A 144,179-nucleotide genomic window follows, 5' to 3' on the forward strand; every position below is an offset into this window, starting at 1 on the left:
GGAAGAATGGTCTTCCAAACCATCTCACCTTTGCCGAAGGCCTTCCCTTTCACCTCTTGTTGTTAAGCTCTGACAACCTTGACTTTATTCATTTTTAGCGTATCCAAAGCTTGCAAACGATCGGTATCGAGCTCTTTCACCTCCATGAGCATTGCTGCAGTGAATTCCTTGGGAGTCAGTTAGTTGATTTTGATAAGCCACCTCGAGTGAAGAAATATTGACCTCCATGGGTAACACAACATCATACCTGTACATCAGGATGAACAGAGCGACTTGCTGGTCCTTTGAGATGTCTGACAAGCTCACAACACTTCTGACAATGTTTTATGCCACGATTGGGGATTGTCGTCTACCATCCGTTTGATGATATTTTTCAGGATCTTGTAGTTGACTCGGCCTGAGCGTTGTATGGTATATAATAGACGAACTTCAACTTGTAGGCACTAGTGAAAGCCTAGATCTGGGCCCTTGAGATTGTTGATCCTCTGTCCACTGTAATGGTCTCAGGGATGGCGAACCGGTGTATAATATGCTCTTTAATGAAGTCTGTGACCTCTGCTTGGCCAACCTTGCGTAACGGTTGTGCCTCAACCCACTTTGTAAAGTAGTCAGTCGCAACAATGATAAAGTTGTGCTACTTTGAGGATGGCGGGTAAATCTGACCAATAATTTCCATGGTCCACCCCTGGAATGGCCACAACTTTACAATAGGATGTAGTTCTGACGTTGGCACGTGTTGCAATGGCTCGTGCCTCTGGTAAGCTTGACATCCTTTTCACGTACTTCATGTAATCCTTCTGAACTGTCCGTCAATAATAGTCGTGCCTTCGGTCAACCACCGCATCTTCTGACCTACTTGAAGGTCTCCACAAATACCTTCATGCACTTCTCCCATGACAATCGTGGCTTCGTCTTTTCCTAGGCTCTTGAGTAAAAAGCAATTGGCTCCCTCTCTGTATAGATCTTAGTCTAGGATCAAGTAGTGCAGCACGATTCTCTAGATTGCTCGGTCAGGTCTAGTGCTCAGCTCATCAGTTAATGAATAATTAGGAATCTACAATCATCCGTTGATATTTCTAGCGAGGCTATTTCAGTGGTTAAGGTCCGTCATTGCGCAACTGGGAGTGAACTCTTCTGGACCGTGAGAAGCCGCTTGGAAAGTCCTCCTGGTAGTTGGAGGCTTGTTGCTATTTGTGCCATTTCATTAGCATCAACGTTAAACTCTTGCGAGATGAACGTAAGCAAAACGTCATGTGGTCCAGGAGTACATGGTCCTGCAGTAACACCATACTTTTGCAGTTTGAGGCTTGCTACAATGTGAGGCATTTCATTGGCATTGGCATTAGCATTAAACTCTCGCAGTATGTAATTAAGCAAAACGTCGTGTGGTCCAATAGAGAAATAAATGAAAGATAAATACTTGCGATCGCCTGTGTGAACAAAAAATTAAGGTGGATCAGGATGTGATCTGTGTGTGATCTTCCAAGTAAAGACTTAGTTGATCGGGGTTCCAACAACGGTTGGTTGTGGATATTTATACTACTCCTAAGCGTACTGTAGCGATAGCATTGGACAGTAGTGATCTAAAGCTAACCTAATCCTCAGACATTCTGCAGCGAGGCTGGACAAAAGTGGAGGAACTAAAAACTAAGATAAAAGCAGCGTTGCACTGTGTATGAGAGATTGTGTTTGGTGTGGGCTTGAAGATGTTCTTCTTGTGCTCCTTTTATAGCTTTGGGAGGTGGCGAAACCCTTATTGGGTTTCCTTGTTGATCCATGATCTTTGGCAATCACAACACTCAATTGTTTTCTGATCACCCTAGCCTAGCCAAAGAAATCTTCATAGGTTATAAACCGTTTTCAAATCTCGTGCCAGCGTGACCGTGGATCTTACATGATCAAGCTATTCCATAACGGTAACGGTGGCCGTAACGGCCACCATTGTTACCTTTATGATACGGGCTGTAACGGCCGTTACGGCCCCCGTAACAGCTGTTACGGTCTCTTTTTTTTTTCTATTAAAAAAATCCGAAAAACCTATATCAGCCTTTACGGGGGACGTAACGGGCCATTACGGGATCTGTAACGGCCTTTATGGGTCATTTTATCCATAACGGCCATTATGACCTTTACGACCCCATAACGTGTAACGGTTGGCACACCATGTACATGATCAGTCTCACTAAGACTCAAATCGATCATAATGTCCTTGGTTCCCATCTGCTTTGATAATGATCTGCTTTTCGAATCTTCGTAATCGTCGCGAGAGCACCGATCCTCTTTGGGAGGATCTTCCATTTCAAAAGGATTGTTAAAGACGACCTTACCGAGCATATCCGGATTTGTGATAAGATCCCTTTCTTGGTGGGTCTTTTATAGTCTTGTCGAGCACGTTGCCTTGGTTACATGTGCCACATGTATTAGGGCTACGTGTCATTCATCGTGGCGTCTTATCCGCATATGTGCATATGGCTCTGCGCATTCTGCTTTTGGCAGGTGAGGTGCCACCGAATGAGGCAAGGCAAAGATATTCTCGAGGTGCTAGTAAGATTTCGTCCATTATTAAGCACGTAGTGTCGATATGAGGCGGCATCTCATTGGTCCAAGTGGTGTGCCAAAAACAGGTGTAAACCGTATGTACGTGTGTGTATTTAAAATTCTCCACCACCCACCCCGAGTGTGCCACTGCATCCCACAAGCCACCCCACTCGAGCCCGGTGTGAAAATGCCCCTGCATTAATCACCCCCTGTGAGGAGTCTCGAACACGAGACCTCTCGCTCTGATACCAATTTGATGCAGGACAATTAACCACTTGCTCTAAAAGCTCGAACTATTAGAGTGTGACGAATTAATCCCTTTATCTTATAGCTCAGGCCCCAAATTCATGGGTTAGGTCATCGGCCGAACCCTCCTCATGGGCCCCAATTCCATGGGCTCTGCCTCACACGAGCCACCTGCCTCTATGGCCCCCAAATCCATGGGTTATACGGGCCACCCACCTTAAGTGTGCCCCTGCATCCCACAGGCCACCCCATTTGAGCCGGTGTGAAAATCTCCACAATCTCCCTCCCTCTCTCTCTCTCTCTCTCTCTCTCTCTCTCTCCCCCCCCCCGGGTGTCCGACAACCAATGATGCTCTTTTGGATGGCGTCTTACTCCTTTTGAAGTTGACATTGCCCGTTTCTCTCTCCTTTTAAAGTTGACATGGCCTCAAAAGATGAGGAAATCCAGCATTATCTACCTACCATTTTAGCTAGGCATGCTGAGATTAGATTCATGGCTTCCAATGCTGACTTCCAAGGAGACAAAGATAACAAGCGTCTCTTAATGGGTTAGTATTTTTGCAAGAAGAGGAATTTACAAAAAAGTCCTGGCGATTTTAAACGATGCTTGGCTTGTGATATAATCCTCAGGCGGATGGTTTTTGGCTTAAGAAAAGCTTTGATACTTAGGCAGAGTTTGATGAATGATACGCGGGCACTAATAAATTCTACATGTGGCGTATGACAACCTCAAATTAAAACATCCAAATAGTGGGGCACACTTTAGATCATTTATGAAACAATCATTATACCGAGTCACATCTTTGAATGCTCCAATGATGATATTTAATGATAGTCAACATAAAATTAAATCAACAGGCCAAATTCAACAAACAGATCTCCATGAGGCCCTGTTTGGTTGATGCCCAAAAATGAGTTTATCTCATTTTAGTTAACGGTAATTTTGTGTTAGAGATATTGATCCCTAATACATAATTAACATTAACATGGACTCCTTATGTATTAGAGATCAATTTCTCTAATACATAAATGAGATCAACTTGTTTTTAAGCTTCCAACAAGCAGGACCTAAAGTAAAGACTAAAATTGTGCAATTAAAAACCTGGGTCCCACTTGGTACTCCGCATATTTTCCTTCAATGACGTCTTCCACACCTTGAACAACTACTCACTTGCCTAGGAACTTCTACTTTCCCTTATACGCATCCCCCCTCCCCCCCCCCCCCCCCCGCCGCCTCCTCTCTCTCTCTCGATTCAATCTCTCAAACGTAGCTCTATTAAATATGATGATACTTGTGCTTTCCTTCTTTCCCTTTCCAAAGAAAATCAGTTGAGTTTGAGTCCATCCTACTTGGCTCGACAATGAGTCAAGTGTTCTAGCTTCTGAACTATTGAGTCTAGTTTGAGTCTATCCTACTTGGCTGAAATATGCTTTGTATTTGTGATTAGTATTTTGAATGGAAACTGAGGTTGTCTTCTGACTATTTCTTTTTCCTTTTTGTGTGTGTGTGTGTGTGTGTGTTGTATCAACAACTGAATTTCATTGATACAAAAATTGAGTTCGAAAATCAACAACTACAAAAAACTCCCTTTTGTATTAGAATTTGATGTTGTATTTGTCTTCTTGTGCACAAAAGTATGGAAAATCAAGACCAAAAAACACAACCTGAACGGTTAAGAACAAAATGGACACCGCCTATGGAGCAGTACTTCATTGAGTTTATGGTGGACCAGATCCAAAAAGGCAACAAGCTAGAGCAAGCACTCACCAAGGTTGCATGGAAAGAGATGACAGCATTATTGAATCAAAGATTCAACCTTCAACTTGACAAGGATATTTTAAAAATTCTGCACAAGACGCTTCGAAGACAATGTGGGATACTGAAGGACATTATTGAGCAGAGTGGCTTTAGCTGGGACCCAGACAAACAGATGATTACCGCTGAGGATACTGTTTGGGATGCTTATATCATGGTATGTTCACAGTACTTAATGTAGTAACCTTGATGTAATAAGTAAATCAAGCACCTAACAAATGTTATATGCAGATACACCCCAAGGCAGATAACTATAGAAGGCAAACTCAACCAGACTACGATGCCCTATGCCTAATATTTCAGGACACCAATGCAGACGGGCCGTACGGGCATCGATGTTGATAAAGGTGATCGGGAGTTCACTCCTTCACCTGATGCTAGAGAACTAGCTTCCGTTTCACTCAAAGGTGGAATAAGTTTTTATGCTCAATTTTATGTTCATTACTTCATGTTGAGTGCTCTAAAATTTATTTAGGACAACCCATATTTGTTTATTTGAAAACAGCCACATTCAGTATCTGAATGGAATTCTTATCAGTCCTCAAGCGGCATGGCATAGCGTGAATCTTTCTCATCATGGAACTTTTGGTACTAAGTGGATTGAATCTACATTTGGAAAATATCTTACTCTGTGCGATCCCAAAATGCATGGTTGTCTTTACTCTAGAACTTCTGTTATGCTGTATGTGGAACTAACGCGGGGTACAAATGTTTGTAAGGATGGTTATGGAGCAGTAACATTTAGAATGTTAGTTGCTCGGTGCTGGTTCTGTGTATAGTGTGCGTATAAGTTGCAGTTTTCAGGATTGCAACATTTATGATTACATCACAATGATTATCATTGTATGCATATGATCACTGAGATGGTTTATTGGTCTAAAGAGCTTTAGAGCTGTTGTAACATTTCTTCAATTGATAGAAAAGTGAGATGTTTTTCTCTTCCTTTTTATGACATAACAAAAACTCTCCAAAATATCACCAAACTCTCTTTACATCTAATCACATGAATCTGCCTTTTCTAGGAGAGAAAAGAAGAAGAAAATAAAATTACGTGTCACGGTATCACATTTCCTCCCACAGAAACAATCGAAAACCAGGCTGTCCAAGAAGCCATCTTCCAAAACTCTGTATACTTGTAGCATCAACTCTTAAGCTAATCCAACCATAAACCCCTCTCCTAGAAGAACTAGACATGCACATGCACTCGCACACGCACGTATGTACGCACGCATAGGAGTTATGTTGCATTTATTTTTATTTTTATTTTAAAAAAAAAACAAAAAACAAAAAAAAACAGCACTTTATGGGTGATGGAGAGGTAGCATGAGAAATATTAGTTACATTTACTTGTGTTGTTAATGTTGACAAATGGCTTTGCTTAGGGTTCATTGATTTATTTATATTACTTGCACATAAAATTATGTTATTGTCTTTTTCCTACCATCCAATGTTCAGAACTCATCTTTCACTCAAAAAAAGAAGAGAAAAGAAAAGAAAACCCAATTGAGTTTCTGAAAACCAATAAAGTGGTGGGACATGTGGCTACACTAGCTTAGGTGTCTTTGTAGTCTTCAAACTAGGCTTTCAGGGAACTAATCAACACCAAGTCATCTTCATTTCAAATGTGTCATTTTATTCTTTAATTTGTGTGCATCCCTAAAAATAAACATCTTAACTTTATTTTGTCTTTTAATTTGTTGTGATTATGCGTAGTATTTCGTAATTGGAACTGGAAAGGGAATGTCTGTCGTACTTTTTCCTTCAGCCTGTCTGAAAAGTGAGATAAGCTTCTTTTTTTTTTTTTTTTTAAAAAAAAAAAAAAATACTTTTTGTTCTTTTCCTTTTTGTTAAGAAGACAGGGACTCTAATTAAAAGAAAATCAATGCAAAAATTAACAATGAAATCCTTTTTTGTATTTTTGAGTTTGATGTACTTTCTTGACTTGGATACAAAGGCATGGAAAATCAAGAGCAACAAACAGAGCCTGAACGATCAAGAACAAAATGGACCCTGCCTATGGAGCGATACTTCATTGAGCTTATGATGGATCAAATCCAAAAAGTCAACAAGCTGGAGCAAGCATTCACCAAGCCTGCCTGGAAGAAGATGAAAGAATTGTTGAACCAAAGATTCAACGTTCAACTTGACACAGATATTTTAAGAAACCGACACACGACATTGCGGAGACGGTGGGTGATCTTGATGGACATTATTGATCAGAATGGTTTTAGCTGGGACCCAGACAAACAGATGGTCACTGCTGAGGATCCTGTCTGGGATGCTTATGTTATGGTACTTTTGCAATACTTAACGTAGCGATATATACTATAGTAAACAAGAAAACCATGTGCCTAACGTTATGTTACATGCAGACACACCCCAAGGCAAGTAACTATAGAAGACAAACTCAACCAGACTACGATGCTCTATGCATGATATTTCAGGATACTTATGCAGATGGAAGGTACCTCCATATGGACATCAATGTTGATGAAGGCGATCCAGAGTTCAATGCTTCACCTGATGCTAGAGAGCCGGCCTCTGTTTCATTTGCAGGTGGAATGGCCTTTAAAAAATAATAATAATAATAATTGATTTTATGTTAATTTCATGATGATGAGTGCTCTAAATTTTATTTAGAACGACCCATATTTATTTAATTGGGAACATCCACATCCAATATACGAATAGATTTCTCATCAGTCCTGAAGTGGCATGGCATAGCATGAATCTTTCTTGCAATGGAACATTTGGTACCATACCGACTGGATCAAGTTGGCATTTGGAAATTGAATAATCTCTTCCTCCGTTTGATCCCAAAATGCACTGTTCTTTTTAATTTAGAATGCTAGTTGTGCAGTGTTGGTCCTATGCATGGTCTTAAATATCCATTACGATACAACCACAGTCGTGTTGGCCATATCATATCCAGTGCTTTAAGTATCGACGATATCGGCCAATATATCCCACGACACATCTTGTATCCCACTTGTGCGATACGAAACGCACTAGTAGTAGGATATATCCTACATGTTCGAACTGATGAGCATTTTTTATTTTTATTTTCTGTAAATCATGTTAAATCAGTGTCAAATTGTTACAAATTTGTGATTTTTCATGTTTTGGATGAAAAATCATGGATTGGGAGCTTAAATTTCAAGATTTGGAATGGGTCGAGTTGCAGGAAATTTAAAAAAAAAAAAAAAAAAAATCAATTTCTTGCAAATCAGTTGCAATCTTTATGTCCAAACATAAAATCAAACATGTAACCTAATCTAGCGATTCTTCTTTTGCTTTTGAATGTGTTGCTTGTGTTTCCACTCGTCTTCTTACATTTATAAATCATACGAATAGACTTTGAATATACTTGCATCAATTCAGTTAGACAACGCATAGGTTAGGACCCATGCAAAGAAAACCTATTGCGTGCATTTGTTTTTTGTATTGTTTTAATTTATTAGTGTGTATTGATGTCTTTTTTAACAATCACTAAAGTTTCTTGAAAAATTCGACCAATTTCCTAATGTTTCCTATGATTCCGACAATAACGATACATTACGCGATACAACCAATATATCTCATGCGATAACCGATACGTATATGTATCCCAAACAAGGGGTCCCAAATCCATTACGTATCAGCTGTATCAGCCGATACGTAACAATAATGGCCGTGACCGTTACGCGATACGGGGCCGTAACGGTCACATCCCCGATTTCGTAGCAGTAACAGTCCTGTAACGACCATTACTGCCTCGTAACGGTCAGGGCGTAACGGTCAGAAAATGGTCATTTTTTATTTTTTTTTTTGCTTTTTAAGGTCTGTTTTTTCACCTTTTTTTAAAAAAAAACTTCTTTTTTCCAATCTCTTCCTAAATCATTCTATTGCTATTTTCGGCCAATCTTAGCTTGATATTACAGATAAAAACAACTTATGTGAAGGATTTTCTTGATTCGAAGCTCTGTGGGCCATTTTTCAGAAATTCCTCAAAAATAGGTATTTATACTTTTTATTAAATGTTTTGTTATTTTAATGGTAGAATATGATGTGTTAATCATATTAGAACATGTTAATGTGCATTTACATATTGTTGATGTCATTTTATATTTTTTTATAATTTTTTTCTATTTTCGGCCATTTTTTAAAAAATTCGAAAAATTATTTTTTATTGAATGTTTTGCTGTTTTAATGGTAGAATATGTTGCGTTAATCATATTAGAACATGTTAGTGTGCATTTCATAGATTGTTGTTGTCATTTTATATATATATATATATATATATATATATATATATATATATATATATATATATATATATATATATATATATAATTTCTATCTTCTCTAAGACTTTAAAAAAAAAAATCAAAAAATCATTTTTTATTGAATGTTTTGCTATTTTAATAGTAGAATATGATGTGTTAATCATATTAGAACATGTTAATGTGCATTTTATAGATTGTTGTTGTCATTTTATATTTTTTTATAATTTTTTTCTATTTTCGAATTAGTGACTTTATGTTTATATTTTCTTGTATTGGACAGGTTTTGGAGCTTCTTAGGATTTAGAACATAAAATCATCTTTATTGATTAGATTTCTGAAACTGTATGTAAATTTAAAATAGCGAGTAGACTCACAATATCAAATAAACATAGGTCATATCTAATTTATATCTAGTATCTACCTAAGCTTAAGGAAATGTCTGGGTCTGGCCAACAAGTGAGGATATTGGATGGCAACATTGTCAGAGGGTTAGTAATAGTAGGCACCAAATGAAGTGTAACTATTATGATAGGTTAGTAACTGGTGGAATTACCTGTCTTAAACAACATTTGGCACATCGAAAGGGTCAAGTTGTGTGATATACTAAAGTACCGAAAGAGAATGCTTTTAATGCAAGCTAGTCTGGATGAGTCGAAGGGTAAACGTGTTGCTAGACAAAAGAAGAAAGATGAGATTTTGGATGCAGCTCGATAGGAGGTGTTTGGTCCTGAATATATGGACGTTCGTGATGAAGATATTATTGATTCTGATGAAGATTCATATCGAGAATTAACTATAGCTAGGGGAGAGAGCTTGCGTCTAGCTCGTGAAGAGGAGGAACGTCGCCGCGTGTTTGGCACTAGTGGGTCAATACGTGATACAGGGGGGTAGGTTTGGTGGGTTACAACATGTATTTGGGAGCCGACGACAGACATCTTTACGTGATGATCCTATACATTTGAATGAAGAAGTAAATGAGCCTAGGAGATCCTCTATTGATCCAATCCTGTTTAGGAAAGAATCAACTAAAAAAAAAGAAGATAAAACAAATGTGGAATAGAACTTCCGTTGAGAAGTTAGGTAGGGCAGTAACAAAATTATTTATACATGCCAACATACCTCCCAACGCGACCAATTCTCCATATTGGCAGGTGGTAATTGATGCAGCAGCAGAAGCAGGTGAAGGACTAAAAGCTCCCATGGCTAAGGAGATTAGGGGGAAATGGATAGATGCAGAGTATGCAGATGTGAAAGCATACGTGGCTACCTTTAAACCTGTATGGCAAGTCAGAGGATGCACGATCATGTGTGATGGTTGGACTAGCCCAACCAGACGCAGCATGATCAACTTCATAGTGTACTACCACTTAGGAACTATATACCACTAGTCAATTGATGCCTCAAATGTAACAAAAGATTCTAATTATATTACTGGACTAATGGATAAAGTTGTGGAAGAGATTGGAGAGGAGAATGTAGTGCAGATTATGACAGATAATGAAGCATCATCTAAGCATGCAGAACATAAGTTGATGAGGAAGAGACCGCATCTTTTTTTGTCACCACGTGCTACCCATTGTATTGATCTTATATTGGAAGATATTGGGAAGAAGAAGAATATTAAGGAAATGGTCGAAAGGGTAAGAGAAGTGACGACGTTTATTTACAACCATAATCAAGTAGTTGCAATAATGAGGAAGTTCATAAAAGGACGAGAGTTGTTGAGGCCTGCCGTGACTAGATTCGCAACAAACTTTATAGCATTAGAGAGTTTATTCCAGTATAAGGGAGAGTTAAGTGAGATGTTCGCTTCCCGAGATTGGCTCAACACAACATGGGCAGAAAACACTAGGGACACCGGTTGAAGTTGCGAACACCATACGGGACAATAAATATTAGAAGAGGGTACTTCGTCTTGTTGAAACTGATGAAGTTGCCATGGATAAGACAAAGTTGGCAATTCAACGTGATTGTAGAAGCTGAGAGTCTTATTGGAAGATGATCGACAGGAGATGGACAAGACAACTCTATCACGATCTTCATGCAACAGGTTACTACCTAAATCCTAGGTACAGATATGCCCAATCATTTGTTACGGATGATAAAGTTCTTGTCGGGCTAAAGAATGTGATAAAAAGATTAGAGTATGACTTAGATCTACAAATAAAGGCGTTGAATGAATTAGATACATATGGAAATCGCCTGGGTAGCTATGGAGATGCTCTTGCACAACATGTAGTATCTAGGTTGCAACCGGCCGAATGATGGATTAATTTCGGAGAGAGTACAAAGGCTCTCCAAAAAATTGCAGTAAAAGTTTTGAACTAAACAACATCTTCCTCTAGCTGCGAAAGGAATTGGAGTTGTTTTGCGCTTATTTATTCAAAGAATAAGAATAGATTACAGACTAGGACATTGGATAAACTTGTCTTTATGCACTACAATATAAAACTAAGAATGCGACGACATCATAAGAGCATTATAGCCGCCAATGACACAGACTACTGTCCAATAAACTTAGACTATTTATGATGAGGATGACCCGCTTCTACCTTAGTTGGAAGTAAGGGAAAAGTAAATTGAAGATGATAGTGAAGAATTGAAAATTGATGACCCAGTAATACATACAGCGCAACAAGAGAGTCGTGCAGATGTATTAGACCCAGTAAGAGGGGCAGTTTTTATGCCAAGTATAGCTCAAGAACAACAAAAGAGTACGAGCAGTGGTAGCATGACCGTGTTGGATGATGGTGATAATGACCCCCCCTGCCCTTGGTGTTGGCACTTCTGGTGTTGCTCAACATACCATACAACTGTCTACAGATCACGATGCCGATGAACATCGACAAGGTAGTACACGAGGTTAGACTTATGAGTGTACCGAATCATGATAAAGCCAGCAGGAGGAGGGTAGGTCTAGTGGTGCACTGGGTTCGGGAGGTCCGGAGCATCAGCAGGCTTATGGTCCTAGTTATTATGATGCATATTCTTATAGCCAACAGGATTATGATTATGGTTGTTATACTGAGCTTGTTCCATCACATTCATGTTGGAGTAGTCCTCCCGATCCATATCCATATGATTATAGATATCCAGATCCAAATCCAAGTTACTCATCACAACAGACGTACTCTTAATCTCAAGATTCTCAATAGCCTGAGTATGACACCATTATGGCTATTCGACGGGCACTGGTGGATATCCTTACTTAGGGTCGGAGTCATTGCCTAGTCAGGATCAGTCATCCTCTGGTTTCGTTGATCTAGTATTTCCTTCTAGCACTGGATATTATGGATATGCAGCACCTCCACCTATTGGACAGCCTCAGCCTAATGATGACGATGACCATGACGATGATGTGGAGGTCGAGCAACCATAAAAAAGCAGATTTTCATTTTGGTGGTGACTTATGATTGTAAGTATATATTTGTATTAAGGTAAGTATTCGCAGGCTTGCGGCAGACAGCTCATAGCAGTATTATTGCAAGAAGCCAAGCACACACTTGATACTGACGAATTGTATTTAAAATATCTCCCCTGACAACCAATCAAGTAATCCTTAATCAAGTTGCAGGGGAGTATATCAGAAACTACTACTTTTTTCCTTTTTTTCTTTAAAAAAAAATAAAAATAAAAAAATTCTTGACTTGAGGATGATAGGTCACAGGACAGGAATCACAGCCACAACCACAGGTATGTTAAATTATTAATAACTTAATATAGAATAAATTATGAAAAATAATTGCAAACATCTGCACATGTAAGATATTTTCATATTACATTCATTCTAATATATCTGTCATTGATAGTAGATAGTTAGAAAATTAAATATATGAGTTTTGCAGTCAAATCCAGGTTGTCAGGTTCATAAATTCATCAGACAGTTCGATACAACTTCTCACCAAAGAGTGGACTATTACACCATCATAAAAATGTTCCAATTTATAAATGAATGCATATTTGGAATGCTTAGAATATTTCGGATTTAATTCATATTTTTTCATATTTTTTTGGCAAAAAAAATAAAATTTGCACCGTTATGGGTCGTTATGCCCCCGTATCGCCGATACACCCCCGTATTCATATCGATATCGGAGGGCACCATTACGCCAACCGATACTGATATGGGATACCTTGAATACATAACGCAATACCGATATTTCGAACACTAATCATATCCATATTGGCCCAGTACTCGGGATTGCATTGTAACTAAAGAAAACTATGTCATGATGGTCATCATTATATACATATGATGAATATGATTTTGAGATGGCTTAGTGGTGTGATGAGTTCGAAGCTATTGTAAAATTTCTACTATTGATGGAAAACTGAGACATTTTTTTCCTTTTTACAGCATTCATAACAAAAGCCTCCCAATATAAAACACCAAGCTCTCTTTAGTTAAACCATATCACTCTGCCTTTTATAAGAGAGAATATTTAAAAATATTGCCTCTGTGTAGTGGATATAAGTTGCAATTTTCTGGCTTCCAACATTGTCTCTAAGCAACACTATATGACAATGGTCATCATTATTTGCATATGAATATGAGTTTGAGATGGTCTAGTGGTGTAACAAGAGTTGGAGCTGCTATAATGTTTCTGCTATTGATGGAAAAGCTCTCCATATAATGCCAAACTCTCTTTAGATAAAACTGAAGTCTACATTCTAGGAGAACTATACTTTCCTAAAAACCAGTCCCACCGTGAACTCTCCCAATAAATCAATATACTTAAGAGCAGTGTTCGAAATATCGATACTATCGGCCAATATATCGGCCGATATTATCGTTATCGCACCCCTGCGAGACGATACACTCGCGATAACCCCCGGAAGATACCAAAAAACCCAAAATCCAGATATCGGCCAATATATCGTCGATATCGCACGATATTTTGACGATATCGGACGTCATCATTCGAAAAAATTGGGAAAAAAAAAATTAGAGGGTGGATTTCGGTACCTGTAGAAGAGATCGCCATGATCGGAAGGTTCCATTTGGCGGGCCATTCGAATTGAAGCATCATTCCTAGGTTTCCACAAATAAAATCTCTGATTTTGGAGAGAAATACCAAGACATCTTCGCCAATTTGGGAGAAATTTTAGGGTTCCGGCTTCCGGAACCCTCTCTGCTTAAAAAGTAAAGGTCGTTCGAGCCTTTTTTTTTACGCGGATTAGCTACTGGCAGGTTGAGTCACGAGATCGCTACTGAAGTGACGTCACCAAGTTACGTGGGTCCCACCATGATGAATGTGTTATATCCACACAGTCCATTCATTTGGAGATATCATTTTAGGACATGAGTCAAATAACGAGGCAGAAAAAAATCTGTAATGGACCCCACTACAGAAAACAGTGGAGAAAGTGACATCCATCGTTGAAACCTTCTTAAGGTCCACCGTGATGTTTATTTGAGATCCAACCCGTTAATAAGTTAAAAAAGATATTATAAAATGGAAAAAAATATATATCAGCTTAATCGAAAACTTTTGTGGCCCTCAGAAGTTTTTAATGGTGGGCGTCACTCTCTCTACCGCTTTCTGTGGTGGGGTCCATTGGAGCTTTGAATCTTAGTCATTCTTAGGTTCATGGCATAAAATGTTCTCTTCAAATGGATGGACGGTGTGGATACAAAACATACGTCATGGTGGGGCCCACGGAACTTGGTGATGTCAATTTAGTAGCTACTCAACCTGTCAGTAGCCAATCCGCGGCCCTTTTTTTTATTGAAATCCAGTACCACGCACACCACCTAACTGTGTGTTGATGTCACCAAGTTCCGTGGGTCCCATCATAAGCTATGTGTTATATCCAGACCGTTCGTCCATTTGGCGAGCTCTTCTGAAGGCTTGAGCCAAAAAATAAGACAAATCCAAAGATTAATTGGACCACAATGCAAACAGCAGTGGTAGATTGAACGTCTACAATTGAAACCCTTTTGGGGGTCACGAAAGTTTTGGATAATATGATATTTATTTTTCCTCTTCATCCAGGTCTGTGTGACCTAATTAACAGATTGGATGGAAAATAAACATTATGGTGGGCCCTTCGAATATATTAATGGTGAGAATCAATCCCCCACTACTATTTGCGGTGTGGTCCACTTGAGCTTTGGATATGACTCATTTTTGGGTTCATGATCTAAAATGATCTCTCCAAATGCATGAACGGTGTAGATATAATAAATACATTATTGTGGGGCCATGTAACTTTGAAATATTTGTACAACTTACGTCGAGGAGTGTCGACATAGTACTAGGATTTCCTGCCAAAGCCTTCCTGCGCTTGAAACCTTAGTGGGGCCTATCATCGATGTTTGTGAGGAATCCACTCTATCCATCCGTTTTGTGTGATCATTTTAGGACATGAAATAAAAAATGAGTAGGATCTAATACTCAAGTGTGCCAAAAATCTGAGGATTGAACATCCACACTTGAAATATTCGTGGGGCCACATAAGTTTTGAATCAGACTAATATTTGTATTTTCAATTCATCCATGTAGGAATAATGTTATGAACGGTATGGATGGCATGTTAACATCACTGTCGACCTAAGGAGGTTTCAATGGTAAGGAATTTTCCTACCCACCTTTTCCTTTAGTGTGGCCCACTGTAGTCTTGGATCCTGCTCATTTTTGATCTCAAGTGCTAAAATGATCTCAAAAAATGAATGGACGAGGTGGATTTCTTATAAACATCACAGTGGGCCCCACCTAGGTTTTGAGCGAAGGAACTTGGCAGGAAATCTGTGTACGATTAGCGCCCCACCCCCAGTATGGTGGGAAGTGGATCCCCTAGTGAGCAGTGTACTTTGTAAACTTTGTGGGCGCACTATAATTCATGTATTTTATCCACTCCATCCATCCATTTTACCAGATAAATTTATGGTTTGAATGAAGAGAAAAAACTATTATTAGCTTGATCCAAAACTTTTGTGGCCCATTAATAGTCAATCACCATTGTTTCTTATGGTATGTTCTACCTAATTATTAGATCTGTTTTATTTTTTGGATAATGTCCTGAAATGATATGGAAAAACGGATGGACGGGGTTGATATTGAATATAGTTGTCTTAGTTCAATCGGATAACGCATAGCTTAGGACCCTATACAAAGGAAATCTATTATGTACACTTTTTTTTTGAAACTTTATGATTTAAAAGTGTGTATTAAGGGCCTCTTTAACAATCCCCAAAGTTTCATTAAAAAATTCAACCATTTTCCCAATGTTTCCCCATCTTTTCCAAAAAGTGCGATAAACTATGCGAGACAAACGATATATCCCGTGCGATAACCAATACATATCTGTATCCCAAGGGTGCGATACATTGTGCGATACCGATATTTTGAACACTGCTTAAGAGCATCAACTCTCAAACTCATCCAACCAAAACTCCTCTTATAGAAGAACTATACTTTTCTTTGCTGTGAGTGAAATTCAATCTTTTGTATCTTCGCTTGAGGTCTCATTTTATCATATTTTTGGGGAGGGAAAATTGGAGAGTAGACCTTAGCAAAAGAGTTATAACCACCTTTTTTCCATTATCGGTTGGGACTGTAGGAAATAAGAACAAATTGCAAGATACATTGAACTATGACAAATTGACCCTAACATAGGCCTCCATCGCAACCTAAATCTTAAGGCTGAAAGACATTTATGGGCTAAGAACTCTTCAAGTTGTTGCAACACCCTCTATGAGGCAGGAGTGATGGGAGGGATGTTGGATTTTATGGGACAAGATGCACTTAGGGCCTGTTTGGTTTTCCAATTACCCCGGTTGTTGGCTGTAAATAGGTCATTAATTACGTTTTACATGTATTAGCAATGATTGTTGGTATTCCGGTTGACTGCTCTCCCACGATTGTTTTCCTGAATTTTGACAGTGTAATAGATAGTAATTCACTATTCGTGTGTTTGGGTAAACGGTGTAGTAGTCACGTTAATCCGGTTTTGTTGTTATTGTGTCCAGCATCTCAGCTCTACAAGAATTGCAAATCACTGTTTGATTTCAACAGCAATCCTGACTAGAGAGCTGTATTGTAGTGTGCCCCTCTTGGCAGATCGGTGGATTGCGGTCATTGACCTGTGGGATCCACTCTTTCTGACGCATTTCAGAAAGACCGGACGGTGCGGCCCTTACTGTGGGCCCACCTTGATGTATGTATTTTGTATCCACTCCGTTCATTGAATTTTACATAATAATTTATGACATTATCTAAAAACTGAAGCAGATTCAATTATCAGGTAGACCATTCTATAGGAAAAGGTCCGTCCGTATCGCCGAGCGTTTTAATGTTGAAGGGTATGCCAATGCCAAAAGGGAAGCATCTTCGCTTTCCTGAATGAGAGGATTGAATGGAGTTTTCTTTCAAGTTCTGGAAATTTTCAAGATTTGAGGTTGTCTTTCTTGACACCATTTTCAGTTCTGTTTTTGAGCATTTGGGGCATTTTTGTTTTGGTGGGTTTTATCTTTTTTGAATTTTACTTCTAACTCTCAAACGAGTCGATTCTGCATATCCTGAAGGAGAGGATTGAAGGGATTTCTCTGAAGTTCTAGAATTTTTGAAGATCTGAGGTAGTGATTGAACGCCCCACAATTTAAAAACTTCTTAGGGCGTAACTATTAGATTTCTGTGGTGTTTATTTTCTATACAATCTGTTGATAAGGTCGCGTAAGCCTGGATGAAGGAAAAAAACAAATATCAGCTTGAAACAAATCTTTTGTGACCCATTAATGGTCAATCACCACAATTTCCTACTGTATGGTCCACTTGATAATTGAAACTACCTCATTTTTGAGATAGTGCCCTAAAATGATTTGGAAAAATGGATGAACGGCGTGGATGCAGAATAAATATATCAAGGTGGTCCCCACCAGCTTGGGTGAGTCCTGCATCACACCTAATCCAAAATCAACTCCAAAACATAACTTTTTAAACATCTACAATCAAAAAGCTACTTAAATGACCACTGTAGCTACAATAAAAAAGTCACGGTAGCCACAAATTCAATGTCCAAAAAAGAGTCAACATAGTCCTCCCTATAGACATACGGATGCATTTTCAATGTCCTAGTTCAAGTCCAAAATAGTATTATTTAAGCAGGTAAAATAAAATAAAAACTAATACTACTAAGTCGATATCAATCCGGCCAATGAAGTTAGCGCCCATACATGACTTAAATGGTGAGGATAAAAACCAGGCAAGCAAAGATTATCCTAATGAGTGTCACAAGTGACTGCAGCGTTTCTTCCACAGCTTCTTGCTGTTTTCCATTGTAATCGGTGAATGGACAGAAACAGGATGGTGCTGGGGCAGTCGTTGGAGGGATCATGTAATTGGTAGCGGAATGCAGTCCACTGTTCGACATAAGATTGTCCTGATCGTCCTTGTTTTCCCGTACAGGTGCATTTGTACGCTCCAAAGACTTGTAATAAGTTGTCCAATGAAAGAAAGCCTCGGACATAGATTTGTAACCACGGAAGCGGGCCATTGAATAGCCCTCAACCTAGTCCCGACACTCTTCCCAGGTATAATAGATCCCAGGTCTCCGTCCATTGAAAACAATATATATCTTCTTACTCATCTGCACATATAACAAAATTATGCTTACATCATCAAATAGATGGTATTACTAATGGAACATATTAATATAAAGAATCAAAATTTGTATCCAACTATAGCAGAAATCAGTTGTTGTAAAGATGACATCGTACCTAAAGACCGGAACCACAGATTGAAATACCTGTGTAGTTATCCTGTACATCGTGTACATATAACCATCATAGTCAACATCAAACATGCAATATTCCAGGATATTAAAAGCAGCTAATGCAAGTTGAAATACATTGAATGATTAAGCATTAATTTAACATCAGCATCCAAAAAAATCAGGTATGATATCATCCAAAATTACCCACATATCAACATCTGGTAAACTAAACTAGCAGTAGAAAACCAAAAAGTATTGTCCAAAAAACCAAATGGCTGACCACCATATCAAACATAAACCCGACGAATGCAGGGAGGGTACTGCGATTAGTCAGAAGACTGATCTGGTGCAAGCAACATCGACACAAAGTCCAACCTCCTATGCTCAGGAAGAGAAAGGAATGAGGCATATTGTTGTTCATCTTTTGACAGGATCCTTGTTACGCATAGGATGTCGTGAGCTGTGAGGCCTTCAATCTGCTCTAGAGTAGGTACAATCTGCTCCATACGTATGATGTCCTTCCCTTTGTGTATGGTTATACCTAGTGACTTGACAGCTTCTACAACGTCACTCATTCCTTTGCTAATGATGTCGCAAGGGCGATCTATTCTGGCTCTCTTCTTAGAATTGTATGTGCTACCTATGTTCACGGAGTTGTTCCCATCGAGATTCGGACAACGGTTTGCAATATGAGTACGATCATGACTTTGAAACGATCATTGGATGTTAGGTCCACTGTCCCTTATATCGTCACTCAACAACACAAGTATATTGTCATTCAGATCAATTGATGTTGTCAGTGTAATATTGGGATCCTGAGACCTAACGCATAGTACTATGCATATTTCATGTTGAAGCATGCAATCTAGTAGCTCAGTCATTTTCAAATAAGTACGTGAGGTCATCGTACCTTCACACTGCTTTCCCCCGAACATGTTGCGCGTAGGGATGTGACATTGAAAACAACGAAGAAAAATGTTAATTAGTAAACAACTATCGGTGAGATTTGGACAATTTTAAAGGGAAACATTGTGCTGAAGTCGTGCAAAAGTTTAAATGAAATTATTAATCTCACCCGTATGTAATCCTCCCAGACGAAATCTGGTGTAGTTATTAGCTTTTTGTCATCATCCCATCCAAACCCACTGGCTTTCAGGGTGTCCCGAACCTCAAAATACAACATCTTCAATGTTTGGAGGCGATTACCAACATGTTTCTCCTGAACTGATATCCCTAGTGCACTCCTGACAGTTTCCACGACCGTTTTATAAGTTTCCTTTTTAAATCCGTTGGCACTCTTGCGACCATTGCAACAACATCCATCAACGTATCGATAAGGCAGTCATCCATTTCATTGGTCCAGCGCATTACACCACTAGACATAAAGTTTTCTTCAAGCGATTTTTATTTATATTTCTGTGGTGTCCTTCATGGTGTGACACGGGTCTTGCCCAGATTGTTTCGTTGGGGTAGACTGGTTGTCTCGCCTATTCGGTGACATTTCCTCGTCACTAGTAACTTCAATTATCTATAAATAGTACAATGAACATATTTAGTCTAACGTGTACAACCTTGCATGTAAGTCATGTGAATACAATAATTTAACAAAGCCGAAATATAATACACAGATACATAAGATGATATAAAGATTAGAGGAAGCTAGTAGCTTTACGCGTGTGCGCATGCGAGTAGGAGCGTATGTGCTTAGTTACAACTGTTTTTAGACAAATTAAATTGCTATGACTCGTTGAGAGCGAACAAAGTCATAGCTCACCATCGTAGTCTAAAAACGAAGAGGGTGAGCATAAGACGGAGTGAGTGAGCAACCCAATGTAAAGAACCAGAGCGAAGGGCTTCCCGGGAGGAGAAGCCCGAGCGGGAGTTCGTTCTTGTGTCTAAGGCTTTGCCGATTGTGAACATAGCCACCCGACGACTGAGGGGACTAGGTATAGGAGGTTTAAGAGTATAAAATAAAAGAGGTAATTTCTTCATAGATTTCTTTAATAAACAGAGGTGTACTGAACACTAACACTCTCTTGTTTTAAAGTTGTACTTATGAGTTAAAAGTAGTTTAAAGGTGTAACTATGAGTTGAAAGCAGTTATACCCGCCCACAATTCTGAATCCTATGAGGAATTGAATAAGGGCGGACTATATTAATAGTAGACTAGTTATTATACCCGCCCGCAATTCCTCTTCCTAAACAAGGAACTAAACTTGTTTTAGTTTACGTTCCCAGAGTTTGAAGACACTGTAGTGACAACATAGAACAAAATGTGAAATAACTAGCTAACTACAGTGGGGAAGAGCACATCGAAGAGGATCGTCTTCTTACAAACATCCAAAAATGATGGTAAAAACACATGCCTGTAGGCAACGAAGTACAATCATGTGATGATATTACCTACCACAAAATGACAAATTACAATTCGAATATCAAATGCTACGACTCACAGGATGAGATTCATTCCACATCACATAAGAGGATTTCTCAATGAAACATTGATAGGGGTGGATGGTAGGGCTAGAACAGGCATAATCGCTTAAACGGCTAGAAGTGGGCCGACTATATATTCTATAGAGGTAATGACCCGGTAGATCGGTTGAAATAAAGATCGGGCTATTCGGGATCCGGTTTGCAATATTATCTTGATATGTCGCCCATTTGTTCTTTTCACGTTGTGTCACATTAATCTCGTATGGTGATAGATCTATACTCTCCGTTACATCTGTAGATGCGAATTCATCTTTTACCAATCCATCTCCTCCAGATAAACAGATAAAGTCATGTAAGACACAACATGCGATGACTATCTTCACTTGTGTTAGAAGGTTGTATGGTGGAGCTGATTTAAAGATTGGAAAGTGAGCTTTCAATACTCTAAAAATTCTCTCTATAACGTTTCGTAATTGAGTATGCCTGTAGTTGAATAGTTCTTTCTTGTTGGAAGGATTGCGGCCCGTGCGGTATTCATTGAGGTGGTACCGTACACCGTGGTAAGGAGCCATAAATCCAGGAGAATGAGTATAACCAGCATCAACTACGTAATACTTACCTACAATTAATTACGAGGAATTATCAATCTAATTTCATGAGAAATCATATTATCAATTGGTTATCAAACAAATATACACGAAGTACCCTCGGGGATAGTAAAGCGATCGATGGAATGTGTCAAACCACTGTGTAAGACACGTGGGTTAGAGGCTGATCCCTCCCATCCGGCGAGCACATATACGAACTTCATGTCAAATGTACATGCGCCCATTACGTTCTGAGAGAGGACCCCTTTCCTGCTACGGTAGGTTGCACTTTTTAAGGTCGGCACATAGGCGGGTACATGGGTCCCATCAATTGCACCAATGCAGTCCTAATTTCACCTTGAATTATCAGGAAAAAAATAGTATAAACTTATAACATGAGTGGACATTGCATAATGCGATTACAATTGAGCATACTTGAAAGTACGTGCTGCAATTGGGATTGGCTATGATCTCGATTGGTGTTTCCGCACATGGGAGTTTCACAAATTTTGGATATAGTTTGACAATAGCATTAACCGCTTTACTAAAATATTAGCTCACTGTTTCTCTAGATCTTATAAACCGATGCCCGATGACACGGTTTCTAACATTATGCCCTATCGTGTGAAGGAACATGATAAGTTATTCCTTCATAGATACATGTTTCCCATCTGGAAGAAGATTTCTATCCCTGAGAAACGAGCATAGGTTGAAGAATGTGGCTTTGTTCATTCTGAGTTGTGCTACACACTCATTGTCACCTGCTCTAATTATCCCATTTATTAGCTTCCTTCTTTCAATCATGGTGTGCTAAAACGGTTACGTGTTAGCCATAATGGCCGATACGTAACGGTAATGGTGGGAACCATTACGCGTTTCGGGGTTGTATCAGCCGTTACCTGATTTTATACCCGTATCGGCCGATATGGGCCCGTTACAGTAACATTTTTTTTTCATTTTAAGATCTGTTTTTGCTGTTTTTTTGAAACCTCTTGCTTCCAAACTATTTTTCACTCCTTCTACTACTAATTTTGACCAACCTTAGCTAGGTATTTGAGATAAAAACATATTATATTACTGATTTTCTTGAATCAAAGCTCGGTGGGCCATTTTTCAGAAATTCATCAAAAATAGGTATTTATACTTTTTTAAAATATGTTTTGTTGTTTTAATCATGCCATATGATGTGTTAATCATAGTAGAATATGTTAATGTGCATTTTACAAATTTGGGGTGCCATTTAATAATTTTTTTTATATTTTTTTCTATTTATGCATGAATTTTGGCCCCTTTTTTTAAATTTGAAAAATCAATTTTTAATGGTTGTTTTGCTATTTTAATCATGCCATTTGATGTGTTAATCATAGTAGAACATGTTAATGTGCATTTTACAGATTTGGGGTGCCATTTTATATTATATATATATATATATATATATATATATATATATATATATATATATATATTTCTATTTACGCATTTATTTTGGCTCTTTTTTTGAAAATTCAAAAAATCATTTTTTAATGATTCTTTTGCTGTTTTAATGATGCCATATGATGTATTAATCATAGTAGAACATATTAATGTGCATTGTACAGATTTGGGGTGCCATTTTATATTTTTTTATATTTTTTCTATTTACGCATTTATTTCGGCCATTTTTTTGAAAATTTGAAAATTCATTTTTTAATGATTCTTTTGCTGTTTTAATGATATCATATGATGTGTTAATCATAGTAGAACATGTTAATGTATATTTTGCATATTTGGGGTGCCATTTTATATTTTTTTAAAATATCTTTTTCTATTTACGCATTTATTTTGGCCCTTTTCTGGAAAATTCGAAAAATCATTTTTTAATGATTCTTTTGCTATTTTAATGATGCCATATGATGTGTTAATCATAGTAGAACATGTTAATGTGCATTTTACATATTTGGGGTGCCATTTTATATTTTTTTCTATTTACGCATGAATTTTGGCCCTCAAAAATAATTGCAAACACCTAAATGTAAGATATTTTCATATTACATTCATTATAATATATCTATCATTGATAGTAGATAGTTAGAAAATTAAATATATAAATTTTGTAGTTAAATTCAGGTTATCTGATTCATAAATTAATCAGACAGTCCGATACAACTTCTCATTAAAGAGTGAACCGTTACACTACCATAAACATGTTCCAATTTATAAATGAATGCATATTTGGAATGCTTAGAATATTCCGGATTTAATCCATATTTTTTTAGAAAAAAATTTTTACGCCGTTACGGGCCGTTACGCCCCCGTATTGCCGTTACGCCCCCATATCCGTATCGATTTCGGAGGGCACCGTTACACCAACCGATACCGATATGGGACACCTTGCTTTCAATGTCCCCAAATCTCGAGGGTGATTTAAATAAAATAATATTGCAATATTCCCCCACTGTAATTGTTGTAGTTGTTGTAGCAAGTGTAGCTGCAAAAGCAGCCATTTCCTCTTCCGTCCATCCTTGTCCCTCCATGTTTTGTTGTTTTCTTGTATAGCACTCCGAATGAAACTGAGTCAGCAGCATTAACCACATCAATATCAAGCACCAGTTCCATATATCTGGATTTATAATTTCAAATGTTCTTCAAGATGTACATTTCTTCAATCTATGGATTAAAATTACAAATCCTATATCTATTGATCAATCGCTATCAATTTTTTATTTTTATTTTTTTCAAACAGAACAACCTATAGAGTCAATCAAAACAGTAGATAGCAAGTTGTGTAAATTGTTAATTAAGACTTCGATTTTAATTTTCATAATTACCAAGTCATCCATCAAACATCACAACTGCTTTATGGCTAAAGTTAAATACATGCAAAAATTGAATCTGGAGGCATGCATTTGTGACAGAAACATAGTAGGATTACAGTCTCCATTTCAAAAGATTTCTTCTTTATAATAGATGGTATATCAAATACTGTTAAATATCTGATTAGAAAACGATCAAAGTACCTTTCACAACAAAAACAGGATATCAAGTTAAACACAATTCAATATCACCATTTTATAAGACACCAAGCCTATCAAGCATAAACGCCGGAGGCCCAACTGTTATGTGGACCTTCTTGATGGATAGACATCAGCTAATGCCCATGGAGAAATCCTGTCTATATAGTACGAATATTTTGGAATCTATGAAGTTTTAACACACATTAGCATTTGGGTGTTCAGAACAATGTAAATTGTCATTTGCGGGTTAAGGGCTTTTGCAATTACTTGGAAGCTTTGGGTGTGAATGCAACTCACAATGCAGGGATTGACCTAATGGTTCATTGGAATCCAATCTCAATCCATTGCTTGATCCAAGATCACTATTTATTTTCCTATTCTACACGAAATTCAGGGTGTTGGTCAGGTGGGCCGTGCCTTGCATACACAGGTATGATCATCAAGTGACTCTGGTCATCAAGTGGGCCAAGAAAAAACAGAACAACGTTCCACAGTCGGTGCTGCGCACCTGATGATAACACGTTCGAGAAATCACACGATTGATAGGTACATTCACATCTAACCAACAGTCCGATAGGCCTCTTGGCCTGGCAAAAATGCAAGGAAAAGAGACTGCCAACAACCGAGATTTGGATATTCAAGGAATGAGAACAATCCGAAGCCCTCTGATGAAACTGTATATTTACCAGCAACACATTGATAGTCAAAGAAGAAGAAGAAGAAGAACAAGGTGCATTCGGCTGTGAAGGATGAAGACGTTGGTTCTTTGGCAACCCATTTGATGGCATTGCGAGGATAGCTTCAAAGCCATCTTGGTGGGCCACATATGTTGCAAAGAAAATCAAATCGCCATTAGATGGCCCACATATGTTTCACACAACATCAATGTCATCAGGTGGGCCACATATGCCCGACCACATGCACAACACCAAAATACCTGTTCTTTTTCCAGTAACCGCAACAGTTCTACCCATATTTACTGACTACTGACATAGAAGAAATGATGATTTCTTACCTGTTGTGGAGTTGGCGTAGGTTATGGGGAAGATGTTGCGATCTTCCGGCAGAGAAAACTGCTGTAGGAGAGAAGAAACAGGTACCGTAATAAGGGTAAAGAAGTCATAAAATGGAATACACGATTTTCCAATGACATGCAAGGCATGTAAATTGTAATATCATGCAAGACAAGAAACTTGCAATAACATGCAAGCCGGGAACATTGGAAGAACATGCAATACATGAAAACCATCAGGGAAGAAGATGAATCGAATCGCGGTAAAGAACACAACATCCCTCTATAACTACCTGCTATTGTTTGGAGATGCTGCGGAATCTGCCGATGAGCACCTTATAGACAAGCTCGAACCCCTTACCTGTCGAGCATGGAAACAGGGAAGAAACAGGAATTGAATTAAGGGATTTCAAATAACGACACACCATATGAGAACTAATACGAAGAGATGAGATACCAATGAAAGTATCTGACCGTCGTTGTCTTACCTTATTAGAGTGAGAATGCGCTCGAATGCTGGTTCGGTGCCTTGGTGAAGACGACGCAATGGTGGAAAATATCCTTTTAAGTCTTGTATGGACGGACATTCGTGCTGCTGTGCTCCTGCGGACCACACTTATGAATGGTGTTAGGTTTACTGCAACGATATCTCATCTTTGATTACCTGCAAAGACGTTGTTTCGGGTGGCTGCTTTACACCGAAATACTGCCATTTCTAACGCTACAGTATTGCGTCGAAATCCGGCTATTTTCAAACACCTGTCAGAAGTCATTATTACTTCTTTACAGCCGATTGACGGTAAGTAGGAAAACCAAACAGGTCCTTAATGCATGATGAAGCAGTAGCATGAGCAATATTACTTGGACATTCATTTGTGTTTAAAGGTTGATAAATGGATTTTATTAGATTTTATCGTTTTATTTATATTACTTGCATATTCAATTATATTATTACCCTTTTCTTTCGAGCCAATGTTTAGAAACTCAATTTGAGTTTTTGGAGCCACTTATCCACACTAAGGGCTTCAGTCTTCATTTCAGATGTGAAATTTTGATGGTGTTGCATTTTAATCTTATCTTTCTGTGTTGTTTGTGATGTTTATGAAATTGTGATGATGATGACGATGACGACTCAAAATTTTAGCTAGTCTGAAATCTGAGGCTTCTGAGTTTTTTGTTCCCTTTCTTTTTGGGGATCAAGAATGGAACTTGAATAAAAGAAAATTGAATACAAACACGAACTACAAACTTCCTTTTTTTATGTTTTGAGCTTGATGGTGAACATGTTGACTTCTACATGTGTGCATGGAAAATCAAGAGCAATAAAGACAATCCGAATGATCAAGAACGAAATGGACACTGCCTATGGAGCGATACAAAAAGGCAACAAGCTGAAAACTGAGAGATGCAGAAGATTTTCTGTGTGTTTGAGACAACCCAAGGAGGTTGAATATATAGAGATTACAACCATCTATACAAGGAAAGTAGTAAACGCAGAATCCCCTACCTATAGAAACAAGATATACAAGGTATGTGAGGTGTCTAACATCCCCCCTCAAACTAATGCTGGTCATCGACAAGTAATAGTTTGCCAACAAGAAACGAGTGACGTGCAGACGTGAGGGATTTGGTGAGAATGTCAGCAATCTGATCATGGGATGCCACATGTGGAAGAGAAATGAGCCCAGACTGAAATTTCTCACGAATAAAGTGACAGTCAACTTCAATATGCTTCGTTTGTTCATGAAAAACTGGGTTAGAGGCGATCTGAATGGCACTGAGATTATCGACATGGAGTGGAGTAGGATTTTGTAGAGGACTGCTCAAGTCTGAAATAAGTCCACATAACCAGACAAGCTCACTACACGCAGCGGACATCACCCAATACTCGGCTTCTGTACTCGATTTGAAAACAGTGGCCTGTTTCTTACACTTCCAAGAGATGAGAGAAGTGCCGAGAAAAACACAGAAGCCAGTGGTAGATCTTCGCGTGAGAGCGCATCCGACCCAATCAGCATCCGAATAAGCACGAAGGTCTAGAGTCGCCGTGGAGGAGAAGAACAGAGATCGATCTAGAGTTCCACGAAGGTACCGTAGGATGCGCAACACTGCAGTCATATGAAGAGTCCGAGGAGCAGAAACAAACTGACTGACGACTTGGACAGCGTAGGCAATATCAAGGCGAGTCATAGTTAAGTAAACCAGACTCCCAACCAGTCGGCGGTATAAATGGGGCTGTGCAAGTAAATCACCATCATCACAACCATAGTGAACGTTAAGTTCTAAAGGAGTCTGAACCATCTTCTGATTCGTCAGTGATGCTAAGGTGAGAAGATCCTTAGTATATTTACGCTGGCTGACCAGAATTCCACGGTTGGAACGTGAAAATTCAAGTCCAAGAAAATATGTTAGATGGCCGAGGTCTTTTATCTTGAATGATGATTGCAGAACGTCCTTTAAAGCCGAAATGCCAGTAGCATCGCTACCAGTCAGTAGGAGGTCATCAACATAAACTAGAACAATAACAATGCCGTGAGTAGTGGTGTGCAAAAATAAGGATGGGTCATGACCACTTTGAGTAAAGCCAGCACCCATAACCACATTGTGGAAGCGTTGGAACCATGCCCGCGATGCCTGTTTGAGGCCGTACAGGGCTTTCTTTAGGCGACATACCTTATTGTCAGGAATTAAAGAGATAGGAGGAGGTTTCAAATATACGGTTTCTTGGAGGTCTCCATGAAGAAAGGCATTTTTCACATCCATCTGAGAGAGTGGCCATGAGCGAACAGAAGATATAGCCAGAAGAGTACGAACAATTTTCAACTTGGCCATAAGAGCGAAAGTCTCATCGTAATCAATTTCGTATTCCTGTTTGTATCCCTGAGCGACAAGTCGAGCCTTGTATCGATCCAATGATCCATCAGACTTGAGCTTTACAGAATAAATCCATTTGCTACCAATTAGCTGTTGGTCAGCGGGTCGAGGGACAATCTCCCACGTATGGTTATCATCCAATGCCGCAAGTTCTTCTGCCATAGCCTTCTTCCAACAATCATGAGTGGCTGCCTGAGAATATGAAGTAGGAATAGAAACAGTATCCAGAGTAGCATTCATGGTAAATATAGAGCATATCAAGCGATCAGGCGCTCGATGTTCACGAGTAGAACGACGTATCGAGGTAGGTTTAGGATCCGCAACAGGTATAGTAGGTTCGGGTTGAGTAATAGGTGGTGGATCTGTACGTGGTCAACGTGAGTATACCTGCAATGGACGAGGGAGAGTACTCGAGACAAACGGAATTTCAGGAAAGGTGGTTAGACTAGAAGAGTTTGGAGTGTGCGGAGGAGGAAGAGATGAATGAAAGGCAATATGTTCAAGAAAAACAACATGTCGTGAAACCCGAACACGACGAGAAACAGGATCATAACATCGAAAACCTTTTGAGTTTTTCCAAATCCCAAATACATATATTTGACCAATTTTGGAGATAGTTTATTACGTTCACGTGAAACCAGGTGAACATAACAAATACAACCAAACACACGGAGTGTGGAATATGCAGGAGGTAAGCCGATGAGAACAAAGTAGGGAGATTTACCATTCAGAACTTTGGTTGGCATCCGGTTAATCAAGTAGATTGAATGTAACATGGCTTCCGCCCAAAAAGAACGAGGAACACTCATAGCTGTCATCACAGTGTTGGCAGTTTCAACAATAAGATGATTTTTTCGTTCAGCCACCCCATTTTATTGGGGAGTATCAGAACAGGTGGTCTGATGAATAATCCCATGACCTTGAAGAAAGGTACGAAATTCGGTTGAGAGATATTCCCCCCCTGAGTCAGAGCGGAGAGTTTGAACTGGAACCCGAAACTGAGTCTCCACCATAGAGTAAAATAACTTGAATTTTTCAAAAACCTGTGACTTTGATTGCAGAAAGTAAATCCAAGTGTACCGTGTGAAGTCATCAATAAATATAACATAGTATCGTAACCCAGAGAGGGACATAATTGGTGATGGACCCCAGACATCTGTATGCACAAGTTCAAATATAGAAGATGATTTTGTAGTACTTAAAGAAAAGGGAATACACTTACTTTTTGAAAGACAACAGGAAGAACAAGAATAATCCAAATCATTTTTATTAAGAGAAATATTCCCTAACATGTCAGATGAAATTAACTGAAGTAACCGATCCGAATGTGGATGACCCAGGCGAAAGTGCCACAGTTTTCACATTTTATTTGCTGAAGTAATATCTGATGAAGATAGAGAAAAGAAACAACGAACCGGGGTAACAGATTGATCAAAGTAAAGCACGTACAGACAACCATGCCGCCTACCCTTCCCAAGTACCTTCCTTGTTGCCAGATCCTGCACAAAACAACAGTTGGGAAGAAATATGACTAAGCAGTTATTGGAAGTGAGTTGACCAACTGAAATTAAATTGGAGGAGAGGTTAAGGACATGAAACACATCACGAAGAGTGAACTGGCGATGAGCAGAAGGAGAGAAAGTTAATGAGCCAACGGACTGAATAGGTAGTCTAGTGCCATCTGCAGTAGAAATAGCCTGATTGCCGGTATAGAGACTAATGTCACGAAGATGGGATATATCACCGGTCATATGATTGGAAGCACCCGAATCGAAGAACCATGTAAAAGATGGGAATATACCTGACATACCGGCGGCAAAAAGGGCCTGAACAATTTGTTGGAGCATCGCAGGAGTCAATGGAGATGAAAGACCTTCAGCAGAAGTAGTAGATGCAGACTCACTAACAGATGGCTCAGAAGAAATAGTGGCAGCCGTAGTAGAAAGAGCATGACCACGGCCACGACCACGGCTACCACGTCCACGGCCGAAAGAAGATGCATAAGCTCGTGTACGGCAGTCCTGAATACTATGACCAGTCCGTCGACAATAAGCACACCATTCCTTGCATTAAGCGACAATATGACCTACCTTGTTGCACCCGCGACAAGTCAAGGGAGAGGAACCAGAACCACGTGTTGGTAGAGTTGTGGACATAGCAAGCACCATATCAGATGAGCCCGGAGTTGAGAAAAATTTCAGTCGTTGTTCCTTAGCCAATAAATCATTAATAACCGAATTCAATGAAGGAGTAGGGCTACGGTTCAAGAGAGCAGCCCGACAATGCTCAAATTCCGGACGTAGCTTCATAAAGAATTAACGAACTTGCGCACTCTCGCGAATAGCTTGGAGTATTTTAAAGTCATGAGGAAATGTTAGATCCATCATAGTCATTTCTGTCCAAATTGTGACAATTTTAGAGTAAAATGATTGAATACTGTTGTTACCCTGAGTAAGGGTAACAAGATCCTGTTCCAGACGGTATAACCGGGCCGCATTACTCTGTTGATAAATCGACTGGAGATGTTCCCACATCGCCTTAGCAGTGCGATGAGGCGTGAGTCCAACAGCAATGGACCGATCGACCGAATCGAGAATCCAGGTAATAATCCGTCCATTGTTTATTTCTCAATCATCTAATTTGGCGGCATCTGTGGGGATAGTAACAGATCCATCCAGTAGTCCCCACAAACCACGACCCTTGAGGAAGTTCTTAAAATGGATGGCCTATAGAGAATAGTTGGTACCATCAAAACTATAACGTGGGGCTTCTGTACGTGATGAGTCCTTATCCATTGATTGATCTAAAGTAATGGAATACACAGAAGAAAGTTTCAGATGTACCGTACAGCAAGGGATCTGGATCTAGATCTGGATGAGCAGAGGTTGAATCTCGATGAACAGGATCTGGACGAGCAGAGTGCGTCGGATCTGAATCTGGATTTGGACGAGCAGAGGCCGAGCAGGGGCTGCCGGACGAGCAAGGGCTGGCTGGACGAGCAGGGATGAACAGAGGAGCACAGGGACAGAGGCGTAGAGGTGAGCAGAGGCGAGTACGGACGACCGGACGATGTAGCAGGGTCGGACGAGTAGATCTGAAGTAGAAGGGTCGCAGGATGACGCAACAGGGATAGCCGGACGACGCAGGGGAGGTCGGATGAGCAGGAACAATGACCGAACACAGCAGGGATGGCCGGACGATGCAGCAGGGGCAGTCGGACGGCGTGGTTTAGGCGGCCGGACGACGCAGGGGCGGTCGGATGAGCAGAGGCACTTGCTAGACGCAGCAGAGGTGATGAACGGACGATGCAGGGACGGTTTCGGATCAACCTCGCTTTAATACCATGAAAACTGAAAGATGCAGAAGATTTTCTGTGTGTTTGAGACAACCCAATGGGGTTGAATATATAGAGATTACAACCATCTATACAAGGAAAGTAGTAAATGCAGAATCCCCTACCTATAGAAACAAGATATACAAGGTATGTGAGGTGTCTAACACAAGCAACATCAAACATTCACCAAGTCTGCGTGGAATGAGATGACAGAATTGTTGAATCAAAGTTTCAGCCTTCAACTTGACAGGGATATTTTGAAAAACCGGCACAAGACATTCCGGAGACAGTGGATAGTATTGAAGGACATTATTGAGCAGAATGGCTTTAGTTGGGACCCGGACAAACAGATGATCACAGCTGAGGATCCTGTTTGGGATGCTTATATCATGGTAATTTCACAGTGCTTCAAAATAGTGACACATGATAGAGAAAATGAGACTACCAAGTGCCTAACATATTTTTTATGCAGGCACGCCCCAAGGCAAAAGGATCACAGAAGACAAAGTCAGCCAGACTGTGTTGCCCTATGCACAATATTTCAGGATACTAATGCAGATGGAATGTATCACTGCACAGGCATCGACATTGATGAACACCATCAGAAATTCACTCCACCTAAAGGTAGAGCCTTGGATTCATTCAGAGGTGGAACAACTTTTTATGCTTGATATTATGTTAATTTCAGGGTTTTGCGTTCTCTGAAACTTAATCAGGCAACCTATACAAATGGAAAACAGCCACATTCTCTCAAAACTTTATTCATAAATGGAATACTCATACGTCATAACATGCAGTGTTTGTAATATCGCTGACATCTTGATATTATTGGTGCTAATATCGGTATCACTAGGCCAATATTTTCTCTTCCAGAAATTGACGAGTTATTGCCGATAATATTGGCTGCAACGAAAATGTCGATAATCAACCATAATATCGATGAATATTGTGGAATGGATAAGAATCAAGGGATAATTTCCTTGCAGAAGTTGCATCTGAACTGCTGTCCATGCTGCTGTTGCAGCCAGAGTGGATGGATAAAAATGGATCCTCCCAGAAGTTGCGGCTACACTGGTGGATCTTTTTTTATATCTGTCTAAAAGCAGGGTGCTGTAACCCTCAAGCTGTGGCCCTTTATTGATTCTACATTCTAGGCCTAAATTGACAACTTATTTCACTGATTCGGTGTTCCAATCAGAGTGGGTGTCTACACTACCATGGGAGGCAACATGAAGAGCACACTACCTGTCTGTGCTAGAGTGGTGCTGGGAGATTTGTTGGACTCAGTTCGATCTTGATGATTCAAGTGAGGTCATCTCTGAAATCATCTTTTTCGGTGTACCATATGGGTCTTATATCTATTATAAAAACTATACCTTATGGCTACCATATTAAAGTCATGTAATTATAATCCACAATTTTTAAGGGACTTCCCCTCTCTCAAATGCAATGAAATTAAATCATTTAAATCTTCATTCTACAATGTTTCTTTCACTTACTCCTTTGTTTATCACTCCTTGTGTTAGAAAATGAGCATGTGGCTCAGGATTTCTAGTGTATTTGTGGAAAAAACCGTCCAATAAAATTATCACTGTATGAACCCTTGTTCACCTACCGAATGTATGTACCATGCTGCAAGCCTGCAACACATGCTGTATGGTTGCTTATAGAAGACTTAAAATGTACTACCTATTTATATATGGATTTCTAAGACTAGCCGATTTTATTTGTGGGCCCAGTCCAATCAGATTCCGTATCTGTCACAAGTGTGTCCATCTTCACCCTCCATGTGGGATGGGCCTTGATGCGCCCCTCGCTGCATGGAGGGGCATGATCTTCATTCACATGCAATATCCTGATGTATTCACATTTTGATTTATCTTTTTTGTGTTATTTGTTTATGGTCTGTAAGTTGCATTTTGTTTTTTTTTTTTTGGAAACTTGAAAGCATCCTTCAGCATGTCTGCAAAGCAAGATTGGCTTCTGAGCTCTTTTCATCTTCTCCTTTTTGCTTTCAACCATGAATCCTTAATAAAAGTAGATGAATTCACTGATCAACTGCAAAATTCCTTTCATATTTGATGCTGTACTTGACTTGTAGACAAAGGAGTGGAAAGTCAGGAGCAACAGATGCAACCCGAAAGATCAAGAACAAACTGGACATTGGCTATGGAGCGGTACTTTACTGAGCTTATGCTGGATCAGGTGCAAAAAGGCAACAAGCGAGATAAATCATTCACCAGAGCTGCATGGAAAGAGATGATAAAATTGTTGAATCAGAAATTCAATCTTCAACTTGACAAAGATATCTTACAAAATCGGCATAAGAAACTCCGAAAACAGTGGGGAATTCTGAAGGACATTATTGAGCAGACTGGCTTTAGTTGGGACCCAAACAAACAGATGGTGACTGCTGAGGATTCTTTTTGGGATTCTTTTATCATGGTATGTTCACGATAGGTGTGATAACTATCCATTATAGAGTGATTGAGAATACCATGCGCCTAACATATGTTATATGCAGACACACCCCAAGGCAGATAACTACAGAAGACAAACTCAACCAGACTACGATGCCCTCTGCAGAATATTTCACGATACTACTGCAGATGTAAAGTACAATGGTGGGATCATTGATATCAATGAAGGCCATATGAAGTTTACTCCGACTGATGCTACAGAACCGGCCTTTGTTTCTCAATATATGTCTGTTGGCAAAGATGCGGAATTGGATGATACACATGACTCATCACAGTCGAGTGATGAATTACAGTGGACTAATACACGGACAAAATGTCAGTGCGAGTGTGAGATGCAATCAACCTTGCTAAAGTGTAGGAGATGGCAGGGGACCTCTGATGATCCTTTAACTCGTGCCTTTGAGGAAATGGCAAGTGCTATGAAACTCATAGCGGAGAGAGGACTATAATTCTGGGCTACAGGAGAAGTGTATCCATGCACTCAAAGATATTCCGGACCTTGACAGCACCGTCTATTTGAAATCTTTTGAGCTCTTCGAGGATGTAAAGAAAGTGAGGACATTTCTAGCAATGCAGCCTGATGATCGGAAGGATTGGCTGTTGTTGAAGTTTGGTCAATGAATTCTTTTAGCTCCTAGGGATTATATTACTTTTTCTTCTTTTGATCTTTGCTTTTATAGGGGCATGCAATGTAATTAATTTGGCTGTTTTATAGTTTTATTTTTTTATTCATGCTAACATTAGAGACATGTGACTATGTGCTATGATTTTTGTAACATCTCTATGAATATAGTACTACCTGGCTGCTATGTGCATGGATGTGTATATAAACTGTTATTTGGATTTTTGGGGTATAGACAACATAGCAAACATGGATAACCTCCAAGAGATGAACTAAGGGTATTTTTAGCAATGGAGTGTAGCTGAAATGAGGATGAATTTAGATGGTTCTGTCCTGTGCAACAGAGACCAAGAACTATGCCGTTTAGGAGTGAGTTGGTGCAAGTTGAAGGCTATAAAAGGGTAAGAGGAAGTCCAAAAGGATATGGATGAAGTTAATAAGAAAAGACCCAATGACCTGCAGCCTAATTGAAGGTATGGCTATTGATAGTGAAATGACGGAGCATGATTCATGTAGTCACCCCAATTAATTGGGATAAGGCTTAAATGATGGTGATGGTGATGGTGATGATGATGTTGATGTTGATGTTGATGCTGGGCTTGTTGTAAAGATTAGTAGTGACGTATGCGGATCGTGACCATGGTAAGAACCGCCGTGCCACGTGATGTACAACTCTTTTTTTACTATATATATATCTATATATATATATATATATATATATATATATATATATATATATATATATATATATATATATATATATATATATGTCTCTGTGTGTGTGTGTGTGTGTGTGTGTTTAAGCTTACGGCTTTTTTTTTTTTTTTTTTGTTTTTCCTTCTGAAAACTCCCCGGAGGAAAGTGAAGCTCTTTCTGAAGCTATGTGACATTTTGCGAAACGGAGTGAGACCCATCCACACAGCTTGGATGTCCCACACAGATGCTAGAGTGCCTCTGTTGTGTGTGATAATGGGTTCAAGTCTCACGAACCTCCAAAGAAATGGAGGCGCTTTAGTTTGGGCCTCCGTGTCATTGCAAGCATACGTACATGGACGAGATTGAGACCTTTCATTTGATGTATCTTATAGCGAATGGTTCTTGGCCCAAAAATCACAATGTTTGGTTGATCCTAGCTTGTAACTGTTTTTTTTTTTTTTTTTTTTTGTTACTTTCTCGGCTTTATAATTTTTATGTTGTTTCTTTATAAAAACCAAGTTTGGTTTAGATGATGTGTTTTTTTTTTTTTGTTTGTTTGAATTGTGTATTGCTCCACTGCTCTTAGAGCACTCTAAGAGCATTTGGACGCTTGAACAGTCCAATCCATTGATCTAGACTGTTCAGTAGGTCTAACACATAGTTCATGGGCTACCATGAAAACAACACACTGATCTAACAAATTTAACCATTTGACCAATGGCCTTAAAAATGGATGGTAACGATCATCTACACAAAATAGGTCCAATCAACAATCTGATTCATCTATTTGTTAGGGACCATCATGGGCTGCTTATGATTTTAAAGAATTGCTTTTGTTAGGCAATCGTAATCACCACATCCACAGTTTGGGAAAAGGATGGCTACAAAAAAAAAAAAAATGAGGGCAAATTAAGGATCGATCAGATCACACGATCAGTGTAATTCTTAATGCAACCAGAAGCACTATAACCTATAATTATTGCCAGAACATAGGAGCTGGTCATCCGCAGTTAAAATCTAATCCGTTGATAAGGTCACACAGACATGGATGAGGGGAAACCAAAAATATCAGCTTGATCTAAAACTTCTGTGGCCCCCAAAAGGATTTCAACGGTAAGCATTCAATCCACACTGTTTCTGTGGTGTGGTCTACCTAAGAATTGGACCAGCCTCATTTTTTGGCCCATTCCCTAAAATGGGCTGACAAAATGGATGGATGGTGTGGATAAAACATATACATAATAGTGAGGCCCACAGCTTTGACACAGCTAGCTGCCACTCAAAGGTGACCTGACATGATCCATAGTGATAAGGCAGGAAACTCAAAGGCGAACCCACATGATCCATAGTGATAAGGCATTTTCAAGTATAATATTTATCAATAGTCAATTTCCAAGTTTGTTATCTTTTTTACAGGGATCATTGGATTAAAGCAACTATTGGCATGAACATACAATTAAAGGTGAACTTCTCATTGTAGATGAACTGCTTCAATGATGTTGCACTCAATTCAATCAAATTGGATCACACATTTATACAAATGTGTGTGAGTAGGATGCACGGGCATGCCAGAGTCTCTTTAACTCAAGGGTTGATTGAATTGTTGGTGTCCCATTCTCCGAGACAAATAGATTGGAAATTGGGATCAAAGATATAGAGTCCTCTTAACCACCAAAATTGCACTTAGTTCCGGCATCTAGTCAAAGTAAAGAGGTTAAATAGATACTCTACCATGGCATGACGAACACAAACTCAAGTTTTCCAGATTCATTATCTAAATGGTTTTCTATAGGTTCAACATTAGCTTTTACAATGATTTTTAATAGATTCATTACAAACTTACACGTACACACTTGTGTCGGTGGTTCACATAAGACTACGTACACTCCCAATGGAGGCTTACACAGAGACTAACAAATGTTTTTTATAGGCTAACCAATAGCATACACGTAAGCATCTGTGTCGGTGGTTTCTTCAAAGACTTGCAAGGTTTTCTACATACTAACTAAGAATCGATGCGGTCCTGCACAGACCTATATATACTTTCGTCGGCGGTGGTCTTACACAAGGACCTATTTGACTTCAGGTTTAAAACTCGATGGATTCTGATTAAATTCTTACAAGTTTTGGATAAGCTCTGTTGATAGCACCTTCTTCAGATGCTTGATCAATTTTGATATGCCCTCTCATTTGTTCCCCCGATCTATGATGTAGATCCTTTAACTCCAACGATCGGCTACCTTGCAATGATGTACTAATGAGGGTGCAAGGTAATGAGATGGTAGTGGAATATCCTATAACTAATGGATAGTTGGTTTCAATTGGGTATTCACCTAGATATGCATTCAAGAGGAAGATAAATATAAAGATTTAACTAAAGGGTTGGTGTCTACGTAAGACAACACTGACATCTTCAAATAGAGCTTGTAATACTCATTAAAGTGACGAATCAAAAGAAAGATGACATGAATCTTTTTGGTTTAGAGTCTACAAGCATGTGATAGGAGTTGTATGTATAGAGGCTTTAAAAACAATAAAAAAATCATCTTTTTTGCAAAGATATAAATGTGGTTTTTTTTTTTTTGCCGGAGAAAAAGCTCCAACATATCTATTACAACTAGTTCGATCAAATCAATTGAACTCAAATCGATGTTGCCGATTAAACCATCGATCGAACGACAATTCATTGATTTTTCCAGTTTACTTGATGGACAGTTTTGGCCATTTTCGATTGGATCTTCAATTTGATCGGAAGTCTGTCGATTCAGGTTGATTCGATCGACAGACACTGTCAATTCGATCAATAGCTCATTGACTTAACTGGACAGCTCACTGGACACTTTTGGCTAGTTCTGTCGATTCGATCAATAGCTCAATGACTCAACTGGATAGCTCACTGGACCCTTTTGGCTAGTTCCGATTTGATCGACAAGTCTGTCAAACAAATCGAACTCAAATAGACTCCAATCAATAAACTGTCCATTGGATCCACAGTTCAATGAATTACCTCTGTGAGCCATTGAATTTGTGCAAATTGATTCTAAGGCTCTACTATGATCAAACTGCAATCCAACTTAGGTGGGACCTGCCGTGATGTTTTGATGACATCTAATCCATCTATCAGATGCACCACCTCAGAAAATCCCGTTTACAGAAAATCAAGCGGATCCAAAATTCACGTAGGTCACAACATAGGGAAGAAGATGAGATAGGATGCCCAACGCTGATTTGTCCACCATGCTGTATATATAACCAATACCGTTCCGATCATTCATCTGCCTTGGATAAAGGGTCATGCCAAAATTCCCACCTCGTTCCCTGTGCTATGGCCCACCCGATTTTTGAATCAGCTTGATTTTGAGGCCCGGCAAGGTTTCCTAGGTGATGCATCTGGTAGCCTAGCTTGGAGTAACTGTCATCAAAGCATCATGGTGGAGCTCACCTGAGTTAGACCACACCAAATGCCCCCGTGCAGTCTTGCTCTCATGCTCTCATGTGACCGAAGTACTAACTAGCTATATATAGGGAGAGAGGAAGAGAGAGAGGGATGCTCACCTGCGCACCTTCTTACGTCAGCATGGATGCTCACCCTTGCCCACATGTCACGGTACCATTCAAATTTTGTGCTTAATACAAGTGTGCAAAGGTGCACATGGGTGCTCCCGTAAGAAGGTGCGCTGGTGAGTGCTCATGAATGGTCTACATGATGCGGCACCCCTATAAACCTCACAAGCCCAACTTTCAGCCCTATAACTCTGGTGGGCCATAGCAAAGAGAAATACAAATCAATGGAGGAAATTGTTTCCTTTAAGTATCGGGCTAAAAGTTAGGATTGTGAGGTTTCAAGGGGTGGTGCATCACGTGGACAGTTCAAATTTGGTACCCATGACACACATGCAAAGGTGCTCATGGGTGCTCACGTAAGAAGGTGCAAAGGTGAGCATATGTGTGTGTGTGTGTGTGTGTGTGAGAGAGAGAGAGAGAGAGAGAGAGAGAGAGAGAGAGAGGTCGAGCTTTGTGGACCCCACCGTGATGTGTGTTGAACATCAACACCGTGCATTTGATGGGTCCCCTTTCGATTTTAGGATATCCCCAAAATCAGCTTTATACATAATTCAGGTGGGTCATACCATCTAAAACCATGTGAAGACGTGCTGAAAGCATATAAAATCACTTGGTGGGGCTCATCTTAGTTTTGGATGCGGCTGAAACTTGGTATGAGCCCTCATACAAGTGGTACACACACAATGGATGGGCTGGATTTGTGAACCACATCTCGATGGGCACATTAAATAATTATGAATGCTTTAATGGGAGGATAACCTCAACTGTTGTATGTGGTGTGGCCCACCCAACTCATGGATTGACTTGATTTTTAAGCCCATAGCCCACCATGAAATGATGCATCTGATGATGGGGTAGATGTTCAATGCACATCACAGTGGAGCCCACGTAGCTCAATCTCATGGTAAGTTTCCACGAGGTATTACAGTTTTGGTGATAACTTTTTGAGAACTCATTTACAGTGTCAGTTAAAAATCTGAACCGTCCACTTGATGCAGCAACCCATGAAACCTTCAGAGCTCAACTTTTACCTTGATCCAAAACTTTAGTGGACGATGGAAAAAGGAAATAGTTTCCTCCCTTGATTTTCCTCTCTTTTGTCATGGCCGACCAAAGTTTTGGATTGAGTCAATAGTTAGGTCCTAGGGGTTTCATGCAGTGCTGCATCAGGTGCACGGTTTAGATTTTGAGCTCGTATCACTGGAAATGAGTTCTCAGAAGAACTCATGAGAAGTGAAAAGCAGCCCAGCATATATACACACACTTACGCCCTAATCCAAAACTTTGGTAGCCATGACAAAATAAAACTGTTTCCTCCCTTGGTATGTCTCTCTTTTGATGTGGCTCGCCAAAGTTCTAAATCTGGGTGAAAGTTGGGCTGAGGGTTTCATGGGGTGCTGCATCACATGAACAGTTCAGATTTTGTGCTCACATCATGGCAGATGAGTTCGGAGAAAGTTCTCCAACGAACCGGTGCGGCGGGTGAGCATTCCTCTTCCTCTCTTTATATATACACACCAATGCTTAGCTGCACATGAGTTCTCACACGAGAACCTAAAAATCTGGATGGTGCATGGGATGCACCACCCATGAAACCCCCATAACTCAACTTTTACCTTAATTCAAAACTTTGGTGGCCATGGAAAAAGAAAACAGTTTCCTCCCTTGATTTGCATATCTCTTCGCTATTGCCCACTAGAGTTTTGGATAGGGTGAAATTTGGTCCCTGGGGTTTCATGAGGTGCCGCATCACATGTACCGTTTCATGGGCAATATAGTTTGTGTTTTGGTGCACCACCACAAGCATAATTGTTCACCACCCTTTGTACTTTCGTATGATATACACCATAAAAAGTGGGTACACTGCATCTAAACATGCATTCAAATGGACCATATCTCTCCACCATTGTAGTTACCCACTCTTATTTTAATCCTATATTAAGCGAAAGTTTGACCACTAATAGATCATGTCCATCAATTTTTCTTCGAGTACAATAAAACAAAATCAATAATTAAAACTCAAGATCCAACTATTGACTTTAGAAAACCTTTTCAAAACAGCCAAAAATGCAAGTCAACAAATATAAGCTTGACAGAACTCCAATAAAGAAGATCTAAACCATTAATTAAGAGAAGATCTAAACCATTAATTAAGAGTTTGTTTAAATGTTGCATATGTTATTAGATCACTCACGAAGTTTCTTATCCTCCATGCATGTACTCAATCACATCGTAGCTCAATAACGTATTGTGACATCCCTAAATGTGTTAAAGTAATTGGATCAAGGTTAAGTTCACCTTCTTTTTTATTTTTTCATTCTCGAGCCAAATGATAAGTTCAAGCTAGTGCATGATTACTTCATTTTAATTCTAGCATGATGGGACCTCTTAGTTAAGAGACTCGTGCATATACTCAATCACATCTTGATAGATGGACAATCACAGATAGACACAGGATGGATGGTCCAGGTCAATGATGGAACATTATAAAAAATTATCAAATGGGATGAACCATTAGTTAGGCCATTGATTGCCAATTACGATTGGCCAATCAAAGTGATTGTTGTGTCATGGTTTATTAAAGATGTGATGAAATGAGGAGACACAGCACCCAACAAATTCACAGGCTTTCTATATATATAGACACACACACACACACACACACACACACACACACACACACACACACACACACACACACACACAGGAAACAAGTCACGCACTTACATAGTTTTGCACACATCGTCAGTCTTGAAAATCTGAACGGTCCACATGAAGCAGAACCTCATGAAACCCCCTGGTACGAAATTTTACTTTGATCCAAAACTTTGGTGGGCCATGAAAAATGCAAACAGTTTCTTCCCTTGATTTGAATTTCTCTTTGCTATTGCCCATCAGAATGTTAGATCCAGGTGAAAATTCACCCCCTCAAGTTTCATGGGATTCACCATCTTATGGACCGTTCGGATTTGACACCCATGATACGTGTGCAAAGGTGCACACGTGCGTAGGTGCATAGGTGAGCATGCCTATATATATATATAAAATCTACGTGTTAGCCAAACAAAAATAGACTTTTTTTGGAACTGGAAGAATCCATAACGTGAATGTGGAGGGACTTGTTATGTTTTTATAATAAAAATAAATTTCAAAAATAAAAGTTTATTTTTAATAAATAAATAAATATATTGACGATGAAAACTTTTCATAAAAAGAGTATATAGGTAGTTGGTAAGAGAATAAGTTTTTGCTTCCACAGCTTGGGCACTTTTAGGCATACGTGCGTGTGGAGCCAAACAAGCCTTAGATTTTTTTGATGCGTGTTACTCATGTGACAACACTCCATGACCCTTCAATTGCTATAAATCCCGAAGACTATTATCCAGAACACACATTCTTCTTCATTCTTCAAATAATATCATCTATTATGCAGTATTTTCGAATTTGACCTCTTGCCATGTTTTTTCTAAACGTTTTATGGGGATATCAGTGTCAAAACTAGAGATCAATTCAACACTTAAATGTGCAAATTTTCATGTTGAAATTCGAATTGAAAGTTCATTTTATCCTGAAAACAATTTGTAGATTTCCATCATTTGCACTTGATGGAACTACCAGCAAAAGGCAATAATCTGTCTTGAAAAATTGGCTATTCATGTTGAGCCTTGAACCCGATAAATCTGATTGTCTCATTACCTTTTTCATCTATCCTCCAAAGTGTACTATCTTTTTAAGGATCATCTAATCAACGGGATGGATGGAATATAAACACCTTGGCCCCACACAAATCTAAGTTTGGCATCCTCTCCCTGTTATGCCCTGTAGTGTGGTCCACCTGAGATATGGACCAGGTTGATCTTTAGCCCCATTGAGTAACATTGTGCCTACACCTGATGGTCGGAGTGGATTTTAAACACAACATGATGGGGCCATGTGGCACTCAATCCCCATCCCTGTCTAGGTTACTGAGGCCCAATGTTACTATGCTATAAATCCCGAATACTATAATCCAGAACACACATTCTTCTTCATTCTTCAAATAATATCATCTACTATGCAGTATTCTCGAATCTAACCTCTTGCCGTGTTTTTTCTAAACGTTTTAAAGGCATATCAGTGTCAAAACTAGAGATCAATTCAACACTTAAATGTGCAAATTTCCGTGTTGAAATTCGAATTGAAAGTTCATTGTATCCTGAAAACAATTCGCAGATTTCCGTCATTTGCACTTGATGGAACTACTAGCAAAAGGCAGTAATTTGCTTGAGAAATTGACTATTCATGTTGAGCCTTGAACCCGATAAATCTGATTGTCTCATTGCCTTTTCCCTCTATCCTCCATAGTGTACTATCTTTTTAAGGATCATCTAATCAACGGGATGGATGGAATATAAACACCTTGGCCCCACACAAATCTAAGTTTGGCATCCTCTCCCTGTTGTGCCCTGTAGTGTGGTCCACCTGAGATATGGACCGGGCTGATCTTTAGCCCCATTGAGTAACATTGTGCCTACACCTGATGGTCGGAGTGGATTTTAAACACAACGCGATGGGCCCATGTGGCACTCAATCCCCATCCCTGTCTAGGTTACTGAGGCGTTTTCAAAAAGGCAAACTTTGATACTTTGGCAGTGTGGAGGATGAAAGGCATGTACTTTGACTATCGGATTAATGGGCATTTATTGGATGGTTAAGAATGAAAAATATCTGGTGGTCTTATTTTAACAAACAAGGGTCCACAAATCAGAGTTTAGGATTGTTCAACCAATCCAATTTTTGAAATAAAATAACACATGCCTTCGGAGATTTGCCCGAATACATTCTTAAATATTGCAATAGGCCGCCAGATCTGGATGATGTTCGCTGATCCAAACGGTTTACAATATTACTGTCACCGTCAATGGAGGATACCTAATAAAGAAACTCTCCTATTGGAATACTACTTTGATTATTTAACTTTTTGAATATGGACCATCTCCTTGATGGTTGCTTCGTGAGACGTTGATTCGAAAATCTAGGATAGGAAAATTTTCAAATCTTTAAGATTTTTGAGGCAGCAACCTCTATTATTGAATTTCATCAGATACAACAGCTTGGATCACTGAATATGACCTCATATCCAACGGTTATGGTACCGCCATCTAGCAAACCTCAAGTCTTCAAAATCTTTCATTGATGATATGATGTGGGAAAGGAAAGGTCATTTCAAGGGAGGTGAGTGAGAAAATAAAATGGTGATTTTGGGGCAAATTTCTGAGGTGGGAGATGCATCTTCCCACCTTTCCTACAGTTTTTGGCTTTCACAAACAGTTCCCTTCTCACTATTTCATCGAACCCATACAGCCCCTAGGGATTTTTTGTGTCCACATTTTGAATTCTCTCTATCCAAACAAGCAGAAAGACGTAAGAGGAAATAAAGTAAAGAAAATCATATTCATTAAATTGCGGTTGAACAAGAGTGCCATTAAAATGAATATGATAAATAGAAACGAATATGAAAAAATGGGAAAGAAATATACAACTGAAGATACCATTCATTTAGCCAATATATTTGTCTGGACCCATAGTAGTGATGTTGTGACCCTTGCACCAATAATCCCATTTGGATAGTGAAAGCACTAGGGGAGTCATTGGACTTTTCAGGTGTAAAAGCTGCAGATTGGGACCAAAAATCAGGATTTGCTGGACTATAGTTTACAAGGCTAGAACAAGGCTGACCTCATAGCTAGCCATTCAGATTGCAACCTGCTCTTGCAATTCAACAGGCAGGCTTGGTCTCCATGTTGTTCCATCAGGGCCATCCATAAGGGCGATCCCTACTGCTGCCAACTCCTTCCGAATTGAGTCCGATTTCTCGTACTCTTTGTTCTTTCTTGCTAATGTTCTTTCCTCAATTTTCTGCAGCACTTGATCTTCCATCAACCTGGCCCGCTTCAATGCCTTCTCTCTCAACTGCTGCAGAACCTGTTTGGTTGAAAATGGAGGAACCTCTGGTTGAGAAAATAAAATTCTCACTTTCCAAATAGAATTTCAATGCTCTGCATACCTCGGTGTAACTTGAAGGCATTAACCCCAGAATCGTTAGAACACCTCTGATTTCCTTTTCTAAAGCTAAAAGAGACTCAAGGCGTCGCTCCTGTTTCTTCCCCTGCAGACATTATCCAGCAGTCAAGTTTAATTAAGGAATTTGGTATTTTGAAGACTGAAATGTTCTATTTATTTCTTATTGGGTTAATAGAAAGAACTGTTACATGGAATCTTCCATGTAGGGGATGTGTACTGAGTGCGTCAGAAGAATCGGACACAGACTTCTCTCACCATATACTTCTTAACTGAATTTTTTATTTTAAAGAAAGATAAATAGAAAAAAAAAAAAATTGTAAAATGCTGTAAATATTAGAGGCTTAAGCCACATGCATGTGTGGCCCTATCCATCCATGGACATGCAAACATGCCAGAATGCACACTTATTCAAGATAAGAGCTTTCCATAAGTAGGCCACCCTGTTTAGATCTTCCAGCCTGAAACTTGTACTTATTCACTCCGGTGGGCTACTGTACAAATGAAGTTGATTGTTGGAAAAAAATTTGTTACAAGCATCCATTGTTTTGTACATTGTGGCTGACCTGAGGAGTGAAATGGCCTGATTCTGAAGAGAAAGATCTAATCAATGTGTTCTGCCAGATGGAAAGCTAGGATCTAACACGTTTCACTGACAAGTGTGCTTGCAGGTGGATGGGAAGGGCTCCACATGCACATGGGCTAAGCAACCTCAAAAACATCAAACAACAGTTTCTACAACATACTTTTTTTTAATGGCAATTATCATTCTACAACATACTTCAAAAAAAGTAATATATCAAATCTCTTTTGCTTCTCATTTTCTCCCACTTTTAATGCATGTTTAAAGATTTATATGTTTTCTCAATGTCTAGCATCTTCTTCCTTTATTTACTTGTATTTTTCCTTTATTTACTTTGCGATCTATGGAAGAAAAGCTGCCTTTCCCCCCTCTTTGTCATGGACCCCTTGACTTTTGTCCCCAACTAATTTCCTCTTTTGTCTAGGTCGCCCTTTTATTTTCTCACATTTAACATGCACAGCAGCAGGGTTGAGGAAGTCTATGAAGCTCGAACTGAAGACATTGTAGCTGCGGCTGCCCACGGATTTATTGGTGGCTAGTTTTTAGGATTTTGGGGTTGAAGAAATGGAGAGAAAAAAGGAATCGTGGGAAAGAGATAATCAGAGATTGTGGAGCTGGATGCTTGATGGGTGACAGGTCTCAAAGGCAGGGCAAGTGCAAGGAAAGAGCTGGGGACGTGAAGGAGAAGCGAGTGTCAGGCCTGTAGCTGTGTTGGGGGATGAAGCAAGGGAAGAGAGTGAGGAGAATAGCTAGATTCAGGTCTGCCGGAAGAACTCTTGAGTCCTGTTGGCGAGGGATGTTGGCAGCCAAGATGATGGAGTTTCCAACTCTCTTCGTAGTAGGCCTCCATGAAGGCTGGCTACCCATTAATTTTTCTAGTGTGTTTGGAAGAGCTAGTCATAATAAGTGTTCGAAATATCGGTATCGTGTTATGTATCGAACCCTTGAGATATAGATACATATCAGTTATCGCATGGGATATATCAGTTGTATCCAAGGTGTGCCAAAACGGTTACGTATCGGCCATATCGGCCGATACGTAACGGTAACGGTAAAGGCCGATACGTGTTTCGGGGTCGTATCGGCCGTTATGGTTTTTTGTGCCCGTATCGGCCGATACGGGCCCGTTACGGGCGTAATGGCCGTTATTGACCCGTAACGGCTAGCCCGTAACGGTAAAAAAATGGTAGCTTTTTTTTTTTTTTTCTTTTTTTTTTTTGCATTTTAAGTTCTATTTTTGCTGTTTTTTTGAAACTTCTTGCTTCCAAACTGTTTCTCACTCCTTCTAATACTAATTTCGACCAACCTTGGCTGGATATTTGAGGAAAAAACACATTATATTGCGGATTTTGTTGAATCAAAGCTCGGTGGGCCATTTTTCAGAAATTCGTCAAAAATAGGTATTTATACTTTTTTTAATATGTTTTGCTGTTTTAATCATGTCATATGATGTATTACTCATAGTAGAACATGATAATATGTAGATTTGGAGTGCCATTTAATATTTTTTTAATATTTTTTTCTATTTATGCATGAATTTTGACCCTTTTTTTTTTTAAATTCGAAAAATCAATTTTTAATGGTTGTTTTGCTGTTTTAATCATGCCATATGATGTGTTAATCATAGTAGAACATGTTATTATGCATTTTACAGATTTAGGGTACCATTTAATATATATTTTTTTTTTCTATTTACGCATGAATTTTGACCATTTTTTTTAAAATTCGAAAAATCAATTTTTAATGGTTGTTTTGTTGTTTTAATCATGTCATATGATGTGTTAATCATATTAGAACATGTTAATGTGCATTTTACAGATTTGGGGTGCCATTTTATATTTTTTAAATATTTTTTTTCTATTTACGCATGAATTTTGCCCCTTTTTTTAAAAATTCAAAAAATCAATTTTTAATGGTTGTTTTACTGTTTTAATCATGCCATATGATGTGTTAATTATAGTAGAACATGTTAATGTGCATTTTACAGATTTGGGATGCCATTTTATATTTTTTAAATATTTTTTTCTATTTACGCATGAATTTTGGCCATTTTTTTTAAAATTCGAAAAATCAATTTTTAATGGTTGTATTGCTGTTTTAATCATGTCATATGATGTATTAATCATAGTAGAATATGTTAATGTGCATTTTACAGATTTTGGGTGTCATTTTATATATTTTTTATATTTTTTTCTATTTACGCATGAATTTTGGCCATTTTTTTAAATTTGAAAAATCAATTTTTAATGGTTATTTTGCTGTTTTAATCATGCCATATGATGTGTTAATCATAGTAGAACATGTTAATGTGCATTTTGCAGATTTGGGGTACCATTTTATAATTTTTTAATATTTTTTTCTATTTACGCATTAATTATGGCCCTTTTTACGATTGTTTTACTGTTTTAATCATGCCATGTGATGTGTTAATCATAGTAGAACATGTTAATGTGTATTTTACAGATTTGGGGTGTCATTTTATAATTTTTTTCTATTTTCGAATTAGTGACTTTATGTTTTTATTTGCTTATATTGGACAGGTTTTGCCTTGGAGCTTCTTAGGGTTTAGTTAGAATATAAAATCATCTTTATTAAAATAGGTCATACACTCATACTCATATCTAATTATCTAGTATCTACCTAAACTTAAAGAAATTTCTGGGTCTGGCCAACAACAAGTAAGTGATGATATTGGATGGCAACATTGTGAGAGGGTTGGTGGTACTAGGCACCAAATGAAGTGCAAGTATTGTGATAGACTAGAGACTGGTGGAATTACCCGTCTCAAACAACATTTGGCACATCGAAAGGGTCAAGTTGCGCCATGTAGTAGAGTACCGAAAGAGATAATGCTTTAATGCAAATTAGTCTGGATGAGTCGAAGGGTAAACGTGCTGCTGTACAAAAGAAGAAAGATGATATTTTGGAAGCAGCTCGACAGGAAGTGTTTGGTCCTGAATATATGGGCATTCGTGATGAAGATATTATTGATTCTGATGAAGATTCAAATTGAGAATTTACTATAGCTAGGAGAGAGAGCTTGCGTCTAGCTCGTGAAGAGGAAGAACGTCGCCGCATGTTTGGCATGCATGGGTCAGTGCGTGATACCGGGGGGGGAGTGGGAGTGGTGGGTTATGACGTATGTTTGGGAGCCGACGACAGACATCTTCACATGATGCCCCTATACGTTTGGATGAAAAAGCACATGAGCCTAGGAGACCCTCTATTGATCCAATCCTATTTAGGAAAGAATCAACTAAACAAAAGAAGATAAAACAAATGTGGAGTAGAACTTTCGTTGAGAAATTAGCTAGAGCAGCATCAAAGTTATTTATACATGCCAACATACCTCCTAACACAGCCAATTCTCCATATTGGCAGGTGGTAATTGATGCAGCAGCAGAAGCAGGTGATGGAAAAAAAGCTCACACGGCTAAGGAGATTAGGGGGAAATGGACAGATGCAGAGTACGCGGATGTGAAAGCATACGTGGCTACCTTTAAACCTGTATGGCAAGCCAAAGGATACACAATCATGTGTGATGGTTGGACTGGCCCAACCAGACGCAGCATGATCAACTTCATGGTATACTGCCACTTAGGAACTATATACCACAAGTCAATTAATGCCTCAGAGGCAACAAAAAATTTTACTTATATCAATGGACTAATGGATAAAGTTGTGGACGAGATTGGAGAGAAGAATATAGTGCAAATTGTGACAAATAATGAAGCAACATATAAGCTTGCAGGACATATGTTGATGGATAAGAGAAAAGATCTTTTTTGGTCACCATGTGCTGCCCATTGTATTGATCTTATATTGGAAGATATTGCGAATAAGAATAATGTTAAGGAAATGATCGAAAAGGCAAGGGAAGTGGTGACGTTTATTTACAACCATAATCAAGTAGTTGCAATAATGAGAAAGTTCACGAAATGACGAGAGTTGTTGAAGCCTGCGACAACTAGATTCGCAACAAACTTTTATAGCATTAGAGAGTTTATTCCAGCATAGGGAAGAGTTGAGTGAGATGTTCGCTTCCCGAGAATGGCTCAACACAAAATATGGGAAGAAGACATCAGGGACATCGGTTGAAGTTGCGAACACCATACGGGCAAGGTGTCCCGTATCGGTATTAGTTGGCGTAACGGTGACCTCCAAAACCGATACGGATACGGGAGCGTAACGGTGATACGGGGGCATAACGGCCCGTAACGGCGCAAAATTTTTTTTTTTTGCTAAAAAAATATGAAAAAATATGGATTAAATCCGGAATATTCTAAGCATTCCAAATATGCATTCATTTATAAATTGGAACATGTTTATGGTGGTGTAACGGTCCACTCTTTGGTGAGAAGTTGTATCGGACTGTCTAATGAATTTATGAACCAGATAACCTGAATTTGACTAAAAAATTCATATATTTAATTTTCTAACTATCTACTATCAGTGATAGATATATTAGAATGAATGTAATATGAAAATATCTTACATTTAGGTGTCTGCAATTATTTTTTAGGGCCAAAATTCATGCGTAAATAGAAAAAAATATAAAATGGCACCCCAAATATGTAAAATGCACATTAACATGTTCTACTATGATTAACACATCATATGGCATCATTAAAACAGCAAAAGAATCATTAAAAAATGATTTTTCGAATTTTCAAAAAAAGGGCCAAAATAAATGCGTAAATAGAAAAAAATATAAAAAAAATATAAAATAGCACCCAAAATATGTAAAATGTACATTAACATGTTCTACTATGATTAACACATCATATGGCATCATTAAAACAACAAAAGAATCATTAAAAAATGATTTTTCGAATTTTCAAAAAAAGGGCCAAAATAAATGCGTAAATAGAAAAAAAATATAAAAAATATATAAAATGGTACCCCAAATCTGTAAAATGCACATTAACATGTTCTACTATGATTAACACATCATATGGCATCATTAAAACAGCAAAAGAATCATTAAAAAACGATTTTTCAAATTTTCAAAAAAAGGGTCAAAATAAATGCGTAAATAGAAAAAAAATATTAAAAAAAATATAAAATGGCACCCCAAATCTGTAAAATGCACATTAACATGTTCTACTATAATTAACACATCAAATGGCATGATTAAAACAGCAAAACAACCATTAAAAATTGATTTTTCGAATTTTTAAAAAAGGGGCCAAAATTTATGCGTAAATATAAAAAAATAAAAAATAAAAATTATTAAATGACACTCCAAATCTGTAAAATGCACATTAACATGTTCTACAATGATTAACACATCATATGACATGATTAAAACAGCAAAACATATTAAAAAAAGTATAAATACCTATTTTTGACGAATTTCAGAAAAATGGCCCACCGAGCTTTGATTCAACAAAATCTTTAATATAATGTGTTTTTATCTCAAATACCTAGCCAAGGTTGGTCGAAATTAGTAGTAGAAGGAGTGAGAAACAGTTTGGAAGCAAGAGGTTTCAAGAAAACAGCAAAAACAGAGCTTAAAATGAAAAAAAAAAAAAAAAAAAGGTTACCGTTACGGGCCCGTACCGGCCCATAACGGCCGTTACACCCCGTAATGGGCCCGTATCGGCCGATACGGGTACAAAATCGGGTAACGCCCGATACGACCCCGAAACGCGTAACGGTTCCCACCATTACCGTAACGGCCAATACGTAACCGTTTTGGCACACCATGCATACGAGATAACAAATATTGGAAGAAGGTCAAGGCGATCCTAAAGGTGATGGAGCCACTAATGAGACTACTCCGTCTTGTTGAATCCGATGAAGCACCTATCATAGGCTTCCTATATGATGCCATGGATAAGGCAAAGTTTACAATTCAACGTGATTGTAGAAGTTGTGAAACTTATTGGAAGATGATTGACAAGAGATGGACAAAACAACTCCATCACGATCTTCATGCAGCAGATTACTACCTAAATCCTATGTATAGATATGCCCAATCATTTGTTGCGGATGATGAAGTTCGTGTCGGGCTAAAAAATGTGATAAAGAGATTAGAGCCTGACTTAGATCTACAAATAAATGCATTGAATGAATTAGATACATTTGGAAATCGCTTTGGTAGCTTTGGAGATGCTCTTGCACAGCATGCAGTATCCAGGTTGTAACCGGCCGAATGGTGGATTAATTTCAGAGAGAGTATGAAGGCTCTCCAAAAAATTGCAGTAAAAGTTTTGAGCCAGACAACATCTTCCTCTAGCTGCGAAAGGAATTGGAGTTGTTTTGCGCTCATTCATTCAAAGAATAGGAATAGATTGCAGACTAGAACATTAGATAGACTGGTCTTCATGCACTACAATATAAAACTAAGAATGCGACGACATCATAGGAGCATTACAGCTGCTGATGACGGAGACTACTGTCTAATAAACTTGGACAATATTTATGACGAGGATGACCCACCTCTACCTTGGTTGGAAACAAGGGAAAAGCAAATTGAAGAGAATAGTGAAGAATTGGAAATTGATGACCCAGAAATATGCAGAGCGCAACAAGAGAGTTGTGCAGATGTGTTGGACCCAGTAAGAGGGGCAGCGTTTATGCCACGTACGGATACGGCTCAAGATCAACAAAAGAGTACGAGCAGTGGTAGCGTGACCGTGTCGAATGATGACGATGACCCCCCTGCTCCTGGTGCTGGCACTTCTGGTGTTGCTCAGCGCCCTATACAGCCGTCTACAGATCACGATGTCGATGAACATCAACGAGGTGGTACACAAGGTCGGACTTATGAGTGTACCGAGTCACGATACAGCCAGCAGGAGGTGGGTACATCTAGTGGTGCACCGGGTCCGGAAGGTCCGAAACATCAACAGGCTCATGGTCTTGGTTATTATGATAGATATTCTTATGGTCAATTGAATTATAATGGTTGTACTGAGCCTGTTCCATCACATTCAGGTTGGAGTAGCCCTCCCGATCAATATCCATATGATTATAGATATTCAGATCCAAATCCAAGTTACTCATCACAGCAGACGCACTCTTAATCTTAAGATTCTCAACAACCTGAGTATGGGCACCAGTATGGCTATTCGACGAGCACTGGTGGATATCCTTACTCGGGGTCAGAGTCGTTGCCTAGTCAGGATCAGTCATCCTCTAGTTTCGTTGATCTAGTATTTCCTTCTGGCACTGGATATTATGGATATGTAGCACCTACACCTATTGGACAGCCTCAGCCTGATGTTGACGATGACGATGATGTGGAGGTCGAGCAACCACAAAAAAACAAATTTTCATTTTAATGGTGACTTGTGATTGTAAGTATATATTTGTGTTAAGGTAAGTATTTGCAGCGGACAGCTCACAACAGTATTATTGCAAGAAGCCATGCACACACTTGACACTGCCGAACTTGTATTTAAAATAGCTCCCCTGAAAACCAATCAAGCAATCCTTAATCAAGTTGCAGGGGAGTATATCAGACACTACTAATTATTTTTTAATATTCTTAACTTGAGGATGACAGGTCATAGACAGGAATCACAGTCACGTGCACAGGTATGTTCGAGAAATTCCTCAAAAATAATTGCAAACACCTAATGTAAAATATTTTCATTTTACATTCATTCTAATATATCTATCATTGATAGTAGATAGTTAGAAAATTAAATATATGAATTTTGTAGTCAAATTCAGGTTATCTGGTTCATAAATTCATCAGACAGTCCGATACAACTTCTCACCAAAGAGTGGACCGTTACACCACCATAAACATGTTCCAATTTATAAATGAATGCATATTTGGAATGCTTAGAATATTCTGGATTTAATCCATATTTTTTCATATTTTTTTGGCAAAAAAAAAAAATTGCGCCGTTATGGGCCGTTACACCCTCTTATCACCATTACGCCCCCGTATCTGTATCGGTTTTAGAGGACACCGTTACGCCAACCGATACCGATACAGGACACCTTGGTTGTATCGCGTAATGTATCCCTGTTGTTGGAAACATGGGGAAATATTGGGAAATTGGTTGAATTTTTCAATGAAATTGGTTAAAATAATAATAAAAAGCATCAATACACACTTATAAATCAAAACATTACAAAAACAAAGTGCACATAATAGGGTTTTCTTTGTATGGGGGCCTAATCTATGCATTGTCTAACTGAATTGATGCAAGTACATTCAAAGTTTATTCATATAATTTATAAATGTAAGAAGACGTGTGGAAACACAAGCAATACATTCAAAAGCAAAAGAAGATTCACCAGATCAGGTTACATACATGTTTCGTTTTATGTTTGGACACAAAGATTGCAACCAGTGTTTGAAGTATCAGTATCGATACAAGTTTCGCTAGCCAGGGATATAGAAACAATATTGATATCGCTGATAACTGGAAATGCGGGGAAACATGGGGAAAACGATGGAATTTTCAGCAAAACTTCAAGAGATGTTAAAATGTACATATATATATATATATATATATATATATATATATATATATATAAATTGCTAAAAGACTACATACATAACAAGTTTCCATTTAATGGGGCCTTAAAAGCATGTGTTGTTGTAAGATATCAGTCCAACCATCCCCTATGACCTATTTAACCATCCAAACATCCATTGATATTGCAAAATATCAACAACACATGATATTTCACAAAGAAATCATCAACAATTGGAAAGGAAACAAAAGATTGTGGTATCAATATCTCGCATTTTGTGATATCGATAATATCGAGATCTTATCAATATTATCAATGGCAAATTCAACACTACATACAACCATGTGCCCATGAAAAAAATTTGAAATATTTTTTTTCCTAAGAAATAAAATCTTGATGATATCAATACGTTGGCAATATTATTGAAATATCGTCAATACACTTATGATACAAGAATTACCTAGAATTTACATAGTCGAAAATATTGGTGATACATTGGCGACATTGGTGCATTGGCAATACAAGTGACACCTAGAATTTATATAGTTGAAAATATTGACAATTACATTAACGATATTGATACGCTGGTGATATTTAGTGATCCATTGCTAATACCCGGAATTTCAGATACTACCAGCGTTAGCGGTGTCGCTACCAGTGTTATCGGTATCGCTAAGCTAAAGATATTTCGATAATATCGGAGATAATTCGAACACTGATTGCAATCGATTTGCGAGAAATTGGGAATTTTGATTCGATTTTATTTTTTTTCAATTTTCCACAACTCGGCCCATCTCCAAATCTCGAAATTAAAGCTCCCAATCCATGATTTTTCATGTAAAACACGAAAAATCGTGGATTTGTAACAATTCGACATTGATTTAATATGATTTACAGGAAAAAACAGATCGAAAATCGAAAATGGTCACTAGATCGAACATGTGGGATATATCCCACTACTAGCGTGTTTTGTATCACACAGGTGGGATAGAAGATATCTCCTGGGATATATCGGCCAATATTGTCGATACTTAAAACATTGGTCGTAATGGACATTAGCATTCCTCGTGATCAAGTGATGGGTTGCTATCGCGAGCTTAGAAGAAGAATGCTAATGTCCATTTCTTTCGTCTACATGAGTTTAGAAGAAGAAATGGAGATAGCAATTGATATGATCAATGAAGAGAGCTTTGGGGGCAAGAAACTAAAGGTTCAAAAAGCACGTTTGATCCCGACGTCAAGAATAAAGAAGGGGGGGGGGGAGGAAGTGGTTTCCGAAGGAAAGTAGAATCATACTCGGATAATTCATAAGTCATAACACACTTCTTCCATAGTTAAAGCAAGAAGCTCTATCTCATTCAGAGATGCAATGGCTGGGAAGCAACAAATGCAGGTGATGCGAGTAGATAGAGAAGTCCAGCCATAGGTTCCTCAGGAGCAAGATAAACACAAACCACCCCAGGAGGTTGAAAAGGCTAAGGAAATGGATATGGCCGATAACTCCAACAATGTTTTGAAGGTCCACGTTAGACCAAAGGTCATTGAGAAGGCCATGGCTACTCTGTAGTGGTCATTGATTGCCAAAACCACATTTGGCGCTTCCTTATCTCAAGTCTGACTTTGTATTAAGAACAGTTGTAACATATCGAAATCAGACTACTCTCTAAAACCCATCTAAGCAGAGGAAGTTTGGATCCTTTTTCAATTCTCACGGAAGCTTCGTTAAAGTTCTGAGGGTGGAATCTTTGCTTGATAGAGGACCTATTATTTATGTCAAAAGGGGGTCGGAGAAAACGCATTTTGGTGAGGAAGTTTGGTTTATGATATGGGGAGTTCCTATGGAATTATGGTTCCATGAATTTTTTGTAGCAATCAGTTCATGTCTGGGGAAAATGGTAGCCATCAATGTTGTTAAATCGCATATGCGATCATTTGTGAATTAATTTTTTTTTAAAAGGATTTTTTTTTAATGTAAAAAAGAAATAAAAAAAATAAGGGAAACTTTCCTAAGTTAATAGATAACTAATTTTACATATTTAAAATACATTTGAGAGAAATAAAATCAATTAAACATCAAGTCATAAACATTCAACAATATAGTTAACAAGTAAGAAGTAACAACAAAATCAACAAGCTGTTTATTTATTATCATAAAAAATCAACAAGGTATCTTCCTTGAAACTTGAAAGTGCTTGAATCTTGATCTTCCAATTCCAAGAGAGTGAATGTAGGAGAGAGATTAAGACCACTTGGAAGTAGGAACTGAGAGAGAGAGAGAGAGAGAGAGAGAGAGATTAAGATCACTTGGAATTAAGAAATGTAAGAGAAGAAGAGAGTAAGAGAGTTTTGGGGTGAGAATATTGCGAATGGATGAGGTTTGGAAGCCTTTTTATAGGAAAAAAGTTGTTTTTTTCTGCAAAAAATAAAAATGAAAAATTTAATGTGCCATGGCCAATATGTGATTGCATACATCGCATATTTTCGCAAATGCCACATGCGATCGCATGTGCCATGATCGCACATGTGATCGCATATGTCACATATGCAATCATATATGCCATGATTGCATATGCGATCTACATATGGATATGCACATATGCAGCACATGACAACACTGGTAGCCATTGATCCAGCAACAGAGGAAGGCAAAGAATTCAGTGTAGCACGTATTTGTGTGAGGAAAAGTTGTCGTATTGTCGACCCCGATTTCATCAAGGTAATAGTCAGAGATGAGGCTTTGGATATGAAAATACAGAGAGAAGATCCTTGGAGGAATTTGAAGCAGTGGGGAGAAGTCTGGCATAGCAGGGAGCTCGGAAAAGCTTAAGCTAGGTACCATCGCAACAGGATGGGTAATGAAGGTGCATTTGCTCCATGCGTTGACACATGTGCGCACCTGATTGATTGTTCAGAGGTAGGTGAGAAGCTATAGAATGAGAGCATTTCTTCTCCATTAAGGCGTGGGAGTAGCTGATGCTCCTTATACCAGCCCGAACCGGTAAAATTAGCAGGCTCTGTTTCCTCCCCTCAGGTTGAGGGAACACATACGCCCTTGTGTTGTCAACCTCAAACAGGTTCGGAAGGAGCATCGAGAGCCATCGTACGCGAGTGACCGGAAATTATACATGTTGGTTCGGAGTGACTTTGAGCCTCCAATTCCGAATTCTCCGTCCAATAAAGAGGACGATCTCTCGTCTGATTCCAACACGTGGCAAGACCAAGTTCAAGCGAGTGTTACAGAGATGAATATGATTTTGACATGTCCCCATGGACCCCTTTAGTCGCTAGCCCTTGTGTGTACTTCCACATGTTTGCCTTTTACTCTTCTCCAAGCACGTGTGACCATTAGTGGATTGTGGGACACTTTTTCCCCTGTAATACAAAACGTCTATCTACCTTTCAAAGACTCGATGGTCCCCAATGACAACAGAGCCCTATGGTGCATTCCTCACTCTGATTTGCGCTTCTCCTGATGGAATGAGCTAGAAATCCTCAGCAGAGATCTCAAACACATTTAAAGAGTCATTTTCTGAGGACGATTAGTGAAATGAGCAATTGACATCAGACGGTGAATCAATTCTTGATGAGATGATTGAAGAGATTGATGAAGAGCCATGGCGGTCTATTGGAGGATGCTCTGGTAGTTACCTCATTGTGCATCATGAAAGCCTCAGAAGTTGTCATAGCTCCTCAGACAGAGATATCAGAGAACCCTGCTAATTAGCATGTTTCTACAGAGACCCTCGATCTATTTGAGGCTCACATTTGCCGGTCCAAGGATATTCTAGAAAGAGTAGGAGGCATGATCGATTAATCTTTCGGTGCCAAGGACGAAAATATTTACAACTTTGTTCAATTTGTCAAGGGCCAAGGAGCTCAACAATTACATGAAGATAAGATATCCAAGGGGAAAAAGTATCCTAGGAGATGGCGAGAACTCCTAAGCCTCGAATGTTCGATAAACTACAATCCACCTAATAGGTGATGAATGTTAGTCCTCCTGTAATGTAAGGGGATTAGGCTGTAAATTGAAGAAGGCCCAGGTTAGGAAGATGTGCAAGAAATCAAAGGCATAAATTATAGCTCTGCAAGAAAAAAAGCTTTAGGCAATGGACAACGGTATGGTATTTTCTTTTTGGGGTATTCAGAATTTTGATTGGGCTACATTAGATGTTCCTGGTTCTACAAGGGGGATTGTTGTAGCTTGGAATACGGACATAAGGAAATTGGAAGACCGTTTCAATGGGTTGTTTTCTATGTCTGTTGTTTTACAGGACACCGTATCTGATTTCCAATGGGTTATCTCTACGGTTTACGGTCTTTGTTTAGTTGGTTGCATGAGCAGCGATGGGTTAAGCCCTCTTCTATGATGCGAAGGTGGGATCTTCCCTGGTGCATTGGATGTGATTTCAACATGGTACGATTTCCATACGAAAGATCAAACAAGGGCAGGTTGGTTGATCTTCCTTTAGGGGGCCAAAATTTACATGGTCAAACAATCAGGCTAATGCAATTCTCTTGCGTCTTGATAATTTCCTTTTTTTGCCTGACTGGCTCACGTAATTACCCCTAGTTAATCAATGAGGCTTACCGAGAGTTGTTTCCGATCACAAGTCAATTGTTTTGGAGGTGAATGATGTGCACTGGAGTCCAAGATGTTTCTCTTTGAATTGGCTTGGCTGGAAATCGACGGCTTCAAATATCCTAGTTGCGGATTGGTGGTCCTCCTTTAAGGTAAATGGATTCACAGGTTTTAGACTTAGTCGCAAGCTCAAGATGTCAAAAGATAAAATCAAAATCTTGAAGAAAGAAGATTTAGGAGCAAGAGAAGCAGAATTTGACTCTATTTTGCTAAAGATTCAAGATCTTGATATTAAAGAAGAAGCAGGCCTTCTGTCAGAAGAAGATAGGGAAGAAAGAACAACTTTATCGGCTAAGTATGCTTCTTTTCCTAAAGAAGAGGAAATAAAATGACGGCAACCTTGTGGTTGAAAGGAGATAAGAACACAGGTTTCTTTCATTGTGTGGCCAGTGCGCGAGCTCAAGTTAACGAAATTACAAGTTTGGTGGTGAAGAGAATAAGAATTACGGATAAAGGCGAAGTTTGCATTTCCATTGTCCAATTTTACGAGAAACTTCTTTCTTGCGATAAATGGAGAAGACTGAGATTAGACAATATGGTTTTTACCTGCCTCTATGTTGAAGAAGCAGATTTCCTTGAATCTCGTATCCTAGAAGAAGTCAAATCCACGCTAGATTTGATGTGTGGAGACAGCCTCCAATCCTGACAGTTTTCCGATAGTATTTTTTCAAAATAAAAATAAAAATAGCCGATGGTGAGTAGGTATGTGATGGATTTCATGAAAGTTCATTGCTAGAAGTCACCTCTCTAATAATTTGGGAGCAACCTTTATAGCCCTTATCCTCAGGATTGAAGGTGCGGAGTTTTTGAAAGACTTTTGTCCTATTAGCCTTATTGGAAGTCCATACAAAATATTGGCTAAAGTTTTTTCTCTAAAATTAAAGAGTGTGCTATCCAAGGTCATATTGGAAAATCAAGGAGCCTTTGTTGTGGGTAGACAAATTCTGGATGTTACCCTTATAGGTCATGAATGCATCGACTCAAGGTTAGAGAAGGGATGAGCAGTTTGGTTTGCAAGCGTGATATAAAAAAGGCTTACAGTCACATGTATTAGAAATTCTTGGACTACATGTTGGATAGGCTTGGATGTGATCCCAAATGGAGAGGTTGGATTCAATCTTGTATCTAATTTGCATCCTTTTCCGTTTTGATCAACGGATCTTCTTGTGGCTTTTTTAAGGCTTATCGCAGTTTAAGACAAGGAGATCTTCTTTCTTCCTATTTGTTCATCATGATTGGAAATGTGTTTAGCACAATGCTCCACAAAGCGGAGGAAAATGATCTAATTTCTGGTTTTAAGGTAGCAGATACGGGGTTGCAAGTTAGCCATCTTTAGTATACAGATGACACAATTCTTTTTGCAATGCAAACACAACTTCAATCGACAAACTTCGGAAAATAGTGGTGTGTTTTTTCAGCACTGTCCGGATTGAATGATAATGTTTCTAAAAGTGAAATGTTGGGGATTCATGTGGAGAGTGAGGAATTGTTGCATCTTGCAAATATTTTTTTTTTGTAGGAGAGGAACCTTCCCCTCTTCCTATTGTGGCTTACCTCTTTGCATTGCAAAACCTACATAGCATATATGGGAATTGGGACAAGCGATGCAGGACACATGATTTAATGTTATCATGCAACATGGAGATTATAAAAGAGTCCATAAAGTAATTCAATTAACAAAAGATGCTAACCCACCAAGTAATTAAGTGTAAACAATAGGAAATAAAATATGATTTAACCTGAATCACATGCCCACATGCTACGAAATCACATAAATCAATTAAAACTAGGCCTGATGGAAGGATAGAACTTCCAATTTAGCATATGCACGTTCCACACTCAAGGGACAAATTTGTAGGTTTTATAATTAGGGTTAGGAAGGGGAAAATCTAAAATTTGGAAAATTAGGGTTCATAGAAATTGATGATTTTGGAATTATGATTTTTTGGAAATTGGGGATCTAGGGTTATGAATGGGTTTTGATGCAGGAAACAAGAGGAAATGAAAAGATTGAGCAGTTGTCCATACAGTCATCTTAGGGGCTTGCATGTGTGGGTCATTGGCTAGCGTTTTTGGGTTCTCAATGGTTGATTTCGGTTGAAGTTCAAGTTGGATGATGAAAAGTTGAAGAAAAAAGATGATTTGGATGGTCTTGGATAGGAAGGGAAGAAGAGAGATGAAGTTTTTGGAAGAATACCTCTTTTGGATAGAAAGGAAGAGACATTGAAAATGATATATGAAAGCCTCGCATCTCCGTTGAATGGGGAATGAAATCACTCCACATCCAAGCTCTAAATCACACGAAGTATTCTTCAAATCACATGAAGAAGAGAAAACACACCTTTTTTTTTCTTCAAAATAATGGCTTTGGGCTTCACACACCCATCTTTCTCTTTTATAGTATAAAAAGGACATTTTACAAAAAGGCGCGCTTTAATAAAATTCTTAACATAAAGACGCTTAATAAATTAAAAGTTGTTTCAAACTCCCTAATGACACAAGTATAAGGTATACCAAAAATACAAGCATATAAACAATCTAAACAACTAAACTATTTCGTGGCCCATGAGGGTCCATGATCAAGATGTCTGATGATGATGATCCAACGGTCCAACCATTGTGTCCACCCAATCCAACGATCCGATATGTCCATCAAGCTCCTATATGCAGCCCACATGCATCATCCCGGTGTGGGGTCTTCAAAGATGCATGAACACGCATGTGGGGTCTTCCACGCAGCTAGAAATGTGAATTGGGCCAAGTGGGCCACGTGTAATTGTCGTCTAGCCATAAGGAGTGGCTCAGCCTTCCTCTGATATGGTGTTCAGATGTCCTCATCAATTCCCCTCGGCTGAGGAGATTTCGCCTATGGTGAAATATTGTAGTGATACGTGAGGAGATCCAGGTTTCATCGTTGAAGCTCTACGTTTGTGATCCACTTACTATCTGACTTTGGTATGCCCTTCCACTAGACAAGGTAATCCTGGTATGAATGGTACGGATGGTAAAGGTTGAGAAGAACGGTTGGGTAATGGCCATGAGTTATAGGACAGGTCAGGGACATCATCGTCAAGGTTTATGTGAGGGTTAGGGGAAGGTTTATGAAACGATACAAGATCTTCCACGTTAAATGTGGAATCGATACCCATGTTAGGTGGAAGATCTATCAAGTAAGCATTCGGACCTCGTCTTTTCAAGATTTTATACGGTCCGGCGCTACAGTCTTGTAATTTTTTTATGGTTCCCAGTGGAAACTTTTTGGACGTATTCTAATCATGACTTCATCACCCATAACAAACTATTTAAACTTATGGTGTGAGTCAGCAATAATTTTGTATGTTTCATTACTTATATTGATTCTTTTTCTAATCTCCATATGCAAGTCATGCATGTGTTGTGTAGATGCATTTGCAGCCTCTGAAGGCCTATGGAACACTAATATGGGTATGCAATCTATAGGGGTCCTAGGCTCATCTACGTGTCTTTCCAAATCCACTTCCTCCCCAAGACTCATTTGATCGTGACGAAGGTTTGGTAGAGTCAAAGGGTGAATGTCCTGCACGAGCGTAAGTTCATCTGGTATATCCTCTGGAATAAACTAAACTCCTCCAATACCAGACTCACCTCAGGTGGTAACTCTAAACTACCCTCAAGTGTAATCTTGGGTGGCATCTTCATAATAACCTAAGGTGTGAGTCGTGTGACCTCATCTGCCACATGGGCATACAATGTCAAATCAATTTTAGTCTCTCTTTAGACTCTTTGGCATTAATTACAGGAAGAGACTCAAGTTGGAGTTTCGTCACATCTTCAGGACCACGTTTTGTGATGTCCTCCTTTTTCGGGGTGCTTTTGGAGGAGAGAGACTTCAAGACAATCATTTTTCCTTCATACAGAAACGAACACGTATACGAGCAACGGAATAGTGTTGTGTCCCTGTCATACAACCAAGGCCTGTCTAAAATGATGTGACCTATATCCATAAGCAAAACATCACACCACAACGTGTCCATATATGAACTAAACTGGATGGGAATGGAACAAAGTTGAAAAACCGGAATCAAAGATGCAACTAGTGTCTAGCATCAAGCCACCAAAGTTTGACCTAAAACCATTACCATCCAAGCTTAAATACATTTATTTAGGTCAAGGAGACACATATCCAGTAGTGATTTCCTCTCACTTGGATGATGAGCAAGAGAGCAAGTTGATTGCTACTCTTAAAAATCATAAGAGTGCCATATGATGGACTATAACGAATCGGAATTGATCCCCTAATTTGCAAACACTGAATACACCTAAAGGAGAATACCAAAACATCGAGGCAACCACAACACCGATTAAATCCAAACATAAGAGATGTGGTTAAGATTGATGTGTTGAAACGATTAGGTGTGGGTATCATCTACCCTATATCCGATAGTCAGTGGGTGAGTCCAATTCAGGTAGTGCCCAATAAATCCTGAATTACCATCGTAGTCAATGCCAACAACGAACTTGTGCCAACTAGAGTTGCCAATGGTTGGAGGATGTGCATTGACTACAGGAAGTTCAATACTATCACGAGGAAAGACTACTTTGTCTTACCTTTTGTTGATCAAATTTTAGAAAGATTGGTTGGCCATTCCTACTATTCTTCCTAGACGGGTACTCAGGCTACAATCAGATTGAGATAGCCCCCTAAAGATAAGGAGAAGACCGCATTTACATGCCCCTTTAGTATCTTTTCTTACCGAAGGATGCCATTCGAGGTATGCAATGCTCATGTGACATTCTAGAGATGCATGCTTAGTATCTTTTCAGACATGATTGGGCATTTTCTAAAAGTGTTCATGGACGACTTCTCCGTTTTGATGAGTGCCTCAAACACTTGAATCTGGTTTTGACAAGGTGACAAGGTGTGAAGAGAAAAATCTTATCTTGAATTGGGAAAAGTGTCACTTTATGGTTTAAATGGGAATTGTCCTTGGACATGTGATCTCGTCCAATGGAATTGAAGGGGACAAGACCAAAATAGACTTGATTGCTAATTTGTCAGCTCCCAAAAGCATATGTGACATTCGCTCTTTTCTCGGTCACAGGATTTTATAGGAGGTTCATTAAGGATTTTAGCCAAATCTCTAGACCATTGAGTAACCTCCTTTAAAAAGATGTTCCATTTGAGTGGACTAACTCATGCCAAGAGGCTTTTATATAGCTAAAGGGTATGTTGACAACCCCGCCAATCATGCAACCACCCGATTGGAGTGTTCCTTTTGAAATCATGTGTGATGCTAGTGACTATGCTATTGGAGTTGTGTTAGGCCAAAGGAAGCACAAGAAACCATGTGTTATCTACTACGCAAGTAGAACACTGAATGGTGCGTAGATAAATTACTCCATGATGAAAAAGGAACTTGCCATACTCTTCGCTCTAGACAAATTCAGGTCCTACTTGATTGGATCCAAAATTATAATTTTCATGGACCATACGGCGCTCAAGTATCTTCTCTCAAAGAAGGATGCTAAGCCTCGTCTTTTTATATAGATCCTCCTACTCCAAGAGTTTGACTTAGAAATCCATGACAAGAAAAGAATAGAGAACGTAGTAGCGGATCACTTGTCTCAACTTATTCTTTCGGAATCCATTAAGAGTTTGCCGATTTAAGATACTTTCCCAGATGAACAATTATTTGTTGCCTCCCAATTACCTTAGTACACTAATATAGCAAATTATCTTGCGACAGGAAAATTGTTGATCCATTGGACATCACAAGATAAGAAGAGATTTTTAGCTGAGGTTCGTAGTTTTTTCTGGGATGACCCTTATTTATTCAAATATTGCCCAAACTAAATCAGTAGAAGATGTGTTCCAAACAATGAGCAATCAGGTGTTATCTCCTTTTATCACTCATAAGCTTGTGGAGGTCATTTCTTAGAAAAGAAAACCACCGCCAACATTCTTCAATGTGGTTCTATTGGCTGACTATGTTTAAAGATACCCGTGAGTTTTGCAAAGTGTGTGAGCGATGTCGAAAAATGGGAAGAATGACCGAAAGAAACATGATGCTTGAAAATCCGATCCTAATAGTGGAGATTTTTTATTGTTAGGGTATTGATTTCATGGGACCCTTTCCCCCATCTTTTGGACATCTTTACATTCTCCTAGCTATGGATTATATTTCCAAATGGGTGGAGATGATTCCTTGTGGAACTAAAGACCACAAAATAGTTCTATGCTTCTTAAAAGAAAATATTTTGTTAAGATTTGGAACACCGAGATCAATAATTAGTGATGGAGATTTGAACTTCTATGATAGGCCATTTGAGAACTTGAGGAAATATGACATTACACACAAAGTGGCTACACCCTATCATCCACAGACAAGTGGACAAGTTGAAGTTTCCAATAGGGAGATTAAATGGATATTAAAGAAAACTGTAAATCTAAAACATAAGGATTGGTCTTTGAGAATAACTGATGAGTTGTGGGCTTACAGGACTACATTTAAAACTTCTATTGGAATGTCTCCCTATAGACTTGTCTTTGGGAAAGCTTGTCACTTATTAGTGGAATTGGAACAATAAGGCATACCGGGCCATAAAGAAGTTCAATTTCGACGTTGACAAAAGCTTGCACGCTGCGTAAACTCCATCTTGTGGAGTTAGAAGAAATTAGGAAAGACGTGTATGACAATGCGAGAATATATAAGGAGATGATGCAAGTGTTCCATGAAAAGAATATTTTCACGAAAACGTTTGAACCAAATCAAAAGGTACTATATAATTCTCATCTCCATCTCTTTCCTGGAAAATTGCGATCCAGATGGACCGGTCCTTTCATAGTAAAGAATGTTTATCTTTATGAGGTCATGGAAGTTGTGAATCCCAAAAACAATTGTGTTTAAGGTAAATAGTCAGAGATTGAAACCATTCGTGGATAAATTTTCTCCAAAGGACATGTCCATACCTCTGGAATATCCTATGTGCCAAGATTGATCTCCTAATCTGATGGAGATTATTTCCCTTGATTTCTTAGGATCTAGTTTTCTTTAGTAGGCTAGGATGTCTTGTTCATAATTTTAAGTTGGTGAAGCACCAATCCTTGAAGTTCGCTACCATACATGCTGGCCTTCAGGTACTTGTTTCCACCTACTTTTTATTTTGTTGCGGTCATGTTATTTATATTGCATATATTTCATAAATTGAGGACAACGTAGAATTTAGGTTTGGGGGCAGGTTTCCATAGGAAAAATTTAAATTTGAGCTGAAATTTTTGAATTTTTAAAGTTTTTTAAAGAATATTTTTGTAATCTTAGGTAGTTTTCAGAAGAAAATCTAAGCATTAGAAGATTTTAATATTGAGTATTTTTTAAGCTTAGATGCTAGTTACTTAATGAATTTTAAGATTAAGTTCAGTTTAATAATCTTTAGTTGAAATTTTTTTAACATTGATGGAGTCATGAATGTAATATGTCATATCTAGTTTACACATTAGAGTTTTGGTTGGATACTGAATTGTCGACTTGATGATTTTTTGAGAATGTTAGGAACCAAGCCTGATGAATTGTCCATCTTGTTCATGTGATAAGTGAAAAAGAGAAAAATAAAATAAAATACCTAGCTAAAAAATAGTTGTCGAAAAGGGCTACCTATTGAATTGTCCATGGAAAAAACTGTCTGGTACTAAAAAGAAGAAGAATGTATGTACATAAATAATAATAATAATAATAATGAAAAATAGAGTGAAAGTCATCGATGGAATAATCAAGAGTTGGATGAATGAAGCGTTGAATTGTAAGACCAGTTCTTGATTGGGCTATGGTTGATCTAATCATTCCTTTGACTTTCCTTGTGAACATAAAAGTGGAAAACTGAATCTATGTTGGTGCTAAGTCTAGGTTATATAGTGCATTCATGAAACTCAATGTAGGGAATTATTCAATCATATGATTATTACTTTGAACTTAATCAGGATATTCATTAAGATGTTGTAACTTAGGTGAATGACATGTTTGACATTATTCGATTTGATTCTCTTTGGATTGGATTGGTTTGAAATTATTTGAGATTACATGATTGACTCTTTTGAGAATGTCTTTGGATTCAAAATTTTTCGCATATTTTGCTCGAGACTAGCAAAATGTTGATTGGGGGTTGTGATCAAGCTTATACATTGCATATTTATTATCTTAATTGCATTAGTTTTAATGCATTCAAGTGCTAAATTGACTGACTAACATATGTCTTGTACATGCGAGGTAATTTGGAAGACAGATGAAATCATGCATAAGAAGAAAGAATTAAAGCTCAAAGGGGAATCAAGTAAAGACTTGGATGTTTGGAGGTCATTATTGAAGAATTCACATGCCAAGGATACAAAGGATGAAGAAAAAGCTGAAAAATCACACAGTCCGTTAACATAAATAATTGATTGTTCCGTCCCACTTGAAGTTGGTACGACCAACCAAAAGTGCCCAGACTAGTCCAAGAAGAAATACTGATTTTCAAAATTAATTCGACTCTACAGTCGGTCTGACCAAAGTTAGGTTCGGTGCCACCGAAGGAGGGTTCGATCCGACCTGAGGGAGATAGACTTCAGAAGAATTTTGAGAAAATTCAGTTGCAACCAATAGATAAATTCAGTTCGACCGAAGTGATGTTTGGTGTGACCGAAGGCTACAGTCGGTGCAACTAAAGTGGAATAAAGTGCGAACTTTTGAAGTCAGTTCAAAGTCGGTGCAAATCAAGTCTATTTAAGATGTTTTAAGCTCTTCTAGGTACGAATTAGGACTTGGGAGAGAGACCAAGAGTAGTGTAGCTTCTTCAGAATTGTCATTCCTACTCAATCCTTTGGTTCTAGTTTATTTTTCCAGTTTTTCTTTTGTTTTTGTTTAAGATGTTAGTCATGTTTAGCTAATCTCTTAGTTAAGGCTAAGGGATGAACCTTTTGATGGAGATTTAATCTTTTATTCGTTTTAATGAAAGCTTTAGATTATTTATGTTGAGTTGTGATTGGATGTAATTGAATTATTAGATTGGGAAAAGAATCAATCTGTAAAGTTTTTCATTTATTGTCGCCTCCGGATACATTGATGCTTTCAATTCCCTGCAATGTGATTACCTAGATCTTCATGAGAGATCAAGCCTATAGTGATTCTAATCTTTGTTGGATGTTTAAGATTGAGATTAGTGTATTATCTTCCGATTAGAACGGATTAGAATTCAATTCTAGTTGAGTTATCAACTCAAGAAGACGGATTAAGTTTGAATTCCATTGATTGGGGATTCCTAGATCCTCAATCGTTTTTTTATTAATTGTTTTAAACCCTCCTACTTCGTTGAATTAAAAACCCAGAAAACCCAACTAGTTCTAAGTGTATTGTCACCAAAATCCCTGTGGATTTCCCTCAGTCTCACCGAGTTATTACTACATCGTAGCCCTGCACTTGGGGTTGTCAACCATTGGGCTCGATTATGCATCTTTCTAGATCCAATACCTGATCGAAATCCAAATGTCCCTGATCCCCTTTTAGTTTCCAGAACTTCGTGAAGCAGGAGAAGCCAACGTTTCTCAAGGCTCACGTTTGACTACCCGTGAAGTAGTACTCCAGGTGGAAGAAGTGTTCACCCCTCTACCGAATGTATGTCTGATCATGGGGGTTCTCTCCCAAATTGTGTTTGGCAAGGTAATGAGGAAAGGCTAAGAGAGTAAGAGGAACAACAAAGGATTTCAAGCTTGGAGTGGTATAGTCTCATGGATGCTCAGTTTGTGTCGAATACAGAGCGCAAAGATGATGGTCCTTCGTCAGATGAAGAGTGCGGAGAGAATGATCCTTTTATACCTTTACCGGAAGAGTCTGTGTGGCGACAGCAATAGGGTGTTGACTCGGGAGTAAGTCCTTGTAATGAGGAATCAGTCTCTGTAAATCCTCTGGCTGTTGATTGTCAGATGGTGATTGTTGATAGTGCAACATTAGTTGCAAAGGAGCGGGGCCCAACAGTTTATCTGGCCCAAGGTATGATACGTATTAAAATGTTTGCGATGGAAGTTGCTCAGCTAGTGGGAGTTTCCTTTGGGGATAGGTCAGAGGACTTTGTCGTCCTTGAATTTGTAGAAGAAACGGGGAGATTACCAGTGCACCAAGTGGTTTTGACTCAGTTGTCCTTCAAGACAAACAGTTGGTGTGTGCTAAGATCGATAATCAGAGTGTGGAAATTCTTTAAGATGGGGCACCAGCTGAGGTTCGCATGGGTTTAGTCAGTGTGCAATGAAAGTTTCAAGCTGGAATGTGAGGGGCTGGGATGTCCTCAGAAGCGACGACAGATTATATATAAAAAATAAATAAATAAATTGCAAAAAGTTCAAGGTGCAGATTCCAGCGTTTCAAGAGACAAAGATGCAAGAAATAGATCAGTATATTGTGAACTCATTATGGTGGGGGAAGAAGAAAGACTGGGTTTTCTTGGAGGCTCTAGGTTCAGCAGGAGGGATTTTAATAGTCTGGGATTCTAATATTTGGTGTAAAGAGGATACTAGCAAAGGAAATAATTCTTTATCGGTGGTTTTTAAAGAAGTAGCTTTAGATTTCAAATGGGTGTTTTTTGCAGTTTATAGGCTGTGCCGTTCGAAATTCCATGCGGAATTCTGGAAAGAATTGGATTTATGTAGAGGCAAATGGGACTTGCCCTGCTGTGTTGGCAGCAATTTCAATGTCGTTAGATTTGTTCATGAAAAATCTAAGGGGGGGTCGTATTTCTACTAGCATGCAATATTTTTATGATTGGATTATGAGAAATGAAATGGTTGATCTTCCTATGTGTGAAGTAAAATTTACTTCGTCTAATAGTCAAGTAAATCCAACTCTCTCGAAATTAGATCGGTTTCTTCTTCCCTAGATTGAGTGGAGATGTTGCCGCTTATTCACCAAAGAAGGCTGCCGAAGCCGATATTTAGCCATTGTCCGATTTTGTTAGAGCTAGATGCGGAGAATTGGGGTTCAAATTGTTGAAAAAAGAAATATGCAAATGGAAGGAGTAGGTCTTAAAAGTTCGTGAGAAGGAAACCACAAAATTATTGGAAGATGTTCAAAAGCTTGAAATTAAAGAAGAGTGGAAGAGGAGAAAGCATGGCAAGAAGTTTTCGGGCCAAGTATAATGTTAGGTTGCGTGAGGAGGAAATTAAATGGTGGCAATGTTCGCGAGCTCTATTGTAGAAGGAAGGCGATTGGAACACCAAGTTCTTTCATTCGAAGACAAGTGCAAGGGCAAGGGCTAACAAAATTATTTCCATCACGGTCGATGGTGAAAGAAAAGAGCGTAAAGAGAAGGTTTGTGCTTTGATAGTTGAATTCTATAACAGGTTGTTTTCTCGTGAGCATTGGAATAGGCCGATTTTGGATAACCTCCCTTTTAAACCTATTTCATCATTAGTGGCAGATTTGTTGGAAAAGCCTTTCTCTGAGGAAGAAGTTAAACAAGCGGTGGAGGATTTGGGTAGTGATAAAGTGCAAGGGCCGGATGATTTTCCGATAGCGTTCTTTTGGAAGTTTTGGGGGTTGATTAACAGAGATGTGCTTGCTTTCTTAAATGAATTTTTCGAGAAAGGTTATATATAGCTTCAGAGATGGGGCCCATGTTCATGGCGTTAATTCTTAAAAAAGGAGTTGAGTGTATAAAAGATTTTAGACCCATAAGCCTTCTAGGTGGTCCATATAAGATCTTGTCAAAGTTGCTCACCTCAAGTTTCGAGTGGTGTTGGGAGAAGCAATTTCAAAATCGCAAGGTGCTTTTGTTAAAGGTAGGCAAATTGTTGACAATTTTCTACTGCAAGTGAATGTATAGGCACGTATAACAGAAATGGGTAAAAAGGGTTGGTGTACAAGTTAGATATAGACAAAGCATATGATCACGTCGATTGGGACTTTTTGGATTATATGCTAGCTAGGCTGGGATGCAAGGTTAAATGGTAGGCTTGGATGCAAGAATGCGTTAAGTCTGATAAGTGTTTGATCTTAGTGAATGGTTTCCCAAAGGGTTTCTTTCAGGCATTGTGAGGTCTTCGTCAAGGGGATCCTTTATCTCCCTATCTGTTTGTGATGATTATGGAAGCTTTCAGTAGACTCATAGGCAAAGAGGCAGAGGTGGATAATTATGATTTCCAGATTTCTCATTTGTAGTATGCGGATGATACTCTGTTATTTTGCGAAGCAAACACTTATTCTGTAGAGAATCTGAGAGCAATCATAGCTACTTTTCAGGCAATTTCAGGTTTAAAAGCTAATCTTACAAAGAGCAAAATTTTTGGAGTAGGGATTTCGAAGGAGGAAATGAAGTTTTTCGCTTCCAAGTTTGGGTGTAGGGAGGGTGCCTTTCCTACGTCGTATCTCAGCCTCCCATTGTGCATTGGTAAGCCTATGAAACATCTTTGGACAAAGTTATCAAAGATTCAAAAGTAGATTGTCTCACTGGCAAACTCGATGTTTATCCTTGGATGGTAAATTACATTAATCAAGTCGGTTTTATCAAATCTTCCAGTGTATTACATGCCGCTATTTAAATGCCCGAAATCGGTCATAGAAAAGTTGGAAAAACTACGGAGGGATTTCTCGTGGAAAGGTATGAAAGATGTTCACAAATTTCATTTTTTGAAATGGGGAGAAGTGTGTAAGCCTACAGACCAAGGGGGAGAGAGTTTTAGGAAGTTGGAACACGTAAATGTAGTGCTACTTGGGAAGTGGGTTTAGAGGTTTGGGGTAGAATTTCACTCCCTATGGAGAGGTGATTCGGAGGAGATATGAGGAGGACGATAGGGGATGGTGGATTAGACAATCTTCATTGTATAGAGCATCTTCTCTTTGGAAATCAGTGGTGTCAGTTAAGCATAAAGTATGGGAAAACATTGGTTTTAGGCCAGGTAATGGAAAGAATGTCAGATTTTGGGATGATATATGGATCACAGGGAATAGGCTGAAGGATCTCTTTCCTAGGTCGGCGGATATTTCAAGTGGGGCGGATCTCAAAGTGGAGAATTGTTTCTCTTTGGTGGGAAAGGAAATAGTTTGGGCTCCTTGCAGAAGGAATTTATCAGACGAGGAATTTTTAGAGTTTCAATCTGTTAGATAAGCTTTCCAGGGTTTTGCTGGTTATTTTGAACCTGATTCGCTGATTTGGTTGAGAAGTAACTTTGGTCAATTCTAGGTGAAATCTCTTTATTTGTCTATTAGCAGTGAGATTGCTCCGGGGGAGTTCTGTCCGACATCTTTCGTTTGGAGGTATCAAGCTCCCTTAAAGGTAGCGGTGTTTGCCTAGCTAGTGGGAAGAAAGAAAGTGCTTACTGTAGATAATCTTCAAAGAAAGAATATGATTTTGCCGAATGTTCGTCTTTTATGTCTTCAAGCAGAGGAATCGGTGGGTCATTTGTTTATCCAGTGCTCATTGCAAGAGAGTTATGGGATAGTTTTCTCAAGTTATTTGGCATCGATTTGGTCTCGTCGGGATCTATGGATCTTTTTCTTTTGAGTTGGCATGGAGGGGGTATAGGGAAGACTAGAAGGAAGATTTGGCATCTTTCTCTTTTGGCTATTCTTTGGGCTCTTTGGCTTGAAAGGAACAATCGTTGTTTTAAGAATCAAAAGAGGCAGGTTAAGTCTTTCTTAGAGCAAAATTTCTGGTGGTGGAATGGATGTTTTCAGCTTCTATCCTTTCCTATCATCTGGATTGATGGAGGGTTCTATTGTTTGTTTTCTTTTTGTCCTCTTGTAGTCTCGTGGCTTCGGCCCTTCTTTCAATAAAATTTTCAATTCTCAAAAAAAAAAGAAAGAAAAAAAAGAGGATCTGTTTCCTGCAATCGGGCATCATAGAAATACAATGCCTCAATCAGAAAGGGCAGCCAGCCATACCTTTCGTGTATGAAGGAGATCATTGATAGTTTTCAGTGGCTCTGAGAGGGCAGCCAAAACAACAGGAGTATGCAAATCATCTGACATAGAAGCCTTGAACTCGCAACAGAATCTATTAATGCAGTTCATGGTGTCATGAGGGATCAAGTCGTTTGTACTTTCTTCATGATGTTGGCTGAAATGATCTTCACAATCACGTAGAGTCTGCAACCATGCATAGGTTATAAGAATGCTTAGCAATTCTGTAAACAATCCAGTGAAATGCACGCATGCAGGTTTGAATACATGTGCATATCTATATCAAGAGAGAATCATGGTACCTGATAAATGTAAAAGACGCGATCAGATGCACTTTCAAGCTGTGCATTTGAGTAATTGATTGGTGATCGATAATGTGTGCCCATCAAGAACAGCCTCAAAGCAAGTGGATGATACAGATCTATAACCTGTTGAGGATCAGATGTTTAAGGCTACATGAAGGTGAGTCAAACAAGAGCATCTCAGATGCAAAGAGCAATGAAGGAGCCCAGAATCTCTCCTTCACGCAGATGGGGCTGCATGTGAGAGATGCAAATCACTCATCAGGAAAAATCCACCATGATGTCCTGGACCAAAAATCAGATGGGTTCACTCATTAGATGTGTCACACATGGACCAAAACAATTGAGGGTTTTAGGAAGAAAAAATCCCAGCAGTCATTAATCAATGTACACATGCAACCGATGAGTGAACTGACACGATTTTGGGCATCTACACGTGGTGGGCCTGCCTGATGGGTGGCTTGGATCTTGCATGTGTAGAATAGTTTGGTATGTACACCTTCACATGGAAGTGTGTATTGAGAGGTTTGCATGCATCTAGCAGAACTTATGAAAGTGAACGCTTCTGACTACTCAAAGTTCCAGCTATACCTGACGGATTGTAAAGAAGTTTCCAAGTGACTTCGACATTTTCTCCGAGTCCACAGTTACAAAGCCATTATGCACCCAGTAACTGACACTGCTCTTGTTACAGGCAGCACAACTCTGAGCAATTTCATTTTCATGGTGTGGGAAGATGAGGTCCATCCCCCCACCATGTATATCAAAGGAGTGGCCCAGATAAGCAGCACTCATTGCACTGCACTCGATATGCCATCCAGGCCTTCCAGGTCCCCAAGGACTCTCCCAATACGGCTCCCCAGCCTTTGCAGACTGCAACCAAAGGGAATGAAGTGACCAACTTGATAGGAAATAGAAGCATAAATGACTTCTCATGATACAGAAAAACTCTCCATCCACTCACTTTCCATAAAGCAAAATCCGCAGGATTTTGCTTCCTTGAGTCCACAGCAACCCGCTCACCTGCTCTATTATCTTCTAACTTTCTCCCCGATAATCGACCATAATCAGGAAATTTGTCCACAGAGAAATATATATCTCCATCGATTCTGTAGGCACAACCATTATCAAGAATCTGTACAGAAAACGATCACCTAAGTCCAAGTTCATGTGATGGATGATTTTTTAGTACACCCAATGTAAAGCTCAGCAAGAACGAATGCAAGTTATAAAGTTAACAAATTAGAATTGTGAATATAGAAATGCAAGGTCCAGGCGATCACTCAGGGAAAAGCATCCTAAGCATGTGCTGCTTGGTCCATCTAAGCAAGGCATGTTCCGCATAGACCTAATATCCTAGCACACTTGCTTAGATGGACATTTTTCCTAACAGAGGGCACCTGACACTTAGAAATGGCCTCATGTTATTATTATTATTTTATTTTTATTTTTGAAGAGAATACAAAGAACCCACAGAAAACTAAGGCGAAAACCAACTAGGAAACTGAGAAGGAGATGATCCAACTAGAGATACACCATTTAATCTTAGAAATGGTGGTAACCACCTCCTCCCTCTTGTTTCGAAAACAACAAGCATTCCTTGAACCCCAAATAGCCCAGAGCACTGCCATAAAAGTCATCCTCCACCTAGCTTTACCGACTCGGCCCCCTCCACACCCATGCCAAGCCAAAGAAGTGTCATCCAATGATCTCGGCATGGCCCATACAATTTGAAGCTCGACGAGAAAGTGATGCCAATTTTTTGTGGCGAGAGCAACGAAGAAATAGGTGATCGACCGATTCTGCATCCTCCATGTACATTAAGCATATATTGGGAAGAACCAACGATCTCCTCCGAATGTTATTTATAGTAAGGATCTTTCTAACATCCCGGATGTTACTAGTTTAGCTGAAGTTCAGCCCATAACTTATTATGTGTATTTAGTGTTCAGATTATCGGTATCGTGTTACGTGTTACATCCTTGGGATACAGATATATATCCGTTATTGCTCGGCAGATATCGTTTGTATCAGGCAATTCATCATACTTTTTGGGAAACATACGAAAACATTGGAAAAATGGTTGAATTTTTCAATGAAACTTCAGGGATTGTTAAAAAAGACCTTAATAAACACTTTTAAATCATAACATCTCAAAAAAAGAAGTGCACATAATAGGTTTCCTTTGTATAGGGGCCCAGGCTATGCGTTGTCCAACTGAACTAATGCAACTATATTCAAATTCAATGCATAATATTTAGAATGTATGTGATGATCATTCCATCAAACACTCCTAAATACTTCGAAATTAGTCTCAATTGACAATTGGTTGAAGGGAAATTTGAAAAGAAAAAAAAAAAAACTTACAAATTTTTAATTAAAATGATTTTTATTTTCCGAAAATTGACGACGAGTCGACGACTTAACAAATTAGTAGATCAGCTCTCCCATACATGCTTCATTTCATGTTTGGAGTGCAACATTGCAAACAATTTGGAAGAAATTGGGGAAATTTTGAATTTTTCCCAAATTTCACCAAATCAAACCACCTATACTCAATTTTCGAAATTAGAGTGTATGTGATGATCATTTCATCAAATACTCCTAAATAATTCAAAATTAGTCTCAATTGATAGCTGGTTAAGGGGGAAAAAAAACATAAAGAACGTGAAGAACCAATGGATATCAAAATCAAAGCTCCAACTCCATGATTTTTCATGCAAAATATAAATAACCAATGGATTTATAACCACTCGACATTGATTTAACATAATTTCAAAAAAGAAAAAAAAAAAAAAAAAAGGGATCAGAAATTTAAAATGCTCACTAGATCGAACATGTGGGATATATCGGCACTACCTGTACAATTTGTATCACATAGGTGGGATACAAGATATATCGCGGGATATATCAGCCGATATTGTCGATATTTAAAACATTGTGTGTAATTTCCCTTAATTAATGTGAATTTTAACTTATTTGGGGAATAATTCTTTATCTGTGATGAATTTAATATTAGTTCTTTTATAAGAAATGCTTAAAATTGTGCCTAGAAGGCTATAGAAGTATTACATTTCATAAATTTACTAGACCAGAAATTTGAACTAAAACACCCTTAACTACACCCTCAATTTGAGATCTTATTATTCCCATGATCTAATCAATGTGAGATTTTATATCATGCCTATCTATCATAAATTAACCGGATACATCGAATTTCAACCCTTAGATCATTGTAGAAGTGGCTCAATTGCCAAATCAACCCATTAACCGTTGATTTCGGTGACCATGGAGTGAAGAAAGTTTGTGGGTAGTCATAGTCGAATTTGGATTGCCTATCATATGGACTAAATGTGAGATGTGTGATCCCCACTTTGATGAGTCTTTCCTAAAGTGCAAAGTTAGTCGTTTTAGGCTTACCAACTTTTTCTAAATCTGGACCTTCATATTTACTCATTTCCAATCGTCAATCACAACTCAAATTTGGACTACACCTTGGGCTTATATGACTAAGAGATCATACAAAATTTAGACCCCGATCTATGACCCTACATCGTTGAATGACGACCACCTTAAAGCTAGATCCTTCATTTTTTATGCAACCGGTGAGATTTCAAATTTAGATCTGTTCAACTATCGATCAACTACTAAATTTTGCCCAATTGCTTTCCTATCGTGACTACACATTTTCCCCAATTTCGGGCCTTGATCATCAAGCATAGACCGTTAATTGAGATCAAGTGTGTTTTGGCACCCACTATGAGATTTTTCAAAATCAGCTAACCTAAATTTTAGATCACCAAGAAAATTATGTATCCTGAATCTATTCGGCGACCCCGACACCATGAATGAGTTAGATTTAAAGAAAGATTGCCCGAAATTGAAGCTTTGAGGAACTCCAATCTAAGAGGAAAAAAAAAAACCTAACACCCACTCCTTATAACAAGGGGGCGTGCGCCCCTTCTCAACCCATAACCCATGCACGCCCTCACCTTCCACGCCCAAGGGAGAGAGAGAGAGAGAGAGAGAGAGAGAGAGAGAGAGTGGAGCATGTCCACATCAAGGGATGCCCATCCCCTCCATCGTAGTCGTCCAACGTATGGACCCCTTCATCCATAGGTCGTATAGGGTCCATGTTTCACGTAGACGCCGTCTCCCTCGAGAATTTCACATAGGCTTTCAAGTTAGGCAAAGGTGAGGAATCCCTTGAATCTTAGACACAATTATAGCTTAGATTTTCCAATTTCTACAACTATTTTCTTCATGATTGATTTTTGTTTGTTTAAATTGCAAAACTCTTGATTTATTTTCTGTTTAAACATGATATATTGCTATAAATTCTATGTTGGATGAGTGAATTCATGTTTGGATTTGATTTGGTGAAGGTATGAATCATGTTTAGGCACAAGCCTAGACTATGTAGAGTTGGGTGCATAAACTATATGAAATTTATGTTGATAACCTAACCTAGATAGGGCATGTGATCATATGAATACTATTTTGATGTCCCATGATGTCGGAATTCATGAATTCATCTAGATCAGCAAGTTAACTCGTAGAACCGAGCTAACCCCCCGACACAAGCATGGTGTGGCCATTAGGGCTGGACGTATGGACTATGCGCAGAGTTTTGATTTGGCCTATGCATGGTGATGTTTGTACATATCGTGGTGATGCTTTTCATGTGAATAAATTGATGTGGTATTGCTGGACTTTTTGTGAAAATTCCACATGATGTATGTTTGGACATTTGGAGGTGACATCATGTATGTGAACATCAACCTATGGTAACTATGTACAAATTATGCTTATTTCATGGATATTATGCTATGTGAATAGACACGGTACACCCATGCTTTGTTGGATATGGACATATGTGTTTGGATGCCACATCAAAGGAAGCCCCTTACCCCATAAGATTGGAACATAAAATGGAATTGTGGAAACACGTGTTGTGTACGTGAATTGGCATAGAATATCCATATGTATGAATTTTGATGATTCCTAGAGGATCCTATGGCTGGATTATTTCTTGTGATGAACCCATGATCGGTTAATATGGAATGGAGGAAACCCTTATGGGTCATGTTTATGAATTGATGGAAATACCCTTGTGTGGGTTATATGAATTATGTAGGATCCGATTGTTAGATTGTTTACCTATGGTGGATCCATGAATGGTTAATGTGGAATGTAAGCCACATGTAACATCACAGCTAGAGTATGCACATCCCTCCACTAGTGGAAGTAGTGCGAAGGGTAACGGCTATTCTAGAGTGTGGTGGACCATGGAATGGGGTGAGGTGGTGACTTGAGTGAGGGCATCGTAAAACCGGCTGGATGATAAACCAATTTAATTAAAGGTGGAACTAATTATGCATTCACTGTGGAAGCGTACAATAAAGAAAGTGTTGGAAGATCTTGTTTCTCTAATTGTGCATGATTGAGTGAAACTGTGAAAGATCCCGTTCCACTAGTTGGAAATTTTTGGAGTATATAGGAGTGTTGGAAGATCCAGTCCCACATTGGCTCGGTACCTCTGGTGACTAGGGGCTAATGAGAGTGTTGGGAGATTTCGTCTCATTTAGTCAGGGGTCCTTCCCTAGAGCATGCATATCATGCATTGCATTAATCAAGACTTTATATGGATGTTTTGTTTTGAAACTATATGTATTATGATATTGCTATTATTCTGCTAATCTTGGAGGGATGGCCTCACTAAGTTGAACCATGGCAATTCATTCCTCTTGTTGGACAAACAATCATAGGTGATGCAAGTGACAATCCAGTAAAAGATACTGAACCTCCATATGAGACTCATGAAGGCTCACAACAACAAATGGTAGATGAAGCCAAACCGGCATAGGAGAAACCATTGCTTTATTTTCATATTTTCTAGGATTAGTTTGATTTCGTTTTGTTAAAAATGTAATAATGCCATCCATGGGAGGACAAACATTGGACTTATAATTGTTTGATTATGGACTTTATGTTGATGCCTAGATTGGAACCATTAATGGAATAAGATTTTAATTCCATCGATTATGCTATGAATGCCATGGGAATGTAAATTGATGTAAATAAGAGGAATATGCGGGATAATATCCTTGAAATAGTCAAGTTAACACCTAGGAACTCGACTGATCGTGTTATGCACAAGAGCCGAAATCTCAGGGCGTTACAATCTTCTTCCGACCCACCAACCAAACAAAAGCTGCTACATGAAGTGAAGCTCCATAGAACCAATGCTGGAACAGGTAAGGACACTAGAGAGGATGGGGCGAGGAGGTGATCAGCCCAAAAAGTAAACGAACCGAGAATTTACCAGAACTATGCCATGTCCAGGTTATCGAATCTACTTTAGAAATCGAGGGGTTATTGTCCTTAAGAAGATCGAACAAACCCACAAATTCACCGATCTCGTCGTCCGTCATATTCCTGCTACTGGGTGGACCCCAAACTAGTTGGTTACCACTAACTAAAACATATTCCGCAACCAAAATGAATCGACTGAAGCAATACAGGCAAGGCGAGGAAAGAGATCCTGAGCGAGCTATTACCACACCAAACATCCGTACAAAATCGGATGCGCCTTCCATTACCAAGCGAGAATGCAATGCCTTTATGAACTAGATGTTCCATATCTGCAATCGCCTTCCAAGTACTAAAGGCTCTACAAAGGGAGGACCTCTTGACAAACCACTCACCCTCCTGCACCCCATACTTACTAGTTATGACCTCCTTCCATAGCCTTCCCGATTATGTACTAAATTTCCAGATCCACTTTCCAAGAAGGGCAATATTCATCTCGGCCAAGTTCCTGAGACCTGCACCCCCCGCTTCCAACCGCCTACAAACCTTGTCCCATTTGGGAAGATGGAACTTCCTATTTTCTGTTGCCCCTTTCCAAAAAACAATCCCTTCTCAGCTTCTCAAGCCCGTCCAACACAACCTTAGGACACTTAAATAAGGACATGAAATAGACCGGCATATTAGCAAAGGCCATCGTAATAAGGGAGATACATTCGCCAAATGAAAGATTACAAAATTTCCAAGCTGTTAATTTTCTTTCAATCCTTTCAATCACTCTACCCCATAGGTGTTTGGCCAGCTTCCCAATGCACAAAGGGAGCCCTAGATACATTGTAGGAAAAGACCCTAATTTGCACCTAAAGATGGACGTCAGCCCGCTTAAATCATCCCCATTCACATGGATACCCAACATTTCTTATTTGGAGGCATTGATTTTCAAGCTCGACACCGCCTCAAAACATACAATAATTTTCCAAAGATTGTCAATCGATGTCAGATCCACCTCATAGAAGAGTAACGTATCATCTTCATGCTACAAGTGACTAATAAGGGGGCCACTGGCTTAAGGTTTGAATCTTGCGAAGAGACCATTCTCCACACCTTTTTGAAGCATCATGCTCAAGGCTTCTCCAACAACCTCCAACAACAACAGACAAATATGGGGATAAAGGGTCTGTAAGTGCTTATATGTTTAGAACACATAAGGTCGTCAAATTTCGTAAGACAAAGATACACAGTGATATCGGTTAGTTTGCAAGTACGGTCAGATCGCAACTACACTTCATCTCGTGAAGATCATCTCAAGATCGGCTTATCATCTCAAGACATCGCTCGGTTTCAAGTTTATCAAGATTAGATGATCTCTGTATTTGCTAACCAACAGGTGATATAACCCTAGAAATAGGTGCTTTCAAAAATTGTATACTTTGGGTTATCTATGGTGTAATTACTCTGAAGTTCAGCCAGCCTAACTTCTTCGGCCAACGTAACTTCAGGTTCGGGCTAAAATTCAAAAATCTGTTGCAAATTCGGCCAGCCTAACTTTTAGTTCGGCTACCAAGTTCGGTCAGCCCAAGTGAAGTTCGGGTTAGATTCCAGCAATACAATTCTTGGATTTCGCGAGAATTCGGCCAGCTGAATTTCGCCTTGGGCCAGCCAAATTTTGGAGAAAACTTATTCCGTGCAATCTGGATAGCCGTTAGAATGAATTCAGTGGAATCTGACCAACCGAACCTATTCTTAGGCTAGCCGAATTTTCAAATCCTTTGGCTATAAATAGGGACCTTCTCTCATTCTAAATAACGACGAAAAATCACTCGAAACCTTTTGCAAGTGAGAGAGAAGCTCGGGTCCTCGTCAAGCTAATTGTGTTGTATTTATATATTTATTTTAAGCTTATTCAATTCCCTTTCTCAAGCTAATCTCGATTACATTCTAGAGAGTAGTCTATACTCCACTTGAGAATTAAGAGAATCGAATCTGTAGCAGCAGGGTTTTTTATTTTTTGAAATACTTTAGAACCCCATACTCTTTCTGGTTGAGTGAATATTGCCTCCTCTACATTCAAGAAAGAAGATCTTCTGGTACAAGCTCCGACTGCATCTTCGAATCTACATTTGAAGATAAGTACATTGTTTATTTTATTTCATTTAGGTTTTTCTAAGATAACCTGTGAAAATCTAAGTGGATTGATTTGTGATTGCCCATGAAAATCACAAATTGGGTTTTTATTTATGAATCTGTGATAGCCTGTGAAAATCACAAAAGGGATTTTTATTGTGGTGGGCCCGTGAAAATTACAAAAATTGTACAAGGTTGTTAAGGTGAACCTGTGAAAACCTTCAAATAGTGAAAGCCAAAATTATGAGGATACTAATTTTGGGAGTTGAGTAGGTGTGGTTTTTTAAGCACCAAACTACTATAACCCCTTGTGCCTTGTGGTGATTGCTTATTTCTTTGTGGTGGTACATGTTAGTTATTTCATTCTTTGTGGTAAATGTTGAATTTATTTTATCTTCTCTTGCTAGTTTGAAAGATTGATTTTAAAGACATTCATGAAATAAGGTTGTCATGCCTAATATTTTTTGTGAAGGTTATCCTACGAATTATTTGGAATCAAGGTTTCAATACTTGGGCAATTGAGATCATATATTCTGCTTTTATTTCGATTATTTGGCATCCTCCATCGATAGCTCATCTTTTCAAGGTCTCCTTATTGAAGACCCCTGGAGAGCACGAAAAAAAAAACCTTTTGAAGAACCATTTTCAAGAATGGAAAAAGAAGTCGAGTGCACACAAGCTCTCGTTCACTTCCTCCATTTCTCGCCACAACCCAATTTAAGCAACATGTAATTAAGAAACCTTCAATCAACATGATCATAGGCCTTCTCAATGTCCAACTTGCACACTAACCCATGAATCTGGCGTCCACGCATTCATTAGCAACTAAAGCAATGTCCAAGATTAGTCTGTTTGCAATAAATGCTCCATGATTTTCCGAAATGATCTTAGGTAAGACTTTCTTGAATCTTGTAACAAGAATCTTTGCGAGGATCTTGTACGGGCCTCCCAATAGGCTTATAAGCATGAAATCGTTAGAGTTCATCTGCACCTTCAATTTTGGGGATCAAGGCAATGAAAGAAGCCCCAAACTCAGGAGAAAGGGATCGCACTCAAAAAAAAATTTCAAAGATGAAGTCAACTACATCCTTTTTCACCACATGCCAGAACTTCTGAAAAAATAGGATAGGGAATCAACATCCGGCCCCAGCGCCTTATCTCCATACATAGAGTTGATCACTGCTTTGATCTCTTATTCTGAAATCGATGCTTTTAAAGAGGAGACATCCAAAGCAAGAAGCAAATTGAACTCTAAATTATCCAAATTAGGTCTCCCCCACTATTCCCCTAACAAGAGGTCCACGAGAAGAGAAGAAATGGTATCACGAATTCTATCCTTGTTAGATATCCTAGCACCATCCACGAGAAGAGAAGAAATTCTATTAGACAGACCGGGCTTGAGCACTTGCAATACTGCGAAAATATCGAGTATTTTTATCACCTTCTTTGAGCCACACCGCTCTCAACATCTGACACCATTTAATCTCCTCTTCTTTGGAGCGAGCAACTATGGATAAAGAAAGAGCATCCCTTTTACCTTTATCTTCAAAAGACAGACTACCATTCTCTTCTAACATATCTAAAGTATTAATTTCTTCTTATGATTTGTCGAACTCTGCTTGACAAGCTCCGAGAACTTCTTTCCTCCAAGTAATTAACTTGGATTTTAACATTTTCAATTTCTCTTGTGAAGCCTGAAACTAGCGAATCTTTCAACTAAAAATGACCCCAACCATTCCGTGACAAGACGGGAAAAGCCTTTTTCCAGCCAATAAGCTTCAAATCTAAAAGGTCTTAGACCCCAATTCTCCTCCACAACCTCGAAAACGATGGGATGATGATCCGAGATAGACCTAGGTAGACCGTGTTGTCTGACCAGGGGAATTTCTCAAGCCACTCAACAAAAGGTAAAAATTTTGTCCAACTGCGAGAGGATAACATTAATTTACCCATTAGAACAAGTGCACCTCACCCCTTCCAATGGATGATCAACCAAATTGTGTCTAGCCACCCAGTCCCCAACCCCCCTCCCCAAAACACACACAGAAAAGCCCAACTTTGTCTAAGTTGATCCAACTAGGTCCAAAACTGATCCCAAAGATTATGACATCAAGGGCCATAAACAGTCGAAAAAACCCACTGAAAACTAGAAGAAATGTCGAGAAACATAATCAAGAGAGAAAGATCCAGAAACATAATCGATCATCTTCCATTTTCTGATTTCCACACAACCATAATCCCCTCAACGGTCCCAACAGCATCCACTGACACCCAAGCTTTGTGCTTAGGCCCCCAAACAAAATCTACCATACCTCTATCAATCGCCTACAACTTCGTTTCTTAAATAGTAATAATATCAGCCTTCGCCTTCCTACACCTAATCTAAGCCCTTTTAAACTTGCACGCTAGCACATGCACGTTCTAGGAGAGAATAATCATTAGAGACTGACGTTGCTTGTTCTTGCCCCATTCCCACCACTAGCTTTGCCTGTAGATTCATAATTTATTGAACATTTAAGGCTTACGAGCTCTCTCCAGCCCTTAGGAGATTTCCTCAGCGTCTGCAAATGGGCCTCCCACTACGACCTGGTTCTTCTAGACTTGGCGTACTGAAGAAAATCAAACACATCCTCGTCCCTAGCTCTAGCAGACAGGCCCACGAGATCGCCCACCCTTTCTAATGTATCCTTAGCCCATCAAAATTATTCTTTTGTGATTTGAACCCTAAAGGACTATTGATCGATAGCCATAGCGTTGTTTGAAGTTGTGGCCTTCTGTCCTATTCTGGAATTCAATCATTCCTTCAACTTCTCAGTGCACAAAGGTGTGACAACTAGGGCTTTTCCATCAACTCATCCTCGAAGTGAAATTTGTAAAGCTCCAACCCACCTGACACCAAAATTACAATCGCTGGAGAAGCCTCGAATAGAAACCTCCCCTACTCCCTGGTTATCGCCCTTACATCTTCAGCACGCAACAACTCCAAGGGTGTTGGGACCACCTGGGGGCTCGTCAAGGTTCTGGAAGTCCGCTCCCTAGAGATGAAGGTAACATCACTCCAAAGTCGTCTACTACACGACAGGTCCTCTCAGGGTCTTTCTTTTTAAGGCCATGTTTGGAGAACGAAATAAGCCGAGGATAGGTCCCTGCGCATGAATATAAAGGGACAACACGTGTATCATCGGAGAATAGCTTCTCACGTGCTGGGTGTTGTAGTATAAGGTCACACATGGGAGTAGCAAACATGTGTGACTTATTGTTATCACACCCATCTTGCGACTTTGCCTCAATCATTTGCATTCCTACGTCGCACTGCCCTTTGTCACCTATCAAACCATCCTCCGTATCATTGTCAGAGAAATTGTCACAGCTGGAATCATAGCTCAATTCATTATCATTGTTCGTCGTGATCGAATCTTCGCCGTTACTAACATCTTGCATAGAACTTGCACCTTTTGCCATGTGATTCACCGAGATTAACACATTGTCACTACCAGTGTTTCAAATATCGATACTATCAACCAATATTATCGTTATCGACTACCGTTGATACGAAACCCTTCGAAAATACCAAAAAATTCCAGAATTATTTGTATCGTGCGATATAGCACATGATATCGCACAATTTTTTGCGATATCGCCAATATTATCATCTTTCTTGTGTTTTACGAGGGGATTTTATCATTTTTCGATGTGTAATTACATGAAAAAATCGAAAAAATAAAATAAAATAGGGGAAAAGCTTTCAATCCACGTAAAAGAGGGGATTTCAATATCGGTAGAAGTGGATTGCATGATTGGAAGTAGAATTTGGTGGGCCCTGATCGACAGCGATGCGTCGTGCGAAAAAATCTCTAATTCCTCTTTTTCTTCTTAGGATAGATGATAGATTGAAATTGCAAAGAAGATTTCGACAACAAATCTGTAAAAATCCTAGAGATTTGGAGTTTGGGTAAGAGATTTTAAGGTTCTAGAACCCTCTTTGTTTCAAAAATGGCTTCGGAAGCCCTTTTAGGGGGGATGCAAATTGGTTATTACCCCCATCGGGTCTAGTTAGAGACAGGCGGTCCTATCCGGGGCTCTATGGGGCCCACCTTGATGTATATGTTTTATCTAATCCGTCCATCCATTCTGGAAAATCATTTTAGGACATGATGCCAAAATTGAGACATATTAAAGGCTAAAGTGGACCACACCACAGGAAGCAGTGGAGATTGAACGCTTACCGTTGAAAACTCCCTAGGGCCCACCATGATGTTTAAGGTCACAGACCTGGATAAAGGTAAAAACTAAATATCAATTTGATCCAAAACTTTTGTCGCTGCAAAAAAAAGTTTTCAATGGTATGCATTCAATCTCCACTGCTTCCTGTGGTGCGCTCCACTCAAGCCTTTAATCTGCCGCTTTTTTGGGATCACGCCCTAAAATGACCTGTGAAAATGGATGGATGGCACAGATAAAACATATACAACATGGTGAGCCCCATAGATCCCCCGACAGGTTTGTTCGTCTCTTACCACGTCTTGGTGGGGTTAGTACCCAATTAGCACCCTTTTTAAAAGATCGGATTAGGTGTTACCCAAGTAACGCGGGCTATTACCCTTACGGTGGGGCCCACCTTGATGATTTAGTTTATATCCATACTTTCCATCCATTTTTCCAGCCCATTTTAGGACGGGGTCCCAAAAATTAAGCAAATCTAGATCTCAGGTGGACCACGCCACATGAAACAGTGGTGATTGAGTGTCTCACCATTACAAATTCCAAAGCGCCCATCATAGGGTTTTCATATTGTTTATTTGCAATCCAACTTGTTGATTATGTCAAGAAGATCGGGATGAAGGGAAAATACAAAGATCATCTGCATCCTAAACTTTTGTGGCCCAAAAGAAGTTTTTATGCTCATTCATCTCTGTTTCTAGTGGTATGGTCCACTTGAGATTAGGATATTCTTAAGGTTTGGGATCGCGTTGTAAAATGAGATGGAAAAACAGATGAACAACATGGATATGCAAAAAATACATCAAGGTGGACCCCACATGGTTAGAGTAGCATCCACTAAGGTGTCACCCAGGTAACAGCTAATTCGCTCCCCCTTTTATGTGTGACTTCCGTTCGAGTAGTCACAATCGCAAGTCGGCGTGCTCCGTGGGCACCGCACGGTCCATCTATTTGAATGATTAGTTTAGGGCATGAGTTGAAAAATGAGTTAGATCCACATTTCAAGTGGACCACACTAAAAGAGGAAAAAAAAAAAACAGTGGTGATTTAACGCTTAACATTAAAAACTTCTTCGGCCCACGATAACTTTTATTTGCCATCAAAATACTTTTTAGGGCCCGCTGATTTATCACGTGAGATCTGGATGAAGAGAACCAAATATCAACTTGATTGAAACTTTTGTGGCCCCCAAAATGTTTTTAATGGTGGCCATTGAACTACCACTATTTCGTGTGGTGTAGTCCGCCTCAAATTTGAATCTGCCTCATTTTTTGGCCCATGCCCTAAAATGATTTGCCAAAATGAATTGACGGTGTAAATACATCATATTACATCGAGGTCACCCCACGGTCAGGGTCCCACCCAATGCGATGGTTGGCCACGATTAGAGGAAGCGGATTGCATAGTGGGCGTGGATTTAGGGAAGCTGACTAAACTCTTTGGGGCCCACCTTGATGTATGTATTGCATATCCACGTCGTCCATCTGTTTGGGCTCCTTCTTTTATCACATGGTCGCAAAAATGAAGTAGATACAAGTTTCAAGTGTACCATACTACAAGAAACAGTGGTCAATGATCTCCCACCATTAAAAGCTTTCTAGGGTCCACCGTAATGGTCATTAACCATCTGACTTGTTGATCAATTCATACAGACTCGGATGAAAGGGAAAAAAAAAAACAAATATCAGCTTGATCTAAAAAATTTGTGGCCCACAAAAGGTTTCTAATAGTCAATGACCACTATTTTGTGTGGAGTGGCCCACGTCCACCTAAAATTTGTATCTATGTCTTTTCTTTTTCTTTTTCTTTTTTTGCTTTTAAATAAATTAATTATGGTTTCATACATGTCTTGATACATTTATAAATATTATGCATTCAATTTGAATATAATTGCATTAGTTCAGTCAGACAACACATAACTTGGGACCCTATACAAAGTAAACCTATTATATGCACTACTTTTTTGAGATGTTATCATTTGGAAGTGTATATTAACGTATTTATTAACAATCCCTGAATTTTCATTGAAAAATTCAACCATTTTCCCCATGTTTCCCAAACGGTGCGATAAATGACCCGTTACAAACGATTTATCTCGTGCGATAACCGATACGTATCTATATCGCAAGGGTACGATACACAGCGCAATACCGATATTTTGAACACTGGTCACTATTAACCTGACGATCTTCGACACATGGATTGGAAATCGTCAACACAAAAGGAACAATCGCTTCGATTCGACATGTGTCCTGATCCTTCGGTCTTGGACAACTATCTGAAAAGTCACCAAGTCCGGAGCCAAAGCAAGCGACATGCCGGCTCCACTGCTATTTAGAAGGCTCGACTGAGGCTAGGAGCCTTTCGGAGATCCTGCAGTACACGAAGAAAAAAATGAATGAATTTGATTCGCCCTCTGCGATCGGTGCTCGGCAGGAGATTCCACACGATATGCCATCTTCTTCTGGTCTTTGGATCCAATCACCTCCAGCCACTACCTTCCCCCACCAGAGACACCCCTAGTTCCTCCTTCTACACCTATAGATTCAGTTGTTCGTCCCCAACTGAATAGAAGCTGGAAACCTCCTGGCTCGCCTCCTCACCTTGATCTTGGAAACACCCAGCTCCTAGCCATTTTCTGTTTCTGGATCAACCATTAGAACCTCGCCCAAACAAGATCCAATTGCCATGAAGAAATTGTTAAACTAGAACTCAAGAGGTATCCCCCAAATCAGATACCAAGAGTCTTTTGTGCCAAAAGTTTAACAATCCTCCCAAAATCCCACCTACAAAGCCATCTAATCGGAGCATCATCACATCTCGTAGTAACCTCAATGATCTTTTCCTAGTCAACCTCCGGCTGAAGAGAGATCCAAATCTGGCTTAACCCAATCGATGAAGCCGAAAAATCTTCTAAGAGTATATTGTAAAACTTTTCGAGCCAAACCCTAACTAAAGACAGGGAAATGTTCTCTCTCGTCTCTGCAAACAAGGAATGTTGTAGATTTCCTTTGTTTGATTCAACACCTCTAGGATCACCTGAACCATAGGCGTCCCCTTCGAATTTTCTACAAACACCCATTTCTTGACGGGATGGTGGTTGCAATCAGAGGACACTTTAGCACTCCTTGTTCTTCACTCAAATCTCCTAGAACAGGCTTAGTCGCACCACCTCGAGCAATTGCATCTCTGGAGTTGGAGTTGCATACATTAGGGTTCTGAAGCACCCGAATGGAAGCTCAATTTTTCCTAAGAACGTTAGATACTCTCGGAGAGGAGATTTCCCCACCCAACTTTCGTGTTGCTCCTGTTGACTCCTTGTTCTTTAGCTCTGGCCCAAAACGTGCCTGACTGCCTGTTGGACCAACATTTTTTTCCCGCTGAAGCTCTCCCCATGCAGAAGCCTAACTACCCAAGCTAACTCTTCTTTTGAACTCAAACGAACAAAGGCGAAATACGGGGAATGGCGGAAAACCTATCTTTGGGGATGACAACCTCCACGATAGCTCTTGCCCTGCCAAAGGCCCATTCAAAATTGATTGATGAACATCCTTCTGGAAAACCAAATACGTATAGAGTTGGTATTCATCAAGCTAGGTTCTAAGCCTGGATCTTTTACCGTTCTTCGGCACTCAATTCCACACTTTCGACCAACCACCTCCCTCTTCCCCCGTCTCCTACTCCATTGATTTCTCCCGAACTAAGAGCCTCCCCCCCTTGGATTACCAGACAACAACACTTCTTTGACGCGTCCAGCCAATCCTTCTGAACTTCCCTCCTTCCAATAGGAAGCACTTGTGAAACTCGGCTTCATGTTGAACCTCAGCAAGGAACAAAACGTGACATATCCTACGATGACTAAAGTTTGAAGGAAGAGACAAGGGACATCCCAAACTTTGCTACCCAAGGGGCAAGATCACGAAATTGCCATCTTAGGGTCAACTTGCATCCCAAGTTCACAATTCCTGAAGTCTGGATGGTGCTATGAATTCAAGTTATCAAGAGGGGTCCGACACCTCACCTTTTGTGACCATAACCAAGAAGTTTCAAGCAATTTCGAAAATAATAAACTACAAAAAGAGTTTTCATTAAGTCAATGTTGCCTTTATACGTCTTCAGTATCCTCTAATGTGGCGCTTTTTGAAGATATGAAACAAAAAAGAAAAGAATTGGAAAACTTCTAGTCTCAATATACATATCTCTACTCTTACTATTGAAACTTTTGTAGAAAGCTCACTCATGGGATGCCTCGCCCTGTGCGGCCCCATTTGGGCTTTGGCAATCTCAGACCACGCCCAAAACCATGCTTCATCTTGTTCCAAGGTAAGCATCTCATTCTCCTTTTCTTAGAACACCACTCCCCAATTTAAGTGGGCCATCATGATAGTGCATCTAGGCCCAATTACTATCCATTCATCTCATCTACTGTCCACCTCTTCTCATCATCATCCATCCCTCCATTCATCTATCATTACCATCCACCCATCCACTTTTCTTTTCGTTATCATCGATGCATCTTTCACCTCTCATCCACCCGATAATCATCACCACCCATCCATGATCCATCCATACAGCTATCATTACAATCCATTCATCTCATCCATCATCCATCCCTCATCATCGTCCGTCCATCCATTTATCTATCATTACCATCCATCCATCATCACCATCCATCCATCAAATCATCATTACCACCAACCATCCATTTATAGTCACCACATTCATCATCATCATCCACCCGTCCATTTGTCATCACCACCAATTTGTTCACTCATCATCACTGTATGTCCATCTTCTCATCATTGATTCATCCATCCACCCATCGTCACCATTGTTCACATAGATCCTTTTCGTTTGTATCTGGTTTCATCGCCACCTATATCACCCATACCAACAGTTTGTTCACACCCTTTTCATCATTTATCAACCCATCCATCAGCAACATGATAACCGCAATTACCAATCATGTCGATCATCATCCATTCCACACATTTCTTTTTCACGACTATCAATCACCATCATCATTGCAACCACTCATAATGCATTACTGACGCACTCATCATCCCGTGCAACAACAACAACAACAACAACAACAAATTACGAGTTTTGTTTTTTGAGTTTCAAGGTGAAGCGGCTCATTCAACACAAGCTTGATGTAACGGTCCGATCGAGCAATAGTGATCCTTTGATATGTCTTCCCTAATTGGATTATTGGATAAGCTCGAATAAGGAGCAAGCCCTTGTGATCAACTTACTCTCGTAAGGTACGAATTTGAAGTTCGAAGGAATGGCTGTTCAATGCGCTACTCCGTCAATCTAGTCCACCCAGTTGATGTCATGCCCCTAACAGCATTCATGCTGCTCGAGCTCCCCAATTCACATTGATAGGTCCCCAAGACTCACAAAACACAAGGTGACCATCTCTCTATCCCCAATGGCACAAAGAAACTCAATTTATTCCAAGGACTTCAAATTCAAACTAAACTAGAATAGGAAGACCCACATGATGAGCATTTTGTGGGGTGGGGGTGTCTATAGCTTTGCATTTTTGGTTGGATGCAACCTCTATCAAAGAGAGGCACCTATAGACACCCCACTCAACAAACTGTACAAGCTAATTAACCCATTCACCATGAAGAGAGTCTTGCATTGTCTCAAGATGAATATATTGCAGAATTTCTCTCACGTATTCACCTTAGAGCCCATGCCCAAGTCTGCATAGCAAGCCCAAGCATAGCTCAAGCCCACTTGCAATCTAAAAGTCCACATCTAAGCCACAAATATCTAAGAAATTGGGCTAAAAATTGAATCAAAATGGTGTAGGACGCAACCTAACCCAAAGGTGGGCCCCACGCCCTTTTTTTATTTTGCAAAAGATCCTAGACTTTTTCCATGTCCTAGAGACCACAAAAAAAATTAAAAAAAAAAAAAAAAAAAAAATCCACATCTAAGCCCAGTTTCTGGGCCAACTCCCAAGTCTCAATTTCTTAAGTTTTTGACATCTAAACCCTGTAATCCACAAATCCATCTTGTAGCCAATGTTCAAGTTGTCGGTATCGCTACAAGCTTTGCTGACTAGAGTATAATATCGTTACCGCCGATAATATCGCCGATAACCGGAAATGTGAAGAAAAATGGCGAAACATGGGGAATATGATGGAATTTTTCAGTGAAACTTCATGGCATGCCTAAATACACACATTTGCATATTTAGGAATAAAAAAATTACAAAAAGAATGCATTAAATAATAAGTTTTCATTTAATGGGACCCAAAAAGCATGCTCTATTGTAAGAAATCACTTCAATTGTAACCAAAATGAGTTCATATAATACAAATGCAACTGGCATATAATAATTAAGCCATGCAAAAGTTAATGAACTAAAAAAGTACACCTTTCTTGAGACATAGAATCTATATAGTGGTATACTTGGTAATGGATGGCTTGGATATGGCACTTGTTTGACATACTGACGCATCCATCCAGTTTTCTAGATCATTTTATGGTATAAGCCCAAAAAATAGGTAGATCCAAATCTCAAGTGGACCACATCACACTGACGCATTTTTTGGGTCAGACATCCACACCATGCATTTTTTGGGTCCACTCTAATTTATATGATGACCCAAGAATCAGGTGTATTCATAACTCAGGTTAGCCACACCATTTAAAATCTCAAGAAATCATACATAAAACATTTAAAAGCAATTGGTGGGGCTCACCTGAGTTTTAGTTTTAAATGGCCTGAAATTTGGCATGAACCTTCATCCAAGTGAGACACACAATAAATAGACTAAATGTACGAGCCACATCTCAATGAACCATGTAAATAATAAAGAAGGTTTTAATAGATGAACATTCACTCCTAACTATTGTATGTGGTGTAGTCCACCCAAGTCATGGATTAACTTAATTTTTTAACCTATGAACCACCATTGATGGATTGGATATGGCACTTGTTTGACATATTGGCACATCCATCCAGTTTTCCAGATCATTTTATGGTATAAGCCCAAAAAATAGGTAGATCCAAATCTCAAGTGGACCACATCACAGGAAACAGTGTTGATTGAATGCCCACCATTAAAAACTTCTTAAGGGCCACAAGTTTTAGATCAAACTGGTCTGTATGACCTAATCAACAAGTTGGATGTCAAATAAACATTACAATGAACCCTGGAAGGTTTTTAATAGTGGACATTCAATCGCTACTATTTCCCGTGGTGTGGTCCACCCGAGATTTATATATGCTTGATGTTTTGGATCAAGATCTAAAATGATCTGAAAAAATGGATGGACAGTGTGGATCAAATAAATACATCACGATTAGGCCCACATAGCACCAACCACTAGCCATCTGGCTAACGTCACTAGCCAAATCATGTCCTGGTGTAAGGACTTTGTGTACCCACCGTAACGCATTTGTTTTATCATGTTGCCAATAACGAGGTGGCTACTGGACAGTGTTCCATGGGCCCACCATGATATATGCCAGAAATCCACCCCATTCATCCGTTTTAGCATATCATACTGGACAGTGTTCCATGGGCCCACCATGATATATGCCAGAAATCCACCCCATTCATCCGTTTTAGCATATCATTTTAGTACATAGTCCCAAAAATGAGGTAGATCCAAATATCAAGTGGACCACACCAAAAGAAACAGTAGCAATTGAACCCCACCATTAAAAACTTCTAAGGTATCACAAAAAGTTTTCGATCAAGCTAATAATTGTGTTTTCGATTCTGATGAAGCATATCCAATGATCAAATGGACCACCTAAGAGGTTGGATGGCAAAAAAACATTACAATGGCCTTAGGAAGTTTATAATGGTGGGTGTTTAATCACCACTGCTTCCTTTGGTGTGGTCCACCTGAGATGCGGATCTGCCACGTTTTTGGGCTCATGCCCTAAAATTATCTAGCAAAATATATGGATGGCATTGATAAAATATATCAAATCATAATGGACCCCACAGAGCACCGAGCCACTGACCCTGGAGACCTAAACAAGTTGGACATGAGAAGTCGATTGCGCACCGTGTAAATTATTACGTTGAGTGGACCAAGTCAACTTTATGGGGCCCACTGTGATTTACATACTTTATCCACTGACTCCGTCCATACATTTTACCATATAATTATAGGGCTTGATTCCAAAGATGAAGCATATCCAATGATCAAGTGGACCACACCGCAGTGAATAGTGTGAATTGAACGTCTATCGTTGAAAATTTCTTAGGGGCCATAGAAGTTTTGGATCCATGTAATTTTTGTTTTTTTTCCTTCATTGATGACTATGTGATCTTATGGACAGCTTGGATGACAAATAAACATCACTATGGGCCCTAGGAAGTTTTCAACGATAGGAATCATTGTCCCCACCGCTTTATGTGGTGTGGTCCACCCAAGCTTTGGATCTGTCTCATTTTTTGGCTCATGACCTAAAATAATCTCTCCAAATGGATGGACCATGTGGATATAATGCATACATCATGGTGGGGTCCACGGAACTTTGTGACATCCACGCCACCGAGGTCGCACGCTCCACACCAACAGAAGTAACACCTAATCTGCTTTTGCTCCCTATAAAAGGGTTTCAAAACCCTAAACTCCCAAAAATCACTCTAAAAAAAACCCGTAGAAGAGGTTCCAGAAGGGAACCCTAAAATCCCAAAAAATCTCAAAAAATTCCTAACATTTCGCATGTTCTTCGCCGAAATCATCATTTGACAGGGTCGTGATCAACGATCCTATTCTATAGGTACACTTCGAAAAGTTTCTTTTCCCTCTTTTTTCTGTTTTTTTTTTTTTTGGTACTTACGCAGCCCTCGATATTATCGTCCCTTTTATCATCGAAAAGGAGTTGTTGGCTACAATTATCCCTTGACAAGGCCGCGATTTCTGGTCGACAACTGTATTTTACATGAAAAATCGATGAAATCACCGAATATTTGCCGATATTAGGAAGAGAAACGAAAAAAGTGAGTTTCGGTGTCGCAACTCCAGCGACACTGATAATATCGGCGATATTATTGATTTTTCGCCAATAATATGAACACTGCTTATGACGATTGATTTGGAAGTACCCGATCCCACCAAAGTGTATATGCTTCGCTTAGCTAGCAGGGCGGAACAGAATTTTGATGATTGATAATCTCATTAAGCGAGGCATGCAGATCGTGAACATTTGTTCGTGCTGTATGAGTGATGCGGAATCGGTTAACCATCTGTTGATTCACTGTTCCTTCATGTCTAAAATTCGGGCCGAATTCTGCCAAATTTTTTCAGTGCTCTGGTGTGCTCCAGAATCGACCACTAGCTTGCTCTCAGCTTGGAATGGGCTTAAATTGGGGAGGGTCAAGTCAATCATTTGGCGCATGGCCATAATCGCAATCTGGTGGGCCGTCTGGGAGGAAAGGAACGATCGTTGTTTTAACGACGTCTCTTCGTCTGTTTCAGTGGTCGGGTCTAGGGCTAAAAAGCTAGTGATTGAATGGGCTTCTAATGTAAAGGATCTTAGGTTTTTTGACTTTAGCTTTCTAGGCTTTTAGGGCCTGTCTGCTATCTCAGCAGCAGTGCCCCTCTTTCCTTTGTTTTGTTGTTTTCCTTTTGTTTCGTTCATCTTTGTTGGTTCTCCTTTCTTCCTTTCAATGAATTTCCTAGTTGCTTTAAATATATATATATATATATATATGAACACTGCTTGTAGCTCAGCAAATTTCTTTTCCAATAAGCCTAATTTCAGCTCAATCCAATTTGCAGGCACCAAGTTATTCGGTAACAGTAATGGCTGCCCATGTTACTGTTACGATACTGGCCATAACAACCATGTAACGATCAAAAGCTTTTTTAGAAGGAACAAAATTCAAAAAAAAAAAAAAAAAAGAGGATTCGAAATATGTATTCTTTTTTTTTTTTTTTAACGTGTATTCAATGTTTGAAATATCAGTATCGCATTACGCATCGCATCCTTGGAATATAGATACGTATCGGTTATCGCATGGGATATATCTTTTATATCGATAATTTATTGCACTTTTTGGGAAACATAGGGAAACACATTGGGGAAATGGTTGAATTTTTTAATGAAACTTCGGGGATTGTTTAAAAATTAAAATAAAATAAAATAAAATAAAATAAATAAATAAAAAACTTAATACACACTTTTAAATCATAACATCTTAAAAAGGAAGGAAACATAATATGTTTCCTTTGCATAGGGTCCTAAGCTATGCGATGTCTGACTGAACTAATGCACCTATTTTCAAATTGAATGCATAACAATTAGAGTGTATGTGATGATCATTTCATCAAACACTTCTAAATACTTCGTAATTAGTCTCAGTTGATATCTGGTTGATGGAAAATTTTGAAAAGAATTAATATTTTAATAATTTTTATTTTCTAAAAATTGATAAGGACTTAACAAATCAGTAGATCAACCCTCATACATGCTTGATTTCATGTTTGGAGTGCAACATTGCAAGCAATTTGGGAAAATTTTGAAATTCCGCCAATTTTCTCCAAATCATACCACCTACACTCTAATTTTAAAATTGGTTGATCTTACACTTTCGAAGTTGGTTGATTTTACACTTTCGAAATTTCTCCATTTTCTTCCAAATTGGTTGATCTTACACTTCCGAAATTTCTCCAATTTCTTCCAAATTGGTTGATTTTACACTCCAAACACGAAATCAAACATGTATGAGGCTTGATCTACTAATTCATGAAGTTTTTGTGATTTTTCGAAAGAAAAAATAAAATAAAAATAATAAAAATTATTAAAATATAATTTTTTTTCCTTTTGAAATTCCACTTCTTGCAATGGACAATTGAGTCCAATTTCACATAATGTGGGAGTGTTTGATGAAATTATCATCACATATGCTCTAATTTCAAATTTTAAAGGTAGGTGGTCTAATTTGGGAGAAATTTAGGAAAATTCGAAACTTCTCCTAAATTAGTTGCAATCTTACACTCCAAACATGAAATGATTACGAGCCACTGCACAACTCTATGTGGAGTCTAAGCCACAGCTAGACACATCGTTCATTGATATATTTCTAAACTTCTACTTATTTTTCTTTTGAATGTATTGGTTGTGTCCATAAACATTTTCTTACATTTATAGATGTTATGAATTCACTTTGAATATAGTTGCATTAGTTTAGTCAAACAACGCATAGCTTAGGACCCTAAACAAAGGAAACCTAATATTTGCACTTGTTTTTTATGATATTATGATATAAAAGTGTATATAAATGTATTTTTTAACAATCCTTGAAGTTTCACTGAAAAATGCGACTAATTTCCCAATGTTTCCCCATGTTTCCCAAAAAACATGATACATTACCCGATACAAACGATATATCATGTGAGATAGCCGATCCATATCTGTATCCCAAGGGTGCGATACATAACGCAATACTGATACGGTAAACATTGGGTGAACATGCCATTCTTTGATAAGAATGTTGTCTTGGACCACCTACTACCATCAACCTGATATTGACTCTAAAACAATAAACTTCCATATTTAGCCTTCTAAATATCTAATATCAACCTATGACAAAGATTATATGTCTAGTACGAGTAATTAAGAGTTGATGACACAATTATAGGTATGTTACTTGCTATTTAGGCTCTAAACATAAATCAAGCATGATTTGGTGAATTAGGGCCTATTATATGTAAGTACAGCAAAACGAAGATGAAAAAATGAAGGGAACAAAAGTGATAGGTTACTCCTTTCAATATTTGCCAATATGGTCTACTCCCACTTTAGTTCTTCGAATCCCACTCAATTTTGTGTTTTAATCCTCAAAATAATTCAATATCTAGTTTAAACATAGTTTATAATCTTCCTTCATATTTGACATAAATAAGAAATGGAAAAAGTGAGAAATTTTGAAAATAAAAATGTTCAAATGAGCCCTTAATGGTAGTATCAGTCTGTAACAGCATATCAACCCCATAACGATGTCAATACAGGCCTATACAACACCATTTTTCATAAGAGACTAATTAACCCCCATATCACATAGCAGGGTGAAATTTTGCTTTGAGCAACAGCTTTTACAAAATAATTTTGAAAGCTAGGAAGAAAAGAAATCCCCGATTAGTTAGCCCATCAAGCCCTCTTTCTAATAAGAGCTATAGCTCACCGAAACCTGACACCTGAGCAACAAATTGCAACCCAAAAACCAAGAGGGAAGCATGCTAGATTGTGTACAAGAAAACAATGTTTGAAATTACCATTTTCTCCTTGCACGAAATTCAAACACCCAATTTTCATTTTCGTTTGACCCATTTTTTTACCAAAATAGCCCTAGAAGCCTTAGCTTGTGTGATATATATATATATAAAGTTTACAGGACGTTAACAAAACCCTACACACACACACACACACACACACACACACAGGAGCCCATGGGGTGGGCCCCAATGTGATGTGTTGCTGACATCTTAGGAGACCAGCAGATGTGCCCCATCAAGTTAGGCCCAAGCCCAAAAATAAGGCTGACTCATGATTCAAGTGGATCACGCAAAGGGAAGCGGTTGGGAGGGAATGCCCACCCTTGATTTCATTGGGGAGCACCAGATGTGCAAAATAACCTGATTTTTTGCATGCCCTTTCACCTAGGGCAGATGAAGGGCTGAGCAGTCTAGATTCAACATACACAAAATAGCGGAACCCCTAGAGAATCAAGGGTGGGCATCCCCCTCCGAACTGTTTCCCTTCATGTGGCCAACTTGAATGAAGAATCAGCTTGATTTTTGGGCCATGGGCCTAACTTGGTGGGTCACAGCTAATGCTCGGCTCGAATGTTGGCAACACACCACAGTGAGGCCCACCCCATTTGGTGTGCATAGGTTCTCAAGGGATCATTCCCATACATACATATATACATAACATACGCATATAGTATTTTATAACATGTATGATCACATTGGCATGGTTTTTGGACAATGGTAGATGCACGATGGTCCACCTAGCAAACAACCCAGATCTTCTACAATAATAGGCCAATGAGCAAGTTCAGGTCAGCCTTGGGATTGGGATTGGGCTTGGGCCCAGGCCGGGATTGGGCCTAGGTTTTACATTGCGAGCCCTGGGCCAGAACAGACCTCAGCTAGGCCTGCGCCGAGCCCATTGACAACCCCATAAAGGAGGCAAATGCTACTATTGGTCCAAGATAAGTGGAGCACCATAGCTTATACTCTCCATAACCAACTTATGCACAACCCTACCTACGAAAAGCAAACTTGGGATTACTTTCTATAGACCATTTATAAACTATCACCAGTTTTAGTACCATCAGGCTTTGTGTGGCACTTTGGATCAATATTTCAGAAAAGCCTAGTTCCCAAGAATAAATGCATTATGAGTTCCTTAATAGCTAAAAAAGGCATTATGAGCTCTATAATGACTAAAAATGGAACAATAAATGTACCTGCTTAATCATGTCAATGATCTGAGGAATGTGATCTGATACACGAGGTTCCACGGAAGGAGGCTGGCAATGAATATGGGCCATATCGGACTGAAACTCACTGCAATAACGGCTGCTTAAGCTTAAGGGATCCTCCCCCAATTCATTTGCTCTAACAATTATCTACAGAATACCAATAGGGCAGCTTTCTTATCATACATGCATAAGAAAAAAAAAAGGCAGTTGGTATACATGAATGCTACTTGTGCCTAGTGATAAATGCTAGAACTAATTGACCAAGGACTTAGGACAATATAAAGGAAAGGAGTAACAATAGTTGTACATCTTAAAAGTATAACCCAAGGCAAATATCAAACTTGAAATCATAGATATCAATAAATAGGGCAGGTAGAAACAACATTACACTAATACAGAATTCTGGAATGGTATTTACTATTTACATGCAAATTTCGACATCTTAAACGCATTTTTTATATGTAAGTTGGTCTTCTAGCCAAGACCTCAATGTTGAAGTGCAGCATGTCTAACATTTGAGCTACAGGCTTGAGCTAATCCCAAAATAAAACAAAAATGTTAAACCACAAGAGACAATGTTGTGAAAAATGCAACTCATTTCCTTCTTGAGAATAAGGACTATATGTAAGAGATGGGAGATCTATAGAGATTTGGAGAGACCTTACGAAAAACACAACTTAACATAGAAGGAAATATCCTAATATAGAAGATTACCCTAATCTACTCTAACATCCTACCTCAAACTCAAGGTGCTCTAAAGGAGTAGCCTAAGTTTGCAAGGTACGGTTAGTATTTATTCAAAAGCAAAAGAAAAAAAAAAAAAACCACTGCAGCATAATGCAAGCAAGCACTTTTGATAACTTTTGGGATGTGAACCATTAACACTTTCAATAACTGGTGAATGATCTAGTGGCACTTCCGGTGATTATGAGTTCACCCATTACTCTTCTGGTGGATACACACTTCCAGTGACTAGGAGTTCAACTATTACTCTTCCGGTGGCGCTAAATGTTCCAACAGAAAAGAAAAACAAGTCCTACCACAAGGCTAAGTGGTAACAGAGTCTGGCCAAGGGCCCAACACAAACAAGTCTGGTCCAAAACACCCGGCATAAACAAGTCCAGTCCAAATGCCAGAAGAAAAAAAAAAAAAAACCATATCTTTCTCAAAAGGACCTGAATCATGGATGGCAGAAATGGTAGTCATATGAGGTTCAAATGGTGGTAGGAATGGGCAATGACACCGATGGGTTTGCAAATGACACCAATGGGTTAGAATAGAGGTCCCAAAACAGGCCGGATTCCAAGATGGTTGTGGAACTGGGAACATCATCGGAAAGTGATGCACAAGGCTCAGACGTCGGGATCCAACGCATGCTGACATGGCTGGAGAAGACAGCATTGCTGCAGCATTGGCTTCAGCAATGGTTGAAAAACAAGGCAAGTGGCGGCTAGCGACGGGTTCAGGATCCAAGTGTAGATCCAGCTAGAGTGCGGTCACAAAGAATGAGGGAGATGGATTCGGGCTAAGGGGAACAACTATGGCAGATGCATAAGCTATGGTGGTGAAGAAGATAGACCGTAGAGATGACAGGGATGCTTATGTCGAAGATGCTAGCAGTGGTGGATCCAAGGTTTTAAAAAACAGTACCGTATCATATCCGTATCGACACAATATGATATGCAAAAAGGGTCTGTATCAGTCCGTGTCAAAAATTCAACGCCGAATTGGCACCATTACACCTCACATATCAATCAGACCATTACGAGCGTAAATAGTCCCAGTCAAGGCTTGCCTAGAATGAAGGCTCCAGAAAAAAAAAAAAAGGCATTCAAGGTCTTTTCATGCTTTTCAGGAAACAATAGGAAACATTTATTCAATGGTTCAAATTTTGTCAATTATATGGAATTAGATGGAAAAGGTAGGTAAACAGGTGAATATCTTTGGTAGTCTTCTTTATTGCAATGAACAGCTCACCAACAGGTTTCTTTTCCAGCTCTTGAAATTGGCCTTGCATAGTAAAAATGTAGTATTAAATTGAGAAACCTGGTGTTGTCAATATTTCATCTCAATTTGCAGATCCTAGCCTCTCGTTCAACACCAAATCCAGTGAACATACAATAAGGTATAGGTCACATGCCATGGCCCTTCACCATCCACACAGGATGCTATCCTACTGCTGTAACAAAAATGAAATGCGGCAGATAGAAATGCAGAAGATTGAATCAGCAAGTAAGAACTGTCCTCAATTATATGGCAATCAACTTATAGCAGTATGTCAGTCAGCTATGCTAAACATGGTGAAACCGCCAGCGCTGAATTAGGAAAATGGGTTGTAAGACAAGATAGGCTGACTGAAAAACTAATTTCAACAGTCAGCAGACAAGCCAATACGGAGTAAAAGATAAATATAGGTTTCTAATGTAAGTTGGTTTTAGTTTATGCATACACAACTATAAAAACAAGCTTTCATTCAGTGTTTCCACCAAATTTCTAATACCTAACCAGTTCAAGGAATGATTAAACAGTCAGAAGTTGATAGATCCAAAATTAGGGCATTCAGTACTCACCTTGTCATCGACATCAGTGAAGTTGCGAACATAGCAGACTTCATAATTCAGATGCCTTAGGTATCTGCCTAATTGTCAAACAAAAGACAACGACACACCAATTAGTACCAGCAAAATGACGACCTTAAGAAGAAATGGCATCGCATCCTTGTTTCTCATTTTTATTCTTTTCTTCTTCTTTTTTTCTTTTTTGACAAGTAATGGGAAAATTTTATTCAATAAAACTAAATAAAAATGCATCAATACGGGGGGAACGACTCCACCATTACAATAGAAGGCCATCTCATATGGCGATCATGAAAGCTACAACTACATGGTGTTGAACTCTTGCAAACATGTGGCAATCTACTCAAAGGACATGACATATGACTAATATTTCAACCCATATAAATTGAATTATTAAAAAGGATACCCCATTAAGCAATTCAAGTATCAAAAACTAATGTGATGTTAGGAAAGAAAACAATGCTGGCGTGATGGGAATGGATCTCCAAGGAAGGAGCAGCTTTTCTAGAGGATCCACTTCAGCACTATCACGAGGCCAACCGCAGGGAAATTACTGATCGGGAAGAGCTGCACTACTACCAGATCTTAGTGAAGGTTATGCTAGTGGTGAGAGTTCCAACAAATCGTTGAGGTTTCAAAAGAAGAAACCCAAAGATAGGAGAATAGCAGAAAGAGGGAAAGAAATATTTTCTGGTCGAGATATCAGAGATGAAGATGAATACCTGTCTAAGGATTAGATCTTTCAGGGGCACTAAGTGGGAGAGTGGACTACGGTAACCCACATGTAAAACTGGAAGGTGGATTATCAGTGGGGCCAAGGAATTTGTTAAAAATTCCCTGCAGATTGGAATCATTTGAACTTCAGGGAGGTTTTTGGGGATTACAGGGAGATTAGAGAAATTATGATACCAAAGAAGAAAGGGACAATGAAAGCATGGGATTGTCTTTGTTTGAATGAGGATAAGCATTGGAAGAAGCTGTTGAAGCCATCAATGGTGCTCAAGTTGGAGGGAGAGTGCTTAGGGTTAATGTTGCTAGGTATGGTCCGAAGGAGATAAACAAAGGCAAACAAAACAAGAAGCCAGCTGTAGCAATCAGTAAGGGAGGAAAATCGAAGAGGGAGAAGAGGGAGGGAGAGAAAGCTCCCGTGCAACAATCAAAAGAGAAAGTTGGAGGGTTGAAGGAAGGTAAATCCTTTAACAATACAATCAGTGGCATTCCTAGCCATGGCGAAAAAGAAGAGAAAGATATGGAGAAGAAAGAGGAAGATGGGAAGATACATCAAAAGGAATGGGTTTGGAAAGTGGATACGAAGGATGTTCCAACAGTGGTGCAGAAGGCGTGGGAGTTCTTTCGATGGAGTTTCACTATATCCCTCAGGTTCGGAATGTCTCATAAGGAGGTTGGAGATTGGCTTTTACAAAATTGCAGTGTGGAAGCAGAAGACATAGCATGGGTCTTCTGATCATTCGTAATCTATTCCAAAAAAAAAAAAAACTATAAAAAATAAATAAATAAACACAACAAAAAAAGAACGATGGTAAAGTTGATGTCTGATTCTATAATGTGGGTTTCGTTGTATTCACCAAGTTGATATTGACAAATTCCTGATGGCTTGTAATATATTCAAAGATTATATGATTCGGGAGGTCAAGATGGGAGGAATGGTCAGTGTTTGGCTGGGAGGAGTCTTGTACAAATCTGGGAGTTTCCCTTAGGGCCTGTCTGGTTGGGTGTAGTGATAGGTAAATGATGGTAAAAGTGTAATAATGAGAAATGCTCCCTGTTTAGCAAGAGGCGTATTTTCACCTGAGAAATGTGCAAAGCTCAATCTCAGTTACATATTCTCAAACCAAAACTTTGTGGGGCCCACTATGATGTATGTGTTTTATCCACACCGTCCATTCATATTTTTAGATCATTCTAGGGCATGAGCCCAAAAATGAGGCAAGTCCAAAGCTCAAGTGGACCACACTACAGAAAATAGTGTATATTGAACACCCACCGTTGGACACTTCTTGGGGGCTACAAAAGTTTTGGATCAAGCTGGTATTTGTATTTTCCCTTCATCCATGTCTGTGTGACCTTATGAACAGATTGGATGTCAAATATACATCAATGTGGGCCTTATGTAGGTTTCAACAGTGCGCGTCATATTCCCACTACTTTCTGTGGTGTGGTCCACTTGAGCTTTGGATCTGCCTCATTTTTTGGGCTCATGCCCTAAAATGATTTGGCAAAATGAATCGTTGATGTGGATAAAACATGTACAACATGGCGAGGCTCACAGAGTTTTGCCTCGTAGACAAAGTAAGGACATCACGTAAACGCAAACTCATTTAAGACGCCGTACATTACTATAGGAAATAAGAAAGTAATTATTACCTATTTACATCTAATTACAGAGAATTACTACAAAATTTTGTTTTAAGTAGCAATGGGAAGGTTTTACGCGGTCTTCGTGGGAAGAGTTCCAAGGATATATGACAATTGGGAGGATTGCGATGCACAGGTAAATCGATTCAGTGGCTGTAGACACCAATTGTTTAAGTCATACGATGAGGCAGAAAAGGAATGGAACAAATACAAGGTTTACAGCAAAAAATTTGGAATATGACATACATTTTTTTCATAATGGTTGCATATATCGTTGGTTGCTGACATCACGATGTTCATGATTTAGGCCACCCTTGATTAGGGATCAGGGAGGAGGACAAACGAGGGCAATAGTTCACATCATACGCCTTCTAAAGGCATTGTAATGTGCGTGGGAGGTCATGTTGATTGTGTCAAGGAAGACGTTACAGTTGAGAATATGAATAGAAAGATTTGTAAAGCTGATGTAGAGAGAGTGGAAGGAATTGATGAAATTCTACTCTGTGGGAAGATGAATGCCCTACTGCTTGTTCTACTTGGTGTGTTGATGATATATGTTGCTATTACAGGGTTTATTTGGTCGTTGAGAAAGTGAACAAGGATAGTTTACTTTGCAGAATTATAATGGTTGTGGGTTTTATGTAGACGTGGCATTGAGGCTTTTTGTCTTCTTGTCTCTTCTGTAATGCATGAAGTTTTTTTAGTGCCATCATCCAAGTTTTTTTTTTTTTTTTTCCTTTTGCAATGGAATGTTGGAGGACGTTATTGTCAAACAACCATTTACTCCAAAAGCTTAAGCTATCAGAGTGTGGTGTATCAATGTATATCAAGGGAACTCCACACGGGAACATACTGACAAGGGTGGAGGGACGCTCACACCATAAATAGGTCGGGCTTGATTTCTCGGTCCTTAGGACGGACCTGATTATCCTAACCCCCCCATGGGAGAATAATATATTAGTGAGGTATATTTGCTGCTCTCGAGATTCGAACATAGGATCTTCCTCTCTGATACCATGTCAAACAACCATTTACTCCAAAAGCTTAAGCTATCAGAGTGTGGTGCATCAATGTATATCAAGGGACTTTATCACTTCAACACCCCCCCGCATGTGTGGGGTGGGAACTCCACACGGGAACATACTGACAAGGGTGGAGGGACGCTCACACCATAAATAGGCCGGGCTTGATTTCCCAGTCCCTGGGCCAGACCTGATTTTCCTAACCCCCCCATGGGAGAATAATATATTAGCGAGGTATATTTGCTGCTCTCGAGATTCGAACATAGGATCTTCCTCTCTAATACCATGTCAAACAACCATTTACTCCAAAAGCTTAAGCTATCAGAGTGTGGTGTATCAATGTATATCAAGGGACTTTATCACTTCAACACCCCCCCGCATGTGCGGGGTGGGAACTCCGCACGGCGCACAGGAACATACTGACAAGGTTGGAGGGACACTCACACCATAAATAGGCCGGGCTTGATTTCCCGGTCCCTAGGCCGAACCTGATTTTCCTGACCCCCCGTGGGAAAATAATATATTAGCAAGGCATATTTGCTACTCTCAAGATTCGAACATAGGATCTTCCACTCTGATACCATATCAAACAACCATTTACTCCAAAAGTTTAAGCTATCAGAGTGTGGTGTATCAATGTATGTCAAGGGACTTTATCACTTCAACAGTTATCTTCTTAGTAACAACTTGCTTCTGAATACTATAGTTCATGGTTCTCTTTTTGCAAATTTGTCTTCTTCTGCCATTTGCCTCTAATTATTATTATTTTCTTACATTATTTTGTCTCCTGGATAGTAGTTTGGAGCTTGCGTTATTGCACCCGGTCATAATATAACTAGGCTACTCGTGGTGGGTCCCATCGTTCTAGACGGCCCAACTCCCGCTATAGAACTTACACGACGCGGCCCATGTACTTCTTATCCAAACGTCCAATAGTACTTCGGGGTTATATACTCTTCCTGGGATAATTTGATCCAAACACCCGCCTCTCCTTCACAAAATTAGAAGGATGTCAGATTTTGTTTGGCGTTTACTTGAATAGTACCAATATACAATGTAGTACAATACTATACACAAATCCAAACGGGCCCTAAAGCTCTTGGAGTAAACAAAATCCAAGAAATACATGACAAGTTGATATCAACGCTCAAGCTTAAGAGTGAGTGTTGGAGCGTTCATATTTCGTTTCTCTTGTTATTTAAGTATCTGTAATAGTATCAATTCTTAGGGTACTTTCCTCTCTTTATAAGTAAGCTCATATCAAAAAGATTCGCAAGCAGTGATAACCATAGAAGTGATTAAGGTGATGTTGGTCCAACAAACCCAAACTATGGCCCCTATGGCCTGATCAATTGGGTCGGGCTCTATAGGCCTATATCAGTGCAGGGATTCCCACATGCCATCTTAATCATGCATTTTGTGTTTAGTCAATGGGGAACTAATTGATGAAAAAACAACCTTAAAGTGGGTCCCAAATGGCCACGTATTCAGAACATGAATAGAGTTTAGGATGCTTTATACATAAAGAGATTAAAAATCTATTTTTTGAGTTTTTACTTGTGAAGGAGAATGGTATACTATTACAATTTGCCAAGGACAGCATTAATAGGGATTATCCAGCTGTATTTAGGGTATAACCCATGTTGGTGTCTTTCTTATCAACCTTCGGAGTGTTATTCCTTGTTTTCTTTCCTTTCTTGAGTAAATGGGATATTTACCACAGTTCCTCAAGAATTCTGATTTGACCAAATGATTCCTTGACTATTTTATGGTCCCATAAAGTGCCCCTTGGGAAGGTGAAATGATCAAAATGCCATCATCTTTTTTCTTTTTCGGAAAAACTGGTGAAGTTGACCATTGTGCCCACTTGGTGCGTATGAAATCCAACCCATCCAACAGGAGCACCCTACCATGATCGTCAAATAAACAAAAAAGAAAAATCAGCTGTTCCAATCATCAGGTGGGCCACACATGAATTTGGAGGTTTTTAGGTGGTGTACATTGTTTTTATGGTGTGGCCACCTAATGAGTGGGCCGGCCTTACTTTTGGTTTGTCTAATCATCATGATGGGCTGCACAATGCTTGACCGATTCGATGCCATACAATTGATCTCACAATGCTCGACTCCATTTCTTATGGAAGGGGAAAAAAAAAAAATAGACTAGGAAACTTAGTATTTGAACCGAAATCACCTCACAGCAATCTAAACCATTTATATGATGAGTCTCAACTTGTCTGGTGGACAAAACAATAACTATAACATCTTAAACTAGAGTGTTCCAACCATTTGAAATTTGGCTCTTTTGCTTTGCAAATGGACTGTCACCATAACCTTTGTGTAATCAAAAGGTTGAAATGGTCAATCTAATAAAAAAAAAATTGGCATCCCCCATCAAAGGAGAGCTCTATCACATCAACAATTTGGATCATTGAAAACACCCCAATTCCAATGGATGATGTCCCGACATATCACATTGCAAAATATTGGGACATATTTGAGCAAACCACATAGTGAAATTAGGGAAAAGATATCATACCTAATTTCATTATTCTCATAGAACTTACACATACGTGTAGCAATAAATAGGTATGTGTGTGTGTGTGTGTGTGTGTGTGTGTGTGTGTCTGTATAATTTTAAAAAAAACAGCTAAGCAAATAAAATTAACCGCTTAAATGAATCTATATATGTGCCGCACTTTCAATCACAAATCCTAACACCCACAGAGATTTTTCTGCCATAATAAGATTAGAAGAACCCTTGTATTTTATTTTGGATCAATGAGGTAAGAATAATTATTACTAGAAGATTTCTCCAAACCCAAAGTTTGGAAATAAATAAAAATTAAGATATATAAATCAGATTCCAGACCTGCAGAGGACATCGAATGTGACGTAGACGCGGGCATGGCCAATGTGGCTGAGGTCATAGGCGGTAACACCACAGACGTACATTCCTACTTTGCCAGGGAAGTTCGGGCGGAAAACCTCCTTCTGTTTGGTCATGGTGTTGAATATCTGGAATTCAGAACTGGAAGAAGGTGGTGTTTGAACGGGATTATTTGTACTTGTGGTGCTGAGGGATTGGGATTGAGAGGAATTGGAAGAGAATTGAGTCTTGAAGAAAAGATTGAAAGGCTTTGGTTTGAAGGGGAGATGGTTTTGGAATTGAATTTTGGTCCTTGCGCTGGAAAACGGTGACGGATGATGGGATGGTAAGAAGAACGGTAGGGAGTGCTTGAGGAATGTGGTCATCATGCTAGGGCTCGGTTCTGGGCCTTTCCCCACTCTCTTCGCTGCTGCTGCTGCTGCTGCAGTTTATGGGAGGCGGGTGGAAGGTGGATAGGATTATAGATGGAAGCGGATTGCGTGCTGTGCCACACACCACCGACGTATGTTGACGTCACCAATTCTGTGGGCCCATCATGCTTTATGTGTTATATCAAAACCGTCCATCAATTCTGCGAGATCATTTTAGAGGGAAACGGATTGGCTGCTCCCCTGACACCAGCCGGGTGGTGGTGGTCGGTGCTATGTGGGCCCCACCATGATGTAAATGTTTCATCCATTCCATTCTTCCATTTTTATGGATCATTTTGGGGTTTGATCCCAAAAAAGAGAGGGATATAAATATCAGGTGGACCACACAACAGGAAAACAATAGTAATTGGATATCCACCATTAAAATACTCCTAAGGCCAATTGCACTGTTTATTTGACATCCAATATGTTGATTAGGTCATACAGACCTAGATGAACGGAAAAAACAAATATTAACTTAATCCAAAACTTTTATGGGGAGTTTTCAATGGTGGATGTTCTCATTCTACACCGTTTCTTATAATGTGGTCCACTTGAGATTGGGATATACCTAATTTTTTGCCTAATATCCTAAAATGATCTTTAAAAAAAATAGATGGACAGCATGGATGAAACGGGAACGGGTTGGCTACTCCCCTTGACACCAGCCAATGGCTGGTGGTCGGTGTTATGTGGGCTCCAAGATGATGTATGTGTTTCATCCATGCCATCCATCTGTTTTTAAAGATCATTTTACGGAACGAGTCCAAAAATAAGATATATCCAAATCTCAAGTGGACCACATTACAGGAAACAGTGTTGAACGAGGGTTGACCATTAAAAACATTTTGGAGGCCATAAAAGTTTTGGATCAAGCTGATATTTGTTTTTTCTCTTCATCTGGTCCTATATGACCTAATCAACAGATTGGATGTCAAGTAAACAGTATAGTGGGCCTTAGGATAATTTTAATGGTTGATATCCAATCACTATTGTTTTCATGTGGTGTGTTCCACCTGAGATTTATATCCATCTCATTTTTGGGTTCGGAGAATAAAATGATCCGTAAAAATGGTTGAACAGAATGGATGAAATACATACATCATGGTGGGACCCACAGAGCACCGACCACCAGCCACGGAGCTGGTGTTAGGGGGAGTAGCCAATCCGTTTCCGAATGAAACACATACATCATGGTGGGGCCCACACAGCACCGACCATCAGCCATTGGCTGGTGGCGGGGGAGTAGCGATTCAAAGCTCAGGTGACTACGCCACAGAAAATAGGAAGCAGTCAGGACTGAACGTCTGCCTTAGAAAACTTATCTGAAGTTTCATAAGCTTTAGATAATAATTGTTTTTTCCCTTCATCCAGGTTGCCTATCATGGTGAGCTTACAAAGTTTTCAATAGAGAAAACCATTCTCCCCGTGGCTTTTTTGTGCTATGGTCCACTTGAGCTTTGGATCTACTTTATTTTTTAGTGGTCCATGATCTGGCAAAATGGATGAACGGTGTGGATATAACACATAAATAATGGTGGGCTCACTGAACTTAGTAACGTCGTGGGTGGCACACCACGACAATCCGCTTCCGGGATTATACCATCAGCAGCTCGAGGACTGGAAAGTTTACTCGCATTGTCAGTTTTGACAGTTGGGGGCCATGGTGGGGTGATCGATTATTGGTATGAGGTTGCATCTCTTGGATTGACGGTTCCCTGGAAATTTCAGTATTGGAAAATTGTAACCTCCAATCATGGCCAATGTTGTGAATGGATAGGATTGTTCTGTGGATGGGGGGTTGGTGAATTGTTCGTTAGTTTTCAGTTGTGGGGACAAATAGACAACTTTGCTGGACCATTCCGTCCATGGAACTATTTTGACCTTCCAAATTGCGGCCTGAAAATGGATGGTCCGTATCCAACCGAAAAGAAGTCCCGGAATTGGTGAGCAGGATCTTCCAATGGGAGCAGATCAGACCCCGGATCCATCGAGGAGGGTGGGACCCTGACTGTGGGCCTACTACGATGTATATGACTACATTCACGCCATCCATCGGTACTGAAAGCTCATTTTAGGGCATGATTAAAATAAAAAAAAAAATCGAAGCAGCTGGGCATGGCGTAGGAAACAGAGGTGACTGAACATTGAAAATTTCCCGCGGTTGTGGTCTCATCATCTGGGTGTTTGGGTGTTTGTGACCTTATCAACATAATCAACATTCCAGTGGAATCCACCAAGTTTTTAACGGTGAGAATTCAATTACAACTGTTTTCCTGTGGTGTGGTCCACCTAAGATTTGATCGGCTTCATTTTTGGAGCATGCCCTACAAATAGCTTCCAAAATGATTGGATGGTGAGGATTTAAGGCACATACATAAATGTTAGCCCCCCAGTCAGGGGTCCCACCCACCTTGGTAGATCCACGGTCTCACCTAATCCGCTCCCCAAAGCAATGGCCTAGATCAATGGTACGCTGGTCCCCACCTGTATAAACCGAAACACTGAGCACAGTGGAGAGTGTGCATAATTTTGGGGGACGTGGATTGCCTGTTGAGCAGCGTGCTGAGTAAACTTTGCGTGGCCCATTATGACGTACGCATCTTATCTACGCAGTCCATCTGTTCTTCGAACTCATTTGAAGGCATGAGTCCAAAATTGAAGCATATTCAAAGCTCAAGTGGACCACAACAGCATACCATCAAAAACTTCTTAATTGCCGGTAGACACCCCCGTGGACACCCTGCACGTACCCACCTCATCCGATAAGCTTGGTTGAACAAAAACTATAATCTGTACCCTTAACCTCAATTAATACACTTAACCATAAGCCAAACCCTAATTCATACCCTTAAATCTAAGCCAAGCCCTAATTCATACCCTTAACCCTAATCCACACCCGAATCCGAACCCTAAAACCTAATCCAAACCTTAAAATTGTAAAAACCAATCCTAAAACTGATACCGAACTCAAACTATGAGAAAAACTTAATCTATAGAGTCAACCCTTGTGTCCACCCACATATCTTATCTATAGTCAACTCACCTTGTCAAATCAAGTCCATAAATCCATTTTAGCTAAAGCCCCATTCCAAAGCTCAATTCGAAGAAAATGGGAGATGAAGCAACTTCAAAGGACCATCGCTTCGCATTTTATCGCTTCACTTTTAGTAAAATGAATGCAATATTAATTTGTTGTTTGACACAATAAATGTTATTGCTTAGCTGTGTAAAAACATTAATTTCAACTATCTTGGTTAAACTCAACTATTTGATTAAAAAACATCAGAGTTGGCTAACTTGGCCGAACTCACCATCATATCGAGAAATGGCAGATTCAGTTGTCCTAGTCAAACTCGGCTATCTTAATCGAGAAATGATAAATTCAGGTGTCTTGGTCGAACTTGGCCATCATGATCGAGAAACTGACAAATTCAACCATCCTAATCGAACTCAGCCATCTTGATCAAGAGACAGCAAATTCTGTTGTATTGGTCGAACTCGGCCATCCTAATCGAAAAACGGTTAAATCGGTCGTGACAATGGAGACTGGCGGTCAATTCATTCCGAATAAGGCTTATGGTTGACCAAGGTGGTAATATGGCTGAGCACTTGGCCTACTACTTCCTAAACTATTTGAATAATTTGGTCATGATTCAAATGGCATAATTCGAGCATCGAAAGTGGTTCAGGGCCTAACTAGTTTTCTCTTCCATGATACGGTGGATTTTCAAGGGTTGCCCTCCAGGTATATCCTAATTTCTTTTTTCAAGGATAAAATTCCTAACCACCCGCTCTGATCACCTGAACTCGGTAGGTGACGGAGCATTCTGCCCATCCTGGATTGAAATGAGAGGTGAGATCCCCTGTAGGGGAGGTATCAATGATGGTTGAACCATGTTACCGACTGAACTTCTTTCGACATTATATTGCATTGCCATAGGTGCTCTTTTGTAGGGTTGTACACGAGTCGAGCTAGCTCGAATGGCTTGCTCGACTCGGCTTGAGTCAGCTCGGATTGACTTAGCTTGAAGGGCCGACTCGGGGTGAGTCAAGCTCTTATTCAAAAACTCGATTTGAAATCGAGCTGAGTTCGAACACGTTGCAGATCGACTCAGCTCAACTATTATATATATATATATATATATATATATATATATATATATATATATATATATATATATATATATATATATATATATATAAAAAAAAAACAAACAAAACAAAACAAACAAAACCCTACCCGACCCAACCCATTCCCATTCCCATTCCCTCTCTTTCCCTTAACCAACCCGCAGGCTGCTAGCCCGAGCAGAGCTCTCTCTCTCTCTCTCTCTCTCTCTCTCTCTCTCTCTCTCTCTCTCTCTCCTCTCTGGCTCTCCCTAATCCTCACTTGGCCACTCGCATGCACCCAACCCGAGTCGTTTCAGCCCACTCGGCGACTCATCTTAGCCCGACTCAACACTCGACCACTCGTCTCAGCCCACTCGGCCACCAAGAAGGTAGATTACCTTACCTCAATCAATTAATAATGATTAATGAATATATTTTTAATTTATATATATAATGTATGATTTATTGATTTTTTATATTTTATTTAGGTTGGGTCCTGGCTCAGGTTGGGCATTGGGTTGGGTTGTGTCAGGTTGGGCGCTAGGTTAGGTCGGGTTAGGCGTCAGGTTGGATCGAGTTAGGCGCTGGGTTGAGTCGGGTGTGGGTTTGGGTCCAGGTGGGGTGCAGGTTTGGGTCGAGTTGGGCACTGGGTTGGGTCGGGTTGGGCATTCGGTTGAGTAGGGTGCGGGTTTGGGTCGGGTTGTGAGTTGGGTTGAGTTGGGTGCAGGTTTGGGTCGAGTCGGGTGCTGGGTTGAGTCCGGTGTGGGTTTGGGTCGGGTTGGTTGTTGGGTTGGGTCGAGTTGGGCGCTGGGTTGAGTTGGGCGATGGGTTAGGTTGAATCAGGTGCGGGTTTAGGTCGAACGACCTATTGGAAACAACTCGACTCGTGTACAGCCCTACATATGACCAATCAATAATCTATTACTATACTTAGACTTACACAATCTAACCAAATAGAAATCGATTAGCTAATTTATGTTAAATGAAATCTCACCCTGATCATCTCATAAATCAAGATGGAAATACATCTTATATATGTACATGCATCTTAATATGCATCATTCCTTTTATATATAAAAAATGATTCCATCTCATTACAATAAACTGTAAAAATGATTTCATCTCAATTTAATAAAATAGTAATCATGAATTTTTTTAATTTGTTTATAACAATATTCTTCTTAACACAAAATGGTGTGCAACAATGTCTTTAAATGATCCATCCACCAATATTTGAGATTATAAATCCCAAATCTACTCCCCAGACTTTAGAAGAATGAAGATTCAATGCAATTTGTATGGGGCCAGATTTGTTAACAAAACAAATCGGCTTAGACTACACTTATCAAATTGGGGGGAGATACAAAACTGTGTCCCAAAGCATTAGGGGAGATACGATTTTTATTCCAGGCTCTTGTAGACTCCAACAAGAAGTCTTCCTCCTCCTCTCCCACATCGAATACAACTAGCCACAAGATATATCACAACAGACATGTTGTAATCAACAAAGAATTTGAAATAGAGAGAATGAAGAGAATTATTAGGAAGTGGAAGAGGAGAATGAAATTATATTAATAAGACTGGAAGAAGAGCAATTATAAATAGCATTGAAGTTAAGCAAAGAAGAGGTAAAGGCATCTAGATATTAATGATGTGCTCATTGACAATATGACGCAAAAGCAGGACTGAGTTCAACAAGGAAGAAGGCATCAAAGTATATTTTCAAACTCGCCTCATTCTACAAGATCTTGGTTATTCCGTATAAATTATCTAATAAAAAAGTTTGAAAAAATTATTTGAATCTATACAAGAGTATGGTGGAAAAGTCTCCCTACCTTCTGATTTAGTAGAGGTTAATAAGCATATTAGAGAGGATACCACCAGCGCGAGCTTGGACGATGAAAATTATGGATCAGATCCAGAATCAGGAGAATATTAAAACTTAACTTTGATATATTAAGTTTTTTATTTGTAGACTTGTAGTTGTATAGAGTAAATACATTAACTTAACTTTCCTACTATAATGTAAGAACTTAACTTTCTTATTATAATGCACTAACTTAACTTTTCTACTATAATGCACTAACTTAACTTACCTACTATAAATGCATTATCTTCTTATTTGTTCTTAAGTTTTTTACTTGTAAACTTATAGTTATATAGAGTAACTTTTTATTATATATTTTGATATTTGTTTTTTAAATGTTGATGCTTATGATTCTTTGTCATCTGATGTTATTAATTAGTAGTTAGACCACCTAGTGGTTTAGCAATGTACTCCCTGTTTAGGAATTTATAATGAACAAGTATAGTCATTTAACAGAAATTTCTTGTTCTTTATGTATTCCTAAATTGTTCCATTTTAGACAGTTCAGTACCATACCATATACTTAGGTTTTTCTCATTTTCAATTTACATGTAGTTGGAATTTCAGTAGTGTTTCCTTATATTTTCTCCGGATATGTGGTTCTTTACTAGTTAGTTTCCACTATACATGTGTAATGGATTACATATGAAAACTAATCAGTATTGAATTTTACATATATCTGGAGAATATGGAGAGGCGTCGTAGAAATTTTAGCTCGCAAGTAAACTGTATAAGGACAATACATGGTATGTTATCGAATGAGATAGATACAATTAGCACCTCTAGATAGAGACAAGTAGAAATATATGAGATATTTAGAGATAATTAGTAAATAGAATTTGAAACAATTATGAACAATTTATAGTTATATATATGTATGTACCCTAGTAGATTTATTTATTAGGGGACTATTTGAGACACTTGTGTCTTGCTGTTCACGGAGGGGCTCAATATTGTTTATATTATATATTTATATATACATAAAAATGTGATTGACTAATTACTTCAATCTATAAAAGCCCTGATTTTATCATACCCTTGTTATCTTTTTTTTTAGATGACTAGTAAAAAAAACCCAAGTACCCATGTACGTTAGTCACATCTCCTTTTATCGTATACGGAGATAAATTAGAAAATAAGGTTGAAACAACTTCAAATTCAATCAAGATTAGATGCAAGTATTGTAAAACTCTTTACAACAAGCATTCTGGTTCTTCTACAACTCACTATCAGAAGCATCTTGATAAATGTGCAAAGAGACCAAGAACATTGAAGGGTAAAATCCAGCAGCTGCTTTTATTTTACCCCTTCTGAAAATGATGACTCTCAAGCTACACGTTCCACTTATAAGTAAAATTCGAAAAAGCTAAAAGAGTGGTATGTAAGATTAGTGATAGTTAATGAGAAGTCATTTAACATGGTAGAAAACAAAGTTTTAATGAAATTTTACAAATTCCTAAAATTAAAATGTGAGAAGGTCTCTTGTATTACTGTGAAAAGAGAGTGCATGAAGATATATCCGATTGAGAAAGCAAACTTGAAAGCTCTTATAGTATTCATATTAAGAATAAGTTTGACTTCGGATATGTGGACGGCATCGAATCAAAGAAAGAGATATATGTCATTGACTGCACACTTTATTGATGCAGATTGGAAACTATAAAAAAAAATTATAAACTTCTGCTACGTTCATCCTCCTCATACCGGTGTGATAATGTCTGACTGCATTTACAATTATCTTGTCGAACGGGGAATCGAAAAGAAAATCTCTTCAATAACTTTAGACGATGCATCTTCTAACGACACTTTGGTTTCTTTCTTAAGTATTCAATTTAAGGCAGCCGAAAATTTATTCTTTGAGGGTAAAATATTCCAAGTCAAATGTTGTGCTCACATACTGAACTTGATTATGCAAGAAGGGCTAAAAGAAATCAATTCCCCGATCGCTAATGTCAGGCCCATGTCCTAGTGACCATTTCATTTCTTAGGATCCCTTTATCCACCCCGTCAAATTTCGGCAACCAGCGACCCATAGATTGCATTTGCGCGCGACCCTAAGGCACATCCTATAAATCCGAGTCGACTTAACCCGAGACCTATGCCATTGCGACCGCATTATCACCGCGGTTCCAACGCCGCGTCTTGTGCATCAATCCAACATTTAGAAAGGGAGATCCGACCCTCGCATTACCCCAACCATTGATCATGCATTGTGGGACCCATGGTGTCCATGCCCATTTCCCTAGGTAATCATGCGGGGGATGTCACCCTAGCTAGTCTAGGATGACATCATCCTACCCCCATAGACCCCATGCCTCTTACATGAAATGATTGCTACCCCCCCATGCTTCTCTTACACCTAATCATGCCTAACTAGGAGAGAGAGACTAGCTATCATCATTATTTCTCTCTCTCTCTCATTCATCTCTCTCTCTTTCCCTCTTTCATTCTCTCCATTCCACCATTGTAGCAAGACCTTGGACGTCCCAAGCTTTCCCAAAATTTCAGCCCTTACATGCTCGTATACCCCCTCATCCAACCATCCAAAATCAATCCCAACCAATGAAACATCATCCTTGGCCCACTAGGACTCCATTGGTGGAAGAAGGAGCTTGAGATTTGAAGGTGGGTTCTCCCTAGAGTTAGATTTGTTTCTCTTCCTTAGATCCCTTCTCTTTTCTTGGGGAGTCGAAGGACCCACCAATCCGTAGTGGAGATCCTCCATGATCCCCTAGATGTGGCCTTTGGCCCATCTTGCATGCATGAGACATGGTGGGTCCATTCTCCATGGACCCCACCATGATGGTTTTTACTTTAATCCATACCTTTTAAGGGTCATCTAGACCTGATTTGTATGGTGGGGATGACATTCCCACCTTAGATTTTTGTTATGATATGTTGGGCCCATGCATGCATGGGACCCATATGTGATTGTATGGTGTAGATCATGTGAGGGACTCATAGTGGCGGAGTCCCTCCTTTATTGGTCGACTCTCTCTCTCTCTCTCTCTCTCTCTCTCTCTCTTTTTCTCCCTTTCTCTTTCTCTCTCTCTCTCTCTCTCTCTCTCTCTTTCTTTTTATCGTGATGATGAGGTGTGTGGCCCACCTAATGTGTTCAACAAAATCCAAACTATCCAGATTTTCTGGATGTCAGTTGGTGGAGCCCACCTTGCTATCCATTACAGGATAGGCCCAGATGAAGGAAATCACAAATATCAGACTGATCGAAGTCTTGGTGGGCCACCATGTGGGACCACCAGATGCTTGTGCCATATCTAGGCCATCTGTCCAACCCCCTGGACGTGAGGCCACCTTGGTGTATGGGTTTCATCCCCACCGTCCAGTTGCTGGATGGTGCAACTCCACCTTAATGTATGTATTATACAGCCACGTTGTCAATCTATTTTGCAGGATGTGGGGACCACCATGATATATATAGCTACTGTATTGACATCAGCAAGCTACGTGGGTCTGATCTTAAGGTATGTTGTCACGCCCCAAACCCAGAAATCGGATTCACAGGAATTCCGATCGCCGAATCTGGTGCCGACAACCTTCGTAGTACCCCATTGTGCGCTCCTAGTGTCCATGCACCAGATTCCAATCCTGGGATCTTACAAGGAGGATTTTTTTTTGTACATTTAACTCATAATAAGCATAACCACAAGATTACCTGGTTCACAAAGACAACATCATCATCACATATCCACTAATATAATCGTTTGAGTACAATGCTAAAGGAAAAAAATACATCAATCGAAAATCAAGCTTCAGAAGACCGCTGCCCGCTCCAAGCTCAACATTGCTGCAACCTAACATCACCTGCATGCATCTATCGTGCATAAGCTTATAGAAAGCTTAGAGGGTGGTGTAAGTGTGTGCACAAGGTTAGTGCCAAGTATTCAATATAATGCCATCTCATACAATACCGAAAATACTGGTAACCCATAAACCGTACAATATCAGAATAAGCAGAAATACTAACAAAATCATGAATTATCAAAGTAAGCAGAAATATTGACAAGAGTAGGAATTATCAGAGTAAACAAAAATACTGACAAGATCATAAATCGTATGATAATAGAGTAAGCAAAAATATGGACAAGTTCATGAGTCAATCAATATTAGAATACACAATATAAAATAACTATGCAAATGAGGAGTTATAAAGAGCTAAATATCAGATGCCAAGGATACAATGCAATATGTAAATCCTGCTAAATCTGTCTAGGTCATACAAGTATAGAAACATAACCCAAAATGCCATATGCATGCGGATGCAATATGCGATGTAATGAAATGACCAAGTTGGATTGTGAGGTCGGGATGATAGTACGTAGTATCGCAGGCTACGAGGTCCATCACAAGGGACTTCTATCCAAACCAGTCTCATACCTAAATTTGGATAGTCAGACTCAATGTGGTAAACTCCTGGTCTCAGGTTAGTCGTACGCCCAACCGAAATCCCGGCCATGCGAAGGTACATGTAACAAATAGTTACGTACCACCAGCCTGAGTGGATAGTGAATGAATAAATGAATGAATATACAATTTCTGCTCAATAAGTCCACATATCAGTATGGTTCCTCTCTGAAAAATCACCGGGGTCTATTACACTCCAAACCAGATTGTCGCACCATCACGCGCAACAAGGTGAGTGGAAGAGACCTCACTATCTGCCTGCCAATATCGGGCCCGGCTCGTCGATAGCAGACCCATTCCTTGAGCTGGTCAGACTCAGCCTAGCATTGCCCCCTCCTCTCGGGCAGGTAAGGCCGTACCCCTTCCAACCGACTACGACACAGTGGGAGACGCGGCCTAAAGGTATACGACCCTCATGCGCTCATGCATCCACTCGGTCTAAACATTGGAGAAACCTCTAGAACCAAGAGAGTGTAGGGACTTTCACCTAGGGATATCTATAACACCCCATGTAGAACAGATTTTCGGTGTCCCATTTGACCATCCACGAAATACCTGTGAAGGTTATGACCCTGATGTCGCTAGGGCATATAGTGGTCATGTCACAAAAATGCGAGATGCATGAGTCACACAGTCCAATCATGCATCAATCCTACACATGTCGTGCTCTCATGTGGGGCAACTCTGTCTATCAGGAAGCCCCATGAACAACCTGCCCTATGGCATATGCAATGGTCAATCACATCTCATAACAAACATGCAGATAATGCGTATGGGCATGTATTATGATGCTATGCTGTCACATACTCATAATCGGTATCAATAACCGGCATCAACAATCGGCCTCAACAATGTGGACATTTAACTAACATTGCCTCCAAGGAATGACCACATAGAGCCAAACATATAATGGGCCCACAGCCTCACACAAGGGCCTAATATACAACACAGTGGGTCTTACTCAAGGGCCACATATACACAACAGGTGGACCCTGCTCATGGGCTTAATACATATCACAATGGGCCTTGCCCATAGGCCACGAATACATCACAATGAGCCTCAACTACGGGTTACATATACATCATATAGGTCTCGACAATCGGCTTTGCCAATCGAATTCGATACTCAAAATCGGCCTCGATACTCGGCCTCGACAATCGGAACCGGCCAATGCAATCGGCTTTGACAAATCGACACCGATAATCTACATCGATAATCGGCACCGACAATTAGCATCGATAATCAACACCGACGACCGGTCACATAAACAAGACTGGGTCCATAGATGAACATCTGATCAACCATAATATAAAGATCAGCCCTCGGCCGTGGTTATATCAAATCTGGTAGCATGGAGCCATCCGTCCGTGGTAAATGGGGCCCACTTATTTGGGTTAACCTACTAAGAGAATGATGAGAATGGGCCTGATAAAGCCTAAGGAAGGGTCACAATGTGGACATCTAACCATCAATGCCCAGCAATGTGGACATTTAACCAACATTACTCCCAAGGAGTGGTCCACATAGAGTCAAACATAAGGTGGGCCTAAATATTCAACAAGTGGGCCTCAAATAGTCATCATAGGTGGGCCTTACACATGCAGCACATGGGCCTACACATCACGGTGGGTCGATACATTGGGCCGCACCATTAGGCCTAATATACACATCACGGTGGGTCGCATCATTGGGCCGCACTAATGGGTCTCATGTACAACAAGTGGGCCGCATCAATGGGCCGCACTAATGGGCCTTATACACATCAAGTCGGGCCTCAATAAATGGGTCAGAAATATATCACAATGGGCCATGACATACGGGTTGGAAATACGTTACAATGGGCCTCGACCCATGGGCCGAAAATACATCTCAGTGGGCCTTACCAAATGGACCACAAACACATCATAATGGGCCACAACCATAGGCCTCAAATACATATCATAACTGCCATAACCATGAGCCTCAACATATCATAACGACTATAACCATGGGCCTCAACATATCATAATGGGCCACAACCCATGGGCCTCACATACATCATATGGGTCGCACTAATGGGCCTCATAGGTGGGCTACAAATATATCAAGGTGGGCCTCACAAATGGGCCACAAGTATATTAAAGTGGCCTCACAAGTGGGAGCTTGGATTTCATCTGAAATCATCTCAATAGTAGCAGGTGCATCATGTGTATCACTGTACACATCATTCTATGGGGCACATGGCCCACTAATGATGATCAACACTATCCAAGTAGTCTCCAGGTAGATCAGCACTATCCAAACAGTCTCCAGGTAGATCAGCACCATCCAAACATTGTCCAACACTGTATAACACTATTTGGATGGTGTGGATGAAACAAACACATCACGGTATGGCAGTAAAGCACCGTCAAAATAGGTGGACGGCGTGGGTGGAATACATACAACATGGTGTGGTCCATAGCACCGCCGACACATGGTCTAGCACCGTCCAAACATTCTAGACAGTATGGATTAAACAAATATCTCATGGTGGTGTCCCATCATCCAAATGATGGAAGGCTAGGATAAAACAGATACATCACATGTGAGCTCCACATGCTGGACAACATGTATGTACAACACATACATCACGGGAATCCCACCGTCCAAGGGTCCGGGCGGTGGATGGGATTGGTGAAACATATACATTAGGTGGGGCCATGTGGTGTGACCCACCAGATATAATATTATATATATTATACATATACATCAGCTAGGACCACGTGGTGTGGACCACTAGATATAATGTTTATATTAATATATACACCACACATTTATTTATACATATATACATATATATTACCATTCATGCAAACGTCCAACCCTGGACATCATTTAACAGATGATCAGGATGAAATATATATGCCAGGTGGGTCCACACGTGTGGGACCCACCACACATATACCTTATGATTAGGGCCCACAAAACTGAGGTCTTATAGCAGCTACAGCTGCTGATGGACGGTTAGATCTCAAACAGCAGCAACTGGGGTCCACGGCTGGACAGAATGGATATAACATGTGCCTCATGTTCAGACCCACTGAACTTGTAGGCGTTAATATAACAGCTGTACACGGTACTTCAGCCAATCCACTTCATAGAAGTGGGTCCCATGTGGGGCCCACCATGATGTTTATCTGCAATCCAAACCGTTGTTAAGGTCATGCAGACCCTGGGTGAGGAGGAAAACAAATTTCATAATGGTCCAAGGCTCCTAGGACACCCAAAAATGGTTTGAATGGCAGACGTCAATCACCACTGTTTCCTATCGTGTGGGCCACCTGAGTTCTGGATGAAGCTGATTTTTGGGGTGGCCCACTGCCATAAGTGGGCCTACCAAATGCACGGTGTGGATGTCCAAACCACCTCATGGTGGGGCCCCGTCTTGCTGTCCGTCCGTCCACCAGCAGCGTCTGCGCTGTCAGTAGCGCCTGCTGCAGCAACGTGCCTTATTTTATTTATTTATTTTTTATTTTCTCGAGGTTTTTCATATGTGGGGCCCGTGTCTTGAGAATCCACTCCATCCATTGGATTCTATGGCCTAAGACGGATCAAACGAGTCCACTATGCAGTATGTTTTTGGCGGGTAGAGACATCAAGGTGGGTCCTAATGGATCTTAAAGGTAAAAAAATGTTGTTTCCCATGCCGGGGCCCGCTAGAAAATCGGATTGGGTTCATTCTTTGGCTCAACGCCTAAAATGGGCTTGGAAATGAAATGGATGGTGTGGATTTGATTTTTACATCAAGGTAGGGCCTACATGAGTAGCCTACCCCAAAAGCTCTCCCCCCCCCCCCCCCCCAAATTTTTTGGCAGAGAGTGCATTTCACTATCTGTTCACACTCGTGAAAGACGTCCAGCGTCCAAGGACGCTGAACTGATCGTGTACACAAATTGCTCAAGGTGGGTCCCACGTGTGGGGTCCACGTGGACATGGCCCACTTGATTTGGGTCAACTTTATATTTATGTTTTCCAATTACTGTTAAGTGGGGCCCACATGGCTTGGATGGCCGTGGGGTCCATTTGATGGACGGCTTAGACATCACATACATCAAGGTGGGGTACATCTGGTTGGGCCACACGGCCACATTATCGCACCAAAATAATGAAAGAGAGAGAGAGAGAAAGAGAGAGAGAAGCACCCACCTCTCATTCTTCTTCCTCCCTAGCCTTCCAATGCTCCAAAAGCGTTCCTTCAATGGTGGAGATGATGATCCAAGGGTGGAGATGGGAGATAGGGTGGTAGGGAGTGGGCCACACATGGCTCTTCTCATGGAGAGCTTGGACGTTTCCTCCCCTTGGGAGTTGCTTGGGAGAGTGAGAAATGAGAGAGAGAGAGAGAGGACCGGTGATGGAGTGGAAAGGGATGGGTTCTTTTGACTTTTGTAAGAAAAGAATGGGCTAAGCATGGGTTGAATTGACTTTGGGTAAGGAGAGGTAAGGGTGAGTGATGGCTTATAATGGGATGTACTTGACTAATGATTGATGGGATTGATTTGAAAGGTTGTAGAGATTCTCTTGGGATTTTACAAATGCGCGACATTTTCTCGAACTGAACTCGGGCCCACATCCCTTGGCCTGGGTATCGCCTCGACGGGCGAGACGTGGCATCGGAACCGCGGCGATGGCGCTGTCGCTAGGGTACAAGTTTCAGATCGAGCCGACTCTGGAATACGGGATACCACTCGAGGTCGCAGCAACTGCCGATAAAAGATCGTGGGTCGCCGGAATTTTACTAGGAGGACCACGGAAGCCTACAGGACGGTACATGCTAGAATACGGGTCTTACATATGTGTTATGTCCAACGGTCCATCTGTGTGGGACCCACTCTTAATGTATGAGTTTTACATATACGATGTCCGTCCCTTTGGCTGGACGTGGGACCCACCCCACACATGCTGCACCTATGGGGGTGGGGCCCACCTTGATGTATGTATTCTATATTCACACCATCCATCTCTGGACGGTGCTGCGTGGTGCCAACCATGATGTATGGGTCTTATCCACACCGTCCATCACTCTGGACGGTGGGACCCACCCCATGTATGTGTTGTATATCCAGCCGTCCGTCCATTCCTGGACGGTGAGGCCCACTTGATGGATTTGTTGTATGTCCTCACCGTTCACTGCTTGGACGTGGGACTCACCATGACATATGCATTGTATAACCTAGTTGTCCATCTGGTGGGGCCCATATGGATTGTGCAGGCCCGCCTACTGCATGTGCAGGCCCACCATGATGTGTATAGTGCATCCAGGCCATCCAGTTAAGGCTCATTGTGCTGGGCCACTTTGATATATTTACATTGCTGACCATCTATTTTGGTTGGACCATGGGCTGCCTCAAGAGGCCCATTTTGTGATGCATAAAGCCCACCTTAATGTGTGAATTGTAAGCACACTGTCCAGCTATTTTTCTGGACCTTTGGGCTGACCTGTGAGGCCCACTTAGTTGTGTACAGTGAGTATGCTGTCCATTTATTTTCTGAACTATATGGGCTGCCCTATTAAGCCCACTATGATTTATGTGATGCACTCACTATCCATCCCTTGTGCCTAGCCCATGGGCCCTTGTGAGAAGCCCAATATTGATGTATGAGATAATATGAGTGAAGTCCATTTTATTTTCAGCCATTATGAGGGCTATGGGCTATTTCATTAGGCCCTTGTGTGAGGCCCATTATGATGTATATCAAGCCTTTGTGTAAGGCCCATTATGATGTATATCAAGCCTTTGTGTAAGGCCTATTATGTTGTATATAAAGCCCTTGTGTGAGGCCATGAACCCCACTATATGTTTGGCTCTATGTGGGCCACTCCTTGGGAGTAATGTTGGTTAAATGTCCACATTGAATGGGCAATGATGGTTAAACGTCCACATTGTGACCTTCCCATAGGCCTTTATTACACCCATTCTCATCCTTCTCTAAGTGGGTTGACTCGAATCATTGAGCCTCATTGATATTTGCATGATCCATCTATTCACATTGGGCTAACCTAAGATGTTGGGCCCCCATTGATTGCTAGTAGAATTATTTTAATCTTGGAGTCCATCTAAGACTTATTTGGGCCCCTTAGGGCATCTAGCGGGTTATATGATAGTATGGTGAAGGAAGCCCATTCCGGATCCTTAGGATTATAGGTAGGCCACCTAAGCCCAAACTTAATATGAGGAGAGTTCATCATCACTGTAGACGGAGGGATCCATGTTATAAGATTTGGTATATCCATAGTTGAGGATTGACCCTCATGTTATGGATCTACTGTCCATCTATGGACCCTGCCTTATATATAGGCTGATTATCGATACCGATTATGAGTATGTGATTGTATAGCTTCATGACACATGCCCATACGCATCATTTACATGCTTGTTATGAGATGTGGTTGATCATTGCATTGTTATTAGGCAGGTTGTTTATGGGATTCCCTGATAGGCAGAGTTGTCACACATGAGCGCACGGTACGTGTAGGATTGATGCATGATTGGATTGTGTGACTCATGTATCTTGCATTGTGTGTTATGATTGCCGTACGCCCTAGCGACATCAGGGCTATAACCTCCACATGCATATCGTGGATGGTAGGATTGGATACCGAAAATACTTGTTAAAGCACAAGGGCGCTATAGATGTCCCAAGGTGAAAGTTCTCAAACCCTTATGGTACCATAGAGGATGCTCCAATGTCTAGACTGAGTGAATGTATGAGCGCATGAGGGCCGAATACCAGGAGGCCCCGTCTCCCACTGTGTCGTGGTCGGTTGGAAGGCGGTGTAACCTTACCCCCCAGAAAGAATGGGGTTATTGCTAGGTTGAGTATGACCAGCTCGTAAATGGGTCCACTACCGACATGCCGGGTAGATATTGGCAGACTACTAGTCAGGCGGGTAGTGAAGTCTCTTCCACTTGCATGGTTGTGCGTCCAATGTGGGGCGACAATCTGGTGTATAGTATATTAGACCCCGGTGATTATCTAGAGAGAACTGTACTGATATATGATGCTCCAGAGATGAGTCGAATTGATATATGGATTGGTATGCTTGAGCTACATCTTGCACATGACATTGGCTATGTACGCCTTGCATCGTATGGCCTTTGTATGGCCAATAACATTCATGCCTTACATTGCATGACGTTAGTGTGGCCGATAGCATTCATGCCTTGCATCGCATAGCCTTGGTACGACTGATAGTATTCATGGACTTACTAGTATGTTTCCACATTACTCTGATATTGTATACTTGCATTTCTACCCTGCGCACACACTTACGCCACCCTCTAAGCTTTCTATAAGTTTATACACAATTGATGTGTGCAAGTGACACTAGGTCGTAGTTGAGTAGGATTAGGAGCGTGCCGCAGAGCTTCTGGAGTTTTTGTTATTATCATCATTGTATTTCATTTTCGCATTGTACTCAAGTTTTTTTTATCATAGTAGATTTTGTGATGGTGTTTTGGTTATTGTTCGTGGGTTATGCTTGTTATGAAATGAATTTTGTGATGCTTGTTATCAATGGTGTTTTGGTTATTGTTCGTGGGTTATGCTTGTTATGTCCACATTGTGACCTTCCCTTAGGCCTAGTTAGTCTCATTCTCATCATTCTCTAGTGGATTAACCCAAACGAATAGGCCCCATTGATATTGCTTGGACCATCATCGGTCATCCATCTATGAACCCCGCCTTGAGGCTGATTCTGATTGACGTGGCCGATTTGGTGATTCTGATTATCGAGGTCGACTCCGATTGTCGAGGTCGGATATTGAGGTTGATTGCCGAGGCCCATTGTGATGTATATGCGGCTCGTATTTGAGGCCCATTCTGATGAGCATTCGGCCTCGGCTTGATGCATTTGAGGCTTATGTAATGTATGTGAGACCCATGTGATGAGGCCCATTGTGGTGCATTTGAGGGCCAGGCGATGGAGCCCGTTGTCTTGTATATTGGGCCCATGTGAGAGGTCCATCGTGAGGTATATTAAACTCTTGGGTGACGCACATGGTGTTGTATATTAGGCCCTTATGTGAGGTCATGGGTCCACTATATGTTAGGCTCTATGCGGGCCATTTCTTAGAAGTAATGTTGGTTAAATGTCCACATTGTTGAGGCCGATTATCGATGCCAGTTATTGATACCAATTATGAGTATGTGGCAGCATAACATCATGATACATGCCCACACGCATCATCTGCATGTTTGTTATGAGATGTGGTTGGCCATTGCATATGTCATTGGGTAGGTTGTTATGAGACTCCCTGATAGGCGGAGATTATTTCACATGACCCCACGGTATATGCAGGATTAATGCATGACTAGATTGTATAACTCATGCATCTGGCATTGTGTGTTGTGAGTACTATACGCCTTAGCGACCTCGAGGCTGTAGCCTCCACAGGCATATCGTGGATGGCCAGATGGGATACTGAAAATATGTTATTAGCATCGGGCTGCTATAGATGACCCTGGGTGAAAATCCCTAAACCCTCTTGATATCAGAGGACACCCCGACATCGAGATCGAGTGGATATATATATATATATATATATATATATATATATAGGAGCGCATGAGAGCCGTATACCAATAGGTCGCGTCTCCTACTGTGTCATGGTCGGTTGGGAGGGGGTGTGGCCTTACCTGCATGAGGAAGTAGGTATAGCTAGACTGAGTTTGATCAGCTCGTGAATGGGTCTGCTATCGACGTGCCGGGTAGATATTGGCTGACTACTGGTCAGGCGGATAGTGAGGTCTTTTCCACTTACCCAGTTGTACACTTGATGGGGCGGCAAGCTAGTGTAGAGTGTACTAGACTCCGGTGATGATCCCAGAGATGAACAGTATTGATATGTGGACTTATTGGGCAGGAATTGCATACTCATTCATTCATTCATTCACTTTCCACTTGGGATGGTGGTGCGCAACTATTTGTTAGATATGCCTTTGCAATTGCCAGGATTTCGGTTGGGGTGCGCGACAACTTGAGATCGGGAGTTTACCAAATTAAGTCTGACTATCCAAATTTAGGTATGAGACTAGTTTGGATAGAAGTCCCTTGTGATGGACCCCATAGCCTACGATATTACGTACTATCATCACGACTTCACACTCTAGCATGGTCATTTCATTTGCACCACATATTGCATATTTCATTACATCCTCGGCATATGACATTTTGAGTTACTATGTTTCTATATTCATGCGACTTAGATGAGATTGATGGTATTCGTTAGCTCTTCCGAATTGTATATTGCATTGTATCCTCGACATCTGATCTTTGATTCTTTATGACTCCTCATTTGCATAGCTGATCTGTATTACGTGTTCTGATATTGATTGACTTCTGGACTTGTATGTTCGCTTACTCTGAAATCTTACGATTCATGTTCTTACTAGTATTTTCGATATTGCATGATTGTGGCATTATATTGGATACTTGGCACTTACCTTGTGCACACACTTACACCACCCTCTATGCTTTCTATAAGCTTATGCACGATGGATGCGTGTAGGAAATATTAAGTTGCAGCAGTGTGGAGCTTGGAGCATGACCTGACTTCTGGGGCTTTGATTTTGATATATGTATTTTCCTTTCAACATCGTACTCAAATGTTTATATTAGTGGATATATGACGATGTTACCTTTGTGATTTGGGTATACTTGTGGTTATGCTTATTACGAGATAAATGTACGTTGAAAAATCCTCTTTGTAGGATCCCAGGATCGGAACCTGGCATATGGGCGCTGGGAGCGGAGAATGGGGTACTATGGAGGCTGTCGGCACCGGATTCAGCGATTGGGGTTCTTGTGAATCCGATTTTCAGGTTTGGAGCATGACAGGTAGTACTTCTACTAGAGGCAAGTGACTTCATGACTTTATATCTTTTTTAGACGAAGAAGAAATGATGACATATAAAACTGAATCTGAAGTGGATAAGTATCTAAAGGAGTTAATCATAAGGATACAAGAAGATGATTTTGATGTTTTGCAGTCGTGGAAGTTGTGGGCTCATTAATACTGTTGACGGTCAAATGTTGCATATATACTCCCCATTTATTTCTTGGTTTTACAAACATAATATGGCTTAATGGTATATTTTTCATGTGTTTGTGTTGCAAGGTGAATTTAAGGGCTTGGATTTAAAAGAATGCTAAAAGCATGGATTTAGTGCTCAAAAGTCACCAAAGTAAAGAAGGAATCTTTGGAGACCAAGATAGAAGATTTTAAGACTCCGAGATCTAAGAAAACCAAGTGGAGAAGGAAGCAAGTTGAAAGAACAAGCATAGAAATCACAAAGACTGTGTCATCAAGAACCGTTCGATGACATCAAAGATCTGTTTGATGACATCGAACACTGGTCAATGACATTGAATTTATGAGGGAAAATCAAGTTGGTTGGTGGACATATTGGGTGCTTTTCTCGATCAATCGAAGACATGTTCAATGACTCGAAAGAAGGTGCTCGATGACATCGAATTTACAACTCGCTGGACTGTTTTGGACATATTTTCGATGACTCGAAGACCTGTTCGATTAATTGAAGTTATGCTCTCGATGACATCGAAGAAGGGTTCGATGACATAGAGACTTACGCAGTGTGAAAGAGCGAAAAGGCGCGACTTCCGGAATCAAACCCCTTCGTTGACATCGAAGGGTGTTCGATGACATCGAACCGGTTATGCAAAGTGCGTAAATTTGATCCGATTTTGTGGATCTGCGGAACTTAGTTTATAAATAGGGGTTCCTAGGCACTTTTTAGGATATTTAGGGTTTGGAGGAGTAAAGCAAAAGGGTGGAGCTGCTTCCCAAGAGTTCTTCTTCCCTTCTCCTTAATTTTGAATGCTTTCTTCTAGGGTTGTTAATCCAATCATGTTTATAGTTGGCTAGATCCCTTAGCTAGGGCTAAGTGGTGAAGCTTGTAGTATGGTTTGTAAGATTCGTAAACTCGCGAGACCTTCCGTACACTTCCGGCAGACTAGATCGACGAGTTTTGATTGTTACCATATTTTTATATCGCGATACACCGAGACTTGTACCCTAACGACCGAACGGGCGTTACGATTCCAACGCCGTGTGACACGCCCCATTTCGACCCTTAGATTAGAATTTACAATTTTGGCACAATCCAAGATGGGCCGCACAATGCACGTAGGCCTCACTTGCACAAATCCCCATGTTGTCAAATCAATCAATCAATCCATCAATTCATCAACCTATCCATCAATCAAGCCACCCATCACTCATGTCACTCTCTCCCTAATAGTCAAACAAACCCATGCCATTCTCATGCAACCCATACCCCTACCTATGCTAGTCATGATTCCTTTCTTCTTTTTCTCCCCACTTTACCCCTCCATCTTCCCCTTATTCCCTCCATATCCTAAAATCTCTACCACAAAAACACTCTGAGTCCCTCTCATTTTTACCATTTCCTAGCAAGAGTAGAGAGGGATTAAGAGAGAGAGAGAAAAATATTAGAAAGGTTAAAGAGAAATTAAGAGAGAGAGAGAGAGAAAAGAAAGAAAGATTAGGAAGAGATTAAGAGAAAAGAATAAAAGCTTGTGAGAGTATTAATAAAAATTAAGAGAGTAAGAGTAAGAGAATAGAGAAAAGTGAGATTATAGAAGATTAGGGGCGAAGAGGAGCTTGGTGGGCCATCCGATTGTCGATCCGAGAAATTCAACTGTCTATCCTTTTAAGCGAGTGCATGGGAGGGTCAAAACCCCCCATTCTTTGTGATTTCTCTATTTCGGTGGGCCCATAATGGTGGGACCCACCTTGATCATGTATTGAGTATGTGGTGAACTCCATAGTGGAGGGGGACCACCCCGATGACCGGATTTATTTCCCTTCCTTTCCCTTTCTTTTCTTATTCTCATGGTGTTGTGGGACCCACAAGTGGGTCACGCTATTAGAGAGCGTGTCCCGCACGCTATCATAGCGTGGACCACCTTGTGTGGCCCACTGTGATATTTATTTTCTTTTGAAACCAATTGATTGTGTAAGCACACTTAAATGGTGAAAATACACAAAAAATGGGTGTGATCCAAAGCTTCTTGGCCCCACCATGAGTTGGACATTCAAATGGATGGAGTGAATTTCCTAGGTGGGCACTACCTCACCTTCAAACACGAGAGAGTGAGAGGGGTAGTGGCATCGTCGTTGCTGGACACAAAATGTCCAGAGACTTGTCTCTGGCACAATTACCTTCCAAAGCCACCATGTGGACTTCACTCGTGGGCCCCGTCATGAGGTATATATATATCATCCACACCATCCATCTGATTTCCCTTCTCATTTTAGGTGTTGAGCTAAAAAATGAAGCTAATCCGAATCCCATGTGGGCCATACCACAAATGCTAAGGGGTTGTGTTACCCACGTCATTTCTTACTTTGCATGGATGTTAATTTGGAGTGAGTTTTCACTCATGGGACCCATATTGATATATTTCTTAGATCCACACCATCCATCCATCTGCTGGCTCATTTTAGCCATGAATCCCAAAAATCTACCCGATCCAACCATTAGGTGGACCGCACCACAACCGATGGTGGTAGTGGGAGTACCCCTCATGTCAACCATGCAGACGTGGGCTGGGGCGTCCCAACCATAGACCCCACCTTGATGTATTTGTTTAATCCACGCCATCCACCACCTTCCTAATGTTGTTTTAGGCTATGAGACTAAAAATGAGATAAATTTGAGTTCCTATTGGACCGCACCGAGGGAAACAAAGTCCCATTGTTGGAACTTTCTAAGGCCTATTGTTGTGTGTATAAGTGGTGGACCTATCCATTATTAGACTCCTTTGGTCCATAGAGAGCTGGCTGATATAATAGACGGAATGGATTATCCACTAGTGGACCCCACATAGTAGAATAAAATAAAAATAAAGGAAGAGAGAAAAAATCAGAAAAAAAAACATGTCACTGGACGTTTTTGCCTGTGACGGTGAAGGTGGAAGCCTCATTGGGCTGCCCACATGCGTGGACCCCACCATGATGGATTCGTTTAATCCACATTGTCCACCATATTCTTCATATAATTTTAGGCCATGTGCTAAATTTTAAAGCAAATCTGAGTCTCGAGTGGGCCGTACTGAGGGTATTAATGTCCATCTGTTGAAACACTCTAGGGCCCGCTTTGGAGTCCCAAATCATCCAAACCAGTCCTAGTTAGAGTCTATTTAACCTCATTTGAAGTGGCCAAGAAGGTGAATGGATTAGATCATCCACTTAGGGCCCACATTAATAATGTATGCAAAACATACTAATAACATGAAAAATATATGAATGCCATGCATGTGGGAGTTAATCAATTCTTGGCCAATTTTGGGTCTCACAAGTGGGACCTGTTTTGATTTTTATATTGAATTCACACCATCCACCGTCTTTTCAAGATCATTTTAGGCTTTGGGTAAAAAATGAGATAGATTTGGGTCTCAAGCGGCCGTAATGAGGGAAACAAACCATTGCTTCGTCCAAATCAACCCAAATAAGAGCCCATTAGACTTGCTCGAGATGGCGGTGAGCAGAGTAGAAAATCCACGTGGTGCCCGCACTGATGGTGCATAAATAAAAAAGGGAAACAAAGGAAAATGGAAAGTGTGACGTGAGGGAGGAAGCCTCCTTGGGCTACACCCCACACATGGGACCCTACATGATGTATATATCATATCCACTCCATCATGTGTCTTAGTAGACCAAGTTAGGCAATGGGCCTAAAATTCAGGTTGATCCAGATCTCAGGTGGGCCGTACCATAGGGTAATATGGGGCTAGAAACCTCTTGGACTTTGAGTTTCTTGGTTTTGGGATTCCTTGGACTGTGGAATCCCTAGTTTTGGAAATCCCTAGAATCGAGATCCATTAGGTCTTTGGTTATATTGGCATCTTTAATTTACATCCTTAAATTAGTTGACATGTAAATGTTGATTATGTTTTTATTAAATCCATTTAGGCATATACTTTGCTCGAACTGATGAAGTCCCAAGACTCAGATGGGCCATGAGCATATGATCACATCCTAGTGACTAACCAATGATCTATAACCGTCAATTTACATTAGCAATGATTAGACGGTGTAGATCATCCTACTAAAGTAATTATAGTGATGTCATTGATAATATGATTATGTTGGGACATCATTAGTGGGCCATGTGCCAAAATGGATTGGTAGCATAGTGACACACGTGTTGTACATGTGGGTGTCCATCCAAGTCACTCCTAGTAGACCCCACCTTATTATATGTATTCTATTCATGCCTTGCAGGCTACATGAGAAGCTGATGTTAGTCTAACATGGGCCATACCACATAGACTTCTATATTTTTAGTGGGGCATGTCGTTCAGTTCCCACTCTCTTTATATGATGTGCCGATTAAGGCCGATTATTATCTGATATGTCTGATAACATGCTAGTGTACTTGGCCTGGTAGGACACACTAAGAACATGCTTAGTATAATGACATCATGTCTAGACATGCCATACTCATAATTTGTATGCATGTTGTAGGTGGTGATTGATCATAGCATATGCCAATGGGCTGAGACACTTAGGGGACACCATATGAGACAGGGTTGCCCCACATGATCACGTTGTATGCACAGGTTTAATGCATGACTTGGATGGTATGACTCATGCATTTCACATCTTGTATGTCACAATCACTTTACGCCCTAGCGATATCAGGATTATGACCTCCACAGGCATATCGTGGATGACCAGATTGGGTACCGAAAATATCTGTTCTATCATTAGGGTGTTATGGATGTCCTTGGGTGAAAGCCCCTAAACCATTGTGGTACCAGTAAGATGCTTCAATGTCCCGACCGAGTCGATAACATGAGCGCCCGAGTGCCGAATACGAGTAGGCCACGTCTCCCACTGTGTCGTGGTCGGTTGAAAAAGGGTGTGACCTTATCCGCCAGAGGGTAGGGGGCTGTAAACTAGGTTAAGTTTGACCAGCTCGTAAATGGGTCCGTTATCGACGAGCCGGGTGGGCATTGGCATACCACTGACAAGGCGGATAGTGAGGTCTCTTCCACTCACTTGGTCATGCGCGCGATGGGGCGTCAGCCAGTGTTGGAGTGTACTAGACCCCGGTGATGTTTTCAGTGACGAACCGTACTGATACGTGGTCTAGTTGAGGATTTTCATGCTTATTTTGCATCTCTAGCATATGACATTCGGCCATGTAGGCCTTGCAATGCATAGCCTTGGTATAATTAACATCATTTATGGACTTACCAGTTTAGCCTTCCATCATTTTCGCTTACCCTGACACTTGTATGCTTGACATATGCATTGTGCACACACGCATGTTCTTTAAGCTTTGTAGTAAGCTTATGTATATTCATTACATGGAGGTTATGCTAGACTGCAACAACATTGAGGCAGGAGCATGTGCCTGATCTTTTGAAATTTTATTATATGATGTATTTCCCTTTCAGCACTATACTCAAATATTATATTAGTGGATATGTGGTGATGATGTTTTGTGACTTGGGTACACTTGTGGTTATGCTCTTTTATAAAAAAAAATCACACTGAAAATCTTCCTTGTAGGATCCCAGGATTGGAACTTGGCACATGGGAACTGGGAGTCGAGAATGAGGTACTACAGAGGCTGTCGGCACCGGATTCGACGGCCGGGAATTTTGTGAGCCCAATTCCCGAGTTTGGGGCATGACATAGTTGAGATGTTTTTCTTGTTTGATTCTTGTTATTGTTGAACTCATTTGATTATAGTTTGATATTTAAGGAATACTTTTAGTTTTTAATGGTTTGTTGTGACTTAAATTACAATAGATCTGCGATAGCTTGAAGTATTGTAAGTGTTATGATATGTAAAGCACCCTTTGTTGTCAAATTTTGATGAGACAAATAATTTAGAGTATGACTTGTTCATATGATGGAAAGTTCACCTTCAAGTGAAGCATGATGGAAAGTTCACCTTTAAGATCAAGCTACTAATGCAAGTCTACTTCAAGATCAAGCTACTAATGCAAATCTACTTCAGGTAGAAGATCTGAAGCTACTGAAGATTTGAGTTCAATGTCCAATGTTTCAGGTATAAGTGACCCTAGAAAGACCATAGGTTTAGGTCCTTCCTTATGAAATTGCGGTAATGACCGCTTTAGTTGAAGTAGGAATATGCCTATATGTCTTAGAGGGGGGTGAATAGGACTTTTATAAAATTTTATAACAATTTTAAATCTCATTACTCTAATCCTAATAGCAAGAATATATTAGGATTACTCAAAAGTAACTTTATTGGCTTCCAAGCCTGGTAGAGGATCCAATCACAAACTATTTGAGAAATGAGCAATGTGCAAATTAGTTTATGATGGATATGACTATGTATGTGTGTAAGGTGTGATCTCAATTAATCAAATATGAAAATACTTAAGGAAATCACATAAGTAATGGGAGACAATAGCAATCTCAAACACAGTCATTTTTATAGTGGTTTGACTACTTGTCTACTCCACTCCTGGCAACCACGCTCAACCCTTGAGTGTACCAGATTTCACTAAGGAGGTTTCATACGGTTTACCCCAAACTCAAGGTTTTAAATCAGGTTCACCTTTAACCAATACAACCTACACCTAGGTTGACAATTTATGCTCCCACGAGTAAGGGTCCACATATAGCACCCGATTTTAGGCACACTAGCCAAGGATCCACACAAGGAACCTCTCTCATTTATGCTCTCACAAGGGTCAACACAAGGCACCCACTTTTAGGCACACTGGCCAAGGATCTTTTACAAGACCCTAACTATTTATACTCTCCACAGAGCAACGGTCAACACAACGCACCCACCACGTACACTCCCGCTAGAGGCCTCCTAAAGGACTTGAAAGGGGTAAGAAACACCTTAGACCCAATCCTACAAAGGAATGATCACAAGGGTCCTCTGGACTCTATTGACTTACAGATAAACAGATGAGTCCCTTTCAACACATTGTTGAAGATCTCCTCCTTTGATAAAGAACTTCAGCTTCTTTGATCCGCAACACAAAAGATGTACCAATGCATGGCGACGGGTTGGGTTAAGGTTATGATGGAATCCTACTCTCAAATATTTTCCTATGAGGGAGATAGAGCGATTCCAATTATTTATGCATTCAAGGCATCCCAACTCAATGATTCGTCATTAAGATGGTAGCTGGAGGATCCTTGAATGTGGAAGTTCATTCCCCAATCCACTCTATTGAATGTCAATGATGAGGGTGGGTTGGAGGATGAACTCCCATTAGAGAGAAGGCTTAGGGTATATGATATAGGGTTAAATACACTAAAGCACTCTCTATTTTCTCTCTACCAGCAACTGAAGACAAGTTCTCTATATATAGGCAAAAAGTTTCAACGGATATAAAACGGTCACATTTATGACAGAGTTCGATATCATCGAGCGTATACTATTGATTGCATCAACGGGCCGCTTGATGAAACAAACTCAAATGTCATACGCTTTTGAAACTTTTTGCCAGCTGGTCGAGGAAATCAAACATGTGTCGATATCATCGGATTTCAAACTCTGATATCATCGACACGTGGTTCGATTCCTCGACACATTGAAAAGAGAGAGACTTGAACTTGAAATATTTCAGGTCAAGGATATGATCGAGGTACACTCGATATCATCAGAATTTGAATGTCGATGTATTGAAGATCGTGTCCATACATCGATAAATTGAAAGGATTTTCCAGTTAAGCTTGTTGGATAGTTTATGTCCATTCTCGATGTCATCGACTCGGCCTCGATATCATTAATTTTTGAATATTGATTCTATTGAGTGACCCTCGATCTAAGATAAAAACCACCTGAAAATATTGTTGGTAAACTGTGTCCAAGATTGAAATCTTCGAAGGCCTTCCGATATCATCGGTTTTTGAATTTCAAGGATATCGAGGAGTACTTCGATATATTGAAGGTCTTTATGATTTTCAATAGAAAAACAGGGATACAAACTCTCTGCTGTCGATCTTATCAAGTCAACATTGATAGACTCGAGTTTCAAAGTTTGATGATATCGTTACATCGATAATTCCGTCCAGAAGTATATACAGTTGCTGGACATCTTTTGTCCTCATTTCAATAGTATCGATTAAGCATTGAGGACATAGACAACACTTCTCGATTATATTGAACAGTTTATCAATAAATCGACAGAGGTAGAAAACGTAGAGATTTTTCTGAATTTTTGAAAAAGTTTTCTAACGTAAAAACCCAATGATATTATAATCATTTTTAAGGGTTTTAATTACCTGGTGTTTTGGGACATGGGATGTGAGGCTTAGATTTACTTGTAGCGAGTTCGGTCCCACAACCGGTTGAGGCAGATGGTTGATTGATCTTCTTATGAAGCTTCTTTGTTTAGCCGACTCAACACTCACGGTAATTGACAAACCAAGACACTTTCACCTTATGCATATTATCTTTGGGTATTTATACTTTGTATAGGCTAAAATTTGACTAGTCCTAACCTAAGTTCGACTAGTCCAGGCTTTGGTTCGACCAGTTCAAGAATTGCTTTGACCAGTCCAAGTTTCAAACTCAAATTCGAAAATTTTCTGGTAGATCCTCGACCAATCGAGCAACCTGCTCGACTAGTCGTGGGGAGCTAAACTCAAACTCCAGTAACATATTTTTGCTCCCACGACCAGTCGAGGGCTATACTTAACTAGTTGAGTAGGCCATCGACCAGTCGAAGGTTAGTTTTATCCGATCGTGCCGAAAAATTTGAAATTTGGTTGAATCTTAGACCAGTCAAAGGAGACCTTAGACTAGTCGAAGGAACCGTTTTCCAGCCCATAAATAGAGGTCTTTTTTCATTCCAAATCATTCAGAAAAGCCACAGAAAGCCTCCACTTTGAGAGAAAAGTCCCCGTCATTATCAAGCTATAGTCGGGTAAATTTAGATCCTTTAATAGCTTATTCGTTTTTGTAATTCTTTGATCTCTGTATTGTAAATTTGATTTTCTTTTAAAGGGAGTTTTTACTCTACCCTTTGAGATCCAAGGAATTCAAATAAGTAGCCCAATGTTTGAGATAATTTAAAATCTGTTTAGAACTTAGAACCCTTGATTATATTTGTTGGACATTGAACATCTACACATCAAGCGAAGCGGTTCTACGGGCTACATCAAGCAGCGTCTTCAAGAAGAATATAAGTAATTTTGTTTATTTGCTTTTTGGTTTTTAAGATTGGCTAGAAAATCTTTGTGTTGGTTTTAACTGAGATTAGCTAGAAAATCTCAGCGCGGGGTTTTAATTGTGATAACTCAATTGAAAAGACAACTGTAAAGGTTTTAAGGTGAACTTGAGAAAACCTTATTTTATAGTGAACACCAATATCACGTGGGTTGTGATTATTGGGAGTGAAGTAGATGTGGCTGTTTGAGAACAGTTGGTGTACACATCGAACCGCTATAACTCCTGGTGTTTGTGGTGGATGATGATGTATGGGATGAATGTATGTTGAATGTTTGTAATCTTTTCATTCATGTACATGTGGTGAATGCTTGTAATAGATAGCTTCCTTTATTTGACTCTTGTTTTAGTTTGCGATCTTAATCCTTACTGCATTCAAGAAATCAGGTTGTCCTACCATAAACATTTATTTTTACTGTAAGGTTATCCTTTGAACAAAGTTTGAATCTATTTCTCAATACTATTATAATTGAGATCTTTAATTGATTCAATTATATTTAATATTTCTGTTAAATATTTTTTTATTTTGGCATAGTCCTATTCACCCCCTAGGACTGAGTGTTCACCCTTTTTAAGTGGTGTCAAAGCTAAGTTGTTCATTTACTTGGATTAATTTCCTTGAGCTTTCGATCTAGAGCTTTCATTATGTCAAATTTCGATAGCTTGTCTATTACTAGGCCTCCATCCTTTGATGGCTCAAACTATGCTTATTGGAAAGCCAAAATGAAGATTTTCTTGAAATTCATTGATGAAAGCATGTGGCAAGCCACGGTAACCAAATGGAAATCACCAGTATCTGAGGTTCTAGGCGGTGATGGAACCAAGTCCATTAAAGAAACACTTTTTTATTTATGGACTATACCTTAGAAAAGTGAAAGCAGTGCTAATGCTAAGGCTTTAAATGCAATTACATGTGCTCTATCACCTGATGAATTCAAAAGAATCATTTCATGTGATACAACTAAACAAGCTTAGGACATTCTTGAAATGACACACAAAGGAACGACTATTATCAAAAAGCCTAAAGTTCAGATCCTCACCACTAAGTTTGAGAAAGTTCATATGGAAGAAAATGAGTCTTTCATGGACTTCCATACGAAACTAAATGACATAGTTAATTCTATGTGGGGTTTAGGAGATGGGATCCCAGAAAGCAAAGTCTGTACTACAATACTGCGATCGCTCCCTGAGAGGTTTAATTCCAAAGTTACTGCCATTTAGGAACTAAGAGACGCAGATCAAATGAAGGTTGAAGAGTTAGTTGGTTCACTTCAAACCTATGAGTTAAATTTTAAAGCTCCCAAAGGTAAGTCTATATCTTTTAAATCATCCAAATTTATTTCAAAAGATAGTGATGTTAATTAAGATTTTGAAAACTCAGAGGATGATATGGCTTTACTCGTTAAAAAGTTTTATAGGATTTTCAAAAGTAAGAAAAGAGTAGATTTTCAAAAACCTCCTAAGAAGTGAAAGGGAAAATTTAAAAATTGAAAATCTATAAAAAACAGTCAGTGTTTCAATTGCCATGTGTAAGACCCGTAGCCTTAGTAGCTGTTTTATTCCGTTGGGCCCTGCGGCCTTACCAGTCGAATTCCGGCAACCTGTGACCCGTGGTTTGCATTTGCGAAGATCCTTAAGTCCCATTATATAAACCCGATCCCGATCGACCCGAGACTAGCACCATAACGTCCGCATCGACGCCACATCCCATGCGGCAATCCGAGCAGTACATCAAAAGTTGTAGGCCATGCATCTTTTAGGCCGTTGATCATGATCATGGACCCACCTTGTGCTAGAGCGCGAATCCTTATGTGATGACATCACCCTATCCATCATAGCTAGAGCCTAGCCTACCCTAACCCCTAGCTAACCTAGCTAGCTATCATAGGTTTACTTTCCTAGAGAGGCATGCTAGCTCTCTCTCCCATGCCATCATTTCTTTTTCTTCCTTGAGCACATCATTACCCCACAAACCATCATTGTTTTGCTAGAAACTCCCCCTCCCTCTCTCCTTCTCCCTCATTCTTCCTTCCCTCCATAGCAAGCACCCCTTGGACATCCCACCTCTCCTCCATTCTCTAGCCCTCTTTCTCTCTAATCCCTCTCAATCCACCCATTACAACCCCATCTCCACCATTGAAAACCTTTCCTTGAAGCTAGAAGGTCATTGTGTTGAAGAAAAGAAGAAGGATCTTGAGGTGGGTGCTCTTGTAGTTAGGATTTTCTGATTTTCTTGATTCCATAGATGCTCTTTCCCTCTTCTTCCATCTTAGAAGCATGTGAGGCCCATCAAATGATGGTAGAGGCCCTCATGTCTTTTGGATGTGGCCAATGGCCCACCCCTTTGTGCATGCATGATCCATGCTTGGGGCCATCCTCCATGGACCTCATCATGGTTTTCTCTCTTATGTTTAAGGATCCTTTGGTCATCTAGACCCTTGATCCTTGGTGGAGATGACATCTCCACCATAGATCTTCAGTAGGAAGAGTTATTCTCATGTAGATCCATGTAAATCATGAAATAGTGAATGTGTATGGTTATGTGATGAGGGGAAGGGCCTCAATGTGGGGGAGCCCCTTCCCTTGTGGCCAGATTCTTTTTATTCCTTTGTTTATCCCTTTATTTCTGATGTGTATGGCCCACCTTATGACCCAAAAACATCCAAACCGTCCAAGGAGAGTGGATGCCCATGGCAGTCCACTCTATGGATGCTAGTGCCCAAATTGCCCTAAAATGGGCACATGCAAAGAGTTTTTAGTAGTGGGAAGGGTCTGGATATTTGTGGGGCCCACTGAGGTGGTCCATATCACAAATTTTATGGGGTGATTCCCCCTTTTAGTAGTGTTTATATTTAATTTGTTTCAGCTATATGTTGCTGTCCAAAACTTCTGGATAGATTTTTGGGCTATCTTGAGCTTAGATTTTGGAATGTTTTGAGGGGTGTTTGATCCCCATTAATAGGATATTCTTGGAGATGTGGACCTCACCTAGATGCATGACAAGTTTCACCTCCATCTGACCTCATTTGGGCATCCAAAAGACTGGGCCAAGAGGGTTGGATAGTCCAGATTTTTCTGGACAATCCAACAATACTGTCTGATGAAAACTTAAATTCATAAATTTTTCTGGAAGGGTTGGGCCACTTTTCTAGACCCCACCTTGATGTACACATGTTAGGGGATCTTGGCCCCCTATTTTCCAAATTTTTGGAGGTCCTGAATCCACTCTAATGGAGTGCACAAGATGAGGACAACAATATGTAGTAGCAGATTTTTTTTTTTAAAGAAAACCTTGCTGTCCATTATGTCATTGTAGAAGTTTTTGGGCCCCAACCCATTGTTCATTATGGCCATCTTATTGGGGCCCACCTCTGATGTTTTAGGGCCCATCGGACCATGATTTTTGGGGGCCACCAAGCTGGGCCAGCAGTCTTGCTGGAGTCCCAGCTGGGTTGACGTCCAGCATGGGCTGGCCGTCCCCAGCTCTTAGGCCCACCATGATGATGTGTTTCATCCAGCCGTCCCCCCATTTGGTGTGGCCCATGTGGGAGTGCCCACCCCTGGTGGATGTCCACTGTGGAGCCCACCTTAATGTATGTATGGTCTAGGCCATCCAGGCCTTAGACCGCCCAACCATGGGGACACCCACTGTCTTGGGCTGCTGCTGGACTTGCAGTCCAACAGCAGTCCCACTTGATTTTTTATGATGTATACACACTCTCCATCTGGTGGGGCCCCCTGTGAGTATTGTTGGCCTTCATGAGATTAATTCCCTCATAGTTTGACCAATTTCTAGACTTCAGCAGGCCGAGGAAGTTGGGTGTGCTGAAAGTCTAGCAAGGGGCCTTAAATATACATTGTTGTGGCTGAAATTTTATCGGATGTAAGGCCCACCATATTGAAGAAACTTTTGTATATGTTGCATGCTTATATTTTTAGAATTTTCGAGCTTAATTAGTGCATTTTTGGGTCACCTTTAGCGATCATATGAGGACCCCAACTTAGATCAGATTTTTAGGACATCCAGCGGGCCCAGATTGGGCTGGGATGTCCCAGCTTAGCCTAGCCATGTGTATGGGCTGTTTTTCACGATTTTATTGGACTTGTGGGTTGAGATAAGGGTGAAATTGGGCCCTTGATAGCCCAGTTATATTACCAATTCTTGGGCTGATGTTGTGAGGCCCATTTTACCCAACTTAGACTTGACTTTGGGCCATGTACTTGTTCATGGGCTGCCCACCAAGTCCAACTTAATGCATGGATTCGGTGGCCATTGAGACTTGGGCCTTGATTCCCTGTTTTGGCCCATATTGTTGTATGTAGATTGGACCACTTTTCTTATGGCCCATTTGTGAGATATATGTATGTGGCTACCTATTTTTATCTTGAATGTGGGCCTTGGGCCTTGTATCTATATAGTTTATTGTTGAAATGCTTTTTGGGAAAATAGTGGTTAAATGTCCCCGTTATAGACCCCTCTAGGCCCATTTCCATCTAAGACTGGTTGAATGCCTACCTTAGACTCTTGTTAGGCCCATTTATATCATTTAGGTCCATAGCTTTGTCTACTTAGTCTTGTGGGCTACCCCAAACTATTGGGCCCCCACTAGTAGTATGTATCTTTCACATTTTGAGGAATTGTCTAAGTATCTAACTTAATCTTGATAGAAAGAGAGTACAACATTGTCACATGCCATAAGTAGTTACCTTATGATTCATCCATATGCATCATATGTATGCTTGGAGCATGGTATGATTGATCATGACTTATGCCATTGGGCAAATTATTTTATGGGACTCCATGGGTAATGAAGTTGCCCCTCTTGAGTGGGCTAGATGCGTAGGGTTAATGCATTTTTGACTGGTGTGGTTCATGCATCTGACATTATCATAACACGTTGTTATCCGCCATAGCTTCATCAAGGCCATAGCCTTCATAGACGTATTGTAGATGGAATGGATTTGGACACCGAAAATGTTACTTGAGCATTTAGGGCACTTAGGATGTCCTTGGGTGAAAGCCCCTAAACCTTCATAGTATAAGGAGATGCCTCAACGTCGAGACCAAGTGAAAAACATGAGCGCCCGAGTGCCTTATACCATTAGGCCACGACTCCCACTGTAGCGTGATCGGTTGAGATGGGGTGTAGCCTTACCCACCTGAGTTAAGGGGCAATAACTAGGCTGAGTTTGACTAGCTCATGAATGGGTCCGCTACCATCAAGCCTTGTTGGTGATTGGTTGTCCACAGGCGGGTAGTGAGGTCTCTTATGCTCGTTAAACTGTGCAGCTAGGAGAGTGACAGTCGGCTGGCAGTGTATTTGACCCCGGTGGTTTACCTAGAGTGGAACTATATGGATATGTGGACTGGATATGAGGAATGGTATGATCGCATTTGCACTTTACATATGGCATTGGCTATGTAGGCCTCTTGTGTATAGCCGTGGTATGGTACCCAGTACTCATGTGTTGCATCGCGTAGCCTTTTGATAGCTTATAGCATTCATGCTGGTATAGCATAGCCTTGATATGACTCATTGCATTCAGGATTGGTATAGCATAGCCTTAGTATGGTTGGTGGCATTGATGATATTCATGGTTCATGCTGCATTCCGCATTCTTTGATAATGCTTTCCCAACATCGGTATTACACACACTTACACCGCCCTTTAAGCTTTCTATAAGCTTATGCATGATTGATGCGTGTAGGTGATACTTGGCCAGCGAGTGGAGTAGGAGTAGGGGTCAGTCGTTGATCTTCTTAGAGCTTTCTTCTTGTTATCATTGTATTTTCCCTTTTGGAACTCTGTATTGTAAAAGTTTAAATTTCTAGTGGATTTTGTGATGATGTTCCTACGATTATTTATCTGTGGTTATGATGTTATGATATTGGGTATGCTCGTTTTGAACCAAACTTGTATTATTGAAATCCTTCTTGTAGGATCCCAGGATCGGAACCTAGTGTATGGGCGCCAAGAGCTGAGAATGGGGTACTACGGAGGTTATCGCTGCTGGATTCAGCGATC

At 39.8% G+C, this 144,179-nt stretch overlaps 1 protein-coding gene and 1 pseudogene across 2 annotated transcripts; one reads left to right on the forward strand and one right to left on the reverse strand.

Annotated features, from left to right (window-relative positions):
• Positions 1-4,296: 4,296 nt before the first annotated feature.
• Positions 4,297-35,109, forward strand: LOC131254953 (uncharacterized; annotated as a pseudogene).
• Positions 35,110-44,590: 9,481 nt separating this feature from the next.
• Positions 44,591-108,545, reverse strand: LOC131254848 (cysteine--tRNA ligase, chloroplastic/mitochondrial). 2 transcript variants are annotated; one of them, XM_058255546.1, is made up of 9 exons: positions 108,081-108,545; positions 101,806-101,869; positions 99,221-99,382; positions 74,068-74,238; positions 73,695-73,976; positions 73,104-73,229; positions 72,784-72,987; positions 45,223-45,324; positions 44,591-45,140 (listed from the first exon to the last, which is right to left on the reverse strand). In XM_058255546.1, exons 1-9 carry the CDS (start codon positions 108,464-108,466, stop codon positions 44,910-44,912), a joined length of 1,728 nt encoding a protein of 575 aa, XP_058111529.1. In that variant the 5' UTR covers positions 108,467-108,545; the 3' UTR covers positions 44,591-44,909. The 2 variants fall into 2 exon arrangements, with proteins under 2 accessions (XP_058111529.1, XP_058111530.1); XM_058255547.1 differs by having other exon boundaries at positions 101,806-101,873; positions 108,081-108,283.
• Between the last annotated feature and the right edge of the window lie 35,634 nt (positions 108,546-144,179).

This window comes from Magnolia sinica, chromosome 9 (genome assembly GCF_029962835.1).
Source record: "Magnolia sinica isolate HGM2019 chromosome 9, MsV1, whole genome shotgun sequence".
NCBI lineage: Eukaryota > Viridiplantae > Streptophyta > Magnoliopsida > Magnoliales > Magnoliaceae > Magnolia > Magnolia sinica.

Bases quoted from the DNA above. Each gene is read 5' to 3' on its own strand.
- LOC131254848 (XM_058255546.1), bottom strand. From the start codon at position 108,466: ATGATGACCACATTCCTCAAGCACTCCCTACCGTTCTTCTTACCATCC. The intron at 74,239-99,220 runs GTACATTTATTG...TTTTCTGTACAG, and splicing joins TCATTGACATGATTAAGCAG to ATTCTTGATAATGGTTGTGC. The intron at 45,325-72,783 runs GTATGGCTGGCT...TAATGTCTGCAG, and splicing joins ATCTCCTTCATACACGAAAG to GGGAAGAAACAGGAGCGACG.